Source organism: Anomaloglossus baeobatrachus, chromosome 4 (genome assembly GCF_048569485.1).
Source record: "Anomaloglossus baeobatrachus isolate aAnoBae1 chromosome 4, aAnoBae1.hap1, whole genome shotgun sequence".
NCBI classification, from domain to species: domain Eukaryota; kingdom Metazoa; phylum Chordata; class Amphibia; order Anura; family Aromobatidae; genus Anomaloglossus; species Anomaloglossus baeobatrachus.
In genome coordinates, this window is record NC_134356.1 from 572,931,881 (window position 1) to 573,076,059 (window position 144,179).

Consider the following 144,179-nt stretch of genomic DNA (forward strand, 5'->3'; position numbering starts at 1 on the left):
CGAACGGATCAGTTTTTTTCGCCGCATCTGTTGCATAGATTTTTGAGCCGGATTGAGCCTGATGCAAAAAAAAAAACCTGATGTGTGAAAGCAGCCTTTACCGGCGATGACCTCCTCCGTACCCGAGATGAATACTGCACCCCGGGTGAGGTGCAGTACCCTGTGGCGCCTGAAGCCGCAGGGGTGCCACATCTCTCTATAGACTAATATGGGGACCAGTATCCAGCCACATACCATCAATCCCCCGCCGACCTTTGGTAACAATGGCATTTTTTTTTTTATTTTTACAATTGAAATTTTAAGCTCGGTTATTTTAAGCCCCGGTCCGAATCCCTATAACCGTATGTATAGCTGGGCCGGCATCATAGCACATGAGCCTTCCTAGCACACACAACTGAACGTGCTCATTTTTCGCGCTTCCGTTTCAAAACCTGGCGGACGTAACGTATGATTCTGGAATCCCCGCCCAGATTTGCGGCTCATGCCTCGTTCTGGACTCGGCTCGCATCTCTGGGCGGAGACTCTCAGCTGCTACCTTCCAGGGAAGGTGTCATTATCGCCTTCTGATTTGTTGCTCAAGTAGGTGAAAAACCCACGTGAATGACGATCCTTACCACTTATTGGCTAACTGGGATTCATGGCTCTGTAAGTGATTGGACGCGCTCCTCACTGTGGCAGGGAGGCGATCCTGCGATTGGTGCATTATTTTCCTCTAAGATCAGTACGACTCGATCCAGGAGCTGAGGCCCGGGAGACAGAAGCGGATCCGGCGTAGTGAGCAGACCGGTCCCGGAGCGGAGGTTTGTGTTTACCGAGGCGGATTGCTATAGACGATCGATCACTGATCGTATGTACTAACTGATCGTGTCAATATCGGCTAGAGTTTACCAGCTGTATATCTAAAATAACGAGCTCTGCATGTCCTTATGTGCCCAGTGTGCACCGATCTCTGATTGCACCGATCTGACCATTGGAGTGTGGCCACCAATTTGACAGATTTGATAGTTTAGTTTGGAAATCTGCAAAAAAAAATCGTCTCCTTTCTGATTGTAGCTAGTGGCAGACTTTCCAGTGATCTTATAGATTCCCTGACCCTTCATACAATCTGCATTGTGCACGGATTGTGCCGTTTATGCAAACAATTTTTGTTTTTATTGTTACAATTCTTGGTAATCTATGTATGCTACTTGTCTGCCTAATTCTGTGCTGTGCACCCATAATGCATGAGATGGGGCTGTGCAGGAGTGATTGTTGTCAAAGCCATGACTGTGAACGCTTTAGGACCCTGGTCTGTCGTCCACGTCTGTGGCTGTCGGGCACGGCCCCTTCTGATTAGTAGGTCCAACTCTGCTTCGTTGTTGCTGTGAGACTTCAAGGGATGTTCCATTAGTCGGACACCCCCTTCTTAATCTGAAAGTTCGTCCCCCATTAACATAATAACACTTCTACTCCCCTCTGGTACCGGCCCTGTTCCAGCAGAGTCAGCACTCGCTTTCCTGGGGGTCAGAGGAGGTTGTTACATTGCATGAGCCAGGCCCCACTACCATTCACCGCTGGCTTTACTGTCCCCGCCTTAGGACCTATCACATATCATGTGTAAGGGCTAGTGATGGGTGAACTTGCAGATATCTGGGATCAGCAGGACTAACTGGACTTAAACAAAAATAACAAAAAACGGTTCTGGCCCGTAATTGGTCCCGGATTTCTGGCCGGACATCAGTCCCCATATATCTCTATGGGGAACACAATCCGGTGATTAAAAATGATGGTATAAGGGTTAGGAGCAGGCGTGCTGTACTTACCAAGGCTACGCGCGGCTATACGCTCTTCCTGCGTCCACCCATTCCCTTCCAGAGCCGTGTTATAGGTTCATGCATATGCACTGCTTTTTCCGCCCACCGGCATCTGTGATTGGTTGCAGTCAGACACGCCCCTACGCTGAATGACAGCTGCACATAGCGTCTGTGATTGAAAGCAGTCAGACATGCTGTAACTGTGGGTGGGGGCGTGTCTGACTGCAACCAATCACAGACGTTATGTGTGGCTGTCACTCAGCGTAGGGGCGTGTCTGACTGCACCCAATCACAAAAGCTATGTGTGGTTGTCAGCGTGGGGGCGTTTGATTGCAACCAATCACAGATACCGATGGGTGGGGAAAGCAGTGCATATACATGAGCCAAATGTGTGGCCCCAGATGTGAATGAGGGGCCGCGAGTGCTCTCCACTGAAGATCGCAGCTGCCCATGATCAGGGTTCAGGCCGCTGCCGTCTTTCTTCTGTCCTCCCTGTGGAGAACACTCGTGACTCTGCAGCAATAAAATGACATGCTGCAGCTGAGGAGGCCGCACCGCAGGTCAGTTTACGCTGTGGGAGAAAAAAGTAGAGATGGCAGGAGATTTCTTGAAATCCCATCCACTGTGCATGTACTGTACAACGCAGCGTTTTGGATGCACCAAAAACCACGTGGCCTCCAAAACGCTGTGAACCCTGATCGTGGGCACGCAGCCTTTAAAAAAGGGGAACATTTGAGCAAAAAGGGAATGATCAGAGCAAATTGCAAATGTGTATTTTGATGCAGAGACCTGCAGAAAATTTGCAGAAGTAACACTGGCCATACGCATTAGGGCACATTCGGACGTCCATGCACACTGGGGTCAGTCCATGATCAGACCAGGTCTCCTGACCAGAGTGCCTCATGTATGTCTGAGGCTGCTGATTTTGGGGCAGGAGACCCGAGGTCAGTCTGTGATTGGACCGTTGTGTCCAATGTCTGAATGCGCCATTTAGGTGTCTGTTGGCGCCACCCTCATTTATATGGACATTAGTGGCATAATCCAGTGTCTTACCGTGTCTCCCATTCCTCAGACAACACTGAGTCTTCACAATTGGATCTCAATGTTATTCTATGGGGTCGTGCACATGTCCGTTTTTTCTTTTTTTCTTTCTTTGACTGGGTCGGTCTGAGAAAAAGAATTGCAGCTTGTCTGTGTTTGACCCAATTATTGGATCACACTTGGCCGTGCAACTCAATGAGTGTGTGGAAAATATCAGAGCGCACTCGGATGACGTCTGAGTGCAGTCTGATTTTCATGAGCTGACACCGTGAAGAAGATAGAGAATTTATTTTTCTCCATCTTCTCATCCGAGACAATTGGACCTGTCTATGATCATACCCTGATCAGACTGTGGTTTGCCTAATCGGCCCAATTCTCTGGGATGACAGAATATGCGCTCGTCTGGACCCGGCCTTACATAATAACCTGAGGACTTTGTAATCTTGTGTTTCAGCCACATTAGGCAGAAGTCAGAGAATTCAGCTGCAGGCCGCGGCTTCTCTGTCATCTCACATACGATCCCGGCTTGTTGGGACGTGAGGTTACTATAGAATTAGAGATAAATTAATCATGGCTGGGACGCGTGTTCACTGCAAGTGGTCACAAGTTCTCTCAGGAGCTGAGCAGTTGGAGTTAATAAAAATGAGGAGAAAATAATGGGGTTGTTGGAAGAAACCAGGCTCTGCAGAGCCAACTCTGGCCAACAAATGAAGGCAGATCCGCTTGTTGTCAGTAGTGCTGAGGTTCCTAGATGTCTTGACATGTCATAAATGGGGTACAAGGTTTGTCACAGCATGCCCCTTCCAATTGTTCCCGTTTACAGGAGCCATGATGGATATGATGCATTTTAAGTGTCTATAGTCCGTTCCCACCAGGAGCTTTTGAGGAGTTTTTGGTGTGGCAGAATTTCTGCACCTATTGTGGTTTTTACTTGTGTTTTTATCATGTTTTTTTATGCTGTTTTGTCTCTCTTGTTTGTATGTCATGTTTTAAATAAAGCTGCTTTGATTTTCATACTTCCTGGTATTTGGCTTTGACAAAACTTTATTGTTATACCGTATTTTCCGGATTATAAGACACACACACACTTTTCCCCCCAAATACTTGGGGTAAAATGGAGGTGCGTCTTCTAATCTGGATATGGCTTACTGGAGCGATGGTGGTGAAACGGGGTGACAGGAGGCAGGGTCGGCAATACTGAGGGCTCGGAGGAAGGTGTCACTGCAGTGGAGCTGCTCAGGAGGGTCACAGGGCAGAGGGTCGGCGATGCGGCGGGTGCCATTGATCTGACAACAAGCGTGCCCAGATTGCCGCAATGGACTTCAAGAAAATGGCAGTGGAGTCCTATCTGCGTGCACGCCGCCTCTGCGGACATTTTCTTGAAGTCCATTGCGTCAACCGCGAGCGATTCAATGGAGCTTGCAGTCCACCGGCAGATCAGTGGTGCCTGCTGCCATTACATCCCTGAGCCCGCAGTACTGCTGATCCTCTGTCCACTGACCCTACTGAGCGGCTCCCCAACCGCCGCTCCCCCTGGTGACATATTATAAGAAATTATACTTACCTGTGGGGCAGTCTGGTGCGATGGGTGCCGCTGCTCCACAATCTGGCGCTTCCTCTTCTGCAATCTCCAGCCTCCTTCTACCAGCCCAGTAAGGATGACGTGTCCTACGTCATCCACAGAAGCTGACATTGCAGTCCTGCTTAGGCACATTTTGATCTGCCATGCTGAGGGCAGATCAAAATACTGTACATGCGCACTACAATGCTTTGATCTGCCCTGAACAGGGTAGATCAAAGTGTGCCTGCGTAGGACCTCAATGTGTCGGCTAGTGTGCATGATGTAGAACATGTCATCTACACTGAGCTGAGTAGGAGGATGGAGATCGCAGCAGAGAGAAGGCGCCGGACCGGAGAGCAGCAACACCCATTGGACCGGACTTCCCCCTAAGTGAGAATCATGAAAGCGTTTTTTACGTTATACTGAGCGACCAGGACTCATATATCCAGTATTCTGGAAAGCTGTATATAAGGGCTCACTGGTGGTGGCCGCAGCTTATAGGAGGCAAGTCTGGTGACAGGTTTCCTTTTAAAGGGAATATGTCACCACTTTGGCCTTTTTAATCTGTTAATATGGGCATACAGGTTATAGAATGCTGCCAAAATCCATACCTTTATGTCTCATATCAGATGCCTTGTTGTGGATAAATCATCTTTTATCACTTTATGTAAATGAGCTCTTCCAGACTATGGACTGGATGCTGCCTAGAAGATAACTCCACCTACACAATGAAAAAACGCAAGTAACCTAATTTACATTAAAGGTGCAGAAAATCTTCAACATCCAAGACTCATCCAATATTCATTGTGGGAACGCAGCCTTAAAATCGCACATCAAACCAGTTCAATTACTCTTTGAATAAGTGGTTTCCCGTTACTCTTGGAATGAGCTTCCTATTTTATTTGATGTTCACCGGGTAGATTTGGAATGAAGGCGGTTATCTCACATGAGAACCATAAGTGTCAGAGAAACGTAGGTCTGTTTTTTTTTTTTTTTTTTTGGCGCCTGGGCCCCTGCATCCACCGTTCCGACTCGTTTTACCACCAGTGGGTAGAAAGGCGGTGGAGTATTTTTCCTCACTTTTTATGTATACTTGCTAAGAGCCAGCACATGCTCTGCCAGCTTTCTACTATATAAATTATGCACACAATTTTTTTTTTTCTTTGTGAAAAAAATATATTATGTTGGTGCATTCCACCTGAAAAAGCTGCAAAAGCCGCCCATTAAATAAATATTGCTTTTACAGTAATGTGCACAATTTCCAACTTATGTGACTCTTAACCACTTCAGGGATTGTAAACCCTGAAGCGGTTAAGGAGAATCAGTCAGCAGGTTTTACTGTTTAATGTGAGAGCAGCGTAATGTAGAGGCAAAAACCCCCTGATTCTAGGGATGTGTCACTTACTAGGTTATGTTGTTGTTTTAACACAATGAGTGTTTTATCACCAGGAGATTATCACCTCAGGACTAGGTCTCCCCTGCAGACCAGTCAGGCTACCCTGTGTAACCCGTCCCCCCTGCTTGGCAATATCCTGTGTACATTGTCCAATCAGTGGTGTGGGCGGGGTTATACACAGCTCAGCATTCTGACACTACTACATCTATAGCAGAGAAAAGGGGGATTTCATGAAAGCTATACCAAGCAGTCCAGTAAGTGACACATCGCTGGAATCAGGGTCTCAGCTCCTACATCCTGCTGCTCATAACAAAAACTTGCTGACAGATTACCGTGGACACAACTAAATGTTTGCAGTGACTGTAAGGCTATGTGCGCACTAGAGCTTTTTACCTGCGGATTTACCCGCGGATTTGCCCCGGAAATTTCTTGAGAAATGTCTGCAATCTTTGTGCAGACATTTCCCATGAAATTCAATGAGAAAAAAAATAGTTGTGCGGATTTTTCTCAAGAAAATTTCTTGAGAAAATGTGCATGTCCATTAATTTCCGCAGGTACCTGCGGTATTCCGGGGGTATTCCGCAGGTAGCAATGATGTGCGGTATACCACCGGAATAGCCGCGAATTACCTGCGGGAATGCTCATCGCTGCCTGCGGTTTTGCAGGAAGCGATGTCATTATGCCAGGAAGAGGAGGCGGAGCAGAGTAAACACACGTCACACTCCCTGGACGCCGCACAGAAGCGCTTCCGTGCGACCTCCAGGTGCCCGTGCAGTCTGTGTCCTGCTCCGGCCTCGCGGCTGCCTGCACTGCAGGGTGTCAGTGTCTGCCCGCAGTGTCAGCAGCCTGTCACGCTGCAGCGCAGGCAGACACTGACACAGGCAGACACTGACATCCTGCAGTGCTGGGAGCCGCGGGGATGACGATCGCTGCTGTCAGGAGGTGAGATCATTACCTGCTGTGACGATCTCCTGCCTCCTGACGTCAGCGCTGTCACTGCTGTCTATGCCCGTCTCGCGAGCGGCCCGAGACTGTCACTAGCGGTGACGTCACGGGCTCTCGCGATACGTCTGACAACGCGGCGGGCATAGAAGTCAGTGACAGCGCTGACGTCAGCAGTACAGGAGATGATCACAGAAGGTAATGATCTCATCTATGCTCCTGATGGCAGCGCTCGTCATCCCCTGCAGTGACCTGAGTTGACCTATTGATGTTAGCTCAGGTCACTGCATTGCTCTCCCAGCCAATGGGGAACATTCTGTTCTTCATTGACTGGGACAGCGACTATGGTATGGATCGCTGTTCCCCCCCCCCCCCCCCCCCCCTTATTGGATTACGCCGGACGTGGAATTGATTGTGCTCTTTTCAATAAATTGGTTAAAGAGGGAATGTTTTGGGGAGTGTTTTTTCAAATAAAACTTTTTTTTGTTGTCTATTTTTTAATTATTACTAACTGGGTTGGTGATGTCGGGTATTTGATAGACGCCTGACCTCACCAACCCCAGGGCTTGATGCCAGGTGACATTACACATCTGGCATCAACCCCATATATTACCCCGTTTGCCAACGCACCAGGGCGCGGGATGAGCTGGGGCAAAGCGCCAGGATTGGCACGTCTAATGGATGCGCCACTTCTGGGGCAGCTGCGGCCTGCTATTTTTAGGCTGGGGAGTGTCCAATAACAGTGGACCTCCCTAGTCTGAGAATATCAGACCCCAGCTGTCCGCTTTACCTTGGCTGGTGATCCAATATGGGGGGGACCGCACGTTTTTTGTTTTAAATTATTTATATAATTTAAAATAATAGCGTGGGGTGCCCACTGTTTTGGATTATCAGCCAAGGTGAAGCTGCCAGCGGTGGTCTGCAGGCTGCAGCCGTCTGCTTTACCCTAGCTGGCTACAAAAAATGGGGGGACCTCACGTCGTTTTTTTTTTAATTATTTATTTATTTTATGGCTAAATACAAGGCTAAGCACCCTTTAGTGCCACATGAAAGTCACTAAAGGGTGCCAGCTTAGAAAATGCAGGGAGGTGGAACATTATATAGGTTTTTCTCATCTATCTATCTATCTATCTATTCATCTATCCATCTTTCCCTCTATCCATTATCTGTCTATCGATTATCTTTATTATTTATTGCAGGGACAAACCTGCGGTAAATCCGCGGCAAAACTGCATGCGGATTTGGTGCGGATTTTTTCCGCAGGTCCGGAAATCTTTCACTGGCAGAAGTTTCTCAAGAAATTTTCTTGAGAAACGTCACATTTCTAGTGCGCACATAGCCTTACATGAGTTTTTATGCCTCTTGGATAATTTTTTTTGTTTTTAGCTAAGACAGAAATTTGTTCAGTGCGTGGCTGTTTTTGGAAGGAAGACTTCGTATATATGTCAGGTTTTATTTTAGTTCTCTGGCCCTCTCGGCACAGTGAAGGATCTGTCTTGTTCGCTTCCAGTCGTTCTGCCCGCCATGGTGTGAATGACCTCACATGGTAAATATCACACTTGGCTGTGGGCGATGGGCTGGAGCTGCTCCGCTCATCTGGGTCAGAAATCATGTTTCCACAGCGGCTGCACGCTCACTGAACCATGGCAGAAAAATACTAATGGCTATTTGTCTGTAAGTAAAGCCTTTAATATGGCTGCCATTATGGCTTCCTGTCAGACATGGTGGCCGGCTTTCTCTGGTCCTTTGAATAAGTTTTCATAGTTCGGATATGGTTTTGTGTCAGACATTTATGGTCTGAGTATAAACCGCTATATCCTAAACAGTGAGAGGTCATGTGACCTGAACTGGACCGCCTCATGTACGCCTCCAAGGCTGGTTCGGAAATAGCGGTCCATTCTCTGACAGTTAGATGTGTATGTGCACACAGCGCCTTGTAAGTGCCGGTGTTCCCAAATCTTTATTTTTATATCCCAGGAAAAGACCTGTCAGGAAAACTCTGACAGTGCTTTTCCCTTTTTAGACTTTTTTTTTTTTTTCTGATGCCTTTTAGTGTCTTTCACATTGGTGTTTGTGTTTTTTTTTGTTTTTTTTTCTTTCTTTCATTGAAGGGGTTGTCCACTACTAGGACAACCCCTTGTGGTTCCACTTGTTTCCTCCCAGTTAAAATAAAAGGACCTGTACGCTCCTCCCATTCTGCCGCTGTTCCAGCGCTGTCTGTAATCGGGGTTCGGGCCTCACATGACATTGTGACATCACACAAGCCTCGCGCCTAATCACTGCCGACTTCTCTCTCCCCGCCTTCGGATCAGATGAGCGGCAGCGTCACTTCCTGTTAACTCAGTTGATTCGAAAGCCTGACAAGAGAAGTCAGCAGTGATTGGACGAGAGAGCTCTGGAACGGGAGGAGAGTATGGGGTCTTTTATTTTAACTGAGGGGAAACAAGTGGAATCAGAAGGGGTTGTCCTAGTAGTGGATAACCCCTTTAATTGTGAGCGCCTGCCAAGCAGAAGACGCCACAAGAATATACTGGTGACTTTTTAATTGTATCGCTTGAAGAGGTAAAAAGAAACATATTAGGAGAACTCCTTTTATAGCTTAAGGGTTTGAAGGTGAAAAAAATTAGGTTAGCAAAAATCTTATCCCGCAGATGTCCACGAGAAGTGTCCTTTAGGGCATACACGTGACAGCCGAACATCTGGAGACCGTCTCCTGACACTGATATCTGACATCAGTGTACCTCACCTGTAGGTTACAACAGTTTAGCTACTTGACGTGTTACATAAGACTGGGCCTGATTCATCTGTGTTTTGTTTTGTTTTTTTTTGTTTTTTTCTAAGTTCTTTTTCTAAGAAACAAAATAGCTAGCACTAAATGTGCACTGCAGCACTAAAAATTCCAACTGTACTTATTATAAATTTGAGATTTTTGGCAAAAAATTGCAAATTTCTTGAGCTACCCCGCCACGTCACGGCAAATCTCATTTGGGGCAGTCCTAACACTAAAATATTTTTATAAAATGTGCCATACGGCCTCACATATGAATAGTAGAACTGCTCTCAGCAGCACTCACCTGGTCTATTTCAATCCCGTACCCATGACTGAGTCATGGCTGTGGGCGGGACAGGTCCAAGCAAATGCTGCATGAAGTAAATAGCCTGTGGACAAGGCCTGATGACTGAATGTGAACAGTCACCAATCGCCAAAATCTACGAGGCCGTATGGCACATTTTTTAAAAATATTTTAGTGTAGGACTGCCTCAAATGAGATTTGCCGTGACATGGCGGGGTAGCTCAAGAAATTACAATTTTTTGCCAAAAATCTCAAAATTTTTATAATAAGTACAGTTTGGAATTTTTAGTGCTGAAGTGCACATTTAGTGCTGGCTTTTTGTTTTTTTCTTCATTGAATTGGTCGGTGGCTGACCCCCACCTTGCTATGCACCCCAATTTGCGATGTATTCCACCTGTCTAGATTTTGGCGGTTGGTGACTGTTCACATTCAGTCATCAGGCCTTGTCCACAGGCTATTTACTTCATGCAACATTTGCTTGGACCTGTCCCGCCCACAGCCATGACTCAGTCATGGGTACGGGATTGAAATAGACCAGGTGAGTGCTGCTGAGAGCAGTTCTACTATTCATATGTGAGGCTGTAAGGCACATTTTATAAAAATATTTTAGTGTAGGACTGCCCCAAATGAGATTTGCTGTGACGTGGCGGGGTAGCTCAAGAAATTGCAATTTTTTTTGCCAAAAATCTCAAAATTTTTATAATAAGTACAGTTTGGCATTTTTAGTGCTGAAGTGCACATTTAGTGCTGGCTTTTTGTTTTTTCTTCTTTGATGATTCTACTCTAGTTGCCCTCCTTCCTAAAGTCTTTCTTGGATTATGTTGCCGCTATTTTTACTGTCATTTTGTGAAAAATAAGTCATCTATGCTGCTATAAAAAGGTCACAAAACCAGTTAAAGATATACATGTATATGGGCAGCACGGTGGCTCAGTGGTTAGCACTGCAGCGCTGGGGTCCTGGGTTCAAATCCTCCCCCCCCCCCCCCCCCCCCCCCTCCCTGCCCCCCCAACGACACCATCTGCAAGGAGTTTGTATGTTCTCCCCGTGTTTGCGTGGGTTTCCTCCGGGTTCTCCGGTTTCCTCCCACACCCCAAAGACATACTGATAGGGACTCTAGATTGTGAGCCACAATGGGGACAGTGATGCCAATGTATGTAAAGCGCTGTGGAATTAATAGCGCTGTATAAATAAATAAATATTTATTATTATTATTATAATATATTCTCAATGTTAGGCTTTGCCCAAAATGTATGAGATACATAGAGTAGAATCCTGCCAAAGTTTGCAACTTTTTTCATGAATCAGTCTAAGGCTATGAGCCCATGTTGCTTTTTTGTGTACTTCTTTTCTGCACATAAAAAGCCTGTTTTGGCAGGAGAAACGCAGCAGAAAAATGTGCATTTTTATTGCGTTTCTGCGTTTTTATATACATATATATGTGTGTGTGTGTATACATACATACATACATACATATTATCATTAATTAATATATATATATATATATATATATATATATATATATATATATATATATATATATATATATATATATATATATATATATATATATATATATATATATATATATATATATATATATATAATTATATTCCTGCTTTTTTTTTCTTTTTTTTTGTTTGTGCTTATTGATCGCGGGGGTTCTGGCGTCAGAACCTGGCTCTCGCTGATCGGAGTGGTGCCCGCACCACTCCCGGTTGTTTAACCCCCTCATTGCTGCGATCAATGTGCTCGCAGAATTCAGGAGGCAGGGAGAGGAATTGTTTACCTCTCCTGGCGATCGGGTCCCTGTAATGCGATCACAGGGACCCAATCACTGCCATAGTTACCCGGGGTCATCACCATGGTGACCCCAGGTTACTGAGCTACAGTAAGCCTCACACACCATGCTGTATGCATAGTGTATGAGGCGAAGTGCTGCATTATAATCCCCTGCAGTGATAAAGCATCGCAGGAGATTATAGAAACACGGAAAATAAACACAGAAACTATTCACATGCTGCTGCATTTTTCAGCAACAACATCTGCAAGGAAAAAAGAAGCCACGTGTGCACAGCAAGCCAGGGTTCTCATAGACTTTGCTGGGATGCTTTTATTGATTAAAATAAGCAATGAAAAAAACGCAAAAAAAACTGACACGTGTGCACATAGCCTAAAACATCTGGAAAAGCCACATTGACACAAAAAATAAAACGCTATCTATACCACAAAAGTCAATTTGAAAAAAGGCGCAAATCTTTTGCTGAATTGTCTCAAATCCAAAAGTCACAAATTAAGAGCTATTAATGCTAAAATCTGGAGGAAATATAATGATAAATTAGGACATAAGTCCACATCACGATAAGACCATATGTTTGGTGAATACATCAGGTAAACCTCAGCATCGAGGACAAATGTGTCCATAAGGGTCTATGACCGCTATCAGTGATAGGCCAGGGCCACACGGGCATTACTGCGATCCCCTCGCATGACACTTTGCTCACACTGGCAGTACAGTAGAGCCGAGTGTCACTGCGACTGAGGTCCGACTGTGCGGGCGGACCTCAGCTGCGGGGGACGGGCCGGCACTGAGGAGGGGTGGAGGGATTTATCTCCCTCTCTCCTCCGTAGCCGGATTCTCGCTCTGCACTCGCGGTACACCGGTGTACTGCGAGTGCAGTGTGATCTTTCTCTCGCCCCAAAGACTTGAATGGGTGCGAGAGAAATGAGTCTCGCATTACAAGCGCAGCATGCTGCGATTGTTTTCTCAATTCGATTGGGGCTGAGAAAATAATCGCTCATGTGTGCTGACACACAGGCTAATATTGGTCCGAGGGGAATGTGATGTTTTATCGCACTCCACTCGCACCGTTTTTCTCGCCGTGTGTCTTAGGGGTACTTTGCACGCTGCGACATCACTACTGCGATCTCGTCGGGGTCAAATCGAAAGTGACGCACATCCGGCGCCGGTAACTACGTCGCAACGTGTAAAGCCTAGAAGCACCGATAAACGATCGCAAAAACGTCGTAAATCGGTGATCTGTGTAGTGTCGGTCATTTCCATAATTTCGCTGCAGCGACGGGTACGATGTTGTTCCTCGTTCCTGCGGCAGCACACATCGCTGTGTATGAAGCCGCAAGAGCAAGGAACATCTCCTTACCTGCGTCCCGACTGCAATGCGGAAGGAAGGAAGTGGGCGGGATGTTTACGTCCCGCTCATCTCCGCCCCTTTGCTTCTATTGGCCGCCTGCCGTGTGACGCCACATGATCCGCCCCCTTAGGAAGGAGGCGGGTCGCCGGCCAGAGCGACATCGCAGGGCAGGTAAGTGCATGTGAAGCTGCCGTAGCGATAATGTTCGCTACGGCAGCTATCACAAGAGATCGCATCTGCGACGGGGGCGGGGACTATCACGCTCGGCATCGCTACAATCGGCTAGCGATGTCGCAGCGTGCAAAGTACCCCTCAGGCCATACTCCCCTTCTGGACGCTACGTATTTTCACTACATTCAAAATACTGCGTTTTACAGTTTCAGCAAAGTGAATGGGATTAATAGAAATCTCCGTCCCTCTGCGCTTCTTTACCCTTGACAATTTCGCTCACGGGTACACTGAGTTTTCTGTGCAGATTTCCTCCATAGACTTGCATTTTATCCAGAAGATACACAGGAAAGGCACACGTGTGTTTTTGTTGCGTTTATGCAGTAGAAACGCACCAACAATGCATGTAATCCACACCCAATGTCAATACCTGGAAGTTTCTAAAACAAAACAGCTTTATTAAAAGGATGACACACAAAACAGACAAAAAAGGCAGGGTCAGAAACGAGATAAAAATGCAATTAAACTCAGGTGGGGGAGAGAAATTCTGCAGCGTCAAACTCTCCTGATCAAGGGAAAATAGCTTAAGGCCATGTGCCCAAGGGAGATCGTACCTGTGGACTTTTCTGCAGGTCTTTCCGCAGGTTCACGCAGCAACTCCCCTGAATCCGCAGCTATCCATTGTTGTGGTATATCTGCGGAGTTGTTGCAGTAAACCTGCAGAAACAGTGCCGACTTCGTGCAGAATTCCCGCCCTGTATCTCCTTAGTGGAGGAGCGGGAATGCCACAGATATTTCCGCATGAATAACTGACATGCAGTTACGTGTGTCTGTGGACACCCACAGCATATTCCGCAGCCGCACATACCGTAGCATTTATACAGCACTCCCCAAATCCCATAGGATAACATGGGGAGTGTCTGTACTTACGTAAACCTGCGGATTTATCTGGAAAATCTAGATAAATCCGCAGGTTTTCCGCTGCAAAATCCGCGGGTATGTTGTCCCATGGGCACACAGCCTTAAGGGGGCTTTACACGCTGCGATATCGGTAACGATATATCGTCGGGGTCAATTCGGTAGTGACGCACATTCAGCGCCGTTACCGACATCGCCGCAAGTAACCCAAATGAGCAACGATCAACGAGCACAAAAACGTGAAAAACGGTGATCGTTGACACGTCGCGCCTTTCCTTAATATCGTTGCTGCTGCCGGTACGATGTTGTTCGTCATTCCTGCAGCAGCACAAATCGCTGTGTGACACCGTGGCAACGACAAACATCTCCTTACCTGCGTCCACCGGCAATGCGAAAGGAAGGAGGTGGGCGGGAGGTTACGTCCCGCTCATCTCCGCCCCTCCACTTCTATTGGCCGGCTGCTTGGTGACGCCGAACGCACCTCCCCCTTGAGGGAGGGATTGTTCGGCGGTCACAGTGACGTCGCTGCACAGGTATGTTCGTGTGACGCTGCCGTAGCGATAATGTTCGCTACGGCAGCGATCACCACATATCGTTACGACAAGGGTGGGTGCACTCGGATGTTAGGCTGCTTTCACACTACGTTTTTTTAACATGCGTCATGAATGTTTTTTTTGCTGCAAAAGCGGATCCTGCTTTTACAGCAAAAAACGCATGCAAACGCATCTGTTATTTTGCAGGATCCTGTCACTTTAAGTTTAGGGGCGGGCATTGGAGTCATGTGATCGGGAGTCGGTGGAACTGAATGTGAGAGACTGGGAGCCGGCTTCTGACAGCTTTGGAGGCTCGTAACCAAGGTAAACATTGGGTAACTTGCTTGGATACCCAATATTTACATTGGTTACGAGCGTCTGCAGCTGCTAGGAGCAGAGCTGCCTGCTCCCTGCACACGTAACCAACGTAAACATCGGGTAACTAAGACCGCGGTTACCCGATGTTTACCTTGGTTACGAGTGTCTGCAGCTCTCAGGCGGGGGAGAGAGGGAGGGGGAGAGAGGGAGGGGGGAGGGAGGAGAGAGAGGGACTGATCACCCGAGGCTGGTTTCTGGGCATGCTCAGTAGAGCAAGCAGGATCCTGTCTATCAGCATGCCAGTGTTCACATGTGTTTGCGTGCTGTTTAGTCAGGATCCAGCAATTTGCAGTATTTGGACGCAGCTCAAAAGCGCTACAAGTAGCGTTTTTGAAAAAAGATAAAAAACTGCAAGTCGCTGGATCCTCACTATAACGCACGCAAACGCAGGTGAACTCATGTTGACACGAGTCCATTGCAAATGCATTGAAATGAAAACGCATTTGCACTGGATCCGTTTTTGAGTTAAAAAAACGTTCAGGACGGATGTTAGGCTGCTTTCACACTACGTCTTTTTAACATGCGTCCTGAACGTTTTTTTAACGCAGAAACGGATCCAGTGCAAATGCGTTTTCATTTCAATGCATTTGCAATGGACTCGCATTAACATGCGTTCACCTGCGTTTGCGTGTGTTATAGTGAGGATCCAGCGAGTTGCAGTTTTTTAACATCTTTCAAAAACGCTACTTGTAGCGTTTTTGAGCTGCGTCCAAATACTGCAAATTGCTGGATCCTGACTAAACAGCATGTGAACGCTGGCATGCTGATAGACAGGATCCTGCTTGCTCTACTGAGCATGCCCAGAAACCAGCCTCCGTGATCAGTCTCTCTCTCTCCTCCCTCTCTCTCCTCCCTCTCTCTCTGTCTCTCCCCCTCCCTCTCTCCCGCCTGAGAGCTGCGGACACTTGTAACCAAGGTAAATATCGGGTAACCACTTATCTTAGTTACCCGATGTTTACGTTGGTTACGTGTGCAGGGAGCCCGGCTCCTAGCAGCTGCAGACGCTCGTAACCAAAGTAAATATCGGGTATCCAAGCAAGTATACCCGATGTTTACCTTGGTTACGAGCCTCGCAGCTGTCAGATGCCGGCTCCCAGTCTGGCACGTCTGGTTCCCATCACTCCCGATCACATGACTCCAATGCCCGCCCCTAAACATCCAGTGACAGGATCCTGCAAAGTAACACATGCGTTTGCATGCATTTTTTTGCTGTAAAAGCAGGATCCGCTTTTGCAGCAAAAAACCGTTCAGGACGCATGTTAAAAACACGTAGTGTGAAAGCAGCCTTACAAAAACGTAGTGTGAAAGCAGCCTTACATCGCTAGCGATGTCGCAGTGTGTAAAGCACCCTTTAGGCTCTATTCACCCATCAAAGGAAAGAAGATCGCCTGTATACCCTCTCTGCTCCCCCCCCCCCCTCTTCTTTTCTTCTCCTACACAAGGACATGTTCCCACGTAGCATAAATCCTGCTTTTTTATTTTTTAATCTGGCTTCCCAGGATGGGACTAGAACCCATTAGTTAGTCCTTATGGACAAAAGTGCTCACTAGCTGATGAGTTCTAGTCCCGTCCTGGGAAACCAGATTAGAATTTTTTTTTTTTATATGCAGAAAATCTGCTGCTTCTAACTGTTCAAGCAAAGTGGATGAGGTTTCATAAAATCTCTTGTCCAGTGTGCGTAAAGCTGCTGAGCTGTGTTGTTGTTGTTGTTGTTGTTGTTGTTGTTGTTGTGTGTTTGTTTTGGGTTTTTTTTTCTTCCGCCTTCTATGGGTAGCCTGAAAAAAAAAATGCTTATTAAAAAATTTAGTCTCGTTTTTAATTGTAAAATAAAAAAAAAATAAAGCAATGCTTTAAATCTGCGTCAAGTAAAAAGAACAATACTGAAAAAAACTTATCAGAGAAGAATGTTATTTGTATTACGGTGCGGACACCTACTGCATTGGTGTAATGTGTGAACACTGCGTAAAGGTTTATAGTACGATATCTTCTCCCCGGTGACATATATTTCCGTAGTACTGTATACATCTTCAGGTTTTGTGTTTTAGCACCTGTGATATAATGAGTGCTATATGCAGAAACGCACTGGTGGAAACGTGTAAGTGTCAATGTGTTTCCAATGATCTCTAATGAATGAAGCATAAAGTGGGTGTTATGCAAGGACGAGCTGGAGACCATCCTCCATTTTTTTTTTCCCCCCATCATCTGGCAGTGAGATCCCTCTAAACTCCAAGGTCGTAAACGTGATGGCTGTAATGTCTCATGTACATTACCTTTATCAGTGGGATATGTCAGATTCTGCAGTCACTATAGATTGCACACAAGCTCGACACCATTATAACTTGACATTTTGCGTTTCGATCAGACGCTTCTCAAGAATAGGTTGATTGTAACGGCCGCAGGTGGTTTTGCAAATGATTTTTCAGCCATTTCTGCAATTTGCCTAGATATTATCAATGTTTCCACAAGTCTGGCAATAACGTCTGGGGGAAATTGTGTATTAAATTTGAAAGCGTTTATTCTGGCATTGTCTCCCACCTGATCTGACGTCTGGTGTGATGAGACGCAAGAAGCCGCTATTCCATAGCCGAGGAGTATTATACATGGGTCCGATCAGTACAATTAGATCCGTGCGTGATGCTTGTGTGCAGCGGATGGCTTCCTGACCGACCATCCATCCATCCATCCATGCCCCATGTCTAATCAGTGGAAAAAAAAAAGAGCACCAAGTGTGTTACCACCAAAATAAGACACAATGAGCAAGAGCTTGTTTTTGTTTATGCTCCCCTACCTGGGTTGTGACCGGACACAACTCCAGACTTGTAAGAAGGAAAGGCTGATACGCTGACCCACACGCCAACAAGGAAAGGCTGATACCCTGACCGCTGACCCACACGCCAACAAGGAAAGGCTGATACCCTGACTGCTGACCCACACGCCAACAAGGAAAGGCTGATACCCTGACTGCTGACCCACACGCCAACAAGGAAAGGCTGATACCCTGACTGCTGACCCACACGCCAACAAGGAAAGGCTGATACCCTGACTGCTGACCCACACGCCAACAAGGAAAGGCTGATACCCTGACTGCTGACCCACACGCCAACAAGGAAAGGCTGATACCCTGACTGCTGACCCACACGCCAACAAGGAAAGGCTGATACCCTGACTGCTGACCCACACGCCAACAAGGAAAGGCTGATACCCTGACTGCTGACCCACACGCCAACAAGGAAAGGCTGATACCCTGACCGCTGACCCACACGCCAACAAGGAAAGGCTGATACCCTGACTGCTGACCCACACGCCAACAAGGAAAGGCTGATACCCTGACCGCTGACCCACACGCCAACAAGGAAAGGCTGATACCCTGACTGCTGACCCACACGCCAACAAGGAAAGGCTGATACCCTGACCGCTGACCCACACGCCAACAAGGAAAGGCTGATACCCTGACCGCTGACCCACACGCCAACAAGGAAAGGCTGACCCACAGGCCAAGAAGTAAAGGCTGATACCCTGACCGCTGACCCACACGCCAACAAGGAAAGGCTGATACCCTGACCGCTGACCCACACGCCAACAAGGAAAGGCTGATACCCTGACCGCTGACCCACACGCCAACAAGGAAAGGCTGATACCCTGACCGCTGACCCACACGCCAACAAGGAAAGGCTGATACCCTGACTGCTGACCCACACGCCAACAAGGAAAGGCTGATACCCTGACTGCTGACCCACACGCCAACAAGGAAAGGCTGATACCCTGACCGCTGACCCACACGCCAACAAGGAAAGGCTGATACCCTGACCGCTGACCCACACGCCAACAAGGAAAGGCTGACCCACAGGCCAAGAAGTAAAGGCTGATACCCTGACCGCTGACCCACACGCCAACAAGGAAAGGCTGATACCCTGACCGCTGACCCACACGCCAACAAGGAAAGGCTGATACCCTGACCGCTGACCCACACGCCAACAAGGAAAGGCTGATACCCTGACCGCTGACCCACACGCCAACAAGGAAAGGCTGATACCCTGACCGCTGACCCACACGCCAACAAGGAAAGGAAGGCTGATACCCTGACCGCTGACCCACACGCCAACAAGGAAAGGAAGGCTGATACCCTGACTGCTGACGCACGCGCCGGTGGGAAGAAACATATTCAAACCAAAGAGGAACAAAAGTGGCAGACCTGCATGGTTTTTGATTGTTTTTTTTTTTTTTCTCCTTCAATAAAATGGTGAACCAGGGAAAGTGTGGTGTGTGGGTTTTTTTTTTTTTTGTTTTTTTCCTCCTACTGAGTTACTGATGGGGGTGTCTGATAGATGCCTATCCATTACTAACACCAGGGCTTGATGTCAGCTGACACACAGCTGACAAGAACCCCAAATACCATTGACCCCCGAAAGCAACTGCATGAGCGCAATAGGCAAAAGTTGAGGCAAAGTCCCAGTATTGGCACATCAGATGTGATGTGCCACTTCTGGGGGGATGCAGGCTGCTATTTTTAAGCTTGGAGGTGCCAAATAACCATGGACCTTCCCAGTATGATAATATCAGCCCTCAGCTGTCTGCTTTTACCTTTGCTGGTTATCAAAAATAGGGAGAACCCCACATGTTTGTTTGTTTTTTTTTTTTTTCACTGATTTATTTTATCATCAAAAGCTGTCCAATAAGCTCCACAGGGAGAAATTTTATTATGTCGGGGGATTATACAGTTATGTATAGCTATATCTGTAGCATTCATTGGTGTCCAAAAACACTTGAAAAGCGCAGGTGGAAAATGCAAAACGCGTGGTTTTGCCCTCTGCGTTTTTATTTGCTAAGAGATGCAGAAATGTTTGCATCTAAATACTCAGTGTGAGCACATAGCATAAAGATCCTGAGAACATACCCCCTTGTCCTCACTCTGTGGCAGCGCCTGGAAATCTCTGCTCTTTTTTTCTTTCTGTGGTTTGAATCCATGTGATATAAGGCAGGAGAGTGTGGCCAGTCTTTAAAGGGGGTGTTCTGGCCGTGTCCACCTAGTCGGATTCTGTCCTGTATTATATGTAACGCCATGTGACTGCAGTTCCTGGCTCCGATACCGGACAATTTGTAGCGCGCAGTGCGCCCAATGTGAGGACTCACAAGTCTGCAGTCAGAGAGAGGGACACAGAGTGACTGCAGACTTGTGGATTTAGGTCGGACAATCCCTTCAGAGAGGATTTATACCTCCTGGGGACTTTTTTAATTTCATTTTTACTTAGTCATTATAATTTGTGTTTCATAAATTAATATTACACATGAAAATAGGCAACTTTGTAATATATCTTATCAGAGAAATCATCTGCTTCTTTCTCCTCCGGGACGGATCAGTCACTCTCCATCATGGGTAAGATCTGTATTCCATGAAGACACCTTTTACAGATTTTGCTCACGAGTTGGTAATGAATGATCAGTCCAATAAGAGACTGAAGCAGATTTTTCTGAAAAGATAAAGCTACTTATTTTCACATGCCCTATTGATTTATGAAGAAAAAAAATAAATGAGTCTTTAAATCTTTAAATACACGAGTTTATTTCTAAACAATCATTTTTGTAATTTGGTTTCATGAAAAATGTTGCATTGTTTTGGTATTTATGGGCTTTTTGATTCCTGGCTCATTACATTTTGATGTGGTCTGTGGTCATCAATCAGCTGAGAGAAACTCAGAAAAATACAGATAAGTGTTACAAACGTTGCTGTTGGACCGGCAGAATGAGCTCACTGATAGATTATTAGTTAACTCATTTTTCAGTCCACAATAGGGAGTTGTCACGGGGATGTACAGATGCAATAGGGGCTCCTAGGCTGACCCTAAGACTGGGGCCCCTGGCTGTCCCTTATCTCGATGGTAGACTTGATGGTAGCCAGATTCGAGCCTCCAACTTGGCCCTGTCCAAGCCCTGATACTACTACCCCCCCCCCCCCTCCCCCTCCACCTAGGGAACTGGCTGGAAACCAGTGGAAGCAAGTGACCAAAACCCCCACAAGTAGGCACAGACAAGGGTAAATGAAAACCTGTGCACTCAGCACAAAGGAGGGACAGTATGTGCACTGGGGAGTAACGTAAAAGGGGTGGGAGATAAATACACAACTGGAGGACTCGCACACCACGCAGAACCGTAACGTGTAGATCACCATTGGACTGAATAACCACAGGAACCGAGGAAGCCATAAGCTATATCCGGCACTCAGCCCCAGAATCCAGAACCTTATAAAGCGTAGAGGCAGCTGGTGTGATGTGACTGAATGTGTCCTTTTATAGGGCAGGTTGTCTTCATGACGACTGGCTTTCATCCAAACAATATATTATCCTTGGTTCCCAATTTTTCATGAACTGTGACATTTTGCATAATTTCTGATGTCATGTGTTTTTTGGGGAGTAAATTTCACCCCTATATCTATACCATGTAAACGGTTATCCTCACGTGTCTGGTACTTTACTATCACCGGATTTTATACCTTGTGAATTTTACTTATCACCAAGTAATGATAGTGAACTAATAATTTAGCTGGAGCGGCATAATAATACTGTTCTGTTTACAGAGGATTGATCAGCATGCCGGGCCGCCATCTATTATGGAAATGACGAGTCTGGGTAATTGATGGCGGTCTGTATGCTGACTGCTAGAATCGCGTGATTGACAGGACCTCTGTTCCATGAATAATAGGAAATTTGACCTTGTCTCTGTAATCTCCTACGATCACTCGCATCCAATCAGGAATATTAAGCATGGTTATTTAAAACATCATTACCATCAGGCAATGTGTGACCACCGGCAGGAGGAATTTCCACTGTTACAGACAGGGCTGTGGAGTCGGAGTCGGAGTCGTGGAGTCGGAGTCGGAGTCGGAGCTCATTTTGGTGGAGTCGGAGTTGGAGTCGGTATAAAATGCACCGACTCCGACTCCTAAAATATATAATAAATTAGGGACAGGAGTGCAATGCAGAATGTGCTGAATATTTTACTAAATAATAACATTTAGTATAATGCTTACATTTAAGTGAAAAATTTATTGTAGTACAGTGTGAACATCAGACATTTAATTGTCTTTATGATACAATAATCAAGATATTTGGATAGAACATAAAATATTTATTGGAATACAACTTTAGAACACAAAAAACTAATAAATTGTAAATATGTAATATATATATATATATATATATATATATATATATATATATATATATATATATATACAGTGTATATACACACACAAGATATATATGTAATCTACTGTATATTACATAGTGTATTACATATTTACAATTTATTACAGTTTTTTGTGTTCTAAAGTTGTATCCAATAAATATATTTTATGTTCTATCCAAATATCTTGATTATTGTATCATAACAATTATTAAATGTCTGATGTTCACATACACATATTCATGTACTACAATAAATTTTTCACCTAACTATAAGCAATATATGTAGGAGTCGGAGCCGGAGTCGGAGCCGGAGTCGGAGTCGGTGCAAGAGAATTTGAGGAGTCGGAGTCGGAGTCGAAGGTTTGGCTTACCGACTCCACAGCCCTGGTTACAGAGGTCTATAGCTCATAGACAACTGAAAATTAGAAGAGCCTGCAGAGGGAAAAACTGGTGATAAATGAACGATACAAATTGAAAAAAGGTCAGAAATAGTGTATTTCTAACTATTAATTAACTTGTATTCTTCATTTATCACTAGTTTTTCCCTATGAAGACTCCTCTAATTTCTGTCTACATGGTATTGGGTGGAGACCAGCTTCTATGATGCCTCCCATGCACATACACAAAAACAGCAGCATGGAGACCATTTATACTGCAGTAAAGAGCGGAGTAAAGGCCACTTTACAGGCTACGAGTTATCGTGCGTTCGAATGAGCGATTGCACCTGCCCCCATCGTTTGTGCGTTATGGGCAATTTGTTGCCCGTGGAGCACAAAGTTGTAAACCCCCGTCACACGCACTTACCTCCTGAACAACCTCGCTGTGGGCGGTGAACATCCTCTTCCTGAAGGGGGAGGGACATTCGGCGTCACAGCGACGTCACATGGCAGGCGCCCAATAGAAGCGGAGGGGTGGAGATGAGCGGGACGTAACATCCCGCCCACCTCCTTCCTTCAGCATTGCCGGCGGTCGCAGGTAAGCTGCAGTTCATCGTTCCCGGGGTGTCAGAAGGTGGAACGATTTTTTTTTTAAAATGAGCGACGTGTCAACGAGCAATGATAAGGTGTGTATTTTTGCTCGTTCACAGTCGCTCGTAGCTGTCACACGCTACGATATGTCAAACGATGCCGGATGTGCGTCACTAACGACGTGACCCCGACGACATATCGTTAGATATATCGTAGCGTGTAATGGGCCCTTAACTGTGAATCCAGCACTGAAATGAAAAACATTTGCTAGAAGCTGTAGCAGGATCTGCCCGATCTGTGTGCTGGATGCTCCTCACTCCCCCTCCGCTCTGCACAGTGTATTAACCCTACACCTCCCTGTGCTGCCAGTCTGTCCTGCTAAGACCAGGTTGAGCTGGGTTTTTTTTGTTTGTTTTTTTTTTTTCCAGAGTAGATGAGTTCATGAGGGAGGGAAGAAGCGGCTCATAAGTGGAGAAATATTCTATTTCAGTGATAACATATATTCCAAAGTTTCCTGTACAGTCATCCCCGTTATATCTTGGTTCATTTCTTGTGGCTTCACTGTATCTGAGGTATATTTCATTTATAAGACACATCCCAAATTTTGAGCAAAAAAAACAAACAAAACATGGGGTCTGTCTTATAATGCAGTGGTATCTTACTGGGGGGTGGTAGCGGAGGTGGAGCGGCGTGTGTCCCAGATACTTGCTGTGTGCTCTGGCAGGAACATCTAGAAACTGTCAGCAATGTGGGCTTCAAGATATGGCGCTCACCTCCTGGCGCAATTTTCCTTAAGTCTGCTGCTGGGAGATCATTGGGCCGGAGGCAGCACATGCGCAGACAAGCTCAATCTGCGCATTCGCCAAAACCTGGGGCCATAATTTGAAGCCCGCATTGCCAACATTTTCAGGATGGCGGCCCCTGTCTCCCCGCCTGCAGCACAACCCCTCCTGTGACCCCTCTCCACCATCCCCTGGTAATCTACGTTCTGCTTATAAGACGCACCTCTCATTTTCCTCCCAAATGTTTTAGGAGGAAAATCAGGGGTGCGTCATATAATCCGAAAAATAATATAGTACATATAACGCCGCTACTTTTGCGGATTTTCACCTATCGCGGGGTTCTCTAGAACATAACTCCCATGATAGGTGAGGGATCAGTGTTTTCATTTACCAATTTATGTAAATGAACAGAAAACCGCTGAAACCGGAGCAAAAAGCCTCAATGTTGTGACTATTGCCCAAAACTATTTGTAACAAAATTTTTTAACATTTTTGCAATAGTCGTGTGGTCAGTTGTGCCATTTTTCACAGTGAAACATTGACGTGGTAGTGCTAATTGCTTATACCACCATTTGGCGAGTGAAACTGTATCAGAGCCAGGGGTGGATTTAATAGGAATGAGTAATCTATAGGAAGGATTCTGCCCCGTCCCGTTCCGATTGGATCCACTCCTCATTCGGGAATTAAGCACTGCACACAAATCCAGACTGTTGTTTGGGTCTGGAGAACCCCGTGGCCAGCCAGACATTGGCCTGTGAATATTGGATGTGTGAAGCTGGCCTGGTATCAGCTTTGTTGGCTGAGGCCCCGCCCCTTCTGGTCACATGGGAATGACCTCACCACAGGTCCTTAAGCAAAGTGATTTGTTTGTATAATACCATAGTGAAGAGAGAGGGAGGAATAACAGGCAGGGGGCGGGAATCCATCTGAATACCCACCTATATATTATCTGCTCAGTTGCAAATGCCAATCAAGAAGCTGCTGATTTTATAAACTTTACTTTCTTGGATTTGAAAACCTAAACATTCGAGCTGACCACTACAGGTATGTATAGGATCAGCCTTATAGTGCCAGTATAGCACTGGCTTTAGGTTATATACAAAAATCCTGGTGACTGGTTCCCTTTAAGCAAGTTGAAGATGAAGTGATCTCTAAAATGCATTATGTTCAGCCGGACGTTGGATAAGTTCGGCTTGGGACCCAGATTTGACCTGAACCCTCATGGAAGTCACTAATTGGGCAGTTCGTGGGGTCCTCCCACATGCAGCCAGCCATAAACAGATCACTTCCAGGGGAAGGGTGGGCAGATTTTTTTTTCCTTTTTGTTGGTGCACACTACATTCGATCACGTTGTTGTTACCCCCCCCCCCCCCCCCCCAGTGCGAGCCGATCTAACACTGCAAGCAGCTCGCACTCAGCGTTCCCGAGCACAGTGATGCCTGCGTGAGTGGTGTGCATACATAAAGTACCTGAACCCTGTTGGTTTTTTGTGATATCTGTGTTTGGTACAAACACTGAACACCAAACTTTTGGGTTCGCTCATTTCTAATTGCCATCTATTCTTCCTTGGAAACTTGAAAATATGTGGTTGAGATTGTCAAAAGTGCTGCACAAAATAGTGTTTGCACAAAATGTATGGTCAAAGAAAAAGTGACGAAAATTGGGATAGTCTAAAATATGAAAGGGCCGTATCATGGCTAAGAATGTGCGTTACTCTAGCAGTAGCACCAGCTGTCCTGACAGTAATAATGCCAAACCCAGGTCACGATAGGCCTCCTTTCTCTCCAAGAAGGGTATTATTGGGGAGGTACATCACTTGTCACAGCAGGATAATGTTACCTCTGACAGTGACACCATCAGTTTGTCAGTCTTTTGCACTGAACTGTCTGATCACACATGGCTAAAAGGAATGATTTCTGGACTTTGTATTTTTTTTTTTTTTTTTTTTAATTTATATGTTATATATTCATATATGTAGCAGAAACAAATTCACATTTTAGCTGATTCCGGGAATATGGTGTAAGGTAGCAAAATGTACTGTTGCCGGACCCCTCTAGTTTTTATGTTAGGTACAGTAACAGCTCATGTCCCTGGAGCCATTTTTCATCACAACGGCAGTCTGCATTTTTTCTCGATCCTGTGAGCAGTCTGCGAAGCCTAAAGATGGTACCACAGCCTGCAGGGTCTTTAGACTTGACTTGCATCAAGCACATCTGTGACATAATTGGTCGAAAATTGCAAAGGAGGCTGCCGGCAGAGGATCTTGAGAGTTGCCCAAGTGTATTCAGCATGGCAAACATTCCTCAGACGTCCATTATTAGCCTAAGGCTGCTTTCACACCTCCGGTTTCTGCAATGCGGCACTATCCGGCACTTTGCAGGAAAATCGCAACCGTTTTTTTTTTGCTGCCGGTTGCGTTTTTTCTGCATAGACTTTAATTAGTGCCGCATGGGCTCCCGTTCGGTCCGGTTTTTGCCGCATGCGGCAGATTTAGCCGATGTGGCGGCCAAATAGAACGTTACCTGGCACGTTTTTTCGTGCGGCAAAAAAAACCCGCATCGCGCCGCATTCGGCTGATGCGGCGCATTTTTCAATGCATGCCTATGGCGGCCGGATGCGGCGCGATGCGGCAATAACCGCATCCGGCCGCCGCATGCGGTTTTTGCCACTGCGCATGCTCAGTAGCATGCCGCAAGCGGCAAAAACCGGACTGGCCGCAAAGGAAAAACTTATGCAAAGGATGCGGTGTGTTCACCGCATCCGTTGCATAGCTTGCACAGCCGGATTGAGCCGCAGAGCTCAAGCCGGATCTGTGAAAGCAGCCTTAGTAACCATGGTGTGTAAGTATGGGAATTTCTGCTCCAGATGTTTTGAAAAACTCAGCATAAAATGGAATCTGTCAGCAGGTATTGTGTTATCTGAGGTCAGCATAATGTAGGGGCTGAGATACTGATTTGAGCTATGTGTCACTTATTAGGCTGTGTGATGTTGTTTCAATACAATCAGTATTGTTTTATATATAGTTTTATCAGCAGGAGATTATCACTGCCTGACTAGCTGCCCATATGCCTCCTGGTCCAATCTTGCCCCAAAACTGATTTGAAGTGCAACTGTCTGTCAATATAATATATAATAATCATATTTATTCATTTTTATAGTGCTATTGATTCCACATACATACATACATTGACAACACTGTCCCCATTGGGGCTCACAATTTAAATTCCCTATCAGTATGTCTTTGGAATGTGGGAGGAAACCGGAGAACCCGGAGAAAACCCACTCAAACATGGGGAAAACATAGAAACTCCTTGCAGATGTTCTTGGTGGGATTTGAACCCAGGACCCCAGCGCTGCAAGACTGCAGTGCTAACCACTGAGCCACCGTGCCCGCCCGCACGATATACAATTTGCACATAAAGTTGCTAATCAGTGATGTGGGTGGGGTTAGCTTTCTGAGCTCTGCTACATCTAAAGTTGCTAATCAGTGATGTGGGTGGGGTTAGCTTTCTGAGCTCTGCTACATCTACAGCAGAGGGAATTCTGATTCTATCACAACTGCCGCACCCAGTAATCGAAGTGATACGTTGCTGGAATCAGGGTCTCTTTTCATTCCTTATGCTACTAAGTTAGCAGAAACTTGGGGACAGATTGCCTTTAAAGTAAAACTTGGGTGGAAGTTTCCCGAAGTGAAGAGCTAATACAAGCTCTGCTACATGAGCCTGAGCTAAATCAAAATGTCAGAGCTGGAGGAAAGAAAAATATTAAAGCCTAATGGAAAGTAATCACAGTCCTTTCAGACATTGCTGTGTGTCCTGAATGATATGTTCCTGCTAATTGCTGATTTCAGACGAGCCTCCTCTCGGCTTGTTCTTTGGCAGCGTGTAGGGGCCTGTAATTCATATTGATTTCTCCTGATTGATGCCACATTCTGGGACATGTTGATTCCAAGTGATATTTTATGCTTTTTGCTTGAACGCTAATGTATTTGCTCAATTTATGCATGTGGGTTTTACTCCCCTCCCTTGTTCTTACATCTAATGACCGGGGATTGTATTTGTAACTGCTGCACTCAGCCCTTCAGTTCAGCTGCGAACTCATTTGTTTAGCAGCGTTTATATGAAACGTTAGAGCATATAAAGGGTAATGCGGGGAAAAGAAAAATTTTTTGTTTATTTTACTTCAATTTTAGCATGTTTGGATGTGCGTGCTCGTCACTCGGCGTTCTTCATCATATTCCAACATACTGTTAGAATTTGTGGATTTGTAAACTAGTTGTATGTGCAATACCTTGTAATTACATTACTGGAGTTGTGTAATGTTTGAAGAGGGGAAGTGCCGTATTTTTCGTTTTATAAGACGCACCCCAAATTTAGAGGGAAAAAAAGTGGAAAAAAATATATGGGGTCCATCATATAATCCAGTGATGTCTTACCGGAGGGTGGGGTCGGACTAGGCAGGCGCGGTTCTGGAGTACAGCGATGCTGCTGTCGGTGCAGCGGATGTCCCAGATGCTCGCTGCAGACGGTGGCGTGAGATACTCTTCTGCGCTGTGGGCGGTGAGGCAGGGGCGAACTTCAAAGAAATGGCGCTCGGAGTCGGCGCGTGCGCAGATTGAGCTATCGGCTCAATGACAAGCCTAGATCTAATCTGCGCAGGCGCCAACACCGGGCGCCTTTTTACTTCAGTCCGCTGCTGGGAGATCAGTTGCCTGGAGGGACGCACGTGTGCAAATGAGATCTTGAGTCGAGATCACCATCTGCGTACACGCTGACTCCGGGCACCCTTATTTGAAGCCCGCACCGCCGACATTCAGGATGGTGATGCCTGCAGAGCCCACAGTGCACCGCCTGCAGCATCGCCCCTGCTTCCTGTGACCCTTCTCCAGCACCCCCCCAATAAGCTTTATTCAACTTAGAAGACACACACCCCCATTCCGTCTTATAATCCGAAAAATAAAAGTCGTTTTTCAGATAGGAAAATAATTTCCTATCTTATGTCTGTGTAAAGATTCCATTCTATGTGTGTTTTAAAGGAAATTTTGCTATGTAATCCGGGAGCAGCATGATGTAGGGGCAGAGAGCCTGATTCCAGCGATGCGTCACTCACTGGACTACTTAAGAGTAGTTTTCATACATTTCCTGGTTTTCTGTTGATGTAGCAGTGCAATGACTGCTGAGCTGTGCCTCTCCATCTTGAAAAGGCAGCCTTACCGTGCGAAACGCGCGTCGAAGTCCAGGTTCCTCTCTGCGGGGTCTCCAGCTTGAAGGTTTGACACTTTATGGTCTCTGCACTCCTCCTCTCAAGGTAATGAATTGTCATCTGACTAAGAGTTCCCTAGTCTACCTTTACCATGAGACATATGTATTTTTTGCCCTTGTGATGGATTTCCTTGGTCCATCACTGGCAATTATGGTCAAATCCCATTCTTATTGAGAGTTGGTATGTGCTGATTGTGAATTCAATCCTTCTTCTGGAATTATTGTTCAGATTCATGGTCACGATTTTCGGAGTTATTTATAACTATTTATCCTGATACCCTTACAATACCCATTTTTAGGATTGTTTTTTTTTTTTTATTTTTTGTATTTTGGGTATTTTGTATTTTATGATGATTTTTCTGAGAATCTGTTGTGCTACCATTATGTAATTTTGTACTCCCCAGATGATTCATTGCGGGGATGTTTTGTCTGTTTTTAATATCGTCCTCTATTGTGGTTTTTCAATAATTTTCTATGTTTGCACATATATTCTATGTCCTCCTCTTTTGTCTAATGTCTATATGAGTAGTGCTGCCGGAGGTGTTGGCCTACTGAGACCACTTAACGGGGAACACTTTTTGGTTTTAATGTTGAGAATTTTGTTTCTGATTGCTGAGCTGTGTAGAACCCCGCCCACATCACTGATTGGCTGCTTGTTGTACAGTGTACACAAAAAGCTGCCAATCATTGGTGGGGGCAGGGTAACAGATTAGCAGGTCTGGCTTGCAAGTGACCCCTAGTCCTGCAGTGATCATCTCGTAAAACACTGATTAAAATTACAGCAAGCTGCTGAGCAAGTGACACATCTTTGGAATCTGGCTCTCTGCCCCTACATTATGCTGTGCTCCGATTTAATGGCAAAAACCTGCATACAGATTGCCTTTACTGCTGTATAACTCCCAAGTTATCATAATACATTCCAATCCTAATCTTTCTGGTTCTGACTCTTGTTTTGTCTCATCCTCTGTTTGTAATACTTTCTTTGCCTGGTTCCGTTGATTCTTGAAGCCTTTCTGCCACTTTTGGTAGATCAGTCAATTATGGAGTGTCCTGAATCTTAGGCGGGCTTTGCACACTACGACATCGCAGGTGCGATGTCGGTGGGGTCAAATTGAAAGTGACGCACATCCGGCATCGCATGCGACATCGTAGTGTGTAAAGCCTAGATGATACGATGAACGAGCGCAAAATCTTCGTAATCGTATCATCAGTGCAGCGTCGGCGTAATCCATAATTACGCTGACGCGACGGTACGATGTTGTTCCTCGCTCCTGCAGCAGCACACATCGCTGTGTGTGAAGTCGCAGGAGCGAGGAACATCTCCTACCGGCGTCACCGCGGCTTCCGTAGGATATGCGGAAGGAGGGAGGTGGGCGGGATGTTTACATCCTGCTCATCTCCGCCCCTCCGCCGCTATTGGCTGCCTGCCGTGTGACGTCATAGTGACGCCGCACGACCCGCCCCCTTAGGAAGGAGGCGGGTCGCCGGCCAGAGCGACGGTCGCAGGGCAGGTGAGTGCATGTGAAGATGCCGTAGCGATAATTTTCGCTACGCCAGCTATCACACGATATCGTACCTGCGACGGGGGCGGGGACTATCGTGTGCGACATCGCAGCATCGGCTTGTGATGTCGCAACGTGCAAAGCCTGCCTTATTCTGATGAAACAACTCAAGGGTGGATAAAGATCAGTTATTTGGGATTTCAGCATACCCAATCCTGGATGTTATGGGAGATATACTGCTGCCAGAGCATTTCAGAGGCTAATTTCCCCCCTCTCCATTGAGAGCTGACTGTTCTTGTTGTAGCAGTAGGGGGAGTTGGGCAACCAGGATAAATGGATGTCTATAGAAAAAGTATTTGGCTGAGGAGTATCTGTGGCTAATCTGTGCACTTGGCCTCCAGCATACATCATTCTTACATATTGTTTTAACGTTCCCAGAGGCCCAGGGGCGTCACTAGCTTCAAAGATCCGGTACTCGGGCCTCAAACGTCATACCCGGATCTCTGAATCTCCTACGTTGAACAGTGTCATAGTCACCATGATGCCGTGATCGTTCAGTTTCCTGAGCTGAACTCGCCAGACGTCAGCGTGCCCACACAGGCTGTGCGATGTCATTACATCGCGCTGCCTTTGCAGGTCGCCATACAAGAGGAAACTGAGGCTCTGGTGGCGGGGATCAGGATTAGGGGAGTATAATCTTTATTGTTGGGGTTTTGTTTTTTTTGGGATATTTAACATTATATATTTGTGGGGGTCATCATACTATATAGGTAGTACAGGGGGCCATAATAAAGCTTTTAAAAGGTTGTGGGGCTATCATACAGTATAAGTATATAGGGAGTTGTGGGGACCATCATACTGTGCATAGGGAGCTGTGGGGACCATCATACTGTGCATAGGGAGCTGTGGGGACCATCATACTGTGCATAGGGAGCTGTGGGGACCATCATACTGTGCATAGGGAGCTGTGGGGACCATCATACTGTGCACAGGGAGCTGTGGGGACCATCATACTGTGCATAGGGAGCTGTGGGGACCATCATACTGTGCATAGGGAGCTGTGGGGACCATCATACTGTGCATAGGGAGCTGTGGGGACCATCATTGTGTGTGTGTGTGTGTGTGTGTGTATAGGGAGCTGTATGGATACTGTATATAGCAAGCTGTAGGACAGATCATACTGTACATAGGGAGCTCTGGGGACCATTATACAGTGTATAGGGAGCTTTAGGGATGATCATACTGTATATAGGGAGCTGTGGGGCCATCATATTGTATATAGGGAGCTGTGGGGCCATCATATTGTATATAGGGAGCTGTGGGGCCATCATATTGTATATAGGGAGCTGTGGGGCCATCATATTGTATATAGGGAGCTGTGGGGCCATCATATTGTATATAGGGAGCTGTAGGAGCATCATACAGTGTATAGGGGGCCTGTGGTGCACTCATATCATTATTTTATTTAAATGGGTGCATTATTAGCTTAGATTGGGGCTTTCAGAGGAATTAATACTTTTGTGTTTGTTTGTTTTTTTTGTTGGGGAGGAGGAATTGTTACTTGTAGGGGATACTCAATTGTGTTTCTTGCTTGAAAGGGGCACCTGGGTTGTTATAACTTTTCAAAGGAGCATATCAGGCATTATTATTTGCTAGGAAGCACAGTGGGGGCTTCACTACTTTCTATGCGACAGCAATTATTTTTAGAGACCCTCCACAATTTGTCTCACGGTCTTTGTAGCATTAATTGGTGGATGGCTAATCCTAGTAATGACACAATATTTGAAGGGTCTCTGTTCCACGTCGGAAGAGCAGGCTGGAGTTTGTGCAGGTTGCTTGTTATTACAAACTTGCTTGTTGATTCTTGCTTGGTCCTGAAGAAGGGGACTGGATCCCTGAAACGCACTTACATATGGAATAAAGGAATTTATTATTAATAAACAATCTTTCTCATTGGTGGTAGTGCGGTGTTAACCCCGCTTCTCCTCTCCAGCACCGAATATCTGTTGTAATCTTTGCAGATGATTCCTGTCTTGAAGAGGTTGCCGTGTCGGACCAGATGAAAAAGATGAGAAAAGTGAACGACTCCATCAGAAAGAACGTCAGCTGTAAGTCACTATACTGTATATACCTGTACTGTAATCTGTGTAATATGGTTGGCAGGACTGGTATCTACCACTAAACAGTCACCATATGGTGGTAACATTAGTCTTTTTAATAACACTTTAGCACTTTTTTGTTGTCGGTTTAGATGAATGCTGGTAGTATTGGTCTTTTGTATACTGTGTGTTTTAAAGAGGTGATGGTCATATTATAATATGTATTCGCTATGTAATGTAGTGGACATTTTGTGGCAGTATTATTTTTGCCTTGTATAGTAGTAAGTTTGGCAAAATGGGTCTATGTATAGTGCTTTTTAGTGTTAGCAACAGTGGTATACTGTAATTACATACAGTGCAGACCAAAAGTTTGGACACACCTTCTCATTCAAAGAGTTTTCTTTATTTTCAGAACTCTGAAAATTGTAGATTCACATTGAAGGCATCAAAACTATGAATTAATACATGTGGAATGAAATACTTAAATTGTGAAACAACTGAAAATATATCTTGTATTCTAGGTTCTTCAAAGTGGCCACCTTTTGCTTTCATTACTACTTTGCACACTCTTGGCATTCTCTTGATGAGCTTCAAGAGGTAGTCACCGGAAATGGTTTTCCAACAGTCTTGAAGGAGTTCCCAGAGATGCTTAGCAATTGTTGGCCCTTTTGCCTTCACTCTGCGGCCCAACTCGCCCCAAACCATCTGGATTGGGTTCAGTTCTGGTGACTGTGGAGACCAGGTCATCTGGCGTAGCACCCCATCACTCTCCTTAGTCAAATAGCCCTTACACAGCCTGGAGGTGTGTTTGGGGTCATTGTCTTGTTAAAAAATAAATGATAGTCTAACTAAACGCAAACCGGATGGAATAGCATGCCACTGCAAGATGCTGTGGTAGCCATGCTGGTTTTGTATGCCTTCAATTTTGAATACATCCCCCAACAGTGTCACCAGCAAAGCACCATCACACCTCCTCCTCCATGCTTCATGGTGGGAACCAGGCATGTAGAGTACATCCGTTCACCTTTTTCGGCGTAGCACAAAGACACGATGGTTGGATCCAAAGATCTAAAATTTGGACATATCAGGCCAGAGCACAGATTTCCACTGGTCTAATGTCCATTCCTTGTGTTCTTTAGCCCAAACAAGTCTCTTCTGCTTGTTGCCTGTCCTTAGCAGTGGTTTCCTCGCAGCTATTTTATCATGAAGGCCTGCTGCACAAAGTCTCCTCTTAACAGTTGTTCTAGAGATGTGTCTGCTGCTAGAACTCTGTGGGGCATTGACCTGGTCTCTAATCTGAGCTGCTGTTAACCTGCGATTTCTGAGGCTGGTTACTCGGATAAACTTATCCTCCGCAGCAGAGGTGCTTCTTGATCTTCCTTACCTGGGACGGTCCTCATGTAAGCCAGTTTCTTTGTAGCGTTTGATGGGTTTTTGCCACTGCACTTGGAGACACTTTCAAAGTTTTCCCAATTTTTCAAACTGACTGACCTTCATTTCTTAAAGAAATTATGGCCACTCGTGTTTCTTTACTTACAATTTGTATTATGGCAAGAAAAAAGCAGCTAACAGTCTATTCAGTAGGACTATCAGCTGTGTATCCACCAGACTTCTGCACAACACAACTGATGGTCCCAAACGCCATTTATAAGGCAAGAAATCCCACTTATTAACCCTGACAGGGCACACCTGTGAAGTGAAAACCATTTCCGGTGAGTACCTCTTGAAGCTCATCAAGAGAATGCCAAGAGTGTGCAAAACAGTAATGAAAGCAAAAGGTGGCTACTTTGAAGAACCTAGAATATAAGACATATTTTCAGTTGTTTCACAATTTTTTGTTAAGTATTTCATTCCACATGTTTTAATTCATAGTTTTGATGCCTTCAATGTGAATCTACAATTTTCAGAGTCATGAAAATAAAGAAAACTCTTTGAATGAGAAGTGTGTCCAAACTTTTGGTCTGTACTGTATGTATAGATCTTTTAAGTGGCGGAGAAGTCTTATGGGGAGACCCTTTGAGGCTCAGCCCCCTGATCTTTTAGGACCTTAGCAACGTCCCCATCCATTAGAAAAGGGCAAAAGACAGCCCTTTCTTATGCCATATACCATACGTAAGTCCCTATGGTGAACAGATGCTTAGGTAGCCATCCTCACTGCAGGCACAAACACAGTGTGTACTGAGCCTAAAGTTTATTGGCACTGTATTATTTGACGCTCTTTTGAAGAGCCTCAGCCAACAAAGCGGATACCAGGAAGCAACATTTTTCTGTTGGCTAAAGCCCCGCCCCTTCTGGTCACATGGGTATGACCTCAGCACAGGTCCTGCTAGTGAAAAAGTATCTCAATTGTGTAATACTTATGCTAATTCTACCCCTGAATACCATCCCCCCCCCAGCCATTTTCTGATATTCAGCTGCTGTCACTCAAGAAGCTGACTGACGATTTTATAAACTTTACTTTCTTGGATTTCAAAACCTAAATATCCGAGCTGACCTCTAATGGTATGAAGAGAATCAGCCTGATAGTGCCAGTATAGCACTGGCTTTAGGTTATATACAAAAATCCTGGTGATTGGTTCCCTTTAAGCAGTAATGCATATCTATATTCTTGCATTCATTCTTGTATGCTTTAACATTTCAGAGTGCAACTATTCTTTTTTGTTATTACAATCCTTAGAATAGGTCATCAACGTCTGATCGTCCGGGGCCTGACACCCTGCACCCCCGCTGATCACCTGTTACCGGCAGTGGCAGAAGGGGGCAGGAAATGCTCAGCTCAGGAGCTGCCCCAGCTTCTGATAGTGAAGGCGGCCAGATACTGCACATCTGCCTTCTATTAATTTGAGTGAAAGCCACTAACACCGAGAACAGCTGATTGGCAGGGGTGACGAGTGTTGGACAACGGCTGATTGGACATTGAAGACCTATCCTAAGGACAGGCTGTGACGGGGTCCTTCTCCCATATCACACAATTAACAGAGCGAGAGATGAGTGAGCAATCCAAGAATATTTATTCTAAGCAAATCAAACGGTCCATAAAATAATCCACCATACAGAGGGTAAAAATAGTAAACACGAATATAGTCCAATAAGCGATAAATGACCCAGGAGGTTAATCATAATCCTCCAGCAATCCTTTTCGAGGGAAATTGGGGTGTCTCAGTTCCTCTGGGGTGTCAGCCTCTCCTCAGAGGATCAATCTTACTCCATCTCTCTTCTCCTGCTCATCCAGACTGAATCACTAATCCCTCAGGTAAGCAGAGAGTTTAGGTGGATTCCAGGCCCCCTCCCCTACATTTAGGGACAAGGCTTCTCAAGGAGTTATAACCCTGCAGACAGGATAAACAATACATCGAATAGACAGACCACCACGCTCAAAAAATGAACCCACACAAAATGGTACATGACCCACAATATCCCACCATCACACATGCCACCAATGTAAAAGTAGTGGATAGCCTCTTAATGATTATGTCAACTTTGGCACAAGATTGACTAGCCGCCATATGTAAGACACGCAATAAACGTCCTTCAAGATCGCCAAAAAGCTGTGAATTGTACATCTTCTTAAATTTGTAAATCCACCATGAGATCTTCATTTTTCTTTCAATATTTCCCTGCGTATTCATTTTCCTTGTAGCACGTTTTGGTTTCCTGCCCTGCACAGTAAATGGGCTGTCAGTTTTTTGACAAGCCTCCATGGATGAAGAATGTATAATCTGCATACAGTCCTACCGAGAAAATGTACATTTGTCCAACTCCTCCTCTGACCAGTAACCAAATCCCGTCGACGTGAAGGAGCTAAACGGGGAAAAAGCGGAATATATTAGTAATGCGAGCGTGAAAAATGGCTTTAATATTTAAACCTTTTGGAGTGGAGCGTCTGGAGACTCTGTTTTAATCCTTAAATATTTAATGTTCCAGAGCCGTCTGGCAGACGGGGGTGTTTGTGCCCTTATTTTGTGTTTCGGTTACATAATGGGGAGATTCTCCGGAGTCTGAGAGCCACTTGTTTACTTGACAGCCGGGCTGCAATTCGGGAAGCTGTCTAAATATTTGGAGAAGATCAGAGAGGATTTTTCTAACCCCTGTGGCAGTAATGGCAGTGTACATGTAAAATGCTACGGGATACAGCTCATCATCCTCCTGACCTATTCTTGTCTTGGGAGGAAATGTGTGTTTTTCTTCTTTTTTTGTGTATTTTGCTGGACTGTATAATTCTGAGAATTGTCTGTGTCGTGCGGGGATAAATGGGATATTTTGAGCAAAGCTTCAGTAATCTGTAAATTTGCACTGTTAGAGCTTTTTCGCCACCATGGATGGGGGGTGGGGTGGGATACATTTTTAGACGGAGTATGTGAAAACTGCGGCTTGTCTTTTTGCGAGCCACAGACGGATCAGATGAACTTCAAACGGCATAATGTAATAAAGCTGTGTAAGAATTCATTCTCTCCTCCATCCGTCTTGTGCTTGCGGTGGCTTTTTCTGAGCCCGTGATATACATAGGGGGCTTCTGAGTAGATGTCTGGTAAATGTGGATATATTCTAATCCTAATCCACTGCCTTTCTGTATAATTGGCATGTATATTAAACAGAATGATCTGCGGGCAGCGAGCAGACATGGCTGCGTAACAGCTGTGCCTCCAAAGCCGTAATCCGGCCCAGCGACGAGGCACATTCCAATAAAATGTTTCGAGATAGGCAAGCCTTCAAAGTCAAGATGTCTGAGCCTGCACAAATTCTCTCCGCATGGAAAAAGAAAGTTCTAATTCCAGATACGGGCGAGGGATATCGCCCCCTCCTCTGCCCGGTCTTTCTGTGAGGTAACATACGTGGCACCTTGCGGAGAGCGACAGATGTGCACGGCCGGCAGCTGCTGCTTCTCGTGCTGTGAGAAGACTAATATTCTGTGAAGGCCCGGATTATACTTCACCATAAGTCATTGGCACCGGGCGGACGAAACACATCCATCCAGCTGCGCAGGCGGTTATCACTTGTTGACGACAGAAGCGGCCTGAGGGCGCACAGCTCTGACTTTATTCTCAGCCATAGACATTAAAAGCAGACTTATAAAACTAGTGGAAGGAAAGGCGCAGCAGCCATTCAGCTTTTTATGTTTCTCTAGCCAGTTTGGTTGCTATGGGCAACAGCTCCATGTTTTGGCCTGTCCTACTATTATATGTGAGGCCTAGGATGGCTTTGGTTTGTGTTCTGGAAACAAAGACTACCATGTCGTTATGCAGATAAGAAGCAATGAATGGGCTAGGGCATAGCTCCAGGGGCCCATAACATTGACTTTGGGGGCCCACTGATGAACTACATGCAAATATTGCATTCACCAATTTTACCCATGCTTCTCTATACTCATACTGGGTAGTTTGTAAAATAAATGATGAGCTCCTTTATCTATACATAGTTAAACAAGTATACTGTGCCCACTACTGATTATATTCGGTGAGGGGGGGGGGTGATATTCTACGGCAAATGGGCCCACCAGAGGATTCTCCTGTCCTCCTGTGGGTCAGTCCAAGCCTGGACATAACGGTAGTGGGTGCGGAGAGTGCAGTCGCACTCGAGCCTAAGCCCACATGCACATGTTGAGTATGGTGAGTTTGTTCCTTCTGGATTTTGACTTACAAATACTGAGGTAATAATCAGAGGAAAAGTATAATAGAAACACTGCACCACGTCTGTATTTTTTTTTTTTTACCCACTCCTGGTTTCAGCTTTCAAGTTCTGAGGTGAAAAACTCACCAAATACTCAGCGTGTGCATGTGACTTTATTATCGCGCTCGGCATCGCTGCCATCGGCTTGCGATGTCGTAGTGTGCAAAGTACCCCTAACGCTTTCTGTCTTTATCTCTGTCTCTGTGTGTCTGTGTCTGCATCTATCTCTGTCACCCTCTATCTCTGTCTGCCTTGATCTGTCTCCATGTGTCTCTCTCCGTTTGTCTCTGTCTCCCTCTGCCTTTATTTCTGTCTGCCTCTATCTCTGCCCCCTCTCTGTCTCTACCTCTGTCAACCTCTCTTTCTGTCTGCCTCTGTCTGTATCTCTGCCTCTATCTGTTTGCCTTTGTCTGCCTCTGTGTCTGCATCTATATCTGTCTGCCTCTGTCTCTCTCTGCCTTTGTCTCTCTGTGTGTCTGTTTGACTCTGTCCACCTCAACATCTTTCTGCCAGTATCTGTCTCTGTGTGCTTCTGTCTGCTTCTTCTGCCTCTATTTCTGTCTGCCTCTATTTCTGTCTGCCTCTATTTCTGTCTGCCTCTATTTCTGTCTGCCTCTATTTCTGTCTGCCTCTATTTCTGTCTGCCTCTATTTCTGTCTGCCTCTGTCCTTGTCTGCCTTGTTTCAGTTTTCAAGTACTGAGGTGAAAAACTCGCCAAATACTCAACGTGTGCATGTGACTTTAGGAGGTCCAAAGGGTTCCTCTGACCCATATGAGGAGACTAATAATAAGACCCGTGAGAGTCGGAGACACATTTGTAAATTTTGCATTGAGTTCCCCAAGCTTCAGGTTTGCGACTCTAATGTGGTGGTGTGTCCTGGACTGGAGCCAGTAGGGGTTGGTTGGTCTTTGTTTTTTTTTTAAAAAAAAAAAAAAAAAAAATAATAGAGAGCAATGTATTTAATAAAGACAAAAAAAGTGCAACTGATTGATAGTTGTGGGCGCTCTTTGATGTTAGTAAAGCGGTGAGGACGGAGGCAGGTCTGATCCAGAGATCTGCGGTTCTTCCCTACGAGACTGGTCAGTCCAATGTGGGCGGTAACCTTGGCAACTATCAGTAAACTATAGAATTAAAAATCTGCCTTGTTGGTTTTTTTTTTAATAAGTAAATTACAAAGTTGCTTGTGTTTTACAAATGTTATAATTTTAACCATCAATGAACATGAGACCACCCTTCTTAAGAAGTAAGTAGCCACAAAGCAGCCCCACGTCATTTCTATGCAGGATTAGATGGGTTTTGGTCGCTGTAAAAGTTTCACTGCTACTGTCATTTTGCTTTGCACATTTTCTACTTGTTAGAAGGGTCCCTTACCAATAAGCTGATCAGTGTCCCACACCCACACCACCCCACACACCCACACCCACACCCACACCACCACCACCACGCATTGTTCGCTGATCTGTGGAAACCTTTCATTTTGTGCACTATTCTGCAGCGCCACCTTAGGACAAATTAAGCATAGCACAGTGCCCATTCACATCAATGGATTGTCTGTGTAACACAGGCCGGTCCTCCAGATTAAGAGACTCTCTGTTTTGTCACAGTTTAGAGACCGCTGGTTCTGCCCAGAGAATAATACAGAATCCAAAATGAAAAGTATTCAAAGATATATTATCCCAAGATCGCTAAGATAGGGAAAACGTGCAGATTTTTGGAGGTTCGACCACTTGGGCCCTTTACAGAGCCCTGTTTTGAGTGTATCAGAGATGCTCAATCTTGGCCTCTGCTCCTTTCGTAGTCCGTGGAACTGCTGGCAATAGCTGATCACTGTATTCCCGGGGTGGGTAACTGGCAATTTATGGAGAGCTCCTTTTTTTATATGTTTTTACTGAATTTATATCAATATGTGATCAGTGTTCATGGTGGCGGCCAGTAAAGGTCAATGCAGATAAAACATTAGTGACACATCTACAATGTAAAAACGGGCAGGAAATCCTAATGGGCTTGTGCACTCAGGCGAGTCCTACTTTGGAGTCCCATGGACACAGTCTAATCCAAGGGTCCCTAACCTATGGCTTGGGAGCCACATGTGGCTTGTGTCCCATGATATGTGGCTCGCAGCTGTCTGCCAGCTAAGTGCATAAGCACCAGGTCTAGCTTTGAAGGGCAGATGTGATGCTAGCCACTACTTACAGGAAGTATGGACGAAAGAGTAGTCAGGAAAGCCGGAGTCTGGTATCGGGAGGACATGTATGAGCACAAGGAGAAATCGGGGACGTAGTCAAGTCGATATCCAAGGGTCAAAAATCCAGGAGAGCATGTAATAAGTTCAGGGAGCAAGCAGAGACATGGTCAGGTAATGGTCCGAGGTCAAAAGGCCACGAGGTCACGACAGGAACAGGGAGTGGACAGAGAAGAGTCAAATAACAGTCCAGGGTTAGAAAACAAAGATCAGAATACTAGCAGAGACACAAGCCAACAGCACAACTGCAGAACCAGAGAATACAACTGGCGAGGTTCTGGGTGAGCATACTCAATAAAGAAACCTGAGCAATTACCAGGAAGGTGGGACACCTGAGTAATAAGCACCAACATTGGATCCTGCACTGTCAAACTGCTAGCTCAGTAACTCAGGAAAGTGCAGCAGAGCATCTTCAAGTCTGCAAGATGCTCTGCACAGAGGAATTGTGACAGCAGTACTCCAGATGATGACAATTCTGTGTAGGCCCCCACAGAAGAGCAGATCAGAATGGAGGTAGGAACCTCTGGATCTTGGTATTTTGACTCAGTGTGGTGATTTCTGTGGAAAAGCTTTGGCTGTAATTATACCGGTAATGGGAGCTCTAGGTGTCACTACTGGAGGGGAGTCTCGTGACCCTCTCTGAGTTGAATGTGGCTCTCAAGATCAGAAAGCTTGGGACCCACTGCTCTAGACAATACTCTGTGCAGTTCGGAGGCTTCTAAGGCTAAAGTCGGACAAGCATATGTCCAGAAAGATTGCAAGTCGGTAGCACAATTTAGGCCAATTTTTACACTAGGAGCAGAGAGCGCAGCTACACATGAATTTTGAGGTCTTGATGACCCTTTTCTGCCCATTCTACGGCAGTGCCAATCATTCACACATTTACTACCTCCCTGTGCTGCGTTATCAGTCGGATCTTTTATTACCCATGAGAATTTCCTGTAAATGTAATGTTAATTCTTTTCAGTGAGCAAGAACAAGGGGTCATTTTAACGCTTATCGCCTGCTACTGTATAGGAATCTTCAGACTGCACAGTTTTCTTAGGTTTTCTGAACCAGGCAACCCCAGTATACAAGTTTTCAATACCCTTTGAGTGATTAAAGGGGCTCTCATGTCTATTACCAGGGTTGGGGATTAACTATAAAGTGCATCTCTTGCTCTGGAGGACCTAGCACAAAAATCCATCACGAGATGACTATTTTTGTCTATTAACGGTATGTAATGCATGAGTTCACCTGTGGGGGCGCTGCTATGAAATGCAAACGTGATGCACTGATAATCACAAGTGACCCTAGTCTATTCTTGGGGAGTCTCTTCAAACAAAAATGGATTACCAAAGCCGCCATCACTTCTCTGCTAGAACAAATTGTAGAAGAGTCATGGAAGCTTTGCAACTGTCAATCAACAATGGAAGGGATCGCTTTCTTAATTCCTCTGCATAAGACTTTCTTCACTTTCTTCTTTTGAGGTTGCTTTTTTTTTCTTTCTAAATCTGAATTTATATATATATATATATATTATACCGTATTTTTCGGACTATAAGACGCATCGGACTATAAGACGCACCGGACTATAAGACGCACCGGACTATAAGACGCACCCTGGTTTTAGAGGAGGAAAATGGGAAAATAAAACTTTAAGCAAAAAATGTGGTCATGACACACTGTTATGGGGCGAGGATCTGCTGCTGAAACTGTTATGGGGGTAATGTCCCCAAATTCTCTACTAAGGTACCCCATCCTGGTAATGATCCTCCTGCCTTGTATATGATCCTGCTATAAACCCCCATCCAGCCTGTTCACATACCCCCCCCCCATCCAGCCTGTTCACATACCTCCCCCCCATCCAGCCTGTTCACATACCCCCCCCCCATCCAGCCTGTTCACATACCCCCCCCATCCAGCCTGTTCACATACCCCCCCCCATCCAGCCTGTTCACATACCCCCCCCCCCATCCAGCCTGTTCACATACCCCCCCCCCCATCCAGCCTGTTCACATACCCCCCCCCCCCATCCAGCCTGTTCACATACCCCCCCCCCATCCAGCCTGTTCACATACCCCCCCCCCATCCAGCCTGTTCACATACCCCCCCCCCCATCCAGCCTGTTCACATACCCCCCCCCCCCATCCAGCCTGTTCACATACCCCCCCCCCCCATCCAGCCTGTTCACATACCCCCCCCCCCCCATCCAGCCTGTTCACATACCCCCCCCCCCATCCAGCCTGTTCACATACCCCCCCATCCCTCCTGCTCATATACTCCCATCCTATATGCCCCCATCGTGCTCATATACCATCCTTGTATATGGCCTGTATCCTATAGCACAGAGAAAAAAAATAAACGTTTATACTCACCTTTTCCTCACTCCCTGCAGCACCGATCACATCTTCCTCTCTGGCACGCTGACCTGTGTGTGTGGAGCCGTTCCCCTGCTGCATCGCGAGGTCTTCCTGTCTGTGCCGATCAGCTGACCAGCTCAGCACAGATCAGCTGACCGGCACAAACAGGAAGACATCGCGTGCAGCAGGGGGCGGCTCCACACACGGGGACGGGTGAGTGCACTGATTCACTGCACCCCGCGCTGGTAATGACGCGCGGGGAGCAGTGAATACAGCCGCACATGATCACTCCAGGCTGTAATTGCCAGGGGTGATCATGCGGCCGGCTCTTTGCTATGCGCGCGTCCCCGCTCGTCCTCCCGTCCACCTGTCAGCGCCGGCTTCTGCGCTGAGAGATGGCCGGGAGGATGGGCGTGCATATGTAATGAGCGGGCCCACGTGGTCACGGCAGGCGCTGCTGCTGCCTGCTCGTGTCCCCGATGACCCGCTCCACCACAGCACCCTCGTTCCCGGCCGCAGCCCTATAGTCAGACCATAAGACGCACCCCCAACTTTCCCCCAACATTTGGGGGAAAAAAAGTGCGTCTTATGGTCCGAAAAATACGGTATGTGTGTATATATATATATATGTGTGTGTGTGTGCAAGATTTTAACCCCTTCAGCCCCCGGGCACTTTCGTTTTTGTTTTTTGCTCCTTTTCTTCCGAGAGCCGTAACATTTTTATTATTCCGTCAATCTTTTCCATATGAGGGCTTGTTTTTTGCGTGACGAGCTGTACTTTTAAATGAAACCATAGGTTTTACCATATATTGTACTGGAAAACAGCAAAAAAATTCCAAGTGTGGAAAAACTGCAAAAAAAAAGTGTGATCGCACAATAGTTTTTGGGATGTTTTATTCACCATATGGTAAAACTGATGTGTGGGTATGCTGCCTCAGGTCGATGTGAGTTTGTAGACACCAAACATGTATAGGTTTACTTGTATCTAATGGGTTAAAAAAATTCACAATTTTGTCCAATAAAAGTGGCGCACGTTTTACGCCATTTTCCGAAACACGTAGCGTTCTCATTTTTCGGGATCTATGGCTCAGTGACGGCTTATTTTTTGCGTCTCAAGCTAAGATTTTGCGCAGATGCTACGCTTTGATCGCCTGTTATTGCATTTTGCATAAAACATGCGGCGACCAAAAAACGTAATTTTGGCGTTTGGAATTTTTTTCACACTACGCCGTTTACCAATCAGATTAATTGATTTTATATTTTGATCGGGCATTTCTGAACGCGGCGATACCAAATATGTGTATATTTATTTATTTTTTTTAACCCTTTAATTTTCAATGGGGTGAAAGGGGGGTGATTTGAACTTTTAGGTTTTTTGTTTTTTGTTTTATTTTTTAAAACTTTTTTTTTTTTTTTTTTTTTTTTAATTTTACTATTCCCCCTAGGGGGCTATAGCGATCAGCAATCCGATCGCTCTTATTTATCTGCTGATCACAGCTATACAGCTGTAAACAGCAGATTCAGTCACTTCTGGTTTCTCTCTGCTCCGTGCCGAGGAAAAACGAAAGTGAAACTTCGTAGCTGCAGGCACCATCATATGACCCTGTGCTACGATGGCAACCACCGAACGTCACGTGATCACTCACGTGACTTCCGGTGGGGGCGGCGGTAAGTAAAAAACATGGCCGCGCGCATATAGATCTCGCTGCCAGACTTTGGCAGCGAGATTTAAGGGGTTAAATGTTGCGAGTGGAAGCGATTCCACTCGCAACATGCAGGCACACATGTCAGCTGTTGAAAACAGCTGATATGTGTGCCGACCGCCGCCTGCCCGCGGCAGGGGACGGGGCTTAAAGGGACATGATCCTTGACGGATAGATCCGTCCAAGGTCATGAAGGGGTTAAAGAGGAGCCACCACCAGGATTTTCATATCTGAACTAAAGCCAGTGCTATACTGGCACTATCATGCTGATTCTATACATACCTTTTAGTTGTGAGATCGGATGTATAGTTTTTGAAATATAGGCAAGTAAAGTTTGTGAAATGCACTGTTATTTGATTGATAGCAGCTACAGAATATCTAATAGGTGGGTCGGGTTTTTCTAGTTATTCCCGCCTCTGCCTGCTGCCTGTTCTTCCTCCCCCTTGTTTTTCCTCTCTTTTTCCTCCCCCTGTATTAAGAGACGGGAGAAGGAGACAGACAGGGGCGGAAATAGCTAGCATAACCTGACCCAACCCATTTACATATTCTAGAAAAAAAAACAAAGAGAAAATTGCATGAAAAATACCCTGACTATAAATAAATAAATTGCAAGTGCTTAATAACAGGGTACTTAGTGTATACATTTTTGCAAATTTTGTTTGTTTTTTTCTAGTCTTAAGGCTGCAATTCACATGCTTAATGTTGCATGTTTACTGAACATTGTTTCAGCTCAGGTTTTTTGTATGTTATCTTGCTTTTTTGCAAGTTGGGGGCGCAGCCCTCCTAATACTGAGACTGAACAACTAATTGCGTCTCACTTCACTGTGTATTTAATCTGGGACACAGCTGACCACTTTCCACCATTCATATTGGAGTTTGACATGACACAAGTCAGGTATTGATAATGTTTTTAACTTTAGTAGGTTAGGGACTGTCTCAGATGGGTACACCGTGACGAGGTGAGACAGCTTTTTACCTTTTTGCAAAAATGTATACACTAAGTACCCTGTTATTAAGCACTTTCAATTTATTTATTTATAGTCAGGGTATTTTTCATGCAATTTTCTCTTTGTTTTTTTCTAGTCTTAAGGCTGCAATTCACATGCTTAATGTTGCATGTTTACTGAACATTGTTTCAGCTCAGGTTTTTTGTGTTTTTCCCATTTACATATTCTGTAGCTGCTATCAATCAAATAGTGCATTTCACAAACTTTACTTGCCTGTATTTCAGAAAGTATACATCCGATCTCACAACTAAAGGTATGTATAGAATCAGCATGATAGCGCCAGTATAGCACTCACTTTAGTTCATACATGAAAATCCTGGTGGTTGGTCCTCTTTAAGCATGTATGAGCCTGTTAGTTCAGGTCTCTGCTGCACTCAGGCTAGGCTTAGCCCACCGGTGACTGTAAAATCCAGTCGTTTGTGTGCAGTGGTGTTTTTGCTTCTCTTCTAGTCCTAACGGAGTTCTCATCTGAACTTCTACTTCCATTTACTGCAGAGGTTTGGTTTTTTTGTGTTTTGTTTTTTTTTGCATGAATCACTGGTGGCTTCTTTTAACAAGCTAGGCACATTCGAGTAGACCGCTAAGCTTGTCCACCCACTGCACTCTTTTTGATGGTCAAGGCTAATTAAAAGTCTGATCGATACTGCTGCATAATTATAATGTAGGTTTTGTGCTTTTGGTTGGTTGCAGAGCAGGAAAGCGCAGGACGCAGCTTCTGATGTTTTTGTGCTTCGGGAATTTTACATTTCTTTGCTCTTGCATTGAGGAAGCGTGGGATGGACTTCTCCATTTCTGAACTTCCCGTGATCCACTTTGATCCTCGTATGATATGCGCCTTAGCGTGTAAAGTCAAATTTCTAAAATAGAGAATTTTCTAATGAAAGCTCTATGCTGTTTATTAGCGTTACTGGCTGCACATTTTTATATTCACACTTCATCTTTCTGAGAGATGGCTAAAAGACTTAAAGGGTTAGTTCTGCTCTGTTAAATTCTTGTATCTGGAAATGGGCCGGGCCGGTGACATCAGGTCTACTGGACGTGCGTACAATCGGGTAATGTGTAGCTGACCTATAGAACAGGTGCTTAGTACCTGCCATCATGTAAACGACCAAGTGTTCATCAGTAGAGGAGTCATTACCAGCAAGGGTCACTTCCCGATACAGAAGTGCGCAGTGCAAGAATAATCCTTAAAGGGCATCTGTCATCTGTCAGGTTTTTGCTCCCTCGTCTGAGAGCAGCATAATGTAGAGACAGAGACCCTGATTTCAGCGATGTGTCACTTACTGAGCTGTTTGCTGTCGTTTTGATAAAATCAATGTTTTCTCTGCTGCAGATCTAGCAGTTATACAGAGCTCATGAATATGCTGGACTACCTGGCAGCACACCAGGTAGTCCCTGGAATGATAATCTGCTACTGATTTAACAATGATTTAATCAAAACTACACTAAGGGTATGTGCCCACGATCCGGACATGCTGCCTCCTGGACGCAGCATGTCCTCTCCCGCGGGGCTGCGAGTTCTGTCCGCAGGAGACTGCAGCTACCTGTGCCAATGATCCGGGTTCGAGGCGCTGCAGACATTCTCTCCGTCCTCCCTGTGGAGAACACTTGCGGCTCATCAGCAATAAATTGACATGCTGCGGCTGGGGAAGCCGCACCACAAGTCAGTTTACGCTGCGAGAGAAAAAAAAATCTAAAAATCCCATCCACTGTACAAAACAGCCTTTTCGACTAAGCGAAACCATGCTGCCTCCAAACTGCTGTGAACCCTGATCGTGGCGCAAAAGTATCTCTAGTTTCCCCCTGGAGTGATTCTGGTGATTCTGTGTATGTCAAATATGTGACAGGGTTTTGGGGTTTTTTTGTTTTTTGTTTTTTGTTTTTTTTTGTTTTTTTTTTGCACCATTTTGCCAAACCATTTTGCCCCCCAAAAAAGGACATTTTGAACTACTTTTCTCAAAAAAACTGCAACGAAAACAAAAAAAAAACAATAAAAGGAAAGTTACTTAAAGTAAACTGCGCAGGATAAATCTGAGCTCACAATATCATTTTTAAGAAACCTCTATGGTGAACTGTAAAAATCTTAATTTTGCTTATATTAAAGAAGCACTCCCATCAAAATTTTTATCCTCTTAATATATTGCAGTCATATTATTTAGCACTGTGTACTTACAATTAATTTCTACCCACTAAATGCTTCTCTTTTCTCTGCTCTATATAGAAATAGGAAAGCTCTTGTCCCTCTTCAACTCCTGACGCAGCTGCTCCACTCCTCCACTCCTCCCTGCTGCCATTGCCTTTTGCAGTGACTACTCATGCAGGGAAAAAGTCTTCTTGTTTCTACATAGAGCTTAGAAAAATTCAGCTAGTCTGTTTTTAATCATGTGATGTCATAGATCTAATGGAAAACAGAAGAATTAATTGAGTAGAAAGGCACAATAAGCAATTGTAAGTACAGAGTGCTAAATGATGTGACTGCAATTTATTAAGAGGATAAAAACTTTGATGTGAGTGCTTCTTTAACTACCAGTTTTGTGAACTGTCAAATCCAGAATTAGACGTCCAGATCCAAGTTACCGAAAGTTCTCAGCCGATGGGAGCGTGCTGTAATAAGCCATCTTGCTATGACCTAGTTCTATATCTTGTATTTTTCTACTTCTATATAGAAATACATAAAACGCAGCAGCGATAAGATCAGTATCAATCTGCTGCCGCCTTTATTGGAGTTGACATCGGATTTTGATATGTGCTCACATAGTCTAAACATTCACAGTTCGGTCTTTTCAAAGCTGTGAATCAATGAAGGGGGTGTACAGATTGTTTTCAGAAGCCAACCCAGTCCTCTCTAAACACATGCTAAGCCTGTGAGAAGGGAAGGGAATTTACCGCCTGCTCCACAGAATACTTCTGACAGGCGCGTCGGCTGCTGCGGGTGAGAGGCTGAATTATTAAAGCTGCCTTTGTTTATTAAATTCATCCCGAGGCGTTGAGAGCATGTGTGATTATACAGAGGACATCGTGGCATCTTCATTAGCTCCTGCAGTCTGAAGCCTGTCGGCCAACGGGGACACAGACGGGGGATCCAAGGTATGGAGCGTGCATGTGCCACCGAATGTCAGCCGTCAATGGTATTCCTTCCCCTAATGTCTCATAGTTTGCAAGTCAACAGGTGGTCCTCTACCTTACCGGTCTGGTCTTCTACCATAGAATAGGACGTCTTTACAGACATTGCGTTATGGCTTTGCTTTCCTTTCCCAATGTCTTACTTAATATATGATTTATTGAGATGACCCTTTCGGAAAAAAAAGAACCAGAAATGAAACCGTCGTGTTTGAGATGCAACATTGACAGCTGAGTTTTCAGGGAGTATCCAGTAGATGGGAGCCTGCACTCCGTGCTGCACCCCATAACCTGAGCGCCTGGTGGACAAGTCTCTGGAGGTGAGCAGACTGTATGCATTATCGGCATTACAAAAAAAACAAAACAAAAACACACTAAGTTTCCAGGGATCTGTTGTACCCGATGTATTCGATGCCGGAAGTGACATTAGTGGGTGTATGTGATGGGGCTCGTGACATTAGTGGGTGCATGATGTATGTGATGGGGCACGTGACATTAGTGGGTGCACGGTGTATGGGATTGGGCACATGACATTAATGGGTGTATAGGATGGGGCTCGTGACATTAGTGGGTGCATGATGTATGGGATGGGGCATGTGACATTAGTGGGTGCACGGTATAGCTTAGGGTGAGTCTACAGAGCATAAAAGTAGATTATGGTGTATAAAGTGGGTGCAGTGTTTATTACATGAGGGATTTCATTGATTCTCATTTCTTGTGTAGATTTGTGGACCCTGACAGCAGAGTCTGAACGTTCAGAAAGTTTCATCACCTGAACATGAAATCTGACAATCACTGACTGTAAGATATTTAGAGCCAGAGTGCGAAAAATTTCCCGTAATTCCTAACTCAACGGTGTCTGCAAAGCCCCGGGGAGTAGAAAGGAGCGGTTTACATCATCATATCAGCACAAAATACCCTGAAATCAGTCGTGAGGTGATTTTGTTCATATTCCCATAGGAAAAAAAAATCTTTGTATGTATTTGTGTAGCATTATTAGAGGTTGATTTCTGAATGGCTCATCTCCCGCTGTGGGATTAGTGGGCCTTCCCTGTAAAGCATTGTCTGTCCTCCCAATGCTCGCACTCCTCTCCATCATACGGACATGTAGAACTACGGAATAACAGCTACAATAACCTGGTGCATATATATATATATATATATATATATATATAATATTTTATTTCTTTTTTTTTTTTCCATGAAGGCTATTTTCGGCGTTGCCGTTCCCGCCAGTGGCGATGCTGCTCCCGTGGCCTCGTCGCTCCCGTATCGGCTCTCAGCTGGTGGAGTTTTTCCCTCCTGTTTCTAGACCTGGAATAATCGATGAATGCTGAAATCTATACCCTGCACTTTTACTTAGCTCTGTGCTTTCCATGGGGAGTTATTGAGTGATTTTCCAGATTTCCTATCGCTGCCATGGAGTTTACACTGCTGGGCGCTGAATGGGTTACAGCCTGGCTCTTGTGTCCCCGCAGAAGGTGGCTACTGCTGATAAGTGGGTGCATTGTATTCTGCAAGAGGAAACTAGTGGCGGCAGCCCTGCCAATCCGTGTAGGAATGGGTCACCTTTGCCCGGATGTGGGAGACCGGGCGCTGCACACACCTTATCCTTATACAGGATATAAGAGGTGACGCGTTCTGTGGATTAACGACATGGTGCAATTGTCTGGTGTATGCCCTTCTGCCCATCATGCCATTTATTAGCCGATCACCAAGCTACCTCCATCTAGAGTATATATGAAGGGGTCGTATTTGAGAATTTCCCTGACTTATGTGTTTTCTTCCAAAAATAACAATCGTGGAACATCTTCTCCAAACTGTATTAGGTCATTCCCCTGTTATTCCTCCTGGAAATGTATGAATAAATTGGTAACTGGGTGTTACTATCCCCTTCTTAGAAAGCGATGTCTCTGTTTCCACTGACATCCTATAGGGGAACCTAATATTAAAGGGAATCTGTCACCAGGTTCTTGCTACCTAATCTGAGCCCAGCATAATGTAGAGGCAGAGATTCTGAATCCAGCGATGTGTCATTTACTGGGCTGCTTAGTGTAGTTTTGATAAAATTACTGTTAATCAGCAGGAGATTATCATTACAGGACTACTTGGCGTGCTGCAGGTAGTCCAGCATATTCATGAGCTCTGTATAACTGCTAGATCTGCAGCAGAGAAAACGGTAATTTTATCAAAATGACAGCAAACAGCTCAGTAAGTGACACATCGCTGGAATCAGGGTCTCTACGTTATGCTGCTCTCAGATAGGGGAGCAAAAACCTGGTGACAGTCCATTTAAGAAAGGGAATGGTAATTCCAATTTGTCAATTTAATCCTACATTTACAGGAGGAATAAAAGTGGAAAATGAGAGTCTTAAACACTGTCACTAAATCAGTTTTCTTATTTTATTCTTTCTTCTAAATAATCTTTTTTTTTATAAATCAGCCATATAGTTCAGGAATTATGAGCCTTTATTATTTTGTGCTAACTTTCTAGTCTGTACAATGGGGAGGTGCCCACAGTATAATGCAATGTGAGCCTCTCCCCCTGCGGGTACTCCTATGGATGGCAGTACCTGTGTTGCTCCATCTGAAGGCATAGCACGGGGGAGGAGGGCTGCGCCTGGAGGGGATATTGATAGGACGTAAATGACTCTGACGCCTTTCTTCATACAGGGGGGAGAGTGTTTTTCTGCTTTCATGGAAGGGTAGTCTGGAAAGTGCGATTTCTGCAAGTCCAGAGAGAATGTACAAGGCTTTCTGCTGTGAAATACTATATCCAATACTGTATACAGTAAACTTTCTGTAATCCCTGAAAAAATATGTATTATGTGCATTTTATTTACCTGACTCTTCGTAATCTATTTTATAGTCGTCCAATCATTTAGAATTTTGGGAAATCTGGCACTTCAACGGGGTTGTGGATTGTTGGGGCATCTGTCACGTTGGGTACCAAGCGCACGGCGAGAGGGCAGGGAAACCCTGTGTCTAGGGAGAGGGAAGATGGTGACCCCTGACCAAACCTACTGCTGATCCCTTTTGTCCCTCACCACCCTAGATAGGTTCTGTACCTATGCGGCAAGCCGGATACCTGACCCGAGGTATCCCTAGTGCTGGGCCCTAAATAAGGAACGGATGGGATGAGATCTTTGCCAACCCCAGTAAACCACTATAGAAGACACAAGGAGGACTCACAGAGGGAAAAGCATGAACTACTTATCATTAGATGAGTCAGGTAGGAATTCAGTAGAACGTTCAGCAACGATACCACAGAGGAGTACAAGCCACCTGCTTGCAACCAAGGCTTGCATGAACTGAAAATGTCACCAGCACAGTGCAAAGGAAGGAAGGGGTTTTTAAGCAGCAAGAGAATATTGATGATCAGCAGCTGGATGGAAGTCTAGCTCCTGCTGGGTCCAAAAGGGAGAAAGATGAATCCAGCAGGAAAGCTACCTATGCCAATGAATACTGACTGCAGGACCAATGGAAAGTCGGGGGCATTCACTACAGCCAAACTCTGTGACCTTCTATGGCCAGAAACCACATGACTGACACCAGTGACACACCCGTGACAACAACCCTAAATTCTCCAGTGCCTAAACTAAACCAGAACACCACATACCGGTCCAGAGATGTCGGCGATGTGGTCTTTCGATAGTTTCAGTACGATCACTTGATTTTTGCAGAACAGCTCCTGTCATAAATAATAAAGTGATTGCTTATTAAGCTATTAGAAACTCCTAGAACCTCTGCAGTTTCCGTCCGGCCCCCTTCCCCCCCCCCTTCCCCCCCCTCACACCACAGCCGCTGCTGTTGACTTCCCCTGAATTTGCCCCTCTGTATAAGTGACTCCATATGTGACCGTTCACCTGTTTTGTTTTCGGTCCTCTCTATCACCATTTAGTTGGTATACAAGAGCGCACACAATCTGTATTGAGGCTGTGACACTACAAATCCCAGCATTGTGTGTTGGAATCTTCTCGTGGAAGCCTCATCTCATGGAGGCTGCGGTCAGAGCCGCTCCGGGTCTACAGGTGATGCAGATCTAGGATGAGCCCTTGCGGTCCGTCTATTCGGGACTGTGGTGCTGACAGGTTATCCTCTGCAGATCTGCGTGCAGAATATTCTCTGCGTATTCCAGTCTCAGCAAAGTGATTGACATTTTATGAAATGGTCTTCTCCCATCCACAGCGTGACAATCTGTGCTGTGAATGGTCACCTTTTTGCAGTGCAAAGAATGAAATCTGGACGAAATTTAACCCATTTCTCCAAAATCGTTAATGGGGTGGGTTGTTTGTTTTTTCCACTGCTGTGGAAAGTCCATAGTGCATCAGTCTCATGTGGACGTAGCCTTGGCGTGAGCTGGTCGGTAAAGGATTGGTGTCCCGCTGTGCCGACCTGTAGGTTACACAAGCAGTTACTGTAGAAGAGCGAGAGCGCAGAGGACTCTGCTGTACGAGGAGCCTCTGCCGTGTAACCCGGATCGTACTCTTCACGCTCTGCTGGAAGGGTGATTACACAGTCCACACAGGTTGACTGTCATCCAGACATGTTACCTTTCCCTAATGGTCATGAATAATTCAGGATCTTCATCAGTCTGTGCTTTTTGTTCTACGGTCATGAAGTTGCTTGCGTAGGATGCACATACGGCTAATGATGATGGTTTGGTGGTGCTCAATAACTGTTTTTTTATAGTATTTAAGGGGAAGGTATCGTCCAAAAAAAATTTCAATAAGTGAAAAAATGTAAAGTAATGTTTTAATGTTTTGTTTAAATATTATTTGTTTTTAATTGAGCAAAATCTAAAAAAAAAAATTTAAGTTTGATATTATCCACTGTTAAACACTAGGGGGAGCAGCTTCTGAAGTCCTAGAGAAATCCTACTGTAGAAAAAGCTCACATTACAGCTGCAGTAAAAGTGGGCGGAGTCTGCTCTCCTGTGTGTGATGGAACGCCTCCCCCCTCCTAATCTGAGTGTTTACAACAGATGACAGAGAATGACATGTAGGGACAAGGTGTGGAGCCGTTTTGTTGGTGACCAGAAATGTCTAAATTGTCACCAAGGACAGCAGGAGTATCACACAGGATAGGATTAGATACACGGCTCAGCAGACAGTATCACACAGGATAGAATTAGATACACTGAGCGGGGTTTGTTTTTGGAGACGGTAGCAGCAGCGGTACTCACATGCAATGACCCACACACACACACACCACACACACACACACACACACACATACATACATACATACATACATACATACATACATACATACATACATACATACATACATACATACATACATACATACATACATATATACACACATATACATACATACATACACACACACACACACACACACATACATACATACATACATACACACACACACACACACACACACACACACACACAGCAGTGGGCAGAACAGGGGCCGGGGAGAGCGGAGGGAGGGGGTGTCATCAGAGACGGTAACGGCAGGGGGAAGGGGCAGTAGCGGGGGCTGGGTAGAGGGAGGGGGTGTCATCAGAGACGGTAATGGCAGGGGGAAGGGGCAGTAGCGGGGGCTGGGTAGAGGGAGGGGGTGTCATCGGAGACGGTAACGGCGGGGTGGAGGGGCGGCGGTAGCAGTAGCGGGGGCTGAGGAGAGCAGAGGGAGGGGGTGTCATCGGAGACGGTAAGGAGGGGAGGGAGGCGGCCCGTACTCGCATGTCCCGGTGTCTGACAGGAGTATAGTGGAGCAAACAGCATACGCTGTGAGCTCCACAATGATGGCGCTGATCTCCTCCCTCTGCTGTGATCTGGACAGCCCAGGGGGCGCGTCCAGGTCACAGCAGACGCCCACTGTAACGTAAATGATGGGGTCGGATCCCGACCACTGTTCTCTATGCACAGGGGCTGCCATAAAGGAGTGAGTAACTGTCGTTACACACACAGCAAATCCATGGCAGCCCCCAGTGCTTCCAGTAAAATTAGAATTAAATAAAAACTAAATAAGCTGCGATTTTCATTTTGTATTAAAAATACTTGATTTCATAATCCCTATTTTTAATACAAAAATAAAAAACCGACACCTTCCCTTTTAATGGCACGTATCTGTGGTTGGTGGTTTGCTGGTAGATTGTGTGGATCTTAATTTTAGCTGATCTGTTAAATGGCTCCTAATCATTGAGTGAGACCCCATTTTGTACGGGGATGAGGGACACTCCAGGTATGGGGTAATGCCAGACAAATAGCAAACTGGGTGGGTGACAAGGGAAAACCTGTATCTAGTGAAGAGGGAAGATGACCCCCCTGGTAAAACCTACCTGGCTCCCCTGACGTTCCTAGATATGTTCCACACCTTTACTCCGATCAGGATACCTAAGCCGTGGCTGACCCTGAAGTAGATAGCGACCGGATGGGACGAGCGCTAGTCAAACCCACTAAGACCTAAAGAACACACAGGGTAAACAAACAGGGGACTGCAAACGGACAACTTATCTGCAAGATGACTTTGGGAGAATGACAGCAACATACAGCAACGTGTTCAGATTTCAAGTTGACTGCTTGCAATCTGGACAGCATAGGAGTAAGTTCTATTACTGGCAATAAACCAAGGGGAAATGCAGGAGTTTATATATAGACACCGGTTGTGGGGGTAAGGATTTGCAGCTGAACTGACAAGATATCCGCAGGGTACAAAAGGGAAAGAGTTAACCCTAACTGGGAAGATACATAGAATTCCATTCACACCAAGGAAGAAAGAAGGGAATCTCAAGAGCAGTTTGTGCAGCCAAACACAGCGACCTTCTGCAGCCGGACACCACAGGGTTGTCTTGTCAATTGTGACACACACATGACAGGGGTGTATTTAGTATAGGGGACTTGCTTTTATTTGCAGTAGATGGCCTCTCATTACACCTACTAATAGCTCTCATTCAATGTGCTAACAGTAATGGGGCAATATAACTGAAAACAAGCATAATTAAACACAAGATTATTCACTGGATGGATGGAAAAGCCCAATAACAGTGCAGTATATTATGCCCAAAAATGTAAACCTGTATTAATTGCTAATATGTATTAAAAGAGTTTTTTCATACAAAACAATACATTCAAGTAACTACAGTTTCAGAGCTAGTGCCAAGAAGCGGACAGTGCAGTATGACCCTAATTCTAAAATAAGAAGCTGCCAATCTGAACATAATGAATGAAAAGTATAGCTTTAACGTAGCCATAATGAGCAAGAAATATCAAAGTAATGTTAACGCACAACTTGCATACATAAGGGTATGGCTATGTATCAGTAGTGAAGGAATATCCCGATGATGTTTTTAAGCTTACCTAAGAGAGGGTGTTCTGCGTGTTCCACTCGCCCCAACGCACATTTCGCCCTTCTTCATCAGGTGGCGTATGAGGCTTGCTTTTATTTGCAGTAGACAGCCTCTCATTACAACTCCGCCATGCAGTGTTATGTTTATAAAGTTGACTCCCGAAAGGGTTATTCCCCACTCGCTAAGCAATGTGCTAGGATGTGTATGGTACCTGACTGACTTCTAGGACCCCAACCAAGGAATACAGTGCTGCAGTTTTGACATTATTCTCCACTGTAGGGATCTTTTGCCCATCTGGACAAACCTGAAGTGCAGCGTTAAGGTACCGTCACACTAAAGGTACCGTCACACTAAGCGCCGCTCCAGCGATCCCACCAGCAACCTGACCTGGCAGGGATCGCTGGAGCGTCGCTACACAGGTTGCTGGTGAGCTGTCACACAGACAGATCTCACCAGCAACCAGTGACCAGCCCCCAGCCAGCAGCGACAAGTGGAAGTGATGCTGCGCTTGGTAACTAAGGTAAATATCGGGTAACCAACCCGATATTTACCTTGGTTACCAGCGTGCACCGCTTAGCGCTGGATCCCTGGACACCTAGCCACAGTACACATCGGGTTAATTACCCGATGTGTACTCTGCTACGTGTGCAGAGAGCAGGAGCCGGCACTGGCAGCGTGAGAGCGGCGGAGGCTGGTAACGAAGGTAAATATCGGGTAACCAAGGAAAGGGCTTCTTGGTTACTCGATATTTACATTGGTTACCAGCGTCCGCAGAAGCCGGCTCCTGCTGCCTGCACATTCAGTTGTTGCTCTGTCGCTGTCACACACAGCGATGTGTGCTTCACAGCGGGAGAGCAACAACTAAATGGTCCAGGACATTCAGCAACAACCAGCGACCTCACAGCAGGGGCCAGGTTGTTTCTGGATGTCACACAGCAACATCGCTAGCAACGTCACAAAAGTCGTGCATCAGCAGCGAGGTTGCTAGCGATGTTGCTTAGGCTGCTTTCACACAACCGGTTTGAGCTGTGCGGCTCAATCCGGCTGTGAAACCTATGCAACGGATGCGGCGAAAACACCGCATCCTTTGCATACGTTTTTTACATGCGGCCCGTCCGTTTCTTGCCGCTTGTGGCAGGCTACTGAGCATGCACAGTGGCAAAAACCGCATGCGGTGGCCGGATGCGTTTTTGCCGCATCCGGCGCCCATAGGCATGCATAGGAAATTGCGCCGCATCTGCTGGATGCGGCGCGATGCGTTTTTTTTTTTTGCCGCATAAAAAAAGTGCCAGGCAACGTTCCATCCGGCCGCCGCATCGGCTATATCTGCCGCATGCGTCAAAAACCAGACGGAACGCAAGCCCATGCGGCACAATGCGGCACTAATGTTAGTCTATGCCAAAAAAACGCAATCGGCAGCAAAAAAAAAAACTGTTGCGTTTTTTCTGCAAAGTGCCGGATTGTGCTGCACAGGAAAAACCAGAGGTGTGAAAGCAGCCTTAGTGTGACGTGGCGTTTAGTTGTGTGGGGCAAGAGGTATCTTGTGTCAATATTTTTTATTTTCATCAGATGCCTTTTTTTTTTTACTTCTTTCCTTATCCTCTCTATTTTAGGTGTTTTTACCAGTACTTGTGAATAAGACATGCGTGCAATGTCCAGAAACAGGGAACCTGCAGATACCACCAGACCTGCTATTAGATATTTTGTCCTCTGCAACTACCCAACGGGATTAATCTCCAGTCTTTATAGACTTTTCTAGGAACTCGTCCCCTAACAGTTGGCGCAGAAATCAGAAGCCGGCCTCTGACCTGTAAAAGACGTGATCCTCTAGGATTAAGTGGGGCCATTATTCTATGTCCTTAATATGACACTTTATTTATTCTATCTGTCCTGGATACCAGGCTGAGCGGGCGGGTATTCCTCTTCATATGCTACGACTGCATGCTGGCCTATTGTGTTAAAAGGACTCTGTCAGCAGGTTTTTGCTGTATTTGCAAAAAAAATAGATCCGGGGCGCACTTTTAGAGATGGCAATAATAACTGTTAGATTTCAGTGTGCTAGTGACCTCTGACATCCAACACCGTAAAAAGGATTAACTAATATAAAATAGCTGGCATGTGGATACCCACCTAATAAATATAATGTAAGCACAAAAATACTATAATCTTGAATATAGCCATGAATTAATATTTGTATAAAATACTGCCATGGGACCCTCATAGAAGGAAAAAATGGTATAAAATAAGCTAGAATAAAAACCTACTAATAACCGTAAATAAAATAGAACCTAATAGCATAATACAATATTATGCAAATTCTGAAAGAAAATATCTGATATCCACTGAATGCATGAATAGAGCGTGGTGCTAATAGGACTGAGGAGAAAATAATAACCACACTTCACTATATGGTCTGTGTGCTGTCTGTTGGTAATTCAGTCGAGGAAATCTGAAATATGTGACCTACATCCATATGTAGCAGTGTAATAAAGAAGACCATCCTTTTATACGAAGGATTGAGAGGAGGAGGCTCCTTGTGGATGCAGTATGGCAAAATTACACATTCATTTCATTGGATTAAAAATCGCCACTTGGATCTCCACTTGCCCCTTCCATTAATACCGGCCAAATACTGGTGGCTAGCTAGCCCTATGCACATTTTTTATTTTAGGAAGGAGTGTACTCATCTCAGGCGCTAAAGGGGGCTTTATACGCAGCGACATCGGCAGGGCTGTGGAGTCGGTAAGCCAAACCTTCGACTCCGACTCCGACTCCGACTCCTCAAATTCTCTTGCACCGACTCCGACTCCGGCTCCGACTCCGACTCCGGCTCCGACTCCGACTCCTACATATATTGCTTAGTTAGGTGAAAAATTTATTGTAGTACATGAATATGTGTATGTGAACATCAGACATTTAATAATTTTTATGATACGATAATCAAGATATTTGGATAGAACATAAAATATATTTATTGGAATACAACTTTAGAACACAAAAAACTGTAATAAATTGTAAATATGTAATACACTATGTAATATACAGTAGATTACATATATATCTTGTGTGTGTATATACACTGTGTGTGTATATATATATATATATATATATATATATATATATATATATTACATATTTACAATTTATTAGTTTTTTGTGTTCTAAAGTTGTATTCCAATAAATATTTTATGTTCTATCCAAATATCTTGATTATTGTATCATAAAAACAATTAAATGTCTGATGTTCACATTGTACTACAATAAATGTTTCACTTAAATATAAGCATTATACTAAATGTTATTATTTAGTAAAATATTCAGCACATTCTGCATTGCACTCCTGTCCCCAATTTATTATATATTTTAGGAGTCGGAGTCGGTGCATTTTATACCGACTCCGACTCCGACTCCGACTCCACCAAAATGAGCTCCGACTCCGACTCCGACTCCACGACTCCGACTCCGACTCCACAGCCCTGCGTGAAAGCACCCGCCCCTGTGGTTTTGCGTCACGGGCAAATCGCTGCCCGTGGCGCACAATATCGTTAGTCCCTGTCACACATACTTACCTGCCTAGTGACATCGCTGTGGCCTGTGATCCGCCTCCTTTCTAAGGGGGCGGTTCGTGCGGCGTCAAAGTGACATCACACGACAGGCGTCCAATAGAAGCAGAGGGGCGGAGAGCAACCGAAAGAAAGTGATGCCCACCTAATTGCCGGAGGACGCAGGGACGGTGTTGTTCCTCATTCCTGGGGTGTACACTTAGCGATGTGTGCTGCCTCAGGAACAACGAACACCCTGCGTCCTGCACCATCAACGATATTTGGGATTAGAACGACGTGTTAACGATAAGGTGAGTATTTTTGATCGTTATCGGTCGTTCGTAAGTGTCACACGCAACAACGTCGCTAACGAGGCTGGATGTGCGTCACGAATTCCTTGACCCCCAACGACATCTCATTAGTGATGTCGTTGCCTGTAACGGGGCCTTAATTCTGACTGTTCTTCCCCATGACATAAAGATATATTAAGGCTATGTGTCCACGTTGCTTTTTTGTGTGCTTCTCTTCTGCAGACACAAAGCATGCTCTGGCAGGAAAAAAGTAGCTGACAAAACACTTTTTTTTTTTATTGCGTTTCCACGTTTTTATCACTTGTTTTTTTTTGTGCTTCTTTTTAGTCATGGCAATCGCTGGGGTTCAGGCGCTGTACCACCTCGATCACTGCCAGGTCTCCAGTTAATGTTACAGCCGGAACCCGGCTCTCACTGCCCAGAGCGGTGCCCGCGCCGCTCCTGGCCATTTAACCCCCTGAATGCTGCCATCAGTGTGATCGCAGCATTCAGAAGGCAGGGAGAGGAGCCGCTTACCTCTCCCTGGCGATCGGGTCTCTGTAATACGATCATAGGGACCCGATCGCTGCCATGGTAACCTTGGGTCGTCACCATGATGACCCCGGGTTACTGCACTAAGGAGAACCTCACACACCATGCTGTATGCATAGTGTGTGAGGCAACGTGTTGCGCTATAATCCACTGTAGTGACAAAGCATTGCAGGAGATTATAAAAAAAAAACCCCACAAACAAGTGACACGCTGCTTCTTTTTTTCAGCATCAAAATCTGCAAGGAAAATAGAAGTCGTGTGTGCACAGCAAGTCACAATTCTCATAGATCTTGCAGGGATGTTTTTTCCTTGCGTTTTATTGATTAAAATAAGCAAGGAAAAACACATGTTAAAAAAACCCCGCCATGTGTGTACATAGCCTAACTTTATCATGTTTCTCTGAAAATAAGGCAAGGTGTTATTTTTTTGCTCAGAAAGATGGCTTAGGGCTTATTTTCAGGGGATGTCTTTCCTCCCCCCGCCCCCCTTCCTCTCCCAATGACCCGAATCCACATTAACTTTTGAACAAAAAAAAATCAACATTTATTCAAATATAGCTATATTGCATTCTGAAGCATCAATATAAGTCTCCAAACCATGTGTGTCTGTCCTATCTGTCTCTTATCAATCTATGTATCAAACAAATGTGTGTATCATCAAAGGTCCTTAAACAATATTATCCTCGGAATACAAACACTGGCGTCTCTAAAGCCCCCGTCACATATAGCGACTTACCAGCGATCCCGAAAACAATGCGACCTGATAAGGATCGCTGGTAAGTCGCTGGTGAGATGTCACACAGTCAGATCTTACCAACGACTCCGTAACGATACAGGTCGCAGTAGCGACCTGTATAGCGATCTATGCTGTCATTGAGACCCTGTCACACAGTGTCAAACATAGCGATGCGTCCTGCCCAGCACGACATCGCCTTTGAAGAACATGGTCCAGGACATTCAGCAATGACCGGTGACTTCACAGCAGGGGCCAGGTCATTGCTGGATGTTACACACAGCGACCGCGCTAGCAAGATCGCTGTTGCGTCACAAAAACCGTGACTCAGCAGTGATGCCGCTAGCGATGTCGCTTAGTGAGATAGTGGGGACCCTGAGAAATTGTATACAGATTGACTCCCCCTAACGCCGGCCCTGACAGTAACCATGCTTATTTTGGGAGTAGGACTTGTATTTCAAGCATATTCCAAAAATCCTGGAAAATCATGCTAGTGCTTATTTTCAGGGTAGGTCTTAATTTTGGGGAAATAGGATACATGTATATAGATAATTTATTTTAAGATAGATATATGTATGGCGGGAGCATGTGCTGAGCATTGTCGTTGAGCGCTTGCTTTTTACCCTGCTGCCTTGTCCTCTTGCACTGTCCGGAGCCGCGTCGTGTCCCCCAAGCGTGTCGCCCAGACACCCTTCCAGAGACAATGCAGTTTCGATCACTCTCCTGGAATTTCACCGTCTGCTTGAAACTGCTTTGTCGATAGGCTTACTTTACCCAGGATCAATACACCCCATTTTGGTGAGTGATTTACTGAGTCCTTCTCCTCCTGTGCTGTACTAATGTTGTTCAGTGTGAGATTAATGGCTGGATGCACAACGCTTGTCACTTCGTGCTCTGTACTTCTGATGGATGCTCATTAGATTAACAACGGGGTGTAAATTTGTCTGCCGAGTGATTATTTTGCATTTTGCATTTAGCTGGGGAATATTATTTATGATGTGTTAGGAGGCAGGAAATGTTAATATATAAGCTTTGTTTTATCTGTCCAGACGGTCATTGCGTCTCCAGACGATCGCAAGGGATTGAGTGGTCTGGATTACAGAGATTATATCCCAATTTATGTGGAAGGCGCTGTTCACGTTACATTAAGACTTAAATTTTGAGTATATGCCACGAAAATCTCTGACTGACGCTTAATGGATATGTTTGGCCAATACTGTCTGTCAGGGGCCACACTATTCTGGCGTTCGTCTGGCCTAAGATTTTTCCCCTACAAAGGACATAAAGCTATCATGTGTGGGATGCGTGTTTAGTATGGGAGTTTTATAGGCCTTTTCCATTAGTATACTACCACAGAGACCTCAGTTCGGGGGTATATATTGGGCAATGATCCTAATGTATAAATTACAGAACATAATAATTACATTATTGCATGTTTGAAAGATGAAAGGAAGACTCCAGACATTAAAGGGATATCCCCATCTCCAACATCATATCTCGGTATGTAACAGGTGTATTATTAGCAAATCCCTCCAAATAGAAATGTTGTATAGTTTTCCTTATTAGCTATGTCTCTTACTTCATATTCAGGGCATTGCAGCATAGGTATCCATGGTTACGCAACCACTCATGGTGACAGTGAGTTAGTTGCTCGTGGTCATAACCATAGATACCTAAGCTCCTGCAATGCCCTGAACAGGAGGTAAGCGACATAGCTAATCATGAGTACTATGCTACATTTCTAATTGGAGGTATTTGCTAATATCATTACCACACCTACTACAGGATCATGGAGATGGGAATACCCCTTTAAGTATAAATTGATGAGGCGAGTCCAGGGTGGGATAAGCATAGTGTTAAGTTTTTGAGGGAGAAGGAGGTGGGATGGGATACGGTCAAGCGCACAGGTGGTAAGATCGGACTTGGAGAAGGAGCGCAAGCTTTTTAATTACTGTGAGGGAATGTTGAGGGGGAAGGGCCTAAGTCTGTTATGCAGGGGGGTCGTATGGAGATGTGGGATGTACATTAAGGCTATGTGTCTACGGGAGAATGTAGCTGCGGATTTTTCTGCATCAAAATCCGCAGCTTTCCCGCAAAATCCGCACCTTTTCAAAGGTGCGGATTTACCGCGGATTTGATGCGGATTTTGGTGCGGATTTTTTTTTTTTTTTTTTTTTTTTCCCCAATTTTAAAGCCAAAATCCGGATGAAAATCCGCAACAATAATTGACATGTTGCAGATTTTTCCGGACCAAAATCCGCACGAAATCCGTTGCGGAAAAATCCGCAGTGTGGGCACAGCATTTCCAAAATGCCATAGAAATGGCTGGGAAGTACCTGTGCTGCAGATTTTCGGGAAATCCACGGCTTTTCCGCGAGAAATCCGCGGCAAAATCCGCGCATTTTCCGCAGCGTGGACACATAGCCTAAGGGCTAGGACACGTGGTGAGTAAAACGGTCTGAGTGGAATGCGATAAAAAAATTGCATTCCACTCAGACAATCTTACTCTAAGGGGCTGCGGGCTGCTCCCACCTGCGATTATTTTCTCAGTCCTAATCGGACCAAGAAAACCGTCACCGCATACTGCAGGTGGAATGCGATCCGTATTCACTCGCACCCATACAAGAACATATGAGAATTGTGAGGTATTACTGTTTAGCAGAGGTAAGGGCCGACTTAAATTTGAAAACTGCTTGCTAGAATATGATGGTCGTCTTCAAAGTGCCGCTCAGCAACCCGGGACAATTTCCACATGTGACAGGGTTGTCTGAGATTCCCTGTATTCTGCTGTGCATGGGTGGGCGACCGAGTCAAGAGATCAGATGATTGTGGCATTGCAGAAACTGTTTGGCATGGAGCGAGGTGTGGTGGACATTGGCAGATGAGTGTTAGGCCCTTTTCAGACATCCATGTTTTAATTGGGTACAAGCCACATGCATCGTTATGGTCATACATGTGTCACCCATGTGACATCTGTTTGCATACGCGAGTCATCAGTGTGATACGTACTGGAGAAAACACAGGTCTTTGAAATAAAAAGATTTTCTATATTCACCTGTATCCAGCGCTGCTTTCTTCAGCTCTGCTCCCTCCTGCTTCTGACCCCCGCTCATTATATTCATTTATTATTCACTGCACTGAGGAGCTGGAAGCCGGAGCATCCCAGAGGAATGCATCCCGGAGGACAGCTTTGCCGGTGACAGGTGAGTCTCCAGCAGCAGTGTGTGTGCAGTGACGTCCAGGAGTTCATTGGAGTTCCCATTGAACTCTGATGACATCTTGATGAAACACCCGGGCTACAGCAGGTGTCACCATGGTGACTTCACAGGTTCATCAGAGTTCATTGGGAACTCCAATGACCTCCTGGACGTCACTGCACATACAGTGCTGGCCAAAAGTATTGGCACCCCTGCAATTCTGTCAGATAATACTCAGTTTCTTCTTGAAAATGATTGCAATCACAAATTCTTTGGTATTATCTTCATTTAATTTGTCTTCAATAAAAAGAAGAAAAAAAATTGTCATAAAGCCAAATTGGAGATAATTCCACACCAAACATAAAAAAGGGGGTGGACAAAAGTATTGGCACTGTTTGAAAAATCATGTGATGCTTCTGTAATTTGTGTAATTAACAGCACCTGTAATTTACCTGTGGCACCTAACAGGTGTTGGCAATAACTAAATCACACTTGCAGCCAGTTGACATGGATTAAAGTTGACTCAACCTCTGTCCTGTGTCCTTGTGTGTACCACATTGAGTATGGAGAAAAGAAAGAAGACCAAAGAACTGTCTGAGGACTTGAGAATCCAAATTGTGAGAGAGCATGAGCAATCTCAAGGCTACAAGTCCATCTCCAAAGACCTGAAAGTTCCTGTGTCTACGGTGCGCAGTGTCATCAAGAAGTTTAAAGCCCATTGCACTGTGGCTAACCTCCCTAGATGTGGAAGGAAAAGAAAAATTGACGAGAGATTTCAACGCAAGATTGTACGGATGGTGGATAAAAAACCTCGACTAACATCCAAATAAGTTCAAGCTGCCCTGCAGTCCGAGGGTACAACAGTGTCATCCCGTACTATCCGTCGGCGTCTGAATGAAAAGGGACTTTATGGTAGGGTACCCTGGAAGACCCCACTTCTTACCCCGAGACATAAAAAAGCCAGGCTGGAGTTTGCCAAAACTTACCTGAGAAAGCCTAAAACGTTTTGGAAGAATGTTCTCTGGTCAGATGAGACAAAAGTAGAGCTTTTTGGGAAAGGCCATCAGCATAGAGTTTACAGGAAAAAAAATGAGGCATTCAAAGAAAAGAACATGGTCCCTACAGTCAAACATGGCGGAGGTTCCCTGATGTTTTGGGGTTGCTTTGCTGCCTCTGGCACTGGACTGCTTGACCATGTGCATGGCATTATGAAGTCTGAAGACAACCAACAAATTTTGCAGCATAATGTAGGGCCCAGTGTGAGAAAGCTGGGTCTCCCTCACAGGTCATGGGTCTTCCAGCAGGACAATGACCCAAAATACACTTCAAAAAGCACTAGAAAATGGTTTGAGAGAAAGCACTGGAGACTACTAAAGTGGCCAGCAATGAGTCCAGACCTGAATACCATAGAACACCTGTGGAGAGATCTCAAAATGGCAGTTTGGAGAATGCACCCTTCACATCTCAGGGACCTGGAGCAGTTTGCCAAAGAAGAATGGTCTAAAATTCCAGCAGAGCCTTGTAAGAAACTCATTGATGGTTACTGGAAGCAGTTGTTCGGAGTTATTTTGGCTAAAGGTTGTGCAACCAAGTATTAGGCTAAGGGTGCCAATACTTTTGTCTGGCCCATTTTTGGAGTTTTGTGTGAAATGATGAATGATTTGATTTTTGTTTTATTCTCTTTTCCGTTTTTTTTTCATTGCAAGCAAAATAAATGAAGATAATAATACCAAAGAATTTGTGATAGTACTCAGTTTCTTCTTGAAAATGATTGCAATCTGACAGAATTGCAGGGGTGCCAATACTTTTGGTCAGCACTGTACACTGGTTGCTTGCTGAATACTCACCTGTCCCTGGCAATGCTGTCCCCACAATCTTCCAGGTCCGAGGTGCAGTGACTAATCAATGAATATAATGAGCGAGGGTGAGAAGCAGGAGGCAGTAGAGCCGAAGAAAACAGCGCTGGATACAGGTGAATATAGAAAATCTTTTTATTTCAAAGACCCGTGTTTTCTCCAGTACATGTCACACTGGGGTTACGGGTTACGGTCCGTGTGAAAACACAGCCGTGTGAGTAACACCATAGCATAACATGGGTACGTGTGGCATCCGTGTTTAAAACAGATGTCACACGTACCTGAAACACGGCCATCTGAAAGGTGCCTTAGTGAGTGAGAGCATCTAGGCCGCAAAGTGTTCTGCCGGGAGGCACTGATTGAGGGATTTATGTCATCTTAGAAGAGATGAGGGATGAGAATGTGAGTGCGTGACGGTCATATGTGGGAGGAGAGAGGTTAGATCGGTAAGCGATGCGCTTAAAGATGAGATCTAGATCAGCAAGAGATGCGCGTAAAGATGAGATCTAGTGTCTTTCCATTTTTATTGGTCGCTGTGGAGAACTATTGTGAGAGACTAATGGATAAGAGTGAGTGAGATTAGTTTTGGAGGCAGCTGGGTGTCTATGGGGATGTTGAAATCACCCAGGATGATGGTGGGAATGTCAGCAGAGAGAAAGTGTAGGAGTCAAGTGTTGAAGTGCTCAATAAAGACGGTGGGAGGCCCCAGGGGCGGTATACGATGTTTCTTGGCTCAGAAGGAGCAGAATTGAGAGACATCTTCCCATCCGTAAGAAAAAGCAGAGAGAGGAGAGGAGGTGGTGAGTACATGTTTTGGTTGTTTTTTGTTTTAACCCCTTCACGACATCCACCATACATGTACGGTGCATGTCGGAAGTGGGCTCATGGCAGATAATGGCTATGTATTACAGCTAGGAACTGCCCCTAGCAATCATGAGTGGAGTGAAGCTTCGCCTGCTATTAACCTGTTAAATGTTGCTGTCAAACTTTGATAGTGGGATTTAACAAGTAGCGGCATACAGCCACACCATTTTAAGCGCCCATCTGTGCACCCGTGACGTAATCACAGGACGCTGATTGGCTGCTATGACAGAAGGGGGTCTGCTGAAGATCTTTGTGCTTGTCATAGCCGCACTCCTTTGAAACCTGCCTGTGGCCGGGCTTCAAAGGAGACTGACATTTACTATATACCGCAATGCTTCTGGCATTGCTGTATATAGCACAAGTGATCAGACGATTGCAGGTTATAGTCCCCCTTAAAGGACTATTAAAAACAGTAAAAAGTTGTTTTTTGGTTTTTTTTTTAAAATAATACTTAAAAGTTAAAATCACTGCCTTTTAGCCCCATTAAAATAAAGCTAAAAAAAATACACTTGGTATGACTGCTTTCAGAAAAGTCCGATCTATCAGAATATAAAAATAATTAACATGATCGGTGAACACTGTAAACAAAAACAAAAAATTCAAGAATGCCAAAATTAGATTTTTGGGGGGGGGTCGCAAAAAAAATCAAAATGTCATGTCTATCTCAAAATGGTATCAATAAAAATGTCTCGCCCCGCCAAAAATAGTGTCATCACACCGCTTCAACTACCGAAAAATAAAAAGGAAATCATTTACCTCCTAAAGAACCATGTTTTTTGGGTGTCCTGTTTTAAAGATCTTGCATTGGGGCCAATAGTCTATAGGTTACACCACTGACCACATGTGAAAGGCATGTAAGTTGCATGGAACGCTAAATTAGTCTTTATATTTGGAGATGTTTGGAAAAAAACATTAGTGTTTCATTTTATTCCCATATACTTCCAAGGTCGTCCTCTTCGAGGCCTCCCTCCTCTTGTCTCCTTCCTGAGCTTCAGAGCCATGGGGTCATTTCTTTTTGTGTTAATGAACTCTGGGATTTATTCTCCTGTGTTGTTTACAGCTTGTTTAGTCTACGGTAACTGAACAGATCAGAGGATTGGTAATAAGTGTCTTATCCCTTTCATGTGAGATCTGTCTCCTCACATTCTGTACTATCAAAGCGTCAGCCATATCCATCGCCGTGTCTGTATACTCGGAGTGTTTGTTCCCATGTGCGGCTCTAGGCTCTCCTTTATGTACTACAGAAGCTGTGCGTTATTTCTTTCTTTTGTATATACAATGTGATTTTGATTTATTTTGCTACTTCACCCCATTTGCTCATTAGTGTTCCTTGGTTAGTGATCTACCCAAAAGAGTTATCTAGTAGCACCACCTTTGGCTAGTATAACAGCTTGTAAGTGATTTTTATAGCAGCCAAGAGTCTTTCAGGTCTTGTTTAATGAATTTTCATCCATTCTTCCTTGGAAAAGTCTTCTAGTTCTTTGAGATTTCTGGGTTGTCTTGCATGCACTACTCTTTTGAGGTCTAGCTACAGATTTTCAATGATGTTCAGATCAGGAGACTTTGTGGGCCATTGTAAAACCTTCAGCTTGCGTCTTTTGATGTAATCTATTGTGGATTTTGACTTGTTATCCATTTGAGGAAGTCATCCTCTTTTCAGCCAACTTTTTTGCAGATGGTGTTTGTTGGCATCAATAATTTGTTGAGATTTCATTGAATCTATTCTATTAATCTCTTCTAATCTATTCTTCCCTCTACCCGTGAAATGTTCCTCCTGCCATTGGCTGCAACACAACCTCAAAGCATGATTGATGCACCCCCATGCTTAATGGTTGGCGAGAGATTCTTTTCCTGAAATTCTGAGCCCTTTTTTGTCCACAAATACCTTTTTGATTATTGTGGCCAGAGTTCTACTTTAACCTCATCAGTCCACAAGACTTGTTTCCAAAATGCATCAGCTTGTTTAGATACTTCTGATGCAAAATTTTATGGTGATGACGCAGGAGGTTTTCTTTTGAGAACTCTTCCATGAAGGCCATATTTGTGCAGGTGTCTCTGAATGGTAGAACAATGTACCACAACTCCCGAGTCTGCTAAATCTTCCTGAAAGTCTTTTGCAGTTAAATAGGGGGGTTCTGATATGCCTCTCTAGTAATCCTACGAGCAGCTCTCACAGAAATGTTGCTTGGTCTTCCAGACCTCATCTTGACCTCCACTGTCCCTGTTAACTGCCATTTTTTAATTACTGTATTTTTCGGACGCACTTTTTTTTTTTTTTTCCCCACTCAGAGCTGAAATCTCATTCTTTGCTCTCTGAGATCTCAGTCTGCACATGCGCTGCCTCCACAGCCATTATCCTGAAGCACATCTTGTCCACTGACCGGAGATCAATGAAGCCCTTATGCTACCGCAACATCCCCTCCTTCCAGCCTCGGACCCGCAGCATGTCGCCACCACCATTTTCAGCTGCGACCCCCCCCCCCCCCCCCCCCGCTCCACTGCGCCCCCACTAAGCTATATCCGAATTCTAAAACTAACTCCCATTTTAAGACAAATCCACCTTTTAACATTAAAAATTCTATTTTTCCCCTATTTTCTTCCTCTAAATTTGGGGTGCGTCTTATAATCCGTAAAATACGGTACATTTCAAACTGAGGGGCAACTTTAAAATGCTTTTCTATCTTTTTATAGCCTTCTCTCCCTTCATGGGCCTCAACTATTTTCATTTTCAGGGTGCTTAGCAGCTGATTTTATTTATCTTTTTGCCTGAAATACAAAGAAAATGTCATCTTTAGACCTTATGCCTATTAGAGATAATTTCATCCTCAACTTGCTTAAGTGTTCACAGTAATTTTGACTAGAAGTGTCCAAACTTTTACATGTCACTGTATATATAATTTAAAAGGTGTGAGAGTGTGTGTGTGTGTGTGTATATCAACCCACTCTGATACTGTACTCTGCTGTGAGTGTGACTGAGCGTCATCTACTGTGCTCAGAATATCCCATATGTGAGAATTGGAGCACAGGTGAGGAGGAGGAGAGATAAAGCTCCCCATCTTCTCCTTTGTCCGTCTCTGCGTATATCGGACTGTACTCTGATTACTCTGAAATGCTAAAGCATGAAAACCATGAATGTAAGAATATAGATATGCATTACTGCTGAAGAAAATCTAAGAAAAATGAGATTTTAGCATACAAGAATGGCCATTTTTATTTTTGCCCAGTAGTCACGTCACGGTATCTCGTAAATGGGTACCTACTCTGTATTGAAGGCTTCAGGTTTAGAGTAGGTACCCAGTTATGAGATACGCCGTAATTTGGCAACTGGGCAGATATAAAAATGGCCATTACCCGGCATTGAGGTCCCGCGAGGGCGCACTACAATACTTTGATCTGCCCTGCGTGGGACCTCAATGCTGGCCTGTGTGGATGACGTAGGATGGGTCATGCACCCAGACTTCAGAAGCAGGACAAAGATGGCTGAAAGAGGAAGTGCCGACACCGGAGAACGTAGACACTCATCTGACCGGTCTACACTGCACCGCCCCTTAGGTAAGTATTATAAAGTGATTTTTACGTTCTACAAAGAGGCCTGGGCTCTTATAAACAGCATGTTAGAATGCTATACATAACAGCTCACTGGTGGTGGCCACAGCTTATAGTCGCCAAATCTGGTGACAGGTTCCCTTTAAACAAACATGGAAAATAAACCACAGATCAGACTTTGACAAGACAAGCATCCCTGAATTGTCTATGTTAATCTTTGCAGCATGCTGGCTTCAGCTCACCTAGCAAAAATCTGCTGACAGATTGCCTTTAATGGCCCATCACTATATACTTTTGAGTACAGACACTGATCTTCGGAGTGAGGAGCCTCAGTAGTCTGGCGCTGCAGAGTCCCCAGCCGCTGCCGAGTCGGGAGCTTCATTAATTGGAATGGAGCTGTGCTGAAAATTGTCGGGGGTCCTAAATATCATCAACACCGCCTCCACCCACCAATTATAATTTTATGCCATACCATGGAAATAAATAACTTTATAACCTCGTAAAACCTCTCCTGCCTGGTACCACCTTACACTCTCATTACTAAATGTATGCGCTGTGGTTGTGCTGGCTCAGGTGATACCGATCTGCGCACCTCTTCTCATTACACAGGCTGTGTGATCATACAAGTGTCATAGCGGCTCATTATGTGTCTCTGCACAGTCAGGAGACTTCAAGATCCCCCGAGGATATGAGGACGCCCGCAGCACATCAGTCTGTGTTTGCCTCCGCCACCTGAGAGATGCCAGTCACCTTGGCAACATTTCTTGCGTAAGGACTGGAGTATATGTTACCGTCAAAAATTCAAAGAAGAGTTCACATGTGGGTGAGAGACAATACAGGAATAGAACATACAGCGAGAAACAAGAAATCATACTGTGTCCTTGTATATATGTTGTGTATACTGGAAACATTAAAGAATAACAGGCTTTTTGTGAAGTCTAAAACGACAACTTGCATATTTTCTTTTTCGCTTGGAAAATAGGCGATATACTCAGTCTGAAATACTGCACCTTCCTCATCCTCACACCAGGCACGTGAAAGTTTGTTCCATATATATATATATGTGTGTGTGTGTGTGTGTGTGTATGTATGTAGTGTGTATGTGTGTGTGTGTATGTATATGTGTATATATATGTATGTATGTATATATATGTATATATATATAATAATATAATATAATATAATATAATATATATATATATATATATATATATATATATATATATATATATATATATATATTGTGAGACTGTGACCGGGGTTATCTATGACGGCCGGTATGTCTCGCCCCGGTTGTGCTCACTCCATGATAGAAAGTAAATCCACTCTAGGGTTAATGCTGTTTCCCTACAGGCTGAAGGAAGGGTTAAGTGGAAACAGGAACAAGGGCAGGTGTGCCGGGTGTGAGGGAGTGAACACAACTCCCCGAGTTCTCTGCTGGAGAGGCACATGTATATTGGTGTGGATTTTTGTTTGGACATTAAACCGTGTGCTGTGAAACTTAATGCCTGGATCCCGTGTCTTCTGCTGCGCAGCCGACCACGCTACCTCACATATGGTGGAGAATGTGGGCATCCCGGCCGGTGAGGTGTAGCTTCCTTTTCTGGTGACCCGGTAGCACATGTCCTGGATTCAAGCGGCTATACTACGGCCCAAACCCAGCGACGCCATGGAGGACATACTAAAGCATTTGGCTCAGGCTAATGCACAGCAGCAACAGACCAATGCACACCTGCTCCAATCCTTGAAATCGCAGGACCAAAGACACCAAGAACAGCTGGTTCAGGCCAATGCACGTCAGCAGCAAGCCTTACAATTGCAGGAACAAAGACATCAAGAACAGATGGTTCTCCTGGCCAAGTCGATCCGTGCCGGACCGGCAGCAACAACCCCGGGACCGGGTGATGACGGCAGTGTCCGGAAAGCGGTGAGACAAGCGTTGCAAAAGATGACCCCCGGGGGATGATGTGGAAGCGTTCCTGGCGGTGTTTGAGCGGGTGGCCGAGCGGGAAAAGCTGCCGACCCCCCCAGTGGGCTGAGGTATTGTCGCCCTATCTGACGGGGGAACCCCAAAAAGCGTACCTGGACCTCTGTACCGAGGACGCCATTGACTATGTGACCCTAAAAGCCGAAATACTGGCACGGTTGGGGGTGAATACCTATGTACGGGCTCAGCGGGTAAATCAGTGGTTCTATGAGGAAGCCAAACCCGTACGCTCCCAGGCCTATGACTTGTTGCATCTTGTAAAAAAATGGTTGCAGCCTGACACTCTGAGCCCGGCGCAGATGGTGGAAAGGGTAGTAGTGGATCGTTTTGTGCGCACTTTACCCGTCACCGTTCAACGGTGGGTAGGACAGGGTGACCCGAGTACCCTGGACCAATTAGTGTCCCTGGTAGAGCGGCATGTGGCTACGCAGGACTTGATACGGGACACTGAGACTTTGCGTACCGCCCGTCGGTCCGGCCCCTCCAAGCCTAGGGCCAAGGACCCACCGCCGACAACGGTGCAGGAGTCCCCTACCGTCCCGCCTGAGGCCGCGGCCGCCAATCCTGAGGTCCGGAAGGTTCTGTACCCTAAACGACAACCCGTCAAGGGGGTTTCCGTCCCCATTAGATGTTGGCGGTGCCAGCGGGTGGGACATATGGAAGCCCAGTGTCCACTCACCACTGAGCCCATGGATTGTGGGGTTACCCGGCGGGGTTCAATGTATGCTCAGGTGGTGTGTACCGCTGACCTGGTCTCCCCAGAGACGGAGCCCCACTTGTGCCAAATACAGGTGAATGGATGTCCGGTTACAGGATTGTTGGATTCCGGAAGCTTAGTGACCCTTGTGCGATCCACCTTGAGGGCTAAAGTAAAGGCCACAGGACGTACCGTGGGGGTGGTTTGCATACATGGGGACCGCCGAGACTATCCCACGGGGATTGTCACCATCACAGCACCTTGCGGTCAGGTGCAACATGAGGTGGGACTTCTTAACACTCTCTTCCTTATGACGTGATCCTAGGAAGGGATCTGCCCTATTTTTGGACTTTATGGAAGGGACCCCCTAAGTCTCCGCAGATATTGGTCAGTCCGGGACCTGAGCCCTAAAATCCTGAATCCGGGACACCTGCCGTAGGGGTCCCCATGATAGGGACAGAATGTGAACCAGATAGGTCGCCCCTAGAGGTATTGGCAGGAGAGGCTGAGACAGTCGAACCCATCCCGGAGTTGGAGGCGTCCCCGGATACGTTTGGGACTGCCCAACTCCAGGACCCTACATTAATACATGCCCGGAGTCGGGTGACAGTAATTGACGGGGTGGCACAGCTGCCGGGTGCCCAGGTAAGGTACCCCCATTTCGCTCTTAAGCAGGATTTACTCTACCGGGTAGATGAAATACGGGGCGTGGGGGTAGAGCAGTTGGTGGTGCCCCAGCCGCATCGTCGGCGGGTCCTCGACTTGGCTCATAAACACCTGATGAGTGGCCACCTAGGGGTCAAGAAAACGCAGGAGCGAATATTGCAAAGATTCTATTGGCCCGGAGTCTTTGGGGAGGTAAAACGGTTCTGCGAAACCTGCCCGGAGTGTCAGCTTACCGCACCCCTGACCCATTTTCGCAGTCCATTGGTACTGTTACCCATTATAGAAGTCCCTTTTGAACGGATAGGGATGGATCTGGTGGGGCCCCTCGTAAAGTCCGCTCGAGGGCACCAACACATCCTAGTGATCGTTGACTATGCCACCCGGTATCCCGAGGCGATACCTCTCAGACATACTGCAGCAAAGCTTATAGCTCGGGAGTTGTTTGCTGTGTTCTGCCGGGTGGGGTTGCCCAAGGAGATCCTTACGGATCACGGGACCCCATTCATGTCTAAAGTGACCAAAGAGCTATGCCGGCTACTCCAGATCAAGCAGTTGCGTACGTCTGTGTATCATCCTCAAACGGACGGTTTAGTCGAGCGTTTCAATAAAACCCTGAAAACCATGCTAAAAAGGGTAATTTCAAAAGACGGGAAAGACTGGGATATGATGCTTCCCTATTTGATGTTTGCCATCCGTGAGGTGCCACAGGCATCCACGGGGTTTTCGCCTTTTGAATTGTTATACGGGCGACATCCCCGGGGATTGTTGGACCTGGCAAAGGAAACATGGGAGCAAGAGCCCACCCCCCATAAAAGTGTGATTGAACACATTTTGGGTATGCAGAACCGCATAAGCGCGGTCATGCCAATTGTGAAGGAGCATTTACAGGAGGCTCAGGCCGCGCAAAGCGGCCGCTACAATAGACAAGCCACCGTGCGGACCTTTAAACCCGGGGATCGGGTGTTGGTATTAATCCCCACGGCGGAGAGTAAATTCCTGGCTCAGTGGCAAGGCCCCTACGAGATAAAGGAAAGAGTCGGGGTGGTTAACTATAAAGTATTGCAGCCCGGTAGGCGGAAACCTGAACAAATATACCATGTCAACCTATTAAAACCTTGGCAGGAACGGGAAAGCCTGATGGCTGTTTTTTCCCCATCTCCCTCCTCTTCGGGTCGTTCACCTCCGGCTCCAGCGACCTCCGGAGAGGACGAACCGGAAGTAAGGATTGGAGAAGCCCTAACCAAGACTCAGAGGCGAGAGGCCAGACGGTTGGTTCAGCAGAACCCCGATGTCTTCTCCGAGCTGCCCGGTAGGACCAGTCTGATACGACATGATATTGTCACCGAGCCCCACCTGAAGGTACGCCTGAAGTCATACCGGGTACCGGAGGCTCGACGACAAGCCATATCAGAGGAAGTAAAGACAATGTTACGCCTGGGGGTCATCGAAAAATCCCGGAGTGAATGGGCTAGTCCGATTGTCCTAATACCAAAACCCGATGGCTCCTTAAGGTTCTGCAATGACTTTAGGAGATTGAACGAAATATCCAAGTTCGATCTCTACCCCATGCCCAGGGTGGATGAGCTGATTGATAGGCTGGGACAGGCGCGGTATTTTACCACGCTCGACCTGACCAAGGGCTACTGGCAGGTGCCACTGACGGAGTCCGCCAAGGAGAAAACCGCTTTTGTTACGCCGGAGGGTCTCTTCCACTATGTTGTCTTGCCTTTTGGGTTACATGGCGCTCCGGCCACGTTCCAGAGGTTGATGGACTTAGTGCTGGAACCCCACCAGGCGTATGCATCAGCGTACCTTGATGACATCATTATTTACAGCTCCGATTGGCAGACCCACTTGGAACAGGTACAAGCGGTGGTGGACGCACTTCGAACAGCCGGATTGACAGCCAATCCCAAGAAATGTGCGTTGGGACTCACGGAAGCCCGCTACTTGGGCTACGTGATAGGCCAAGGAGTGATTAAGCCCCAAATTAACAAGGTTGAGGCGATCCAGAAGTGGCCTAGACCCCTGACCACGAAGCAGGTTAGGGCCTTCCTGGGTATCGTGGGGTACTACAGGAGGTTTGTAAAGGATTTTGCGGGACTATCCGCCCCCTTGACGGACCTTCTCAAAGGCAAGAAGTCCGTCATGGTGCGCTGGACTCCGCAGGCCGAGGACTCCTTCCGGGCCCTGAAGGGGGTCCTGTGCGGACAGCCCGTTCTCGTACACCCGGATTTCCGGAAGGAGTTCATAGTACAGACTGACGCCTCGGAGGTCGGCCTGGGGGCAGTGTTGTCTCAGGTGGTTCAGGGGGAGGAACACCCCGTTACCTTCTTAAGTAGGAAGCTCACCCCTCCCGAGCGGAATTATAGCGTAGTGGAGAAGGAGTGCCTGGCGATCAAGTGGGCCTTGGAGTCCCTACGCTATTACCTGCTGGGACGGCAGTTTCGCTTGGTGACGGATCACTCTCCACTGGTCTGGATGAGGTCCGCCAAGGAACGGAATGCCCGGGTTACCCGGTGGTTCCTTTCTCTGCAGAACTTCCGGTTTACGGTTGAACATAGGGCCGGTGGGTTGCAGGGCAACGCCGATGCCTTGTCCCGCGGCCCGTGTTTGATGGCGGGAGTTCAACCCCGCACGCTTGAACTGAGGGGGGGGGGTATGTGAGACTGTGACCGGGGTTATCTATGACGGCCGGTATGTCTCGCCCCGGTTGTGCTCACTCCATGATAGAAAGTAAATCCACTCTAGGGTTAATGCTGTTTCCCTACAGGCTGAAGGAAGGGTTAAATGGAAACAGGAACAAGGGCAGGTGTGCCGGGTGTGAGGGAGTGAACACAACTCCCTGAGTTCTCTGCTGGAGAGGCACATGTATATTGGTGTGGATTTTTGTTTGGACATTAAACCGTGTGCTGTGAAACTTAATGCCTGGATCCCGTGTCTTCTGCTGCGCAGCCGAACACGCTACCTCACAATATATAAAGTAAACTAATTCCTGAATTGTTATACATCATAAAAACGTGAGATTCTTAACTTTTCACCAAATTAGTCTATGTTGAACTAGTCACTAGATGCAATATTGGCTGCAGAGTGGAAGAAAAAGGTGTTTTGTTTTTTTTTGTTTTTTTTTTATTATTATTATTATTTTGCCTCTCCAATGTTGAGTACTTGGCACTCAAAATATTTGGGACCTAATGTGTTAACTTTTGTTAAGTTCAAGTGGGTATTATTAGATAGTTTTCACAAGAGGTTTATATTTCTTTTTTCTGTATGAGTTGTTCAATCATAAGCCTTTGTCAGTGTGTGAGATGTAATGATTAGGGATGATCGAATACCACAAATATTCAACTTCGTGAATATCCAACGAATAGGTCGCCGCTATGCGAAAATTCGATGTGCAATGTATGTCTATGGGAAGGCCGAATAGTTGTTGTTCGGGTTTCCCATAGACTTACATTGTGCATGGAATATTCGCGAATAGTCGAATAGCGGCGATCTATTTAGCAAATATTCATGAAGCCGAATATTTGTGGTATTCGATCATCCCTAGTAATGATACAACACTGATCTCCTGGTTTAACCTCCTGCATGATTAGAATGTGCAGTTAAGTTTAGCTGTGTCACATTTCTAACCCTTCTGTCAGCTCTCCTAGCACTGCGAGCTCTGCTGTACTGCTACTTCCACCACAGTGCTTTCCCAGAGATGTCACACATATCTATTGTGCTCACAGCATCTTGTTATCCCTTTTCTGTGAGAGCAAAGCAAGGTGTGATTACAAGTTGCCCTTAACACAACAGACATAACTGTGACTTCTCTTCCAACATGCAGTGTGGTGGTAAGGGCAGTACAGCAGAGCTGACAGTGCTATGAAAGGAGGAGACCTTAAGAAAGGTTTGTAATGATGTGCGAGCATCAGGGTGCTTAGGTACGCTCGGTACTCTGTTGCGTATCGCTGGTGCTAGGATGTCGTTTGTGAACGATCAGACACAAAGATCCAGCTACCTTCTGTTCAGTAAATGATGGGAGCCGGCACACCAGTGAGGGCCACTTGTAGTCTCTGGCTCTCACTTGGGGTAAAATCAACATGTTTGGATGACGCGTGTGTAAAAAAAAAAAAAAAAAAAAAAAAAAACAGCCAACCCTCCTGAAATGCTCAGTTTATGCCTGGCTCTATGTAGGCAGAGAGCCAAGCTGCCCAATACTTGATTTCTATTATACTCATTACTTGAGTCTAGCCCGTCAGAGCGTCCGACCTGCTTGACTCGAGTAAAGAGCACATAAGCGCTTTAGTGCTCGCTTATAACTATTTGTAATGTGACATGGCTAAAATCAGCTGTTCTATCCCTTCCCACTCAGGGATTTTATCTGAAAGGTACAAGTCATCTGTGCTGTAATCACCCAGCACCGTCTAATCATGCAGGAGGTTAGACCAGGCAATCAAGGATGTACAATAACATCTCGCACTAAGAAACCTAAGCTGTGGTAGGGGCGGTTTCTTTTTCTGCTGTGTTGCTGCCTGTTTATGATTGAGTAAGGCCAGTTTCACACATCCTTCTTTTTGCCGCTTTCGCGGATCCGGCGCGCTCCCGTACAGTGAATACAGTACAATGACAGCGCTGTAACTTCCGGGTCACATGCGCCGGTCACATGACAGCACGTGACTGGCGCTTGTTGCGCTGTCATTGTACTGTATTCACTGTACGGGAGCCCGTCGGATCCGCAAAACCGGCAAAAAGAAGGATGTGTGAAACTGGCCTAACTGGTATATGGAAAAGTACACGCCCCAAAAGAAAATTCTGAATAATACCACTGGACTTAAAGTTAACTCATTAGGTGCCAAATACTTTAATTGTTAATATCTCCAAACACACACACATTAAACAAAAAAATGTTCTGATCTGCAGCCATTATTGCATAAAAAAATGTTGTGAAAGCTCCTCGTTAAGTAAAACTTTTTGATCGAAAATCAGATAACTGATCCACTGGTAACAAGGTGAACTCCATGCATGGACTATTGAATCAGATCTGTATGTGCCTAACCTGGCCTCAAATTGACTGGGGAAGAGAGGATCCAGGCTAATTATTTACAAGGGTGAGTGTGCAGGGTCAGAAGGCGGCCACACATCCCCAAGCAGAACATATAGATATAGTATTGACGGACACTGTGGCCCATATACAGACCTATATACAAAGTGTACTCTGCAATTAAATAGCTGTGCACTCTGGAAGTTGTATGCGAGGACAGACTGACATTGCGGTGACCCAAATGTCCAATATGTAAACTAACATTTTTTTTGCGGGGCGTGTGGGGGGGATAACATTTTGGGAGGGAGGATTGTAAAAGGGTTTTGTAATCGGGGAACTTTTTACTGATATATTCCCACGTGGCGTACAAGGACATTGTATGCTTCCATGCAATAAATTTACACGATAAATTGACCCAAGCTGTAAATATGACATTTATACATTTGTACTTTACCCTCTGAATTGCGAAAGGTGACCGGGGCATATTATAGGTGGATTTTTCGCATGATGAAATCCCGAGTAGTATTGACGGATGCAGCATTTGCACAATGTGGGAGCATTAAAAAAAATGACTGACGCCTCATCAGTGTTGCTACATCTGTTCCCTAGAACGGGATCTCCAGGGGATAAATATCTTAATAACTATCATTTTAGTTTGAGGCGCTGGGCATCACCTGCTCGTATGTCTGTGTCTTGCATCATCCATGTTTTCTATGAGCGTTGGTGTGTTGGGCACGGCTCGGCCGGGGCTTATACTGCTTTCCAGTATTTTCCTCATCAGAACCCATCTTGGCTAAATACATTAGGGGATGGCACGGATTGTGATTCCTACCAGACGGCACTTGGAATTGTTTGTTAGGATGGTTCTCGTTTGTTTGGAGAGCGTTCTCCCGGGCTTACAGTAGATACTGTTCACAATCCATGCCAGGCGCTCGGCCTCCATGTGTCCTCTGGGCTGACTATCCTGGCAGTGGATCTATGTTGGCCGGTGAAGTAACCGCAGTCGTTTTCCCACTGAGCACATGACTGCAGATCATAATGTAGCCAGGCTTTATTGCTATTGTGCTAGTATTATTTAATATCCTGTGCCTTCAGTCCTTATAATACTAAAGGCCGATCATTGACCCTGCCATGTGCCGCACAAGTCCCTGTATGCCATGTGTAAAGTGAGACATTGGAGGCGTGTAAAGTGAGACATTGGAGGCGTTAGGGGCCTGACCGCTGACCTGTCCTCCTCCGATGGAGTAATATTGCGTATTCATTTATCACTGCTCTGATTGTCCCCTATGGCCCAGGAGCGACTGTCTGATTTGGACCCTGCTTGTGTCTGGGCATAATCTGCAGGGCAGCCGTGGAGAATTTAGCTTCACTTTGCGTTAACTTTTCTATTATTAAATTGCGCTAATAAAGGGGATGTTACTTGTAAATTAGGAAATTACTTTATATTCAAGGATAACTTAAGTGGATCTAACAAAGTGGGTCAAACCTTTCCAATATGCCTTCTATAGACATCTATTTGGAGTCCTCTGGCCACATGGAAGTCCCATACCTTCCTAAGCAATTGCACTTTAACAAAAAAAATGAGAGATTAGGGCCAACAAGCAATGGACCTTGGAAAGTGAGAGAAAGGAAGTCCCTGCACCCAGAGGGCTGGCAGAATGCTAATGAAAGGAATTAGTATCAGAGCATGAGAATTAGGATCGTTACTTGACATATGAGGCCGGTGTCACACTTGCGAGTGACTCGCACGAGAATTGAGTCGTATCATCCGGCATGGCCTGTCGCTCCGCAGACAGAGTGCAGCTGCACAGAAATAAATGCAGCTGCACACTCCTGTTCAGAGACCGGCAGGCCGTGACAGGTGATGCGACTCTATTGTCGCAAGAATCACTCACAAGACATTGGCCTTAAGGGGGCTTTACCCGCTGCAACATCACTAGCGATGTTGCTAGCGTTCGCACCCGCTGCCGTCGTTTGTGCATCACGGGCAAATCACTGCCCATGGCGGAGAAAATCGCTAGGACCCGTCACACATACTTACCTTCCTAACGACGTCTCTGTGACCGGCGAACAGCCTCTTTTCTAAGGGGGGCGGTTCGTGCAGCGTCACAGCGACATCACACGGCAGCCGTCCAATAGAAGCGGAGGGGCGGAGAGCAGCCGCATGAAAGTCACGCCCACCTCGTTGCCGGAGGACGCAGGTACGGTGTTCGTCATTCCTGGGGTGTCACACGTAGTGATGTGTGCTGCCTCAGGAACGACGAACAACCTGCGTCCTGCACCAGCAAAGATATTTGGGAAATGGACGACGTGTCAACAATCAACGATGTGGTGAGTATTTTGCATCGTTAGCGGTCACTCGTACGTGTCACACGCAACGACGTCGCTAACAAGGTCAGATGTGCGTCACGAATTCCGTGACCCCAACGACCTCTCATTAGCGATCTCTTTGCTTGTAAAGTGGCCTTTAGACTGATATACGTTCCACAAGCCGTTTTAACCTCATTGCAGCCAAGCACCGTCGATTTAATGTAGTGCCGTTGTACATTTATGCTGCCTGCAATCTATCGGGAGCATGTTGGGTCCCTAGCTCTCATACACAGTCAGGGATCCTGAGGGAGAAGAAGACAGAAAAGGTTTAGCACCGCTTCTGTCTTCTCTTTTCATAGCACTCAGTGATTGCTGTGTAGTGAGTTGTGTATTGGAACTTGTCCAGCCGGTATAGCAGAGCTGCTGGCTCTTAGCGGAGACCCGGATCCGCTCTGCACGTGACTTGTCACTGTATTGTGCTGTTTTCTTATAGGACTGGGATACAATGGAAGCCTGAGGTACAGTGAAGAAAAACTGTACAATAAAGTAATACAAAATACAGTGCCTTGCGAAAGTATTCGGCCCCCTTGAATTTTTCAACCTTTTCCTACATTTCAGGCTTCAAACATAAAGATAACAAATGTAATGTTATGGTGAAGAATCAACAACAAGTGGGACACAATCGTGAAGTGGAATGAAATTTATTGCTTATTTTAAACTTTTGTAAAAAAAACTGAAAATTGGGGCGTGCAATATTATTCATCCCCTTTAAGTTAATACTTTTTAGCGCCACCTTTTGCTGCGATTACAGCTGCAAGTCGCTTGGGGCATGTCTCTATCAGTTTTGCGGGGAAGGATGAGAGGGGCTGGGGCTCGTCACACTTTATTTGGTCGGCTGCAGGGCGGCAACATGACGTCGGCTGTGATGCCCGTCAACAAGCTCCTGCCCCTGTTGACGTATCCTCACAGGAGAAGCCGCAAAATCACAGCAGGAACGGTCACATGACCACTCTGAGCCGGGGGGAGGGGCTGACAGCAGGGCAGGTAGGTAGTTGCTATCTACTTACATGCCCCAATGTAGCCCAATAGTGAAAAACAAAAAATAAAATAAGCCAGATAACCCCTTTAAGTGCTGAAGCCTTAAGCGGCTTTACACGCTACGATATCGTTAATGTTTTATCGTTGGGGTCCCGGTGTTTGACGCACATCCGGCGTCATTAACAATATCGCAGTGTGTAACTGTTTTTTGCGATCTAAAACGATCGCAAAAGCAGCAAAAATCGTTTATTTCTAATTAGCGATGTTGTTCCCCCTTCCTGCGGCAGCACACATCACGTGTATGACACCGCAGGAGCGAGGAACATCTCCTTACCTGCCTCCACCGGCTATGCGGAAGGAAGGAGGTGGGCGGGATGTTTACGTCCCGCTCATCTCTGCCCCTCCGCTTCTATTGGCCGCCTGCCGTGTGACGCCAAACGACCCGCCCCCTTAGAAAGGAGGCGGATCGCCGGCCAGAGCGATGTCGCAGGGCAGGTAAGTGCATGTGACAGGGGAGCGCGTTTTTGTGCGCGATGGGCACCGATATGCCCGTGTCGCACAAACTATGGGGGCGGGTACGCACGATTGCGATATCGTTACCGTGTAAAGCCCCCTTTAGGCTGCTTTCACACATCAGGTTTTTGGCATCAGGCACGATCCAACGAAAAAACTGATGCGACAGATCCGGCGAAAAAACGGATCAGTTGCATCAGTTTTTTTCCATCAGTTCCTTCAGTTTTTTGACAGATCCGGGGTGATACTGAGCATGCTCAGTTCAAAAAAACGGATCTGGCGGCCGGATCCGTTTTTTGCCGGATTCGGCGTCCATAGGATTCCATTATAAAACACGCCGGATGCGGCGCGATACGTTTTTTTTTGCCAGACACAAAAACATTCACTTCAACGTTTCATCCGGCCGCCGGACAAGTAAATTTTGCCAGATCCGGCAAAAAAACAGATGAAACGCAAGGCCATCCGGCACAATCCAGTGCTAATGAAAGTCTATAGGGGAAAAAACGGATCCGGCAGCAACAGACGTCGGATCCGTTTTTTCATGTTTTTGCCGGATTGTGCTTGATGGGAAAAAACCTGATGTGTGAAAGTAGCCTTAAAGGGGTTGTCCACTACTAGGACACCCCCTTCTCAATTTGAATGTTTCCCTCATTTAGAATAATACTCCCCTCCAGTACGAACACTGTCTCTGCTGGGATCGTGTACCACTGAACTGCAGTGTGCACAGCATCTCATATCAGACCCAATCATGCTCTGCAGCCGGCCAATCACAGTGATGCCAGCAGCCGACAAGGCTATAGCATTATCATGTATAGCTTGCAATCCCCGCATGTTGATTGGCTATCTAACAGCTGCGAAACATGCGTGGTGAGAACTCGAGCACCTGCAATACTTAGCCAAGTAACGAGTGTGACTGAGCACCCCAATGCTCCATAAAGTATCAAGCAGTGCTGAGCACGCTCGCTCATCTCTACTAATGGCTTCTGGGGGCATCGGGTCACTGTGCACAAACTCTTCAGCAGTGATTAGGCCATATTTTAATGATCTACTATGGCGGCATTACTGTGATTGTATCCCGATCATTGCACTGCAGCACGAAGACCTAGCAAATGGATTTATGAACCAGGAGGCTTAGGATGAACACTTCAGTGCATGCAGACGTGAGAAAGCAGATAATGGCCTATAGGTGCCCGGCTGCACCGTCTACAGTAACCCTATGCAGAATCTTCATGATGTCCTCTGCATGTTGTCACACTTGGTGCCTTGGATCACACTTGTCCTTGAGTTACCTGTGCGGTTTAGTACTCGGTGGTGACCTAGAAGCGGGCTGGCATTCAGCGTGCCGGGGGCGGAGGGGCTCTGGCATTCAGGCTGCACACTGATCTGAATTCTGCTTGGGTTGAAGCAATTAGCTTACATTTGTATTCACATTAACCAGGGAACGTCGCTTTTTCTCCCACTCTCAGATTAGAAATGCATGGAGGACGTGGCAGGCAGCGCTGTGTGTGGGCTCCGGATTTAGAGCAAGCGCTTCTTGTCTTCAGTCTTGGCTGCGGACGTCTTGCAGCGAGGAGGTATTGTGAGGCGGTGAGTAGGGGGCTCCTATGTGCCCACTGGGCATGGCTCTTTGATCTTGGCATGGAAAGTCTTGGTGTTTGTGTACTTAGGGGTGTACATGTGTTTTGTTTTTAATATGGCACTGTATATGACCCGGGAGACAGTGAGTGGTTTGGGTAACTAATGCTGATGGATTGTAATATTGCTTTATAGATGATGTAGACTTTTTCACAGAATTATTTTACTGTTCATTTGCTTTCTAAATGCAAAAATGTAAGTGAGTCTATCAGCCCAAACTGACAGTATAAACCAAGCACGTTGCCTTGTAGGGCATATAACCCATATAATAATACTTATTCATTTATATAGCGCTGTTAATTCCACAGCGCTTTACATACATTGGTAACACTGTCCCCATTGGGGCTCACAATCTAAGGTCCCTTTCTGTATGTCTATAAAAATGTCACCTGAGTTCTAATCACTGCCTCTGTTCTGCAGAAGTTTGATCAGATATGAGAATTGGGGTGATTGGTGCACCCTGGGAGTGGATAAGTAATAGCAGCATGGGGGGCGAGGTGGCTGAGCACAGACCCGCAGTGTAGAGGGGAGAAAGTATCTCAGGGAGGGCAGAGAAAGCATCTGTGGATCATTAGCTAGATCTGTGTGTATCCAGGGTGCTGCAGGTCTCAGTAGCTAACATCCAGCCTGTATTACAGGGAGAGACACTCCGAAAAAGAAAAGGATGAAAGTAGGATCAAGGAATTAACATTGACGACTGAAACTTACTGATTTCTTTTAGTTAATACAATTTTGTTAACATTTTTTCATGTCAAGTGTTTTTCGCTTTATTTAAAGTTGGAGCTATCTTTTACTAACTGTATCTCTTTTCTGTGTTAATGTAGAATTGCATAAACGCTTAAAAAAACAAAACCTTTTAAAGGGAATCTGTCACCAGATTTTTACCACCTAATCTGAGAGTAGCGTAATGTAGGGGCAGAGTCCCTGATTCCAGCAATGTGTCACTTACTGGTCTGCTCAGTGTCGTTTTGATAGAATCACTGTATAATCAGCAGGAGATTATCATTACAGGACTACTTGGTGTGCTGTCAAGTAGTCCAGCATATTCATCACCTCTGTATAACTGCTAGATCTGCAGCAGAGAAAACATTTAGTTTATCAAAATAACAGCAAACAGCTCAGTAAGTGACACATCGCTGGAATCAGGGTCTCTATCTCTACATTATGGTGCAAAAACCTGGAGACCGATTCCCTTTAAAACAAGTCATTTCAGCATTGCCAAACACACCGCTCCCCCCCCCCCCCTTTTTTTTTTTTTTTTTTTTTTTTTGTTCCTTTTTTGCAAAATAAAATTTTCAGGTTTTCTACAATAAAAATCACCTTAAAATGAAAAGATACTTTGCGTTCTGAGCGGTGAGAGACGAGTTACCTGCTGGCGGTGTGTTGTGAACCCTGGGAACGGAAGGATTTGCCAATATTATAGATTTAGCACAGATTGGCACTTATATGTGTGCTGTTATTCCTTGTGACCCTATAACAGTGCACAGACTCCACTACAAGTTTCCATATACCGCCACATGGTGCCACCAGCATAGCTCTGTTACACAGCAAGTATTTAAACCAATTTTTTTTTTTCATGGATTCTCTCGGGGTCCTTGTGAACTATCCTCTGGTACAGTATGGCCACGCAGGTGGTTTCTTTTTGCTCTCTGTATTGCCATATAATCCTGAGTGCAGCGTGTGAGCATTATATGGCTGTTACTAATGTGCTGTGTATGTAAACAGTAATGATATTCGGTTCACGCTAGGATTGTTGCTCTTCATAAATTTGCACAGTGAATGAGGCTGGAGGTGTGTGGCAGCATAATCCGGGCATGTGATGGCAGTGTAGCTGCAGCATATGTGCGCCGTGTCTGCCCTGGGCTGCGCACAGCAGGAGCCGCGCTCACGGAGGGCACAGATTGTATGCTGTAGTGTGTGGCGTATAGATGTAGGTTCTGATCCAGACGGATGATGCTGACATCCCTGTGAGGGGCTGATATAATGGACACGGCTCTCCCCGGCTTATCGCTTCTGTCCAGAGATCCTGCTGCTGACACGGAGCATTCACTCATCTGTTGCCGCTTCTATTGGCGGAACTTTATCACATCACGGCTTTATCCACCCGACCTATGACTGGCAGCACTCGGGTAGGTAGAGTGTACCAGCTATTATGGGATAGATCTTATGCATGTTCTTGAAATGTAAACTGTATGTGGCTGAACGGCTTTCCTGTATTTGGATCCGGTTTCTCCACCACAGATGGTTATTTTCAGATTATAGTTGTCATTGTCGACATATGTTACACGTCAGGTGCCCACGCACGGGGGGTATTCCTGCCATTGTCTGCCAAATGGTGTAATATCCTGCAGTTTTAGGCTCCGCTTTGCCTTAAATTAAACACTGCAAGCTCCATTATATGTTTGGATGCTGACTCTGGAACGCCTGTGCTGGAGGATACAGCCGAGGACGAGGTGAGAAAGCGCAGATACTGCCCAGTCCGGGGACTTCAGTCTATCGTGTGTGATGGCAGATTGATTGCATGGCTACAGCCTGCTTCCTGTATCCACCTGCCCCCCACCCACGTATCAACCTGCCCCCCACCCCCGTATCCACCTGCCCCCCCCCCCGTATCCACCTGCCCCCCCCCGTATCCACCTGCCCCCCCCCCCCCCTCGTATCCACCTGCCCCCCCCCGTGTTCACCTGCCCCCCGTATTCCCGTATTCCCAGGTCGCTGTGAGAGCATAGAACACTTTATAATACTTACCTAACAATCACACAGTTGGCCATATGGGCGTCTCTGTTCTCCGGTGCCGGCGCCGCCTCTTTCGGCCATCTTCATCCTCTTTCTGAAGTCTGTATGCATGACGCGTCTACGTCATACACACTCGCCGATCCTGCCCAGGCGCACTACAATAGTTTGATCTGCCCTACTCAAGGCAGATCAAAGTGCGCCTGCTCAGGACCTGAATGCCGGCAAGTGTGGATGACGTCGGACCTGTCATGCACCGCGGCTAGATAAGGAGAACAAAGATGGCCAAAAGAGGCAGCGCCGGCACGAGACAACGGAGATGCTTATATGGCCAACCGCGCGACCGTTAAGAAAACACTTTATAATACTTACCTATGTTTTCACAGCGGCCTGGTCTCTTATATACAGAATGTTAGAATGCTGTATATAAGAGCCTGGAGGTGGTGGCCGCAGCTTATAGCCAAAAAAAAGTGGTGACAGGTTCCCTTTAAAGTATACTTTGTTCATGGGACAACCCCTTTAAGGCTGCATTCACGTATTTTTTTTTCACGGCTCATATATGGATCATGATTTCCAGGCTGTTTATGGTTCCAATCACTGAAATCATCAGTATGGCTGAGGCGGTCAGGTTTGGGTGAGGGGACCTGCTACCAGTCTATGTTGAAGGCTGTGCTCGGACTGTTAAACACAGATGTCTGGACCCGTCTTTATAGCCATTTTGTTTCTAATTGTTCTTTTGTTCACACTTTTTACAGTGTTTTTTGGAAACTAATGATTCCTTTTATCTTGTTTTCCTTCTAGGTATGGTCTGAACATGCGTTGCCTGGCAGCTCGAGTCAATTATAAGACTCTAATCTTTATCTGCTCGCTTTTTACCCTGGTGACCGTCTTGCTGTGGAACAAATGCTCCTCCAATGACCATTCCTCTACCCTTCCATGGGGGCCACAATTGGGCTTAAGGGTTGAAAGCCTTGAGAAGAGGGCCGCAGCCTCGGAGAGTAATGTTGCCAATGTCCAGCTCCGATCTGAGGAGGCCTCACCCCAGGAGCAGCAGAAGGCACCACCTCTGGTGGACAGTAAAGGAGCAGGACTGAAGTATGAGGAGATAGACTGCTTGGTCAATGAAGATCAGAATGTGCGGTGCAGGAGAGAGGGCACTGAAGTCTACATGCCCTTCTCCTGGATGGAGAAGTACTTTGAGGTTTATGGGAAAATAGCTCAGTATGATGGCTTTGAACGATTTGAGTTTTCCCACAGCTACTCCAAAGTATATGCACAGCGAGGCCCGTACTATCCGGATGGAGTATTTATGTCCTTCGAGGGGTATAATGTGGAAGTCAGAGATCGAGTGAAGTGCATCAGTGGTGTAGAAGGTAATCCATTGAGATCTTCCAAATCTGCCCTAAATTAATGTTCTATTCCCATATCAGGATCTGACTCCATAGGAGTCTGGGAGTGTTTTCTAGGTATGATCTGTGACTTGTTGCAGAGGTCTTAGATCTCTTCTTCCTGCTCAGCGACATCCTCTATTCTGATTAGTTGATCCTGTGTTCATTGCATATAGCTGTTACCTGTAATGATAATCAAATGATTACGGAGAAGACTTCTCTACAAAACAGGAAGTGTCAGCCTAATATTAGACTGAAGAGTGAAAACTGCAAGATTTCAGGATTTATTTATTTTTTTAATCCAATCTAAAACCTTGTAAAAAAAATTTAACAGGAATCTGGCACATTGTATAATGTTATTAACCTGCATATATAGAGTTTATCTGCAAGTTAAAAATATCATGAAAGTGATTGACCTGCTGTACTAAAAGTGCGGCACCCAGGAGAAAATGAACTTTACTCCTCCCAGGAGCCGCTTTAAGTTATACCGGTGCGCCGGGGTGGCTACAGTCACTGCTCACTATACTACATTTAAGGGCACATAAAATTATATTAAAAGAATAATTATTTGTCTTTTCACAGCAAATATATATATATATATATATATATATATATATAATATATATATATATATAATATAAAAAAGTTTCACACCAAATAACATTTTTAAGAGATTGTCCACTACTGTACAGCCCTTCTTACATGCTAAAGTGCCCCAGATAAAATGTAAAAAGTACATCTCACTCTGTGGAAAGGCACAGCTCCAGTAATGTCTTCCGGTAGTTACATGATTTTGGCTGCAGAGCTCACATGATATGACAATCAGTGGCCAATGATTGGCTGCAGCCTTCACATTTCCATCAAACATAATTGAAGGCTGAAGCCCATCGGCAGTCACTGATTTTTTGTCTGTGCTGCTCAGGTGACCTATCAATCAGTGGCTGTGAAAGGGTAGCGACCTCGAGTTACGTCTTCCGGAAATGTGAAGGTCGCAGTCAATTATTGACCTCTGGTTGTGATATCATGTGAGGTCTACAGCCAATGTTATGTAACTACACATCACTGATGCTACTGGAACAGTGCCAGTCCAGGAGGTGGACATTGTATTCTATTTTTTTTTTTTTTCAGGCAGGTTTAGGGTTTTCACAACTCCTCCTTTTTTTTTTTTTTTTTTTTTTTTAACTATGTTTTTATTTTGCTTCGTATTTTATCCCTTCTTTATTACCTCCTCCTCCCCACAATCACCCACCCAAATCTTGTACTGGGTATGGTTGTTTTGGGCTTTTTTTTGTTTGTTTTTGTTTTTTTGTGGTTGTGGTAGGGGTACATTTTTTTCTTCTCTATTGGACTCTGAAAGCTCCAGGAATGATACTGGTACAAATTAATGCTAAATATCAAAAACGTACCAGTCGGACCATGCTGCTTGTTAAATTTTTAAAAAATAAAATGGCCTTTTAAATACAAATCTTTTATGCATTTGAAACTTTTGACTGTTTAAAATTGTGGGGTTTTTTTTGTTTTTTTTTTGTTATGCATCAGCAACAAAAAACAGTAAAACTTCATGAAAAACACATGGTGATTGATGCCTAAAAACGGACCAGGATGGGGTATGCAGTGAGTCTTCTTCGGTTCAGGCACACAAAAAAACAAACAAAAAACGAATGGCTCCATTGCATTTTATTGCTTTGTGTGCTGTTCTGAATGAGAAACTGTGATGGGTGGGATCAGGCCAGCTGTGCATATGTCAGCCACGTGTCTATGCAAAGTTGACCAGCACAGAAGATGTGTCCATAGGACAGCGGCTGGACCTGGGTCAGGTAGTGCGCATAGGACAGCGGCTGGACCTGGGTCAGGTAGTGTGCATAGGACAGCGGCTGGACCTGAGTCAGGTAATGTGGTGAACGTGACCCAGGTAGTGATGTGCAAACTGCAACTGTTCAGTTTGAGGTCCATACCGGACATCTAGTGTCCATGCAGGGTGGATTTGATTTAAATCTAACTGATTTAAATCACGATTTAAATCACTAGTCAGTAAGGCTTGATTTAAATCAGTGATTTAAATCAAAGTTTCTACCTAAACTAGTTCTTGCTACTTTAACATGGAAGTAGATGAAGATTTTTAGAATCACTTTTTATATTACTTTTTTCTCCCAGTTTAATGGGTTAATCATTCATATTTGGACACCACTGTTCTGTTGTACTTAGGAAGGAGAAAAATAATCCTGACCTTAATAACAATTTAAATAGATTTATTCAACTGAAACAATAATAACATTACAGCATAAGTTATTTGCTTAAACAAACATCCATGTTTGTTAACTAATTTGGCTAAACAAAATATATATATATTTTAAGAAACTTAGACTGTCAGCCCAGCCGACACATGAAAAACTTAAATACTACTGTCCCTGCTGTCCTCTGTAGCTCACTTGTCGTCATCTTCATCATCATCTTCTTTGTTCCTATTCATAATCTGGAAAAGAAAAACAAGCTTTCCTGCTTTATTGGGTCCCAACCGATTTCTCAATTTAGAATGAATGAGTCCAAAGGAAGAGAATATTCTTTCAACGCCTGCAGAAGAAGCTACTGCTGTTAAAAGTGAAATCATTACTTGAACAGTCTCTAAATCCAAGCGCTTAAGTGACTTCCACCAGTTTACTGGTGTGACCTTCCTTAAAATATCTTCAGCAAACATATATTTCTTGAATGGTTCCCCCTTAGCTCTGAAGTTTATTATAGTTGGCATTAAAGATGGATGATTGCTGGATACCCATGTCATAGCTAACTCCTCTTCCTCAGCACTTAGGTTTTGACCCTGATATTGGATATTGACAATATTTGCCAAAAAATGAGCTGGAGTCAGTGCTTGTCCCATTCGTTTGTTTACTGCTTGTAATTTAATTCTGTCCATGTGTAGTTCTGTTTTTAAGTGTTCACTCAGTTCCTTCCAAATTTCAACAGCATCTGCAATAAAACAGCTTTTTTTTCTGTATTTTGTTTAAAGCTTGAGAGATGGGTTTCAGGAAGCTCAGCATATGTTCAACATTTCTCTTAAGCCCAATGTTGAGGATTTTGGCCGTGACAGTGCCATCTATTTTATCTCGATTTTCTTCACAAAGTGTCATCAGAATAGGCCAGTTTTTGATATACTGCTCAAAACAGTCCACCACAGAGTTCAATCTAACATCTTGTGGGAGCGTTAGCTTGGTTCCACCCATCCTTTTCAGAGCTGCTGCAGCAAAATGATTATTACGGAAGTATTTAGCAATTTCAACAACATTAGCCTTTATTTCTGGAACACTTAAGTCTTTGGCTAAGAGGTGCAGCAAATGAGCACTGCAACCATATGTTATTAGCAGCTTTGTATTCCCTCCCTGCTCTTCTAAATCTCTTCTCATCTTGGATACGTTTGCAGCATTGTCAGTGACCAAACTGCGTACTAGACATTTGAATTTTTGTTCACATGTCGTTATACCTTTTTACTGCCACTTCTTGTAAGTATTCTGCTGTGTGTGCATTTCCTGACGTATCAGTTGTTTGTGCAAGGAAGACTTTACCTTCTTCTGTTGTTATACAAGCACATACAATAGGATCATTGTGGACATTACTCCACCCATCAATACTTAGGTTAACAATTTTACCCTCCAGAGCTGTTGCACATTGCTCCATTTCTCTGTCATACACTTGATCCAGCAGTTTCCCTGCAACATCAGCTCTGCTGGGTGGACTGTATCCTGGTCTCAGTGACTGAACCATATTAATGAAATGTGGGTTCTCAGTCAGACGGAAAGAAGAGTTCGTTGCATAAATTAACTGGGCAATTTTTTCATCAATCAACTCTTTTTCTAATCTAGTTCTTATCACAAACCTATCTATGGTGGTTCCAGGAGGTAAAGGTTTTTTCTTCCTTTTGGGTGATGGTGATATGTGGCTGTGGGTGTCTGATGATGCTGCTGCTGCTAATTATTATTATTATTATTATTATTATTATTATTATTATTTATTTATAGAGCACCATTAATTCCATGGTGCTGTACATGAGAAGGGGGTTACATACAAAATACGTATACAAGTTACAGTAGACAGACTAGTACAGAGGGAAGAGGGCCCTACCCTTGCGGGCTTACATTCTATAGGATTATGGGGAGGAGACAATAGGTGGGGTGTAGGTCAGGCGGCAGCTCCGCACGGTGGTCGGGCGGCAGCTCCGCACGGTGGTCGGGCGGCAGCTCCGCACGGTGGTCGGGCGGCAGCTCCGCACGGTGGTCGGGCGGCAGCTCCGCACGGTGGTCGGGCGGCAGCTCCGCACGGTGGTCGGGCGGCAGCTCCGCACGGTGGTCGGGCGGCAGCGAGTTCATTGTAGATTGTAGGCATTTCGGAACAGGTGCGTTTTCAGGTTCCGTTTGAAGTTTGCAAGGGTAGGGGATAGTCTGACGTGTTGAGGCAGCGAGTTCCAGGAGACTGGGGATGCTCGGGTGAAGTCTTGGAGTCGGTTGTGTGAGGAGCGAATGAGAGAGGAGGAGAGGAGGAGATCTTGGGAGGACCGGAGGTGACGTGTTGGAGTGTAGTGGGAGAGTAGTTCGGAGATGTACGGAGGGGAAAGATTATGCACAGCTTTGTAGGTCAGTGTTAGAAGTTTGAATTGGATACGGTGGAAGATTGGAAGCCAGTGGAGGGACATGCAGAGAGGAGAAGCGGGGTGGTATTGAGGAGAGAGGTGGATAAGTCGGGCAGCAGAGTTAAGGATGGACTGGAGAGGGGCAAGCGTGTTGGCAGGGAGGCCACAGAGGAGGATGTTACAGTAGTCGAGGCGGGAGATTATGAGGGCATGCACTAGCATTTTAGTTGATTGCAAATTGAGGAAAGGGCGGATTCTGGAAATATTTTTGAGTTGAAGACGGCAGGAGGTGGTGAGGGATTGGATGTGTGGTATGAAGGATAAGGCAGAGTCAAAGGTCACTCCGAGGCAGCGAACTTTGGGTACTGGCGAGAGCGTGGTGTTATTTATTGTAATAGATAGATTAGGTGGAGAGTGTAGGTGAGACGGAGGAAAGATGATTAGTTCAGTTTTGGCCACATTGAGCTTTAGGAAGCGAGAGGAGAAGAAGGAGGATATAGCAGATAGACATTTCGGGATTTTGGACAGCAGAGATGTGGCATCTGGGCCAGAGAGGTAGATCTGGGTGTCGTCGGCATATAGGTGGTATTGGAAGCCATGGGACTTTATGAGTTGTCCCAGGCCAAATGTGTAGATAGAGAAAAGTAGGGGTCCTAGGACAGAGCCTTGAGGGACGCCAACGGAGAGATGGTGGGATGAAGAGGTTGTGTGGGAGTGGGAGACACTAAAAGTGCGATTTGAGAGGTATGAAGAGATCCAAGAGAGGGCAAGATCTCTGACACCAAGGGAAGAGAGGGTCTGTAATAGGAGGGAGTGGTCAACGGTATCGAAGGCTGAGGACAGGTCTAGGAGTAGGAGTATAGAGAAGTGCTTGTTCGCTTTGGCAGTAAGCAAGTCATTTGTGATTTTAGTCAGGGCAGTTTCGGTGGAGTGATGTGGACGGAAGCCGGACTGTAGGTTGTCAAAGAGAGCGTTAGAGGAGAGGTGGGAGGAAAGTTCAGCATGGACATGCTGTTCCAGGAGTTTTGAGGCAAGTGGGAGTAGTGATATGGGGCGGTAGCTGGTAGTAGAGGTTGGATCGAGGGAAGGTTTCTTTAGGATAGGTGTGACTGTTGCATGTTTAAAGGCAGAGGGGAAGGTTCCAGTCGTTAAAGATAGGTTGAAGAGATGGGTTAAAGCTGGAATAAGGATGGTGGTGAGGTTGGGAAGGAGGTGGGATGGCATGGGGTCAAGTGCGCAGGTGGTGAGGTGCGCTTTTGAGAGCAGACGTGCAAGCTCTCCTTCGGTGATGGTGGGGAGGAAGTTTATGGGGGAGGGGCAGTGGTCAGCTACATGAAGGGGTTGTGGTGGCTGAGCAGAGAAGACTTGCCTTATTAGGTCGATTTTTTCTTGGAAATAGGTGGCAAAGTCTTCTGCAGAAATGAGGGAGGTTGGAGGGGGCAGTGGTGGGCGAAGGAGGGAGTTGAAAGTGTTGAATAACTGTTTGGGGTTGTGTGTTAGAGAGGATATGAGGTTTCTGAAGTAATCGTGTTTAGTGGAGGTGAGGACTGAACGAAATGTGTGAATTGCATTTTTGAATGTGGTGAAGTCTTCCTGGGAGTGCGTTTTCTTCCACCGCCGCTCTGCAGCCCTAGACCTTTGCCTAAGTTTTTTAGTGAGGCTGTTGTGCCAGGGCTGTCTATTGATTCGTCTCACTCTGCCATGCACAAGGGGAGCGACTGAATCAATGGCTGATGTGAGGGTGGTGTTGTAGAAAGTGGTGGCGCTGTCTGTGTCGTGGAGGGACGATATGGAGGACAGTGGGAGGATAGAGTCGGCGAGGGTGTGCATGTTGAGGTGTGCAAGGTTTCTGCGGGGATGTGCTAGGTGCTGGACAGGGGGGGTAGGTGAGGAGGACAGGGCTGAAAAGGTCAGAAGATGGTGGTCAGATAGGGGGAGGGGGGAAGTTGTGAAGTCAGAAAGGGGACAGAGGCGGGTGAAGATGAGGTCTAGTGTGTTTCCATCTTTGTGGGTGGCAGAGGTGGACCACTGAGTTAAGCCAAAAGACGAAGCAAGGGAGAGGAGTTTGGAAGCAGCTTGTTGGCGAGTGTCAGTGGGGATGTTGAAGTCACCCATGATGATGGTGGGAATGTCAGCAGAGAGAAAGTGTAGAAGCCAGGCAGAGAAGTGGTCGAGGAAGGCAGTGGTGGCGCCCGGGGGTCTGTATATGACAGCCACTTGGAGGTTGGAGGGAGAATAGATTCGGACAGAGTGCACTTCAAAGGAAGGCAGGTCGAGGGAGGGTAGAGGTGGGATTGTGGTGAAGTTGTAGTTGTTAGAAAGAAGGAGGCCCACTCCTCCACCTTGTCTATTGCCAGGGCGAGGAGTGTGGGAGAAGTGCAGGCCACCGTAGCATAGTGCAGCTGGGGAGGCAGAGTTGGATGGTGTCAGCCATGTTTCGGTGATGCCTAGAAAGGATAGATTGCTGGAGGTAAAGAGATCATGAATGATGTGCAGTTTATTACACACTGAACGGGCATTCCAGAGCGCTCCTGAGAGAGGGGGCGGCAGAGTGGGTGAGAGGGGAATAGTTTTTATGTTGGATAGATTGCGGTAGTTACTATTATGTGGAGAGTGGTGGGTGGGTGATAAAGAGGGGTGTACCATCCACGGGGGGCCAGGATTGGGGGCTATGTCACCAGCAGTGAGAAGGAGTAGAGAAAGGGAGAGCAGGTGGGAGAAGGAGAGTGGACGGCATGGTCTGCGCGATATTAGGAGCGATCTGAGGTTCAGGAGTAGGTCAGCAGATGAGGACAGATGAGAAGGCAGGAGGGAGGGGGAGATGAATATTTGTTTAGAGGGAGCTGGGGTGTGCGGATAGTGAAGGAGAGTGAGGAGGAGAGGGGCAAAGACTGTGAGGGCATAGGTGAACATGGTGGGGGTAGTGTGGTAAGTATATGATTTAACAGGTAAGTTGTGTCAGTGGAAAACTGCTAATGAAGCACTATCCTGGATGGATAACTCTGAAACTGTAGAACAGGATGATGGTGATCTTGGAGGTGGATAGTTTCCAGAATCCATGAATTCCCCTAAACAAAAAAAGTCAATGCTGTTATTTTATTGTTTATTATACAATTTCTGCTTATTGTACACAACACATCACTGCCCCTGCCCCAAAAGGAATATTTGTTTTTCTTCATAACTGTACCAGATGACAGTAACATGCACTAATAATAAGAAATATAATTTTTCTCACACATGACAGTTCAGTCTTTAGAAATAGAATTCAATAAAAATGTTTACCAACCTGAAGATCCTGCCTGTTCAGAAGTGTTTCTTTGGTCATCTTCATCACCGCACTTCTCATGATGTTGCCTCATTCGCGCCACCAGGCCTTGCATCTCTTTGTTGCATCGTTTGCATTTTGCACGCATGCCTGCCTTACCGATAGGCGAAGGAGCTTCATTAAAATATTCCCAAACTGGGTCTCTTTTACGGCCTGCTGACATTATAAGGAAAGAATGTAATAAACCTCAGATCGTACACACAAACAGATCCAGACTTGTCTGTCTGTGGCTATGCTGCAGTATTGTGCTCAAAGTTTCACTTTCATTTTCTTGTCTGCTTGCCCTTCCTCCTCCTCACACTTAGATTCACAATCTTCTTGTGTTGTGCAGATCTATTCCACTCCAAACAATCAGAAACATATTGTCTAACTTCTTGGACTTGGCACTGAAGGGGTTGATTCTGTATTCATAGGTTTGTAGAACAATAGGATTAAGGTCTTTTTCTCAACTCTGTTCATGTTGTAATATTTTTGCTGTGAAGAAGAGGCTGGGACCTCTGCGGAGTCAAATTCAGTTTTGAGAACTGCGTAAGGGGTACTTCACACACAGCGAGATCGCTACTGAGATCGCTGCTGAGTCACGGTTTTTGTGACGCAGCAGTGACCTCATTAGTGATCTTGCTGTGTGTGACACTGAGCAGCGATCTGGCCCCTGCTGTGAGATCGCTGCTCGTTACACACAGCCCTGGTTCATTTTTTTATTGTTGCTCTCCCGCTGATAAGCACACATCGCTGTGTGTGACAGCGAGAGAGCAACAATCCTGAATGTGCAGGGAGCAGGAGCCGGCGTCTGACAGCCTGCGGTAAGCTGTAACCAAGGTAAACATTGGGTAACCAAGGTGGTTACCAGATATTTACCTTCGTTACCAGCCTCCGCAGCTCTCACGCTGCCAGTGCCGGCTCCTGCTCCCTGCACACGCTAAGCTAAGCGGTGTGCGCTGGTAACTAAGGTAAACATCGGGTAACCATACCCGATGTTTACCTTAGTTACCAGTGTCCGCAGCTTCCAGTCGCCGGCTCCGTGCAAGCGCAGCGTCGCTTGCACGTCGCTGCTGGCTGGGGGCTGGTCGCTGGTGAGATCTGCCTGTTTGACAGCTCACCAGCGACCATGTAGCGAAGCAGCAGCGATCCTGACCAGGTCAGATCGCTGGTGGGATCGCTGCTGCGTCGCTAAAGTGTGACGGTACCCTAAGTAAAATATATCGAGTAGACCTGGCTCACTAAGTTTGACAGGGTGCTCTGGAGAAAACAATTAACTGAAGTCCAAAACGAATCTCCGGCACTCCAATTAGAGAAACAAGAACACAGTCTGGGTTTCTTTGGTGCTTTTTTATTGTAAATAAAGAAAATGAAAAAAGTCTGTCTCAACGTTTCGGTCTCGATGGGACCTTTATCGAGAGTTATATCAGACTAGGTAAAAAAGAATACAAAGAAAATATTATAAAAGGTAAATGTTACATGAACATAACTTCAACACAATACATAGTATGGTTCAATTGCTCAAGTTTATACACAAAGTGCACAATGTAAAGTGCATGATACATAAATCTGTGTCTGGATGAATTTTATATACAGAGGTATTAATATGTACATACCCATTAACAGAATGACAATAATCCAAAAGCTAGTGAGTACTATAAAGCAATTTGAAGTATATATATGTGAAGAGATGACAAAATCGGGAAAAACACTTACACATACCTAAGGGATTAGAGATTAGTATAGGGATTGCACCGACAAAGAACAATGTGGGTCATCACAGAAAAGATAGGGAAGTAAGTGTGAGCACTAGATGAAAAAGACAAGACGTCCATTAAGAAATCATGCAAATAATATAGTACATAAAATTCTATCAGGTGTATGTGGATACCTGTGACCATATAACGAAATATCAAAGTCAGCCGGTAGGTGTTGCCAGATGAATCGTTTAGTGGTATTCCACAGGTGTAGGGGACCACAGTCCAAAACTGGATGAGGGATAGTAAAGAGTAAAGGAGAGAGAAGAGGGGGGGTGGGGGGGAAGGGAGAAGGGGGGGGGGAGGGAGAAGATTGATTTTATATGTTAAGATGATATATGGGATTAGTAGCCATAAGTCATGAAGAAGGTTCCATTTGAAAATAAGATTCTTTAAAGTAATACCTGCCGGGTAGGGGGTCAAGAGCCCAGTAACTACTATACAGTCATATCACCTGTTTGATCCAATAGAGAACAGCCTAATGGAAGAAGTGAAAAAAATTACTGTATGGTAAGGTGGAATCTGCATGAGAGACAGGGGACAACACTATCTACCTGTCAAAGTAGTGGAGGAGGTATACAGTTGGTATTGATATCAATATCCTAGATAGGATCTGTTTGGAGGTAGCTGGGAATGCCCTGTTAGGCAGCAACGGTCTCCTGTACTTGCTGTAGGCTTGTATATTACCAGGTGGCGAGCATATATATTCTATGTGTAAAAGAGAAGAGTCTCAATAATAAGAAGTGATGTGAGACATGCAATGAGATATCAATGTAATAACCTTAGAGAGGGGTAACTGGCGTAAGGACAGGCCCTGTGCTGCAGGATATTCCCAAAGGGATACTTAAAGAAACAACAGAAATACCTGCGTGTAAAGATGAAAACAAAGATCAAATGATCATAAGATAGTAGATGGAAAAGTTGTACCTTAAGGTGAGTCGGTCAGAAGACCCATAGGGAGCATAGGGGACCTGTATTTGTAAAGACACAAGAAGGGGTTAAAAGGAGGAAGGGTCTCTGGAAGCATGCATGGCGCTTGAAGCGGTACAGACCTGCGTCCGGTAGAGGTTCTGGCTGGCTGCTACAAGGTCTATGGATCAATGCTGCCTTAAATGGTGGGGATAACGATTGGAGTGGCAGCAGGTGAGTTTACTTCCTGGATGCGAAGTGGAACGCAAACAGGGTCAGGTGGAACGCATGGCGGCGCATGCGCAGACTGGATCGAGTCCGCGCATGCGCACAGCCTGGCTGGGTATGCGTGAGGAAGTTGGTGGTGAAAGGTGGAACTGCGGCGCTATACCGCGCCTGCGCAATAGAGACTGTGTGTTACTGCAGGGTAAGGTGATGGATTACATACTGACCAATGTGGCGTGAGGAAGATAGTGCCGTTCAAGTGACCGCTGGAAGAGAAGGGTGAACCAGTGGTGAGCAGGTGTCACATGGTGAAGGGAGCCTGAAAATAGGAAGAAAATGTTAGTAAGCATAATACAAAGGGGGGACAATGTGAAACAAATAAGAATATTAAGACCATAGTAAGACATAAATGCCATAAATCATAAAATACTCTCCTATAGACATGTGTCACAAGTCATGGCTATGGATATAAAATATAGGACATACTCACAAGGACTATAAAAAGAACCAAAAGGACTACAAAAAGAACCAAAATGCAGAATCTTAAACGGATCAATGGAGTACAAAGCATATCAGAGGTGGACTTCATATTCCCGATTCAGACCTCGGGGTTCAAGAGTGCCCAGTGTATAAATCCAGAACGCCTCCCTTTCTTTTAATCTGCGGACTCTATCGCCTCCCCTACGCATCTGTGGGATGTGTTCGATGACCTGAAATCTGAGTTGGGCCACTGTGTGTTGAAAAGTGTCAAAATGGTGGGGGATGGGCAGTAAAAGTTGCTTGCATCTGATCGTAGATTTGTGTTTACTAATGCGGTCCCGGATATGCTGGGTGGTTTCCCCCACATATCCGAGACCGCATGGACACTTGATCAGGTATATTACAAAGGAAGAATCACAAGTATGGTATCCCTTAATGGAGAGGTTTCTGCCTGTATGAGGATGTGTGAATCTATCGCCTTTGGTGAGGTTATTGCATTGGAGGCAATGTAAACATGGGAAATTTCCTGTTTTGGGAGGTCCCAGGAAGGTCTGATGTGATGGAGTGGATGACCCTATGTCAGCCCTAATCAGGCTGTCCCTAAGGTTCCTGGCTCGTTTATGACAGAAAATTGGGGGTGTGCAGAACTCTTTGATGGAAGGGTACGCCTTCTGTAGCAATGGCCAATGTTTCGAGATTATACCTTTAAAGATTGGAGCAAAAGGGTGGTAGGTTTGGACACAATGGACCCGTGGGGTGTTGACGTTGATATCACGGGCGCGAGTGGATCGGTTGAAGGCTACAGTGGAAGGGTAGCCTCGTGAGATGAATTTATCGCCCATCTCACGAAACCGGGTTATTTGTTTCTGGGGATTAGAGACAATCCGTTCGACCCTTTTATGCTGAGAAATGGGTAACGACTTTTTTATATGTGGAGGGTGGCAACTTGAGTACAGTAAAAGGCTGTTCTTATCAGTAGGTTTGACATATAGGTCTGTGGTGATTGTCCCATCCGGGGATAAGATGACAAGAGTGTCCAAAAAATTAATTTGGAAAGGGTCGCTGTGTATCGTGAATGTAAGCCCCGGTCGGAAGGAGGAGATATCATGATGAAAGGTATGAAGGGATTGAGAATCACCATGCCAAATGACAAAAATGTCATCAATGTATCTCCTCCACCCGATGGCATGTCTTGTCCAAAGTGGATGGTTGTACACAAATGTGTCCTCGAAATGCGCCATGTAGATGTTAGCGTATGGGGGCGCTACATTAGATCCCATTGCTGTACCACGTTGTTGTGCATAAAATTGATCCTCGAAGAGGAAAAAATTATTCCCTAGTACAAGTTGCAAAAGGTCAATGCAAAAGGAATGTTGTAGGGGAGACAGTGTCCCGTGACGTTCCAGGAACCAGTTGACGGCTTGGATGCCGTCACTGTGTTGTATACTCGTGTAGAGACTATCTACGTCGAGAGTTACAAGAAGGCAGTTGGGAGGTAAGGAGGTGAGGGACCTGATGTGAGAAAGGAAATCCGATGTGTCCTTCAGATATGATGAGATAACAGGAATCAGGGGTGTAAGAATTTTGTCCAGGATGATGGCCAATGGTGAAAGAATAGAATCTGTAGAGGCTACAATAGGTCGTCCCGGGGGTTGTTGTAAATTTTTGTGGATCTTGGGTAGGACATAAAAAACAGGTGTCACAGGGTTGGACTTAATGAGATACTCCGCTAACTTCTTGTCTATTGTGCCCTGTAACAAGTGATAATCAACAATATCTCTGATGCGTTCACGAATTTGAGGGGTGGGATCCCTGGGAACGGGTAAGTAAGTTGAGCTGTCGCGTAATTGTCTGTGTATCTCAGAGAGGTAGTAGATTTTATCAAGAATAACGATAGCGCCCCCTTTGTCAGCTGGCTTTATTATAATGTTTTTATTATCCCTGAGTCCCTTGATGGCACTGTCTTCCTCAGGAGTGTTGTTATGTCTAATCCTATAATTACCTTTATCAATATCCCTCAATGCGTTATCAATGTCATTGGAGACCAAAGAAATATAAGTCTCGATGGGATGGTATGACCTAGGGGGATGAAAGGTACTGGTAAGACTAAGATTAAGGTTTCGGAGACAAAACGTGCCAGGGTTCTGGTTCATACGGTCAGTGGATGTGTCACCCTCCGAAGAGGCAAAGTGGGCTCTAAGTCGTAGGCTTCTGAAGAAGCGTCTCATCTCTTGGTCTAACTGAAAGGGGTTAAATTTAGGAGTCGGACAGAAAGACAAACCTTTCTGTAACACCTGGGATTCAATATGTGAAAGGTTATATGATGAGATGTTATAAACCAAGTTATCACCAATGTTATCAACTACAGTGGTCCTACCTGTGACCGGGTCTGTATGCGAGAGAAATGGCCTGGTTTTCCTCTGGCGCCGCCTCGTTTTTCTCCTGCGGCGTGTCTGGCCTCTAAAAAAACGGGTAGATGACGTAGGATGGGAATCGCTATCTGAACCCGAGGAGGCCGAGAATCCGTAATAATTGGGACGGCGAGGAGGATTGGTATCCAGGGAACGCCACCTGTAGACGCGATCTTTGCTATAATCCTCCTGGTCCCTGATAAACTTTGATCGTTTCCGTTCTTGTAGAGTTTTCTGAAAGGTGTCTATAGACTCTTTCGTTTTCTGTCTCAGTTTGTCCCACTCTGCACTAGGCAAAGTGTTACAGAATTGGTCTTCAATGGACTTGATCTTTGGTTCCAACTCACTAATTTCTTTCTGGAGAAATTCAATCGTCAATATGATTACGTCCATAGAGCACTTATTTAGGATACTCTCGTTTTTCATGCAGTACTCGGGATTATCCGAAAACAGGGTTGGACGTAGGGATACTCTGAGTCCTCGTGGGATTCTTTGTACTCTGTGGTACTCCGCTAGTGTAGTGCAATGTAGATCCAAGGCGGTGTATCTCTTTAGTTCTTTTTCATAGTCCCGGGTGCGTATCTCTTCTGTGGGGACTGATAGAAATGTACGTGGTGTGGTGACCCGAGAAAGAATATTGGTCACCTCTTCATTACCATACGAAAAGGTATTAAAAGACATGGATGCAAAAAAGAAACAATGGATTTCAAGAGCCCAGAAAAAATAAAGTCCAATATATCGAGTAGACCTGGCTCACTAAGTTTGACAGGGTGCTCTGGAGAAAACAATTAACTGAAGTCCAAAACGAATCTCCGGCACTCCAATTAGAGAAACAAGAACACAGTCTGGGTTTCTTTGGTGCTTTTTTATTGTAAATAAAGAAAATGAAAAAAGTCTGTCTCAACGTTTCGGTCTCGATGGGACCTTTATCGAGAGTTATATCAGACTAGGTAAAAAAGAATACAAAGAAAATATTATAAGAGGTAAATGTTACATGAACATAACTTCAACACAATACATAGTATGGTTCAATTGCTCAAGTTCATACACAAAGTGCACAATGTAAAGTGCATGATACATAAATCTGTGTCTGGATGAATTTTATATACAGAGGTATTTAATATGTACATACCCAGTAACAGAATGACAATAATCCAAAAGCTAGTGAGTACTATAAAGCAATTTGAAGTATATATATATGTGAAGAGATGACAAAATCGGGAAAAACACTTACACATACCTAAGTAAAGCGAGCGTCTGTGATAATATAGGAGAGAAACTGCCCACTAATCCTACAGAAACCTCTGGAAGAGCATGGCATTGTGAATGTTACACATATACAGCCTTTATTCTACTGAGTTAAACAACTCCGCTTTATCTCATGATGGAAGAACCCTTGGATGGTAAAATATTTTCCTCAAAAAGCAGTTTATTGAAAAAATCCGATTTATATAAAAAAAATCCGATTTAAATAAAAAAAATCCGATTTAAATCAAAAAAATCCGATTTTTATCCACCCTGCCGTGCACGGACCCTGGTCATGGACTTCTTATTCTTATGGAAGTCCATTGTTCGGGTTCGGCCATCTGGATAAAAAAAAATAAAATAAAAAAAAAAGTTAAAAGGAAGCAAAATGGGGATTAGAGCAGGAGAGTTATACTTGCCAAGTCTCCCACGTGGCTGTTACACTGCTTCCGGGTCCAATAATTAACTCTCATACATATTCATTGCTTCCCCCACCCACCTTCTGTCACAGCGTCTGTGTCTGGTTGCAGTCAGACTGCCGGTGTCTGATTTGGTTGTGGAGTGTAAAAATAAATAATTTGAAAAAACCGACATGTGGTCCCCCCCCCCCATTTGATACCCAGCCATGATAAAGCAGACAGCTGTGGGCCAGTATTCTGAGGCTGGGGAGGCCCATGGTTATCACCCCACAGCCTAAAACTAGCAGAACTCCACAACCAATCACAGACACTGGCAGTCTGACAGCATCCAATTATAGACTGTCAGAGAGGGTAGGCGGGGGGAGCGGTGAATATGCATGAGAGCTAATGAGTGGATCTGGAAGCAGTGTGATAGCTGGACAGAGATTCTGTAAGTATAATGTCCTGTTCTAAGCCCCAAATTTCTTCCTTTGCAGCCTCGTAGTCCTTACTAATACCATTTTACAGCACACAAGTTCGGGCTCCATAGACTTATATAGGATATGGCGTCCGGGCTCAACTTCAGGTTCGCTCATCTCTACACATTGGCAGTCTTAACTGGACCTGCAGTGACACTTCTAATAATTACAGACTGGCCTAAAATCTCCCATATTAACAGGCTGTACAAGAATTTACATACGCCAGAAGACCGTGGTACTGTACCCAGGCCATATTATATATTGTATAGTGATAAGTTTGTCGTCTTGTATTTCTTTTTTTAATGATCTGCATTACTTGTCTGTTGTCTTTCCTCAGGTGTCCCACTATCGACCCAGTGGGGTCCACAGGGATATTTTTACCCAATCCAGATTGCACAGTATGGGCTCAGTCACTACAGCAAGAACTTGACAGAGAAACCTCCACACATGGAGGTGTACGAGAAGGCGGATGACAAAACCGAAGGATTGCTGGGCACATGGACTATTCCTAAGGGAGCCTCTGTCACTACAGTGTACGATAAGACAAGAAATAGTCACGTCAGACACTTTGTAGTAGCAGGTGAGTCCGGCAGGTGTCACGTGGTCACATAATCTGTAACATTGTTGTATGTACATACTTTATTATTATTATTATTATCATTATTATTATTATTATTATTATCTGGTGGAAATAAGTTATCAGAGTGCTCGGACCTGCACCTAGCCGCAGAACTGGGAACTTTTATCTCCATTAGAGTAGAGCAGCAAACCGCATACTCTCTCTGCTCCATTCATTCTCGATGGGGCCGCCGAGCGCAGTGTTTGGAGTTTTCTGGCAGCCCCATAGAGAATGAATGGAGAAGAGATTGAGTATGCGCACTGCTGCTCTACTCTACTCTAATGAGGACAAAAGTTCCCTGTCTTACCATTTAGTGCAGGTCTCAGCAGTCCAAAAGTTATCACCTACTCTGAATAGTGATAACTTGTTGTCACCAGACTATGCCTTTAACGCTTTTATCTATACTAGGAGTATATTCACATGGTGAATTAAAATTCTGTTTCCTTGAGTCGTGTAGCAGATTCTCTTGTGGTTTATACAATGGGCTTGTTCTCCCATACCATTGAGATGTAACCTATTCCTGGATTTAACTCTTTCCTGCTGGTGAGATAGGGTATTATTTTGTTTGTTTTTGTTTTGTTTTTTTTGTGGAGCAGCATTGATCAAAACACCATAATTGCTTTTTTATTTTTATTTAACTTATTTTTTTTTTGCTGGTAGAGGTACATTTTATATTTTGATCAGGCTTCCGTGGACTTGAAGATAACACACGTTTGATTTCTTTGCTCATTAATTAGAGGAAAAGACAGGGGGTGCCTTTTTGTGTTTTTTGTTTTATTTATTTTTACCTTTCACATTTTTTGTTTTTTAGTCTATAAGGTACTTAGAGGACGAGCCACCAGAATTTTCCTATATAAACTAAAGCCAGTGCTATACTGACGCCATCATGCTGATTCTATACATACCTTTACTTGTGAGATCGGATGTATACTTTCTGAAATACAGGCAAGTAAAGTTTGTGAAATGCACTGTTACTTCATTGATTGGTGCTGCAGAATATCTAATAGTTGGGTCGGGCTTTGCTAGTTATTCCTTCCTCTGCCTGCCTGCCTGTCCTTCCTCCCCATGTAATAACAGAGATAGGAGGAGGAAGGACAGGCAGCAGACAGGGGAGGGAATAACTAGTAAAACCCGACCCACCTATTAGTCTGTAGCTGCTATCAATCAAATAACAGTGCATTTCACAAACTTTACTTGCTGTATTTCAGAAAGTATACATCCGATCTCACCAATAAAGGTATGTATAGAATCAGCATGATGGCACCAGTATAGCACTGGCTTTAGTTTATATAGGAAAATCCTGGTGGATGGTCCTCTTTAAACCTATGATACTTTAGAATTACGGTACTGTATATCATAAAATAGATGCTCTCCCATGAAGACCAGCCATGGGAAAGACTTCATAAGAGGATAATAGGACTAACATGGTAGTGATGGGGGCTTTCAGTAGAACCCTTTTTGCAAAGGCAGCTCCTCAGTACCCATTAATTATTTTAGGGGGCAATACAAGTCTGTGCACTTGCACACCAGCAACTGAACCATTTAAATGCTACTGTTAGTGATTTGTGGCAGCATTTAAATGGTTAAGCAGAAGTGATTGGAACCAGCCCTGATCGCTGCTCTTACAAGCAGATATATGCTGTATAGCACCTTGGGATCTGTTGCCTATGGACAGCGGGATCAGCTCCTGAATGCTTTCGGTTCACACGCACCATATATATAATGGATGTCAGGAAGGAGTTAATGCTGACTATTGAATTTGATGTGTGAACTGGGCCTAAGGGACCTCTGCACATGTTGTAAATGACAGCACATCCCCAGTAAGGCTATGTGCCCACGGGACTATGTACCCGCGGATATATCCGCAGGTATGTCCGCAGGTTTCCCACAGCAGCTCCCCAGAATCCGCAGCTATCCATTGCTGCGGGATTCCAGCGAAATATCTGCAGTAAACTTGCGGGCATTCGTGCGACTTACCTGCGGAAGTCCCGCCCTGTATCTCCATAGTGGAGAGGCAGGATTTCCGCAGGTATTTCCGCAGGAAAAATTTACATGCAGTTACGTGCGGCTGCAAGACATCCGCAGCATATTCTGCAGCCGCACATACCACAGCATGGATACAGCACTCCCCATGTCCCATAGGATAACATGGGGAGTGTCTGTACTTGCTAAAACCTGCGGAGTTATCTAGAAGATACAGATAAATCCGCAGATTTTCCGTGGCAAAATCCACGGGTACATAGTCCCATGGGCACATAGCCTAAGTCTAAGTTCACACACTGCGTTTTTTTTTTTGACGCTGCGTTTTTGTGCGTTTTTTGCGGCAAAAGATGCGCAAAAACGTGTGCGCTTTTACCGCGTTTCTGTGCGTTTTTTGCGGCATTTTGCTGCGTTTTTGCTCACTGCGTTTTTATGCATTTTTTATCAGTGAACAATGTCATTTAAAGATTGTTGAAAAGAAAAAAAAAAGGTCTGATGTCATTTCCTTCTCCAATATGTTCTTCATTCTCCACTAGTGTATGCAGGAGAGCAGACAGCTGCAGAACTACAAGGCTTATCATGCTCCATCCAGGACTGTATGCTGGAGGGAGAGGCAGTGGCAGCAGAACTACAAGGCTCAGCATACTCCATCCACTAGTGTATGCAGGAGAGCAGACAGCAGCTGCAGAACTGCAAGGCTCAGCATCCTCCATCCAGGACTGTATGCAGGAGTTTTTCTCCTCCTCCTCCTCCTCCTCCTCCTCCTCCTCCTCCTCCTCCTCCTCCTCCTCCTCCTCCTCCTCCTCCTCCTCCTCCTCCTCCTCCTCTTCCTTCCTCCTCTTCCTTCCTCCTCTTCCTTCCTTCCTCCTCTTCCTTCCTTCCTTCCTTCCTTCCTTCCTTCCTTCCTTCCTTCCCTCCTCCAAGCCACCCCAGAAAATGGCGCTTTCTTAGAAGCGCCATCTTCCGGCGCTGTATTCAACTCTTCCAGCTGCCCTGATGCCGGGTTGCTTACTGGGTAATGATGGGGTTAGGGCTAGCTGTATATTATCAGCTGGGCCTAAGCCTGAAATTCATGGTGTCATGCCAATATTAGACCATGAGTTTCTAGTAAAGATAAAAAAAAAAAACACAACACACAGAAAAATATTTTTATTAGAAATAAAACACAACACAATTAGTGACTCCATCTTTATTGAAATAAAGAACCCCCCTCCTCCGCAGTAATCCTGGGTCAGGGTCCCGCGCCGTCCAATCCAGATCCAATATCATCTGATCGGTTTTCTGGAAGGCAAAGCGATCAGATGAGGTGTCAGGTTCAAGGGCCTGAATCACATGACACAGCAGCTGATTGTATAAACTGCTTTTATACAATCAGCTGATGCATCAGTGCAAAAAAAAAAAAAAAAATTAAAATACACACGTCTGTGATGACTCCTGTCCGATCGCTGCAGGAGCTGCCGGTAATCAGTGAAGCAGTCTCCTGACGGCATCAGCTGATAGTTTAAGCCGGCCGGGCGGTAAAAAGCTGGCGTCACCGCGAGACTTACGATCAGCCGATGTGTCAGGTGACCGCATCAGGTGACCACCGCCAGGTCCTGCAGCTATCGGAAGTCTGCACACAGCCGGAGCGGCGGTACTAGGAAGAGGAGCTGGGAGTGGACATGACACTGGGAGTCTGCAGACAGGTGAGTATGGCATTTTTTTTTTTTCTTCTACTGTTCACTCTTGATTTCGCAGCTGCTTCCAACTCCCACCCGGCCATGGCGTCGCACCGGACGGGAGGTGAAGGCAGTGGTGGCGGTACCGGGAGGATTCACGCTTCTGTGTTTACTGACAGAAGGAATCCTCTTCCTGTACATGTCTCTTTACTACCGACCCCTTGCATTTATAGCTGCATTTTTAGTCATAGAAACGCACTAAAATGCAGCTATATTTGCAATTTGCGTTTTTCATTGCGTTTTTGAACATTTCATTGAACTCAATGGGAGGAAAACGCAGTGAAAAATGCAAAAATAATTGACATGCTGCGTTGTGGGCGCCACAAAAATGCAGCTAAAATTAACGTTATGTGCAGACAGCAAAAATGAAAACTCATAGACTTTGCTGGGGAAGCAAATTCATGCAGTTTTCTGAACAAAAACGCGCAAAAACACAGCGAAAAACGCACTGTGTGAACTTACCCTAAAGGTTCATTTACACTGCAGGAGTACCGTGAATAAGCTTACGTAGGGACACTTGTTACCCAATAATCAGTTGCCGATCACCCAACAAACTAGCCAAAACACTGTAAATTGGGAGAAAGGATCACATCGTCCTGTGTAGACAGGCCCTGTGCTGATAACAATGGCAACCTATGGACATTTAATGGCCAGGTTACACAGCCATATTGTGCTTCAGAAACACCTTGAATGGTCTGTAATAAGCAGTTTAGCGCATCTAGGCTGCGGTTGATCTCGGCAGCACATCGTTCTGTGCTGCCGAGAACGATACTTTGTGCAAACTAACAGATAATTTCCTGAACAAACTGCACATTATCCCCGAGGGATGTTCCTGTATGATCTTGACATGTAAATGGCCCTTAAGTTTCTGAGATCAGTGTGTCTTGTATATATTGACATTTACCTGCTTGTAGTCTGGAGGCAGAACGGGATAAAGGTCCCTCATTGATAACTGACAGACTGACGTGCCTCTACCGTGCATTCATTACCCCGGGGTGGGGGGATCCTGTCCTCCAGCTCCATCCCTTAAGGACTTATCTAGGAGGTGATGACAAAAGTGACTTCATTGTATCTGAAGTGATTGACTCGTTAATCCTAATGGCTATTGATTATAAGGAGCCGCAGTACGTTAAAAGCTTGTTAAAGAGGCCGTAACGGAGCGTACGAGACGGTGGAAACACTAATAGGCCACAATGGATGAGGATGGATAGGAAGATGGCCATATATATTGCTGTTACAGGAACATCTCTCATGGGTGCACATTCCTTATTTACAAAGTACATGATGGGATGCCGCCCATTACTCCCCTCCGCACTCCTCTAGTACTTGGGTACGTTTCAGTGAGGCCTTTCTGTTCCCATCGTAATGCGGTAACAGCTTTTTCTAGCAAACACTTGTTCCTTGACTAATGGCTTCTTTTATGCAGCTGAATGAATAGGGTGTAAGTAACTCATCCCCCCCAAATAAACCGGGGAGCTGCTGCCGGCAATGTGCAGACCTTAGGGAGATCGTGCTATCATATTAATGATCCTTCATCACCATACATGTAAATGAGGGCTGATTTGACTTGTTTTACCCTTTTTTTTTTTACCCCTGCCTGTGTTAGAGGGCCCTTACTCTACGTGAAGAACAAAGTCATGGTTTCACCATTTATGACCTGTAAGGATGATGAGCTTCATTTTTGGACTATGATGTCTTCCAAAATGTTGTCATTGTCCTTTTTAAAAAGAGATTTCTATCTTGAGCACTAAGTGACCAGGACTCTTTGCGCGTTCTCCCTGCTCTTCAGTTCTTCCTTAGACAACATGATTTAGAACTTTTTACAGATCTGAAGTAATTGGAGCCTTCATGCTGAGGATTGTAGCAATTTAACGTTAACCTCTGATGGGTGGTCAACCCCTTAAAGGGAACCTGTCACCAGATTTGGCAACTTTGAGCTGTGGCCACCACCAGAGCGCTCTTATATACAGCATTCCAACATGCTGTATTTAAGAGCCTAGGCCGCTGTGTAGAACATAACTATCACTTTATAATACTCACCAAAGGGGCGTTGCGGTGCAGGGTGGTTGGATGGGTGTCTGTTCTCCGGTACCGGTGCCTCGTCTTTCGGCCACCTTTGTCCTCCTTCTTCTGAAGCCTGGGTGTATGAGGCATCCTACATTATCCATGCTAGCCGGCATTGAGGTCCCACGCAGGCGCACCACAATACTTTGATCTTCCCTGCTCAGGGCAGTTCAAAGTGCGCCTGCGCAGGACCCCAGTGTCTGCTTGTGTGGATGACGCAGAACGCGTCATGCACCCAGGCTTCAGATAAAGGAGGACAAAGATGGCCGAAAGAGGAGGCGCCGGTACCGGAGAACGAAGGCACCCATCCAACCAGTTTGCACCGCAGCGCTCCTTAAGTATTATAAAGTGATAGTTATGTTCTACACAGCGGCCTGGGCTCTTATATACAGCATTCTAACATACTGTATATAAGAGCCCACTGGTGGTGGCCGCAGCTTATAGTCACCAAATCTGGTGACAGGTTCCCTTTAAGGGGTTGACCACCCATCAGAGGTTAATGTTAAACTGCTAAAATCCTCAGCATGAAGGCTCCAATTACTTCAGATCTGTAAAATGTTCTAATCATGCTGTGTAAGGAAGAACTGAAGAGCAGGGAGAAAGCGCAAAGAGTCCTGGTCACTTAGTTCTCAGGATAGAAATCTCTTTTTATATGTTTTTTCATGGATTGAGATCAGATTAGTAGGTGCGTACAAATACTGTTACAGATGTCGAGGGGAGGGTTAGGCATGTTCGGTTTCAGTATGCCCAATACTTTATTACTAAGAATGATATATCGTTCCTCTTGGTGTCTGGCAGAAACCTATTCATTCATTTGGATAGAAATAAACCTGCTCAGCCAAGTATACGTATTAAAAGCATATATGGCCCTGCTCAGTTAAACATCAAGTAGTGAGTGGAGTCGGTGACTTCATGTCTACAAATATCTCAAAGCTTGTGTTCATAAGTGCAGATATTGTACACTTGTACTACTTTGATGAATAGGACAGGCGCACTCTACTTGCCTCTTGCATGTTATCCAGCAGATATCTGTAGCTGTGATGTAACCCCGCTCACCACCCGATATGGAAGCAGAATTACTGCTTTCATGGCAGACTTCAAGAAACCTATTGACTAAAGGTGGTGTCACACACCGCGACGATGGCGACAACGACGTCGCTGCTAAGTCACCATTTTCTGTGACGTAGCAGCGACGTCGCTGTCGCTGTGTGTGACATCCAGCAATGACCTGGCCCCTGCTGTGAGGTCGCCGGTCGTTGCTGAATGTCCTGCTTCATTTTTTAGACGTTGCTCTCCCACTGTGAAGCACACATCGCTGTGTGTGACAGCGAGAGAGCGACGAACTGAAGGGAGCAGGGAGACTGCTTCTGGCAGCCTGCAGTAAGCTGTAACCAAGGTAAACATCGGGTAACCAAGCGAAGTGCTTCGCTGGTTACCCAATATTTACCTTAGATACTAGCGTCCGGCCGCTCTTAGGCTGCCAGTGCCGGCTCCCTGCTCCCTGCATGCGTAGCCAGAGTAGACATCGGGTAAATAAGCAAAGGTTTGCTTATTAACCCGATGTGTACTCTGGCTAGGATTGCAGGGAGCCAGCGCTAAGCGGTGTGCGCTGGTAACCAAGGTAAATATTGGGTAACCAGCGAAGCATTTTGCTTGGTTACTGCATATTTACCTTAGTTACCAAGCGCAGCATCGCTTCCACGCAGGGCTGGGGGCTGTTCACTGGTCGCTGGTGAGATCTGCCTGATTGACAGCTCACCAGCGACCATGTAACGACGCAGCAGCGATCCTGATAAGGTCAGGTCGTCAGTCGTGATCGCTGCTGCGTCGCTACGTGTGACCTTAGCTTAAATGGCCAGAAGTACCGTATATCTCTATTATATTCTTGGCTTAAAGTGAACCTGTCAGGTGCAATATGCACCCAGAACCACGAGCAGTTCTGGGTGCATATTGCTAATCCCTGCCTAACCGTCCCTGTATACACTAGCAGAGATAAAGAGATCTTTAGAAAAAGTATTTCTAAAGATCCTATATGATATGCTAATGAGCGCGGGGACTAGTCACAAGGGCGTTAGTTCCTTCGCTCTCATTTTGGTAAAAAGAAAAAACAAACTAAACTCTCTGAAACTGTGTAATGGGGTGTGCTGGCCAGAGCAACAAAAATTAGTATGTATGCAACATGCTCTAAAAAAAAAAAAAAAGTGGGGGGGGGGGAATTATGTATTTGCATATTACTCAAAATGTATTATTTATTTTTGTCTCTTTTAATTAATATTTTCTGTTTGCTTTTATACCAGAAAACTCAGACGGAGCATCGCTGACGCTGGGCAACACGAAGGATTTCATCCTGGCTCTTGACTTGAAGTTCTTGACTAATGGCAGTATCTCTGTGGTGCTGGAGACCACCGAGAAGAACCAGCTGTTTACTATACACTACGTCACCAACACACAGCTCATTGCTTTTCATAACCATGATGTCTATTACGGGATTGGACCTCGGACCACTTGGAGTACACTAACCCGGGATCTGCTGACTGATTTAAAAAAGGGAGTGGGGCTGTCCAACACAAAAGCCGTACGTCAGACTAAGATCATGCCGAAGAAAGTGGTCCGCATTGTAGCAAGGGGCAGTGGATTCTTAGATAATATCACCATCTCCGCCACTGCCCACACAGCGGCCTTCTATGCTGCCAGTGATTGGCTTGTAAGGAATCAGGATGCTAAAGGTGGCTGGCCGATTATGGTGACCAGAAAACTGGGGGAGGGATTCAAAGCCCTGGAACCAGGGTGGTACTCTGCAATGGCCCAGGGGCAGGCAATATCTACACTTGTGCGTGCCTATCTGCTGACCAAGGAGCAGGTATATCTAGACTCCGCACTCAAAGCAACTGCTCCTTTCAAGTTGACCTCGGAAAAACATGGAGTGAAAGCAGTTTTTATGAACAAGTATGACTGGTATGAGGAGTACCCTACTACACCAAGCTCCTTTGTGCTAAATGGGTTCATTTATGCTCTGCTTGGCCTCTACGATCTAAAAGAAACTGCTGGGGAAAAACAGGGCAAAGAAGCAAGGCTGCTATACGAGCGAGGACTGGAGTCACTCCGCGCCATGTTGCCTCTTTATGACACGGGCTCTGGAAGTATTTATGATCTAAGGCACTTCATGCTAGGCACTGCCCCAAATCTTGCCCGTTGGGACTACCACACTACACACATTAATCAACTTCAGCTTCTCGCCAGTATGGACGGGTCTCCAATATTTAGAGACTTTGTTCGGCGTTGGAAGTCCTATTTAAAAGGAGGCAGAGCTAAACATAACTAGAAGGTAGCCAGGAAACCAGCCAGAAACCAAAAGCTGTCGGGGTGTGACCAGCGCCCAAGTCCAGCTGTGCCCCATTCACTTTGCTGACGGTGGTCCACATCTGCAGTGGGGTTACAAAGTCCTACCGGTGCAATGGGCAGAGTAAGGTGTGAACCGCTCCCTGTACTGCCTTGCTGTAATGTGTGTTAAACATACTAGTGTTTTCTTTAATATTAGTTTTTCTTTGGGAAGCTGGAACCAGACATACTATATGTAAGGATTGGTTTAAAACTACAATTATCTTCCCGATTTTCATTCTGTGCCTTTTGTCCTTATGATGTCATAGAAACGGAGGGAACAATCTTTAAAACCCTATTATATCTGATGAAGGGGCTGGAGGCTTTGGCTGCTGGTGACTTGATCTCCCAGTGTAAATATATATAAATATATACATATATATTCTTTGTGTTGACAATCATAACAGGTAACTAGTTATCTTTCAATGACATCACGGACTGAAACGCGCAGTGCTCATATACCTTCCCTTTAAACTTTTTCCAACTAATATTAACAAAATACTAGAAGTCCTGTCTAATGCACTTTAACTCGCCGTACCTTTCTGAAGGCAGCCCAACTTTAAAAAAAAAAAAAGTTCCAAAGATTGTGTTCAGCCTCCTCCCTTATACGAATCTGTAAAATAAAATATAGAATATTTAAGTGACATCCAGATATACATACATAGTTTTATACTTGTCAGAAAGCAGAATAATTTTGTAAGTGGAATCACTTTAATTTACCATAAAATAGAGTTACTTATTGTACAAGAGATTTTTAAATGACTGCTTCCATCCCGGATCCCCCGCAGAACACTGTGACAATGCCTTTATCCTACTGGTAACTACCAAGCCGTGTGGTGTGTTTGCTGCTCGTCTGTCACTTCATCTATCATTCCCATATTACTGCTCTATGAACAGTGAAAATATCAGTTATCTCCATACAAATAGTGTCCTTTTAGCTTCCAATACGGAATACACCTAAAGGGTATCACCTTGGACATTGCCGTCAAGAATCACTAAGAAATGTGTGTTTATGTGACTGTATGTAGATGTATTATATTTATATATATATATATATATATATATATATATATATATATATATATATATATATATATATATATATATACACACATTTATACTGTGTGTGTATATAATATATACGCTCTCATATACTGTTCATATGCAGTATATGTACATGCACGCATATACACACACACGAAAGATTATTTTACATATATATATATATATATATATATATATATATGTAAAATAATCTTTCGTGTGTGTGTATATGCGTGCATGTACATATACTGCATATGAACAGTATATGAGAGCGTATATATTATATACACACACACACACAGTATAAATGTGTGTATATGTATATGTATATATATATATATATATATATATATATATACACATATACATATATACATATATATATATATATGTATATATGTATATATATATATATATTTATATATATATATATATATATGTATGTATATATATATATATATTTATATATATATATATATATATGTATATGTATATATATGTATGTATATATATTTATATTTTACACACAAACATAGTTTATATATAATACTGTATAGATATATATACATATACACAGTGGAACCTTGGATTAGGAGCATAATGGGTTCCGGGAGTACGCTCTTAAACCAAGCTACTCTTATATCAAAGCAAATTTTCCCATAGGAAATAATTGAAACACAGACAATTCGTTCCTCAGCCCAAAAATATTTACTGTATTCATACAACTTATTACAGTAATACTAAATGTCCTGTATTCATATAAAATTATTACAGGACACGAATACAAAATACTGTACAGTAAAAAACATATAAAGCAAATTAAACTGCACTTTCGCTTACAATAGAATTTTTTGGTGTGCGGGAGGTGCAGTATAAGCAATGTGCTGCACTGGATAGCAGAAAGTACAATACTGTATCCACAAATGCTAATTGATAGACATGCTGTATAGTATATACTGTACTGTACAATGGTATACTGTATACAGTACATATGTACAGAAAGTTACCTCCAGAGCGGGTCAGAGCGCGGTGACAGAACCGGAAGTGTGCACGGTGAGGATTTGCTCTTCTTGCAAAGCATTGCTCTTAAACCAAGTTACAAATGTGTAAAAAGCTTTGCTTGTCTTGCAAAACGCTCTGAGTTACTCTTAAACCAAGGTTCCACTGTATATACACATACGGTACATATATCACATACACAATTATATATATATTAGTACTGTGCAAACATTTTGGGCAAAAATGCTGCAAGATACAAACTCTTTCAAATATAGAAGTGTTAATAGATGCAAAGTGCATGAACAAAAGAGAAATCTTAACCAAATCAATATCTATTTGGTGTGACTAACCTCATCAATTCTTCTAGGTACACGCAAACCGTTTTTGAGAGCGGTTGTTCCAAACATTATGGAAAACTAACCACAGATCTTCTGTGGATGAGGCTTGTGCCAATCCTTCTGTCGTTTCTTGTCTGTATTCTCAGACAGACTTGATGTTGAGATCAGGACTCTCTAGGGACCATATGATCACGACAAGGACTCCTTGTTCTTCTTTACTCTGAAGATAGATCTTCATGACAATAGCTGTATGTTTGGAGTCGTCTTCAGACTCCTTCATGATGGTATAAGTATCTGCCTGTATTTCTCAGCATTGATCACATCATTACTCCTGACCAAATTCCCATCTCCAATTGCTAAAATGCAGCCCCAAACTTGCAAGGACCCTCCTCCATGCTTCACAGTTGTCTGCAGACTCTCATTATTGCACCTTTCTCCAGCCTTCAATGTCTTCTGTTACAGCCAGATATTTCAAATGTGTGGGGGGTTTTTTATCAGTCCAGAGAGCGGCTGCCAGTTTACTTCACCCCAGTTCCTATGTTTCTTTGCATAGTTGAGATACTTTTCCTTTGGTATGCTTTTTCTTAGCCACAATTCTTCCTTGAAGACCATTTTTACACACAGTAGATAGATGTAGCCAGGTCCCCAATGATTTATAGCTTTTTTTTTTCAGCTTAGGGCACTGCCGGACAGCCTTCACTTTTGAAGAGAAGTAAGCAAGAGGTGTCTTTCATTTCCTACACAAACTATATTTGGACAACAACTGTGTCTTAAAGGGGTTAAGGGGTCTTAAAGGGGTTGTCTGGTTTTTATATCAGTCTGCAGTCACACTATGTGTCACTATGTGACCGGGGACTTTTGAATCCTCACATTGCATATACAGGGTTTGCTGATGTCCTAGCCGGGAACAGAGGTCAATCAATCATGAATCTATGATATGTACTCCCGACGAGATGCGCACAGCCTTGCTCAGTGCAAGTGTATTGCGTAAAGGCAGTGTTACATGCTACGATTTATCTGGCGATATGTCGTCGGGGTCACTAATTCCGTGACGCACTTCCGGCATGACGTTGTTGCGTGTGACACCTCCGTGCGACTCCGAACGATCGCAAATAGGTTGAAAATCGATCGCTAACACGTCATTCAGTTTCAAAATATTGGTCATCGTTTGGAACGCAGCAGACATATTGCTATGTTTGACGCCCTGCCAACGACTAACAACATCCACACGACCACCTGGTCAAACAATATATCGCTGTTGCATCATTGGTGAGATGTGTACGTGTGACTGCTCATAAACGACCTATGTGCGATCTCGGCAAATCGTAACTACGATCTGGGCGTGTCACATCGCTACTGATATCGTCAGATAAATTGTAGCATATAAAACGGCCTTTAGGCCGCCCCCTGTCTACTCAGATTCTGGCTCTGAAACTGGAGATTCCTCAGTACACCGTGTGCGCGATGTGATGATATACAAGTCTGCAGTCACATTATGGCTTATCATTACAGACTGGACAACCTCTTAAGTCCTCAATATTGCCCATTTTTTTGTGCTTCTTCAAAAGCGTTTGAATAAGATTTTGAAACCCTGGTTTGCAAAAATCTTTTCCTGGCAGTGACTTTGCTGATGTCTTGTCTTTCCAGTTTGTATGACCTGTGACATAAAACTGTCTTTCACAACCTCACCTTTGTTCCAGCATTTGTCTATTCCTCACCCAGTTTTAACCCTCCTACCCAGTTGTTTCTGTTAGTGACTCTTGTTAATCAGCCTATATATGAAAATGATCATTATTATCCGTTTGCTTTATAATTGTTTAGCTATACACCTTACTTTGTTCAAGTGTATCAGGTGTACCTAGAAGAATTAAGGCTATATGCGCACAGTGCGTTTTTCGCGGCGTTTTTGCGCGTTTTTGGCCTCAAAACTGCAGGACTTTGCTTCCCCAGCAAAGTCTATGAGTTTTCATTTTTGCTGTCCGCGCACATCTGTTTTTTTTTTACCTGCGTTTTTGAGTTAAAAAAAAAAAAATGGACATGTCAGTTCTTTCCTGCGGTTTTCTGCGTTTTCCCCCCATGCAATGCATTGGAAAAACGCAGCAAAAAGCGGAGATCAAAAACGCAGCCAAAAACGCACCAAATCGCGGCAAAAACGCATGCGTTTTTTGATGCGTTTTTTTGACGCAGGTGCGTTTTTGTGCGTTTTTAGCGGCCAAAAACGCAGCGTCAAAAAGACGCAGTGTGCGAACCTAGCCTAATGCTGTTTTGAAGGCAAAGGGTGCTCACACCAAACGTTTGTTTTTCACACCTGCTGAAAACGTTAGCACAGTACTGTATATAATTTACCTCTGGACTTTACAAATCTATATTTTGTCTTAATTTATTATGCTTTATTTTCTCCCAAACACTTTGCTGTAGTTCACTTTTAACTGCCACGTTCGTGCTCCTTTAGACGCTGCTTTGAATGTCTGCTCTGGGCAAGAATCCCTACTGAAACAATGTTTACAAACGTTCTCACTGAGCATTAGGGAAGGTAGGAGAAGAGCTTACAAAGGGGAGAGTACATAGTGTTTTTTGAATACCGATTCTTGATAGAGCAGCAATTCAAAACCTCTTCCAAAGGAGCATGAACAAGGCAGATAAACCAGTACTTTCAGCATGGTGCTTTGGAGAGAAGGAAGCAATAAAGTAAGAATTATTTGTAGTGATGAGCGAGCACTACCATGCTCGGGTCCTCGGTACTCGTAATGAGCATTTTGACGCTTGGACAGGCTTGACTCATTTACTGAGTATAATTGAAGTCAATGACAAACTCACGCATTCCCCATAAACTTCCATTTTACTCGGTGCACAAGCCAAGCCCGTCCTAGCGTCAAAATGTTCGTTACGAGTACCGAGGACCCATCATGGTACTGCTCGCTCATCACTAATTATTATACAAAGATTCTTCTCATCAATATTCTTATTACAAAAAACCTATTTAGTTACTCTATACATTTGGTAAGTGGGAGTAGTTTTTTACAGAGTGGCTTATTAAGGGGGAACTATTGCAATGATATTCATCTGATCCAGGTCATCTTCATGAAACAACCATTTAATCGCATCTTCATAATGCTTCCCTGCAGGACTGGTTATTTGTTGATGTTTTATAGCAGTGCCTCCTATTTTTGGGATGAAAATTGAAGGGAGAAGGCATCCTAAGTATCGTAAGCCTTGTAAGAAAGACTTTATGCAAAGGGGGTTAAGGTGGCATATAGTTATCTGGCAGATGAAAACATACATATGCACGCTCATCTTGGACAAGTGTGCATGGGCTCTTAGTCAATAGGGAAATTGGCTGCTATTTTCAATCCCCTTTTGGTAGTAGCTTTTCTCTTAGGAAAACCGCATGTATGACCCGGTCTTCCCCCAACATATGCAATGGCGGAGAGTTTGGACACACCTAAACCTATTAGCTAGACAGCCAGTTCCACTAAATCAGTGGATACAATTGAAATGTACCTCATTTATCAGATTTGGGTTACATAGTTCAGGTGAAACGTCTAGATAGTCCATTCTGTATGGGAGCCTAACCAAATCTTAACGTTGGCCAAATTTACTGTTTGACTGTCATTTGAGCCCCCATAAATTTTCTTTGGGGACTTCCCAGCTGTCCCCAACAAATGATGAGGAAGATAAGGTTCAGGTTTGTCCAATTTTTGACTGCCAAAGCTTTTATCTTAGTCAAGATAAGCCAACAACAGAGGAGTTTGGTAGCGTCCCTCTCGTAGAGAACACAGGAGCATCGATAGATAGCTGTTGGCCGAAACATTATCCGTCCAACAGCTATCTATTGTGTATGGGTCTCTAAGTCCCTGTACTCACACTGTTTGCAATGTTGGTGGATTTGATGGGAAGAATAAAGCGTCAGAAGCACAATTATTTCTGTTAAAACAGGAACTTGTTGGCGATGAGGTGTAGAGGACACCACTGGTTTCTCTTAGCAGATCTAGCAGAGCACGTTGGCTTTTTTTGTGAAAACCTATGGAGCCTTGTCCTATATAAATGGTATAATGGTGCTTACAGAATGGTACACTGTGGTTTCCGGAGTGCGGGAGAATTGTCAGCCACCATTAGACTATTGTAGACCGCCAGAGCGAGAAGATATTGAGTAGAAAGAAACACGTCATCCAGGGAAAATCCCCATTCATAAAGCTCACACTATAGTATACATTTATTTTTAATAAAGTACAGATCATTTTATACTGGATGTAATATAAGAGCATGTTACTCAGTGACAATGTATACAAGTCTCATTTTAATGAAATGTTCAAAGTCCAGGAGACTTGTGTTATCTGTCATATATATCTATTTTTCTTTCTATATATTTTAGATTTTTTTTTTTTTCTTCGATTATTACTTTTTCTTTATTTTAAGTAACTCCTCCTGATGTTTCTGTTGGGTTATATTCTTTGTGCACGTTCCTCTAATCAATTAGATCTTTCACAATATCCCCACTGTAGCCCCGCACCATAAAGCAGACCTGTCACCTCTCCTGTTTTTGGGCTTGCTGATATTTCATCCCGTGCTTTCTTTGTATTCTGTTTTGCCATGTAATTGTAAATTGATAACTGAGCGTTACGTTTTCCCTTGTTAAGTCTGTGGGCCTGCTCCCCCTGGCTTCTCCCTTCTCTGCTTCCCTTTACACACATAGGATGAGACTTGTCAGGAAAGCCAAGCTGGATGGGAGGCACTCGGTGAACATGTCTTCCGATGTCCAGCTCACTTTTCATGCTATTTTTTTTTCTCTTATGAAATGGTTATTCAGAATAAAAAATGGCTTTCTCTAATGAGGACCTTTTTGTATAGATTTCATGATGACTCTACTTTGAGCAAAATTAAAGGGAATCTGTCAGCAGGTTTTTGCTATGCAATCTTAGAGCACCAGGATGTAGGGAATGAGACAGGGTTGGGCAATTAATTTTCGCAAGAGGCCACATGAGAGACCGTGACAAGTGTGGAGGGCCGAACCAATAGACTGAAATAAATTCTGCTCAATATTAATGTTAACATTAATTCAAATTAAATTAAACAATTGTATCACAATATTGAGCAGAATTAAGTATGCTGACATCCTATATACAGTATGAGGCCAAATATAGCCCCTATATACCGTATGAGATCCCACAAGCTCCTTACATACAGTATGAGCCCCCACATAGCCCCTTGTATACAGGGTGTACCCCTACATAGCCCCTCTATATATGTTACCCCCCCCACATAGCTCATCTATATACAATGTGACCCCCCTTCTCCACATAGCATCTCTATATTCAGTATGAGCCCCCACATATCCCTTCTATATACAGTATGAGCCCACACAAAGCCACATAGCCTCCTGTATACAGTATGAAGTATGAGCCTTACATGTCCTCCTATATATACACTATAAGCCCCATATAGCTTAATATACAGAATGAACCCTCACATGGCCTCCTATATACAGTATGAGCCTCCCTGTAGCCTCCTAAACAGTATGAACCCCTACATAACCTATACAGTACAAACCTCCCCATAGCCTCCTATATACAGTATGAGCCTCCTATATACAGTATGAACCCCCCACACAGCCACTTATATATAGTATGAGCCCCTGCACAGCCTTCTACGTACATGCAAAATCCCATACACATTAAAAAAAAGAAAACACTACAAAGTCACCTCGCTCCCATTTCTCTGTCGCTCTTCTCCAGTGCACTGATGCTTCAGCACAGCACGCGATGATGTCAAGTCATCACGTCTGCTGTGCCTCACAATGATTAGTGGAAGACAGAGCCAGCGGCACCATCTTAAACTAATGTATTCACTACTGTCTGCATCCTGTGAATGCAGAAAGCATTGACCTCATAAAGCGAGTGTTGAGAGAGCTCATGATCCAGCCTGCGGTCCACTGGTTTCAGCTCTTGTGCTGTCTCAGTCCACAGGTCGGAGTGTAACAGCCAGAAGGCTGGATGTGGCCCGCGGGTCACACTTTGCTCAGCCCTGTGCTGAGACAATGATTCACTAACTTGGCACCTTGTTGTAAGTTAAAAAACAATCAGTGTTTTATTAGCAGGAGATTATCACTACAGGACTAGGTGTCTTATGCCGCCTAGTCAACTATTCCATGTAACCTGGCCCCGAGCACTGATAGCTTTCTGTCAATGTACAGTGTGCACAGACAGCTGCCAATTAGTGGTGTGGGCTAAGTAACCTAGATCTCAGACGAAGTGGAGGAAAGCTTGACACGCCCAATGGAATAGGTCACCACTAGGGATGATTGAATACTTTGATTATTGGGCTTTGTGAATATTTTCCGAATACCTCGCCGCTATTCGCGAATATTCAGTGTGCAATATAAGTCTATGGGAAACCCGAATAACAACTATTCGGAACTATTCGGGCTTCCCATAGATTTACATTGCGAATCGAATAGCGGCGAGGTATACGGAAAATATTCGCGAAGCCGAATAGTCGAAGTATTCGATCATCCCTAGCCACCACACATCCACTGAGTGCAACGATATGAAGTCCGCCAGGTGGACTACAACTTGAATAGAAGGAAAAGATATCGGCACATCCAACGTAAAATAATTTCTAAATTAATTTCAGAAATTATTTTACGTTGGATGCGCCGATATCTTAACATAGATCTCATCATTATGAACACTGCTAGATCTGCAGCAGAGAAATCATTGATTGTAGCAAAACGGCAAAACTGCTCAGTAAGTGACACATCGCTGGAATCGGGGTCTCTGTCTCCACATTAGGCTGCTCTCTGATTACATAGCAAAAAAAAAACGATGACTAAGTTACTCTAAATTGCAGACAGGTTCCATTCAAGTTACCTGGACCGTAGAAATTATTTGCAAATATTTAGATGGGCTAGGTTTACACCAGCATTAAGAATTGAGTTTTTCTCTTTATAGGAACAGAAAGGGTTTGCTCACACTTGCGTATAAAAACGACAAGTGCAATCATATTAAAAAAAAACGGATTGCACTTGAACCGATGTTAAACAACGAGGCAGTGCTGATCTGTGATTTTGCTTCCCTCAGCTACTTTTGGCTTGCGTATGGTCACATAAATTGGCCGAGACTCCCCAATATAAGTCAATGGGTGCTAGAAAAAAAATCTGATGTCAGACGGCCATCTGAATGCTATCCGATCTTTACGGATACATTACTTTTCTGTAGCAGAGAACACTAAATGGTCCTGGTAATGATTGTTGACTAATAGCTGTGGGGGAAAAAATATGCATGTCATAGGGATGCTAGGTGAGGAAATAATCACACCTCGCATGACACTCGTCCAACTTTTCTGGATGAAAATTGGACCAACATATATATATATATATATATATATATATATATATATATATATATATATATATATATATATATATAATATATATTATATTATATTACTGGTGTGAGCATACCCAAGGACTGAATTCACGCAAGGAACTGAATTGTCACGTTACACATACAAACAAGCGATACCGGATGAGTCCTTTTGATTTTATATTGGCGTCTGATTTGTTTCAGTCAATATCCGTTGTTTTACTGGGATAAAAATAATTGCAATGTGCTTTTATTTTTTCGGTGAAAAATTATGGAGGCTGCGACTGCAGGTGTAAACAAGGCCTTATGACTAGTAATCACATTAATTGTTTTTACTAAGAGATCTGCCAGTTGTCTATGGAAAACACTATTTTACCAAAATAGAATCCATGCTGTATCTACCCCTAACATACCATACCCCATAATTATACCCTATTAGAGCAAAACCTTTTAATGTGTGGATTTGGTGCAATATGAGTTCTGGTTACCTTGGCTCCATTTTTTGGAGGAACGTGCTACCAGTCACTATGCATCCGAATTACAAAGCCGGGTATGGGAGTGACACCCTGGGCAAAACTGGATGATTCTTCTTTTTCTTCCTTTGATAATATTTAGGGGTTCATATTTTGTGTTGTGTTTTATCACTTTCTGACCTTCGACATGTGGGTATATACCATGTGTTTGTGAGTGTGTGTGTGTGTGCACATATATAGAGCACGTGCACACACATATATATGCAATACTTTGTTTACTGGATCCCTTGTGGTGAGGTGGTCCTTCCGAATGCTGTATAGACTTTGCATTTTAAGCACAATGTGCCCATGATAATTTTATACACAGAATTTTTTTTTTTTTGCCAGAAAAAAAAACTAAGAGGTATCTGTTGCTATGTTTATATATAGAGACGGATCAGCACCATGCTTCAGTAAGCTGCTTTATAAGATTGTACAATAAACATTTTTATCTTCTGAATGGTTTGCGTGCTTATTTTTCTTCTCTGCCTTCCAATATTAAAATACCAACAGAGACTGATTCATGTGTGTGAAGAATGTGATGTCCTGTCTGGTGACAAGGGCAAATATGTAGGACTGGCACCATGCCCTACAGACGTCTCCTGTTTCTCAGAAATGGCTGCTTAAAATCAAAGTATTGATTTTCTTCTTTGCCTTTCCAACAAGTGATTGGTCAAACCTGTCAAGTGGGCACGAGGCAGAGAGAAAAGCTTCTGCCGAGATGGATGACCATGATCCTAGATTGGTTTGTGGTGAAAATTCCAATAGACTTGGGTCCAGAAGAAGACCAGAACCCTCATCCATAAAAATAAAGTAGCCATGAGAGTCTTTGTACTACAGAGATAAGTGAGAGAGTGTGCAGGTGGCGAATCCAACAAAAATAACTTTGCAAATTGAGTAGGAGGAGCTATGACCACCTTCTCTTTTCTCAGAGAGGAGAAAATATCTTAGCTGAGAGTACTCCATCCAAGATATACAGTAGTATTTCTTATCTATGATAGTGCTTTGTAAGGTACTAGTGTATATTCCGTAAGGATATGTAAAAAACTGCGCTCATAATTATTGGAGGGATTGCAATACACCCTGGAATACACATAGAGTAGGGTGTCAGAAAACATTTACATTTAAATAGAATGGGACTTCTGTGGCCAACAGTAAGGCGTCCTATATTCGAGGCCACTACTCGGGATATAACTGGCACAACAAGGACCTACAGGTATCAGACTCCGATTTTTGCTCCAGCTAAGGAGGACAGCAGGCAGCACCTCGGCTTCAAATAGATTGAAGCAGGGGTTTCCAAATTATTTTTTTTTTACTCTTTGGAGAGTGGAGACCTTTACCAATTAAAATTCATGAACCATGTAGGCAGCACTTCTCCAACCCATCCCTGTGAAAGCACACAAGTTTTTGGTCCATTTATTCACGTACAGCGGCATGAAAAGGTTTGGGCACCCCTAGTCAAAATTACTGTTATTGTGAACAGCTAAGCAAGTTGAAGCTGAAATGATCTCTGAAAGGCATGAAGTTAATGATTACATCTTTTCTTTGTATTTTAGGGGAATATAAAATATATATATATATATATATATATATATATATATATATATATATATATATATATATATATATATATATATATATATATATATATATATATATATATATATATATATTTCTTTTTTCTACCCGTAAAATGTTCTCCATGCCATTGGCTGCAGCAGAACCCCACCACATGATTAATCCACCCCCATGGTTAATGGTTGATGAGATACTCTTTTCTTGAAATTCTGTCCTTTTTTCTCCACATCAATCATTGTGGCCAAAGAGTTCTTTTTTTAATCTCATTGCTTCACAGGACTTGTTTCCAAAATACATCATCTTCTTTAGATGTTCTTTTGCATACTTCTGACGCTGAATTTTATGGTAAAAATGCAGGAGAGGTTTTCTTCTGATGACTCTTCCATGAAGGCCATATTTGTGCAGATGTCTCTGAACAGTAGAACAATGTACCATAACTCGAGTCTGCTAAATCTTCCAGAAGGTCTTTTGCAGTCAATCAGGGGTTCTGATTTGCCTCTCTAGCAATCCTACGAGCAGCTCTCACAGACATTTTCCTTGGTTTTCCAGACCTTATCTTGACCTTTTACTCTTACTCTTCCTCGTAACTGACATTTCTTAATTACATTTCAAACTGAGGAAAGGGCAACTTGAAAAAACTTTGCTAACTTCTATAGCTTTCTCCTGCTTTGTGGGCCTCCACCATTTTCATTTTCAGAGTGCTAGGCAGCTGCTTAGAAGAAGCCATGGCTGCTGTTTTTTTGGTACAAGGTTAAAGGAGGCTTGGTTTTTATAAAGCTATGAAATTTGCATCACCTGGCATTTCCTAATGATGATGGTGAACAAGCTATAACCCTAATAGGCTAAATAAGGTCTGAAATCTTGGTCAAAGTTATCTGAGCACACAAATCTCCAAGGATGCCCAAACTTTTGCATTGGCCCATTTTCCTTTTTGTAATTTTTTAAAATGTAAAAGATGAAAATACTTTTCCTTTGCATTTTAAGCAAAAAAAAAAGTGTGACCTTTAACTTTATGCCATTTAGAGATCATTTCATCTTCAACTTGCTTAACTGTTCACAATAACTTTAATTTTGACCAGGGGTGCACAAACTTTTACATGCCACTGTAAAAGGTGCATTTTTATGCCTTTCTTCCATTGTATGAATGCATCTTTATTTTAATATTTGTCCACTGGGTTGAGGCAAATTTGCAGACCGCAGTCATTGTTCCCTCCCTGCTTAAATTCATTCCGTGGGTTGTTGTTGCCACCGGAAACATAATGGCTAATAGGCAAAACCGCCTGTCAACTGAAAATGCTGACAGGCTGACTGTTCTCAAAATGAACTAGTCCTGGATTGGCCCCGACTTCTCAACCCCAGTGGATGATATTAGCGGATCGTAAAGCCAATTCAAATGTTTTGGGGTTTTTTTCTGGTATATTCCCATGCACCCCTTTCCACCCCCAAAAGAGTATACGGTTCATGGTTTATTATTTTTCTTGTCCTCCTCCTGCTACGCCATATCAACTGGGTTATTGTGCGGCCCTCACTCCAAATTTTTACAAGGCCATCAGGCGACCCTTACTCATAATTTTACTTGCCATAGACGTGAGCCAAGTGAGTGTCTCACAGGCTGCATTCACAGCCTAAGTTGATTCTGTGGCTTTTTAGTGACGCCAGGGCCATAATAACTGATAGGCACATCCTCCTGTGAACTGAAAATGAGCTCAGGCTGACTTAACTGAAAATGAACAAGGCTTGGATTGGTCCCGACTTCTCAACAGATGACATTAGCGGAACATAAAGCCAACTTAAATGTTATTGGTTTTTCTTGGTGTATTCCCATGCACCCCTTCAAACCCAAAAAAGGGTATACAGTTCATGGTTTATTTTTCTTGTGCTGCTCTTTCTTTTTCTCCACCATGTCCACAGACTCAGCCTGCAGCCCTCACTCAATTTTTAGGCAACCAGCCCTCATTCATAATTTAGAGAGGGCTAGCAGCCAGCCCTTACTGAATGTTGAGAGGGCTATCAGAGGCAGTGGAGTGGCCAGAGGGGGAAGGCAGGCAACGTTTCCCAAGAACACCCACATGCAGCAAGTTTCAAGGATAAACATTCTTTTCTAAAGCAAGTGTGGTCAATAAAAGAACAATAATTTGCAACCTGTGCCGGACCAAGGTCAGCAAGGGTCTGATTATTATCAGCCTGACCACCACCATGCTCAGGCACATCATCAAAGCACCCAACTAGGTGGGCAGAACGCCTGGATTCAAAATCAGTGTCTTAAGGTTACGTCACTGCCTGTTCCCCTATGCTATGTGCTTGCCAATCCCCTATCAGGGATGTAGGCGTGGATGCCTCCCGCGACACCTGTCGGTACACATTACTAAGCACCATTCGCAACGTTCGACAATTCTTTGTCCCTGGGCAGCGTTCAGCTACCCTTACCCGCGGCCTTCTAATGAAAAGGTACATACCCAGCCAACCACCCAACCACAGACCCAAACACTGAACAGAAACATTTCCAGACTGCTTGACCTCAAAATGTTGCCGTTTAGACTTGTGGACACTGGCTTTCTGCAGCCCTTTGGCGGTGGTTGTTCTTCGGTACTTGTTCCCCTGCTGCCACTATTTTTCCCTGTTTGCTGTCCCCGCCTTACACCAACATGTGTCTCATAATATCACCTGACCAATGCAGTTACTGAGAAGATCCATTTCATGACCGACATGTGGACAAGTGCTTGTGGCCAGGAACACTACATTTCCCTGACGGCACACTAGGTGAAACTTATGAAAGCACATGTGCTACCGACACTGAGGACTGTGGGCCCTAATTCCATCAGGGTGTCCTCCACCTCCTACACTAATTACTGCACCCCCTCCTCTTTAATCTCTGAATGATCATCTCTGAGCACATTGTCCATATCAGTCACAAGCTGGAAGCACTGCCTAGGTGAAGCAGTAACTGGCTCTACTGAAACTAATTTGTTTAGATGACAAACAGAACAACGCTGCAGAGTTGTTGAATGGTATAACAGACCAGACAGATCTGTGGCTCTCGACTCTGAACCTACAACCAGGCATGGTCCTGGGTGATAAGTCGTAACCTGATGGACACTGTGAAGCTTAGCAAGCTCGCACAAGTGCTGTGTCTGGCCCACATGCTTAACTTAGTGAATCAGCACAGATTTGACTGAGCGATTTGTAAAGATATGCTGCTTGTGTGCTCATTTCTGCAAGTCAGCTACAGCTCTTGTCCATCTAGCAGTGCTGCAGTAGCGCTTGTGTAGCACGCCACGGGGCAGGCGGTCAGCCTACTCGTCACCGGGCCGTTTCGGGTCTGATCAGGCATTGTCACGGGGTGGCCTTGCCCTGTTCCGTTGCCCCAAGGCGTACAGTAAAAGGTGGGGGAAGCAGGGTAACTGGGAAAGTTTGTTGTGACGCAACCTGTGGTACGCAGCCAGTAGAAGCCGCCGCAGCAGAATTCCTCTCCGGGGCAGGTGTTAAGGCAACCGGGATGGTATCTCTCCCCACAGGCGTAGCGGGCTCCGGGTGGATGATGAGGGAGAAGGTAATGGATGTTGGAGCTTAAGCGCTAGGCGGCGGTGGCGCCGCCGCCGGTAAGGGTGAGCCAACACCGTTGTCTGCGGGTTCAGGGTGTAGTTTACTCTCAACTTCAGCTGCCAGCCCGATCACACTAGTCACTGCCGTGATGGGCTCAGGTCAACCCAGGTCCGGTCAAGGGTCACCACTGGCATTGTGAAAGGAGAAAGAGAGCATCCTGTTTCTAGGATGTCCCCTTCAGCAGTTAGGTACCCCGGCTGAGCTTCGCTCCAAGCCCCAGGGCCCAGTAAAGTTCATGTTTTCCAGAGGTGTGTTGCCAGAACTATGGTCCTAACGGGTCTCCTTGATGTGCGTGTGTTGTGCCTAATGCTACTCCAAGTGGAACCCGCCCCTAAGGTGGCTGGCTTCAGTGACCGGGAAGTCCATGTTCGTATGCCCCTTCCCCCCTGCCTACCCCAAGCCAACCGACTCTGTGTGAAGGCTCCTGTGCAGTGTGTAGTATGTTTGAATGTGGGACACCGGTGATTACCGCACCCTAATTGGGGTGCAGTACCCTGTGGCGACCAGAGCCTCAGGGGTGCCACACTTGCAGTGTCATCTCACCGAGTGGTGACCACGCCCTGGAGATCCATATTACACATGTTAACAAGGTTTTGTGAGCAGCAGAAGGGGATAGTTGAATACCAACTACAACATGCCCGTCAGCATTCTGGTCAGTGTCCACACATAAGAACAAAGGAGTATGAATGGAAGTCTGAAATCTGTAAGGTTCTACAAAACTTTGAAGAATCAATTAAAATGATGAGAACCGATGACACCATAATCAGAGTTACCATCCCGCTTCTGTGTGTATTCAAATGCTTGCTGTTCACAATTAAAGAGGAAGCTTTGCATGTGGACCAGGTGGAATTGGAGAAGGTTCAGACGATGCTACATGCTTGTATATCCTGACTGTTTGCGCTGGAAATGTTGCCGCTTCGGCTTTCCGCAACCTCATGGCAACAGCCATCCCGCAGTACTCTGGCCACAGCCCCACTATATTTCCTGGTGTGCATCCTCTTCTTACACCACCATCTGTCCCATAACATCACCCGTGCCATGATCAAAGTAGTTAGGTTTCAGCAGGGGTATACCTAGAGATAGACTACAAAGCCAAAGCAATATATCCTGCCTACATGCACAATAATGTCACAGAAACAAAGTGAAACGGTGCATTTGATTCTGTGGCCTAGCCAGGTAAACACTAACAGGATGCAGCAAAACCCCTTAACGTCTGCGGGCGGTAAAGATCGGCGCACATCTCAGCTGACTTATACAGTTGGGATGTGTGCCTTCTAAGCACAAGCATAATTGTTATCCGCCCGTGCCGTTTAACCCCTTAAATGGTGCTGTTAATAAATGACAGCGCCATTATAATTGCAAGCGCGGTAAGCGTTTACATACTGCCGATACCGGAAGTCACGTGAAGTGATCACGTGACTTCTGGTGGTTGTCATGGTAGCACAGGGTCATGTGATGACTCCTGTACCTCACATGACTCACTTTCTGTTTCACCCGGCCCAGAGCTGGGTGAGACAGGAAATGAGCGTATCTGCTGTTCACAGCTGTGTAGCTGTGATCAGCAGATATGGCAGAGCGATCAGACAGCTGATCCATATAGCCCCCCTAGGAAACCTAGTAAAACCTAATAAAATTAAAAAAAAAAAAGTTTAAAAAAGTAAAAATAAAGGGTTAACAAAATAAAAAATATACAGTTATTTGGTATCACGGCGTTCAGAAACACTCGATCTATCAAAATATAAAATAAATTAATCTGATCGCTAAATGGCGTAGCGGCAAAATAATTCCAAATGCCAAAATTATGTTTTTTAGTTGCCACAAATTTTACGCTAAATGCAATAACAGGCGATCAAAACGTAGCATCTGTACAAAAGTCGTACTATTAAAAATGTCAGCCTGAGATGCAAAAATAAGCCATTACTGAGCTATAGATCCCGAAAATTGAGCACGCTACAGGTCACTGAATATGCCGTAAAATGTACGCCACTTTCTTCGGACAAATTTTGATTTTTTTTTTTTTTAACCCCTTAGATAAAAGTAAATCTATACATGTTTGGTGTCTACGAACTTGCACTGACCTAAGGCATCACAATGACACATCAGTTTTACCATATAGTGAACACAGTGAATGAAATATCTCAAAAACAATCATGCAATCGCACTTTTTTTGCAATTTTACCACATTTGGATTTAATTTTTTCCACTTTCCAGTACACTATAAGGTAAAACTCATATTTAAAAGTACAGCTCGTTCTGCAAAAAATGAGCCCTTACATGACCATATTGACTGAAAGATAAAAAAGTTACGTCTCTTGGAAGAAGACTAGCGAAAAAAAATATGGTGTGAACAAAGTGCAGATAGTTTCAGATAGTTCAATGTATTTTTCAGTCTAGTATTCCCATAGCAGTTCTGCTTTCATTATTTCCCCATACATTGTGACTAGTGTGCAACTCTTTACATTATTGTATAGTTATGTTTTTGAGTTTTGCACCTTGTTCACACCATTGGTGTTCCAGACGTACATTCTTTAATTAGTTTGCACTTACTGTCTGAGAACCCTGCCCCACCCACTGCCATGTGTTTCATTTCATATATATAGCTTGGTCCTTTGTTTCCAATACAGAGCAAGTTTTTTAACTGCAGGTGAGGTTACACATAAGTTAGGGACCCCAAAAATAGAGATTACCTTGGCGTGGTTTTGGGGCTCTTTTTCATTGATCAATACAATGGCTAAACATCTCTCTGTTATGGTTGCTGTGGCTCTGGAGACTATGTCCGGATTTCTTGCTACTGCACATGTGCAAGCGCTGGAGACTAAGTCCTATCTTGGAGCCATTGCAGATGTGCGGGTGACATCATCGCTGACACGAGGTCACATGTCTCTGACACCTTCTAAGCTGATTGGCCACTGGTCATGTGCTTGTGACACGTGGTCACATGTCTCTGACACCTTCTATGCCGATTGGTCACTGGTCATGTGCTTGTGACGCTTTGCTCGGTGATAGGCCAGCGTGACGTCATTGCTGTCATTCTGGCAGCGGATTGGCTCTGGTGTCCTCCATCTTGGATGAGGCACAGAGTCTATATAAGACCCTGAAGCACGCCGCCCGGCGCTCAGTCCTCTTGGTTCATGCATGAGGGTAGACGCCCTGTGCACGTCCCTCTAGGCATCTCTCTGTCTATGTTAGGTGAGCGCCACCGGCAGGGTAGCGTTCTTATACCTTACAGCTTCGGCTGCAGTCCGTATCCTTACCTCTTAGTGGAGCGGACATAGGCAGGTGCCTGAGGCACATGGTCCGGCTGGGCCTTGTGATTCTACTCGTAGGTGGACGTTGCCGCTAGGGTAACGTTCCTTATACTGCGTCTGGCAGTTGTTCGTATCCTCGCACACTAGGGGAGCGAACAGAGGTAGGAGCTTTGTGCGGCTTATGCTGCTGTCCGTCTCTTTTGCACCACTAGAAGAGCGGACCTAGGCAGGTGCCATATCTAGTGGTTCGTGTCCTCGCACACTAGTGGAGCGAACGCAGGTAGGAGCTTTGTGCGGCTTACGCTGCTGTCCGTCTCCTGGCACCACTAGAGGAACGGACCTAGGTAGGTGCCTTTTCCCACTCACTGCTTTTGTCTCTGTGATCTTTAACAGAGACCATTCCACACACCCTCCAAGTAAGGGAGGAATTGCTTTATTTTCTAATTATATTCCTCTGTGAGTTTAACAAAGGTATTGCACTCTGCACTTGTGCTATTATTTTTTACAGTGGCACACTTATATACTCCTTATCCTCTGCCATAGTCTGCAGCAGAGTCTTTGCACGGTGGACCCTGACTGTCTGACATTCCTTTAGGTTTTATTATCAGACAGCCCCCCGTAACACTCTCATTCCTATTATTCATAGCAGTAATGCATATTCCATTTTCAAGTTTTTTCAATTTTTCAGATAATTCATTGTATTTTTCATTCCCATAGCAGTTCTGCTTTTCATTATTTCCCCATACATTGTGACTAGTGTTAAACTCTTTACCTTATTGTATAGTTATATGTTTTTGAGTTTTGCACCTTGTTCACACCATTGGAGTTCCAGACGTACATTCTTTAATTACATACTATTAGACTAGGCAGGCTTCCCAGCACTATATAAGTGCACCACACAGGAACACAGAACCTAGTTTACAAGGCCTACATTAACGGGCCTGGCTGCATCCTGTATAAAGATAGAAGTGCAAAAAATATATAATCTATATGAGGTATTAGTTGATATTTTGGCCAAAATACGGATGCTCGCAACCCAACGTCAAGGGTTCCCATGTATTGCGAGTCCCTACACTAAATTTAAAAGCTAAACCACAAAAAGAATTAAATTTAACCAGAAAAATTCACAGAAACAAAGGACAACAGTGTTTATTTGCCCAGGCTATAGAATCAAATCCACTCACAGGATGAAGCAATACCTCTTAATAAAGATGGAGGCAACAGGTGCAAATCACTGATGGAGCAACCACTCACACACTGCCACTCCATGGAAGGGGTGACTGCTTAGTATTAAAATTGCACATAAATGGCTTATATAGGGCATATATATGTTAAGGAGAAATTCCATAGTTTTCAGGAAATTTCCTTCTTAACAGTGAATGTATGCTGTAATTTCAGATTGAAGGTCACTGAGAGCTGGCTGAGAAATTCAGACCACACAATATTGCTGCTATAAATTCCTTTCTCAGTAAGGTGCACATGTGACGTGCTTTATTTTTACAGGCCTTTTTATAGAACCGTAATGGGTTAATCAGGTGAGAGAGAGGGGGGCCAGGTTATTTAGCTATATGGTCGCATCATAGTGCCTGGCACACTTTGATGCGTACCAATTTGGTTTTTTTGTGTGATGATCAGCTCAATTTAGTGATTTCTCTAGCAAGTGCAGGCATTTTTTGCATTCAGTGTATATTTTCCATTATTAGTCTTTGGCACTATTTTCTAAATGCCTTTCAGGGATATGTGACTGGACCCTCATTAATATACTCAGGGACTAAAGTTGGGTTCACACATAGCGACAGCGACGACGTCGCTGTTATGTCACCATTTTCTGTGACGCAACAGCGACTTTGCAAGTCGCTGTTATGATCGCTGCTTAGCTGTCAAACACAGCAGAAGCAGCAGCGATCATAATGACACGCGTCGCTGTGCCTCATGTGCATAAAGCAGGGAGCCGCACACACCGCTTAGCGCTGGCTCCCTGCACTCCTAGCTACAGTACACATCGGGTTAATTACCCGATGTGTACTGCAGCTACATGTGCAGAGAGCAGGAGCCGGCACTGGCAGCGAGAGCGGCGGACGCTGGTAACGAAGGTAAATATCGGGTAACCAGGGAAAGGTCTTCCATTGGTTACCCGATGTTTACTGTGGTTACAGCTTACCGCAGGCTGCCAGAAGCCGGCTCCTGCTCCCTGCACGCTTCATTTCATCGCTCTCTCGCTGTCACACACAGCGATGTGTGCGTCACAGCAGGAGAGCGACGACCAAAAAATGAAGCTGGACATTCAGCAACGACCGGCGACCTCACAGCAGGGGTCAGGTCGTTGCTGGATGCCACACACAGCGACAGCGACGGGACGTCGCTGCAACGTCACAGAAAATGGTGACGTAGCAGCGACGTCGTTGTCGTCGTCGCTGTGTGTGACACCACCCTAAGTGTGATATTTTCATGCATGGACTGAGTTTCTAATCATTGAATTTTGCTATTTATTGTATACTGAGTAAGTCACTTTGTTTCACTTTTTGTCATTGGTTTTAAATACTTTTAGAGGTGTTATTGTCCATTGTGTGTTGTATTGTTTTCATTATGTGTGGATTGTCTTGCATCAATAAAATATCAGGTTGTATTTATATTCTGCGGTGATCCCAATTTTTTAGGTACTTTTTTTTGTCTTTTTTTTTTCCTCTTTTTTTTTTGTTCCCACATGTATATAGAGTCTGTGTAGATATCTGGAGTCCGTGTAGATATTGGGCGTCTTTCCTTCTGCCGGTTCGCAGGCTTTAGTGAGAACCGTAAGTTCGGCTTCCCGTGCCTACTTGTGTGGAGGCAATGGTTCCGCAATAATGATATCCGGGGGCGCCACAACAGAGTAACTTGTGTGAAACCGTCCTGTCTCATCTGCGTAGCATGAGCCCTCCGTAAAGAAGGTCAGATCAGCATCTGGCAATAGTGTCTCTGTAACTGTGGGCAGGTGGGAGCACTCAGATCGCATAAGTTCAAAGCAATCATGTTCTTGGGTGTCCGGGTCTTCATAGCCAATGTCCATAGGCTTGGAGGGGATATCCCATATAAAAAAAAGTATTCCCCCCTTGGGAAAAAAAAAAGGTCGATGGATTGAAAGTAGTACAGCGCTTGAGTGTAACATTGGAGGGTAGGAGCAAGGTGCACTGGAGTCTTGTATACCTTTGTGAGGAGATACTCTTCTGTTGACTTTGTTTGAAAATAGCCTTGAGATCATATTGGGCAAAAACAGTAACAGGATAATGTCTTCGTTTTTTTTCAACAGGGCTGCTACTTGTTCCGGAGGAATGTAGTAACTTCCATCAGCTGGAAATAATGGATATAGGGGAACAGGGCTGGGACTGGGTGTACTCTGCACAATGGGTGTACCAAAATGGCCATCTGGGGAGGGGCTTTCCACATGGGTAACTGCGTCACTGAGTGGAAGCAGGGTGACATGAGCAGGGCGGAGGGTGTGGAAATACAGGGTAGTGTGGGCGATGGGCGGGCCGTCCCACGAGAAGCACAGTACATGGCAGTGGGAGGGTTTTGCTGGCAACAGTGTGGGCAGGTAGAACAATGTGGACCCTTGGTACCATTATTGGGTGGTAGATGTAGCAGAGACTTGTAAGCAAAACACAAAACATTGTTTTTCTTATCAGATACTTCTTCTTCCACTTACCTTTCTTTTACAATTGTGCAGGATACTCCATACCAAGCATAGGCTGTCCCAAGTAATCCTTCATCTTCCAAAGTTCCCTTCTGTTCTTTCAATGCCTTATTCCATAATTCATATTATAATCAACCACATTCTGACCAACTGCAAATTAGCATCAACGTCATTTTTTTCCCCTTTCTTTTTTTTTTTTCTTCTCTTCACGTTTCTTGCCATTCTGGTGGGTAACTAAATCACAAAATGTCATGTGTCCGGGGGTAAGCCACCATCAGACTTAAAAATGGACTTAAAGGCGTCCATTTGTTGGGGAATTTTCCGACTGTTTGTGATTTCTGACACAGTACCTAACACAGTGTCCACTCAGGGGACACCCAGCCAGGACCCTGATTGGCCTTTTCCCACCACTCAGAAGACGGCTAGTCCAACGTCTGTAGCAAGGGTGTATACCTTGTCCGGGCCTTATGACATTTCTGCCACTACTAACAATCAACCGTATCTGTTCTACACAATACAGTTCACACTGAAAATCCAGCGTCAGAAAACCCAACTAGCTAGACATATCCCCAAGAACAATTATAGCAGACAGACACTTACAACCTTTTCGGGTTCTTTAAGGTCGCACAGGAGGAAGGGGTTCCGGTTGTAGAGAGACCCATAAGCCCGACTAGACTGCCCCAGTCTAATGAGGGCTGCCCAAGGACACAAAGAAGAGAATGATTATAAATCAAAACTCTTAGCGTAGTCTGGAGTTAAGGCTCCAAACAGTTGGGCAGCCTGCAGTCACCACAGGGATGTCCAGTGTCAGTCTCCGTTCCTTCCTGGAGTGATCCAATTCACTACACCATCTGTTAAGGAGACATTACATAGTTTTTGGGAAATCTCCTTCTTAACAGTGAATGTGTGCTGTATTCTCAGATTGAAGGTTACTGAGAATCGGCAGAGAAATTCAGACCACACAATATAGCTGGTATAAATTCCTTTCTCAGTAAGGTGCACATATGTGATGTGCTTTATTTTTACAAGCCTTTTTATTGGACTGTAATGGGTTAATCTTTTAGCAAAATTCCTAAGTATACCATTGGTTATATTAAAAGCATATGCAGAAAGCCTGTGACGTTTATCCATTTTTTGTGACTTCCCCCTCCAGCCACTCCTGTGTTCTAACTCCATAACTTGCAAAGTCTTTATCATGTACCTCACAGTTATAAATTGGACTTGCACAGATACAGCCGGCCATTGTTATCAATATTTTCATTTTGTTCCCTTATTTCATGATATCAGATGCTGACCTTAGTGTACACATGTTTACAGTCTCTTGTTGCTCATATAGAAAAGAAAGCTTGGCTATAGAAAAAAAACACATAGAAAAATCTATGTTGTATTCGCACAGTAAAAAAGCACATAGAAAAATATATTGTATTATCACATATATACCCTGCCTACATGTCTTTAATCCAAAACTATCCCTTCTTCAGCAGCTATCCCTACACAGAATGCAGCTAATAATTGTATTCATATCAAATAGTGTTGATATAGGCCTGAATATGACTTTTTGTTTTATGTAGCAGCAGCTTGGTTATGTGCGCATCTGAAGCAGAGTCTGACTCTAAACCGGCTATTAAATGACCACCGACCAGAAAACAAGGAGTTAGACGTTTAGTGCCACCAGTCACTTCATATAAAAATACCATTAGGTCTGACTACATTTACACCACTATCTGATCATCCTCAATAATACAATGATTCAGTAAACTGGGTAGAGCTGCTCTCCCGTCTGTGATCAGGATGGCACTGGTCATTCTCATTCTATGAACTTTCAACTTGGAAGATCTGTAATAAACGGCTATAGACACAAAAAGTAACTCTAAAAGTCACCTAAAAATCCATTAAAAAAAAATCTGAATATATCCATTGTTTCTGATTTACTTTGCAATATATGAAATTCTGCTAAACAGTGAAAGGACATCAAGTTCTATGTTACTAATAATCATCAGTTCCCTGCTCTCTGTCATTCGGTCTTCAACAAGATGTGTCAGTAAAGCTGTCATTCACATCATTGACCCAGGTGTCGGCTGTTACTGGCAGCCTGACAACTGCTATAAAATCAGCAGTGGTCTAAATTATGTATGTAGTGTTTTGACCAGAAGTGCCTGGTTGTCAGAATAGTAGTCCCTGTGGACGGCTGCATATAATACTGTGTGGACAGTAAAATATTGCAGGTTACTCACTGTTTATTATATCCATATCAACGTACCCGCACAGTATTACACTGCTCAAAGCAGCTATTTTTACGTCAGGTCTCATGTATAAGGGTACTTGATTTCACTGTGGTATTGTCCTACGGTGTGGAAGACACTCCATGTGCCAACATATAACGCTCTGTACAGTACAACATTATGGCGGTATAATTCTGTAAGATGGCATCCGATGATAATCTAATAAAAACTGATTCCCATGACTTGTGCTAAGAATTTACCTGACCCTTCCTCAGGTACTAAAGATCAGCTGCTCGTTTGTTTAATAGACATTGTCCTAGAGAGCGCACGGGTACCGTACACAGGACAATGCGCTGCAGAGCACTATGATTTTTTTTTTCTGAACCACAAAAGATCATGTCACCTGACGAATGAGTGTTTTGCTCATTCAATGGATGATCAGCAGCCTGTTCTTATTTCTAAGGATCACTTGTTCAGAATGATATTGTTTATGATTATTGTATTTGTCCCTATTATGTATACCTCTTTCACATGTAAAGCGCCATGGAATAGATGGCGCTATAATAATAATAATATAATATTAATAATAATAATAATAATAATAATAAATAGACCCAAACGTTTACTTTAGAGCCTACATACATATTTACTGTGTGTGATATGAGTACACATTTGAATATGCAGGGTATTCCTCATAACTATAAAGGAGCCAAATATGTAATATGTATGTATGTATATATATATATATATGTGTATATATATATATATATATATATATATATAGTACAGACCAAAAGTTTGGACACACCTCATTCAAAGAGTTTTCTTTATTTTCAGGACTCTGAATATTGTAGATTCACATTGAAGGCATCAAAACTATGAATTAAAACATGTGGCATGAAGTACTTAAAAAAAGTGTGAAACAACTGAAAATATGTCTTATATTCTAGGTTCTTCAAAGTGGCCATCTTGCTTTCATTACTACTCTGCACACTCTTGGCATTCTCTTGATGTGCTTCAAGAGGTAGTCACTGGAAATGGTCTTCCAACAGTCTTGAAGGAGTTCCCAGAGATGCTTAGCACTCGTTGGCCCTTTTGCCTTCACTCTGCGGTCCAGCTCACCCCAAACCATCTCAATTGAGTTCAGGTCTGGTGACTGTGGAGACCAGGTCATCTGGTGTAGCACCCCATCACTCTCCTTCTTAGTCAAATAGCCCTTACACAGCCTGGAGGTGTGTTTGGGGTCATTGGCTTGTTGAAAAATAAATGATGGTCCAACTAAACGCAAACCGGATGGAATAGCATGCCGCTGCAAGATGCTGTGGTAGCCATGCTGGTTCTGTATGCCTTGAATTTTGAATAAATACCCAACAGTGTCACCAGCAAAGCACCCCCACACCATCACACCTCCTCCTCCATGTTTCACAGTGGGAACCAGGCATGTAGAGTCCATCCGTTCACCTTTTCTACAAAGACACGGTGGTTGGATCCAAAGATCTCAAATTTGGACTCATCAGACCAAAGCACAGATTTCCACTGGTCTAATGTCCATTCCTTGTGTTCTTTAGCCCAAACAAATCTCTTCTGCTTATTGCCTGTCCTTAGCAAAAGTCTCCTCTTAACAGTTGTTCTAGAGATGAGGTGTGTCCAAACTTTTGGTCTGTACTGTGTGTTTTTTATATATATATATATATATATATATATATATATATATATATATATATATATCTATATATATATCTTTAGACACAACAAGGGACGTTTTTTTATATATGGCTCCATATCTTCTTATACAAATGTACAGATGTAAGGACAAGTCCTGGGGCCATGTAGAGAAGAAAAAAGGCAAATTGAAGATCTTAGAATTGTCCTTTCTTCAGCATTTTTAGATTAATTTTATTTTATAGGTAATCGTTTTGGCCAAATAACAATATGTACATACAGACATATTCAGAGGAACAGTATCTACATATCCAGTATCGCCCATAATACAGTATATGGACCTGACACACTGTATCAGAGCAGTATTAAAGGAGTGGTGTACCACTGGATAACCTCTTATTAATGAACGCAGGGAGGTGGGAAAAAAATGTATGTATGTCTATATGAGCTCCTATTGATAGGCACCCGATGCGTCGGCTCCTCCAGTCTTATGGCATCAACATCTGGCATGGCAGTCACTGATCGGCAGCAGCATTCACAATCCATCTCAATAGAAGAAACTTCTATTAACAGATGTGAACGCTACACCGCACACATGACACCTTCACCAGATATTGATTTCGGTAGACCGGCAAAAGAGGCACAGACCCAGACGATAAGTATTTGTGATACCAATGTGATATGACTGAAAGAATGTGTGATTAGATAGGAATCAAATCATAATCATAAGATAGGAGTGAACCCAGATATTATTTGATCCATCAATAATTCAGTATCAAAGAAGATGTCCTTTGGAGGCCCAAAATGATTACCAAGGAATACATGTCACACATGTCTTGAAGCAGTTTTAGATAATGAGGAAGTAACATTTACAGTTCCACTTACAGGAAACTTGTGGTTAGCTTAAAGACAGTTTTAAGGATGAAATTTACGGCTCATTGCAATATTTCACTAAACTGTGGTCAGCCAGTTGTCAACTGACAGGATGTGCAGGAGATGTGCAGGAAGCTGCCGTTACCTACAACATTTTGTGGTCAAGTTACATGAACATGACTCAGCTGTCATATGCTGGTGACCATGTAAACCCAACCTACAATATTTTCCTATAAAATATACACCGAACTCGCTTAATGGTAGGGGAAATACCTTCCAGGACATTGAAGTGTACGTACGCACTGTTCCTGTGATGCCATGCCATGTTGATTCCTTATATTAATTCGAGTTCCCTCCGATGTGAAAGGATTGCTACAACATAACGGTAATGTTGATGCATATTTCTGTTATTGTATAAGTTTCTATGACTATAAGATTCTAAATGCCTATGTACCATTGATTATATTCATGTGCTATTAAAATAAATAGTATCTTGCTATAAAGAATATTAGTATTCGTGCCTGATTAGGATATCAGTGAGCGCTTCGTAAGTACGGGCTTTCAGCCCCCTTTTTAGTAGAATTTAGCAAGACATAAATTGGCGTAGTCGGCAGGATTACTTCTATTAGAGGTAATTAACGAATTTTTGTAATTTAGAAATTAAAAACATATATTTGGCAAATTTCCAGATATTTTTCAATCTTTTTGCATAGTGTCAAAATGTTCAGAAAACGTAAGGATAATGTTAAGGAAGTTGTTGTGGAGATCCTCGGCTGGACTGAGGCTCCCTACAATCTTATAGCACATGAATTGGTCAATTGTGGATTGGCAGAACAATGGCAGAATAAGCTCAAGGGTTGTGAAGCTACTGATGTTGTGAATGTACTCAGTAGTGACCCTGTGAAAACAGGTGATGTAGTGTCTTGTGGATTGGTAGAACAATGGCAGGACAAGCTTAAGGGTTGTGAAGCTACTGATGCTGTGAATGTACTCAGTGGTGCCCCTGTGAAAGCAGGTGATGTAGTGTCTTTAGCACGGCACAAACAATGGCAGGATAAGCTTAAGGGTAGTGAAGCTACTGATGTTGTGAATGTATTCGGTAGTGTCCCTGTGAAAACAGGTGATGTAGTGTCTTTAGCACGGCGCAAACAATGGCAGGATAAGCTTAAGGGTAGTGAAGCTACCGATGTTGTGAATGTATTCGGTAGTGTCCCTGTGAAAACAGGTGATGTAGTGTCTTTAGGACGGCGCATCTGGATTTTGGCAAGTGCATATAGTGTAATGCATGAGCGTAATCTAAAGATGCAGAAGAAAAGTTCCCAGATGGAACAAAAGATGATAGAATTAGGTGGCCTGAAAACAGTTATGGAATGTAATACCCGACTGTTGAAGGATAAATTGGAACATTATCAGAATGTGGCAGAAAAAGCTGCCGTAAAAATTGCTCAAAATAAGTGCAAGAAAAGAGGAAAGGTAAATAAAATCAAAATTGCTCAAAATAAGTACAAGAAAAGAAGAGGAAAGGTAAATAAAACCAAAGTACATAAAAGTATCGTCTCAGCTTCTATAAACTGGGATCCTGATACTTGGGATGGGGATGTGTGGGATTCATCTTCATCATCTGATGAGGAGGATTACCATAAAGGGAAAATTCAGGCTAATCCCATAAGGAGGCGCCTAGAGAGGACAGAGAATGAGATCATCCGGGAACATGTCCGGGATGGTCAGGGGAATCTGCAATATGACAAAGATGGTAATGCCATCACAAATGAGAGAACGATTCCTCATGTAAAAAATCGAGTAACCATTGAAGGTTACTCTCAGGGAGAAGTTGATAGCATTTTAACACAGTTTAGCCAAAAACCAGGAGAAGGAGAAATTCCCTGGTTGGTCAGAGTGCACGATCTCGGAGGAGGTGGAGTGCACTTTGACGCCGGAGTCGTGACAAAATTTGTCACCATGTCTCGTGACCCAGTAATTCAGAGATCAATAAAAAATTATTTTGTTGATCATAATGAGCATGGTACTCAAAACTTAATCATGATCTTAGCCCATGCTTTTCTGGACAAATATCCATCAGAAGCAGACTTTCCTATCAATGATAAACCTTGGTATACCTTAAAAGATGGTATGGAAAGGCTGAAGGAAGAAGCATTGAGGAATGCTCTTCCTCTTTTGGGAATGGATGATGATTATCTCCAGTACCCATTGACAGCCAGCATAAAAAATAGGCTGCTTAAACATGCTCCTCCAGCATACAACTCAGTTATTTTAACCTTAACTGTAGCGCTGACTGGAGAATCAATCGGTGTAGTTCTAGGGAGGATGAGGGAGTTACAGGATATGGGACAGTGGGATAAATCATCCCCTGGAGGCCATGTTGGCAACAGTAAGCCAAACAATCCTGATTGTAAAGAGAAATCAGTAGGGGAGGCCCCACGGGTGTCTCGCAAAGACATGTTCCAGGCTTTGCTTAAAGCCGGGATCAATAAGGAAAGGATTGATGGAAAGGAGACAGGAGAATTATGGAAGTTGTACAAACAGAAAGTTCTATCCACAAAGAAAGTGACCACTACAAATGTGGAAGGGGGTTCAAAAACCCCCAAGGTAAAGAAATCAGAGGGAAAAGGGGAAAACCCCCCAACGAAAGTGTCTTGGGAAGATTTTCAGTCAGTTTATCCATGGGAAGAACTGGCTGCAGCCGTGGCCACAAAGGTCACGGAAGGAAGGGCTAATACACAGACTGAAGTCTGTGTAAATGAAAG

General features: G+C 44.5%; 1 protein-coding gene across 5 annotated transcripts; it reads left to right on the top strand.

Moving 5' to 3' along the window:
• The first annotated feature begins 721 nt into the window (after positions 1–721).
• On the top strand, positions 722–115,046 carry GLCE (glucuronic acid epimerase). 5 transcript variants are annotated; one of them, XM_075342874.1, is made up of 5 exons: positions 722–800; positions 32,670–32,756; positions 88,133–88,704; positions 104,883–105,125; positions 113,224–115,046. In XM_075342874.1, the coding sequence occupies exons 3-5, from the start codon at positions 88,146–88,148 to the stop codon at positions 114,246–114,248; spliced, it is 1,827 nt and encodes a 608-aa protein (XP_075198989.1). In that variant the 5' UTR covers positions 722–800; positions 32,670–32,756; positions 88,133–88,145; the 3' UTR covers positions 114,249–115,046. The 5 variants fall into 5 exon arrangements, with proteins under 5 accessions (XP_075198989.1, XP_075198990.1, XP_075198992.1 ...); XM_075342875.1 differs by lacking the exon at positions 32,670–32,756; XM_075342877.1 differs by lacking the exons at positions 722–800; positions 32,670–32,756 and adding an exon at positions 48,664–48,796.
• Positions 115,047–144,179: the final 29,133 nt, after the last annotated feature.

Bases quoted from the DNA above. Each gene is read 5' to 3' on its own strand.
- GLCE (XM_075342874.1), top strand. From the start codon at position 88,146: ATGCGTTGCCTGGCAGCTCGAGTCAATTATAAGACTCTAATCTTTATC. The intron at 88,705-104,882 runs GTAATCCATTGA...GTCTTTCCTCAG, and splicing joins GTGCATCAGTGGTGTAGAAG to GTGTCCCACTATCGACCCAG. The intron at 105,126-113,223 runs GTGAGTCCGGCA...CTTTTATACCAG, and splicing joins CAGACACTTTGTAGTAGCAG to AAAACTCAGACGGAGCATCG.